Genomic DNA, 144,179 nt, shown 5'->3' on the forward strand with positions numbered 1-144,179 from the left:
GTAGCCGCGGAGATGCTGCGGAAATGGACATGGCAATAACTGCGGTCACACCTAGACTCGGTCGATGTAAAGACGGGCGAAAAGATTCGCTCGTTGAATAATTTGCTGCGGGGCTAACAGTGACTTAGATGACCAATAAGCATTTGTGTCCGGCTGGACACTGTTTTGTTCGCCAGACAATGTTTTGTAAAAAATGTATACCTATACCTATATATAAAAAATTATAAATTGTAATTATGCTGCCGTAGTAATGTATATATAAATTGTATGTGTAAATTTTAAAATATGTTAATTGTATATGTAAATTGTATAATATGTAAATTGTATATGAAAATTTTATAATATGTAAGTTAACTTGAATAAAATTGTGTGTTAGTTATATAATATTTGGTTTTTTTTTGATAATATTATTAATGAATATGTCAACAGGCTTGCGTAATGTTAAAACGTGGCTTGTGGAAATTCTATGTATTTTGTTCAGGTATACTTACAGTTTTTTTTAACCAGTGTAAAATCTCACAAGGAAATTTGTATTAAATTATCAAACTTTTTAAACAAAGAAAAAAAAATTTTATCAACAGGGTACCTAAATCGAAAAAAAACACTGCGATATAATGGAAAGAATGAGATGTGTGTAGGTAATATTGATCTCCGTGGATTTGCATTTCTCCAAATTTCTTAGTAATTATTAAATTTATATTTTTATCTAGTTTGTTCTATTTTAGAATATGGTTTTTTCATTTAAATCTTCGTCAATCTTGCTCAGTGACGTTCATTTTTTTGATTGAGATCTACAGAAAAAATATTTTTCCTTAGGCGGGGCCGACTGTAGTGTAAAAGAAAAATTTTATATTAATAATGAAAATATTTATATAAATAAAAATAATAAAAGTGTTAAGTCATCTAAAATTAGTGTTTCACATTAAGAATCTAAATAATTTCGAAATATATTGACTTTATACTGTTATTAGTGTAGAATCGTGTCATTACATAATATCATCGGCAGTTATAATAATTATAATCTCGATAATATTATAGTCGCAAACTGCTTAACGAAAACTCTACTCTAAATGATCACCAGAAAGACGTATAGCTCTCGATATTTAGCTTCCGTAACTTTCATGTGAGAAAATGCCATTTCACACAAACAGGTTAATCTGAAATATGTATTTAAATCTATATCTACTAAACGTATAACAATCTCTCTGGACATACAGATTACTCCGAGTATAATCTAAAAGCTCCACTATTGTCCATCAGGTTAAAACAATAAATACAAAAATTGTATACACCGTTAAATTAACTGAAGGTATAATATCTATGTGGCTATGTATCTTACAGTTTTGGTTTAAGTGCCATATTCCTTATTGGAGGACGTTCATTGGATGACAAGCCATCAGCTATACTTCTAAGATCGGGGGGTGTTATTGTTATGAGCAAGGAAAGCCGATTATGTTACCATAGTGTACCAAATGTGCTGTTACCTAAAAATTATCAACATTTTAACTATGACAATGAGTTGGAGGATCCTTTTAAGAGCTTTATGCAAGTTACAAGGATTAATATAAATGTTAGACAAGTGAATAATATTGTTTGAAACTAATAACTAAACTTAATTGAATACCAAACTGTAAACAATACCTACAAATAAATTATTTATATAAACATTTAAGACTACTATTTATTTTTATTTTTGTGCCCAATTTCATACTAAATATATGAAATTATATTCAAGTTTCTGTATTAATATATTGATGTAATGTAATAAATAGATACTAAATACTAAAATAACAAATAAAATATAGGCTAGTGCTACTCATAACCAAATGTATAACCAATTTTATTTTATTGTTACTTTTAATTTTTTTTCATTTTTAGGAATGGAAATGTGAAAATTAGAGATCAATTACGATGGGCCACCCTTGAATACCACCACAATTGTGAATTGGGATACAAAAATTTGTTTCAAAATAGATTTATATATTTTTATATTTGCTCATACATATATTTTTTTTTTAGCAAATCCATAAAATTTTAATTAAAAGCAAATTCCTAAAAAAAATGACTTAAGAGGATCTCACACCCGCATGTGTTGTCTCCGTCTTACACGCGTACAACATAGACAAATCGCGTTTACGCAGTCTGAGTAGGGCTGACGGTATTTTCGGTATACCGTAAAAAAAAAAAAGTAGGTAGGTTGAAAACAGTTGATTTTTAAAGGTTTATTAATATTTTAGGAAACAATTAAAAAATATATTTTTGGGGACTATTACAAGTTTTAAGGGTTGAAGCCCCTCCCTAGATGTCGCTTATGTACCTAAGGAGTGGGCATGGATGATTGGGGCGGCACTCGCCACTGGGTTTTACTGCAAAGTTCTTTTTCCATATACAACTTTTCGAATAGAATATTTGATTCAATCAGTAAATGTGTTATATGTGTACCCATACCCATTTTCCTGTTGCAAATTGTATCTAATTAGTATTTTTTACTTTTGTACATGTTATTTTCAAATTTTGTACATTTTTTATGAATGCGTAAGGAAAAACTATGGAAGAATAATGACGAGGAAACATGATTTTAAACAATTATTAGATTTTAGGTATTTCTTCACAATCCCGAAAATATTAAATAATAAATGATTATTACATTTTTACCAAATACGTTTTTAACATTGCACAACCATTACTCATTTGGATTTGGATAAAAAAAACTAAGATACTCCACAATCCAACAAGTCCACAGGCAAATTGTCGTATAATCAATACCGGGTTGTTTTGGAACCAACAATGAATACTGAAATACTGTTGGACGGGATGAAGTGGACCGGTTTTTGGAATATTTCTTAAGATTCCGAAGAATCTATTTGATTGAAACTTAGAATATAATATAATTTACACATATGAATACAACTACCTATTCATGATTTTTTTTTTAAAAGTTTTTATACTGTGTTATTGTTCTAAAAAGTGGTCCACTTTACCCACTTATATGAGGTGAAGTGGACCAGGCATTTAATTTTCATTAAAAACCACTTAGATCAATTCTAGTTTTGAAGTGGACAACTAAATTGCATTTTTTTTAAATAGTTATACCTCATTTTGTGCATGACAATTATTATTTTTTCCTGTTTATTCATAATATATACAATAAACTATATTTATAAATATAAAATTTTTATTAAATAATTTTCTTAAAGAAATTTTATTTAATTTCACAGATTTAACTCTCAGTGTTAAATTTTGTTCAGTGTACTTCAAATATTATAGCGACCATTATAATTTTTCCTGTAGCTTCTTGGTGTTTTGAAGGGGTCCGATTCACCCGACGTTTTTAAAATTGATGAAATAATTGTTTAAAGATTTGAATTCGTCGTCAAGTCTACTTAAAATCGACTTTCCCACAATTTTTATTTTTTGATTTTAGCTTTTCCAAAAATTGAAATACAAAAATGTTTAAATACTCTTTTTTAAAATGACGTTTTCTGGAATTTGGGGGGATAATATCAAAAATGTGAGAATGTCGATTAAAAGTAGACTTGACGACGAATTCAAATATGTTTTCAGAATTCTTATCGCTTCAATAGATCAATTGGAATGTTTGGCAAAAAACACATCTAAAATACTATGTCGTGAGTGTGTTAGACAAAAACAGAAAATCGCGGTATCGAATCCCCTTAATATTTATTTGTTTAGTTTGTATGTATAAATATAAAAATACCTAAATACAATTTTTATAGTTTTGTTTTATTTCATAGAACATATCCCCCCCCCCATCCCGTGGGAGCACGCCAATGTACAGGGCGCTAGTATTGTAATGCCTAGGGGCGGAAAAATGGTAAGTATAGAATTGATTAAATTAATTTGGATAAAACCATTTCAAAGTTGGGTCGCATTTTAACTTCCATTAATGTCAATGATTGCCAATAACCTAAAATTAGGGTTTTTCCCCATTTCACTTTAGGGTTAGTTCCCTTCTCACTGTTACTCATGTCTGAATATTTATGTAGGTATTCCCGGCAATTTGCTCGTTTTACTAATAACATCCTGCAAATTGTACCTATAAATAGTAAATGTTATTTTATTTTATACTTCAGTGAAAAAAAATTCTAAATTCTAATTTCTAAAAGTTTTCGGATGTTTGACAATCGAGTAACCGCCAGTATAGGTTATAGGTTCACCGGTTGGTCTAGGTATCTAAGGAACTCGTGTAGTTTGAAAACTCCTGGTTACCCAGCATTATATCTATGCAGTTTATCCAAAGATTAAGTTTATTTTTTACTCGTGTCTAATTCTTCATTGCCATTGGGCATTGGCTATTTCCCATTCAACAGCAGACAGTTTGCATTCTGAACATTTTATACAGGCGGCATATTTCACACTAAATACCTACTTTAGAATTAGAATTTTTTTTTTAGCTCGCCGCAGAGTGACATTCAATTCTTGATCGTTAACTATTGTCGGTGACTGGTTAGATTTAATTCTAGTTACATTCTTTCCATGTACATGTATATGATATATATAGCATATATATACATATAATATATATACGTGTATATTATATACCTATTACAAATCACATAAGAATATGTATTTATAGATGTAAATAGGACTATAGGAGACAAGGCAGTGATATAATAGAAGTTAAAACAACTCATCGACCTCTAACTGGGTATTGATAAATATTTGTCATGTTTGCCAACTACCGCGGCCGGGGATCTAATTTTTTTTAGTGTATTGGCCGTAGAGACCTACATATTTTTTGTATTCAAATAATATCATATTACATACTGAATAATGGCTTCTGAATCCCGGGGACAAAAAGTCCGATTTGAAATTAAAAAAAAAAGAAAAAATAGGTAAATAAAAAGTTCAAAAATACAATTTGATATTAACTTAACAAAATTAAAACCTAAAATAATAATAAAAAAAAAATTATTATTTAAAATATGCATTATTTAATAAATAATTTTCTGATACAATTAAATTACATTTGATTATTATTTCTTATTCTACGATTATTGTGTCGAGTACAAAAAAATAAAAAAACAGATTTTTAACTAGACTTACCTATACTTTTGTCGTTTTTATATTTGTGTTTTTGACTGTATTTCTGACTTTTTGTCCGGACAAGAAAAAAGATACCTACTTTTATTTAAATCTGATTATTTGACCGATTGCCGTGGCTACTATATGCATCCGAAACAAATAAAATCATTCATTACTTATTATTATAATTACTCACTCGCGCTCTTAATAATTTGAAATAAATAAATAATAAAGTGATGACATACGTGCAATTTATATTACAGTGAAACTCCCATACAACGAACTTCCTTTTAACAACATTTTCTGTTGAACGAAATATTTTTATGAACCAAATTTATTTAATTATATTTAACGAAATTCTCTATAACACGAATCTTATTTAATGGAAGTCTCACTGTATAATATTACCTACCTGCCTAATAATGCCTATTTGTTGATTTTATTAAATAAAGGCATGCGAAGGCTGTGTATAAATAATCCTTAAATTTATACACCGTGGCTTTTTAACAAAATATATTATGTACCTATCTATGGAAAAAATGCAAATATTGTATATTTCTAAAATAAATACTACCCAAGAATTAATTTTCCATTACATTATAGTCACTATAACGATCAAGTTAATAATAAAAGCAGAATGCATCACCTTGTACATTATATAGTCACAGTAAACTAAAATTTTATATATGTTTCATAATCAAATTCCGTCTGCATTACGTACTATTGTATGTAACTGTTGTATTGTACTATTGTACAGTTGTATATTTTACAATTTGTTGGCTATAATCGTAGATATTATTATTGACTATGGCTATATTATTATGGTACGTGAGATATCGTAAAATATTATTATAGTATTAAAATAATACATTTTAGAAGTGTGCTGTACGAAAGATTATTGTATTGTACCTATATAATATTATGATAGTATGATTATGATACCTATTATACCTACTAAAGTACCTAGATTTATTGTTTAAATAATTAATAATACATTTTATATTTGTATATAGGTATTATGCATCATGTATATTATATATATGCGTGACCAATGGTCTTTAACGTAAGATAATAATTATTTTAGAAAAAACCAATATTTTCGTTTTTGACAATATTTTTGTTTCATAATTATAAGTCGTACAATACATTTATTACTATTTTTATCGTAATTATATTTTACTATTTTTTTATCGTCATCATTTTTAGTATTTTTATCGTAATTCTTTTTTAGTTTTTTTACTCTTTTGAATCACAACACAATTTTTTTATTCTATATTCTGAAGCAAAATATTATACGGAGTATTTTGAACTATACAAATCAAAATTTGACTAGTAGTTTATTAGTTATACATTTAAAGTTTAAATGAACGGAGTTAGTGGACCAAATAATATCATATTAGTATATTACATACCTACTAATTAATGGCTTTTGAATATCGGGGACAAAAAGTCCGATTTGAAAAAAGTCGAACAAGTCCAAAAATATAATTTAGATATTCAATTCACAAAATTAAAACTTAAAATAATAATAAATTTAATTTTGTATACCAGTTTTTGTATGTATTAGTGTACCACCCCACTTCGCTCATCAAAACGTTAAATACTTATAAGACATAGGTTATAAGTCATCCTCTCGTCTCGTCAAAAGTTTAATTTTTATATATCGAATTACACCAAAAAAATTTTGAGTTGGAATAAGGAATTAAAAATACATTAAAATAAATGATACGATGAAAAATAATAAAATAATGTTTTTTTAGAAATATATTATAGAAATGTATAGAAATGTTTTAGATTCTGAGTGAAACGATGAATGTATTGATTTTACAATGATGTGTGTTTTTTTTTTTATTTTTTTTTTATTTTTTTTTTTATTTTTTTTTTTATTTTTTTTTTTATTTTTGTGTCTGTGTACACGATAAGTAGTCGAAATAATGCTTCGATTTTTGACTTCAGTATCTTGTTCGATGGGAAAGTGAATATCGTTGGTGCATTGGGGAGGTCAAAATTTTAATTTCCCAGTAGTTTTCAAAAGCGATGTGAAAAACAAAAGAAAAATTAAGGAAAAACGGGAATTTTTACGCAAAATCGATTTTTAACAAAATCGATTTTGGTTATTGGTGTAACTCTAAAACAAATGACCGTAGATGCATGAAATTTTCACTGGTTGTTTATATTTGCATTTTCTATACACAATACAATTTTGAAAATAATTTGACTTTTTTTGAACTGTTTACGGACATTGTCAGTTTTCAGTTTTTTTAAATTTTTTTTCTATAAATATCAATAAAATTTTATTTGTTGGGTAAAAAAGCTTGAAAATTTAATAGAAGGCTCCTAGGTTATTGTTTCAAAGGCAGATGAAAAAAATTAAAAATCCTTAGTCACAGTTTTTTTTTATACACGTTTAAAGTTCAAATCTTGAAAAAATACGGAAAAATCACGAAAATTTGCAAATTATTTTGAGTTAGAAATTCATAAAAAATTTTCTTTTTAAATCTAAGATTTTAAAATCTAATACAAGATTCCTCATAAGTTTGTCTAACTTTATCAAAAAAAAAATTTCTACAAGAAAGTCAAATTAAATTTTTATGAGCGTTTTAAATTCATATTTTTACAACATTAGATATTCACTCGATTTCTCATGTACCGATTTCCTTATTTTCTTGTAATTCAAAAACGAATAACTGTAGATACATGAAAATTTCACTGAATGTTTATATTAGCATTTCCTATACACCATACAATTTTGAAAATATTTTGACACTTTTTGAGCTGTTTACGGGCATTTTCAGTTTTCAATTTTTTTAGTTTTTTTTTCTATAAATATCAATAAAGTTTTATCTGTTGGGTAAAAAAGTGTGAAAATTTAATACAAGACTCCTGATATATTTTTACAATAGCAGTTGAAAAATATTGAAAATACATAGGCACAGTTTTTTTTTATAAGCATTTAAAGTTCAAATTTTGACAACATTTATCAAATTTATAATTTATTAATTATTTTGTGGTTAAAAATTTATAAAATGTTTAACTTTTATGGCTAAGGATTGAAAATTTAAAACAAGGCTCCACGTTAATAGGTTATATATAAATTACTTTATTCACAATAATATCATCAAATATACTTGGTAATATCATAGGGTGACTGACCGTTTTCGCTCAGAATCGTTTTTCTTATACAATGATATTATATCATTGAATTCAAATTTAACACCATCCATTACAGTGACCCACTTGTAACCTACTGTACAGCAGAGCGACATCCACTTATCCACCTTTTTTTTTAATGATTTAAAAAAATGAATGTCTTAATATGTTAAATAGACGACCCGGTTATGTACATTTGTACAACTTATATTTAATTATTATATAAATGTAAAATGTTTAAAAAATACAAGAAATAACACATTCATGTGCACAAATTACATGGCATAATAATTTACTAAGCAGAGATTTTTTTTGTTCATTAAGATATTTTAATATTAATTGATACATTTAAACTGAAATTATGCAATCATTGAAAAATGATTATACCTAATAAGAATTATTATGGTTTGGAGTTAGAACATATTTTATTGATTATACAATGTACATTTTAATCATTCAGGACTTTCAATTCATGAGTGGCTAGCCAACTGGGTCAATAATTATTAATTTTAGATTTAAAATTTACACTATGTACTAAATCATAAGAGTAAGTCACCATGACTTCCAACATCTAATATCTCATATTATGTTTAATACATTATCCACAAGGCCATAATATATAAATTGTATGAAGTATTTTGAATATTGAATATTACTTGACCGGCTTTGGCTGTATTATTAGAAATCTTTTATACAGTAGCAGAGCATGAAAATTGGTGAATGGATAGAAGGTAGACGCCCCCCCCCCCCCCTTACTTCAATACAGTAATTAAATTATTAAATAGAAACTAAAAAAAAAAATAATAACAATAGTTTAATTTGTTTTATTTCTTCTAAAAAACATTAATGAACTTTTCAACCCTTCGTTTGATTAAAAATAAATAATTTCTCAATGATTATTTTCTTATTATCACGTTATAACACAGCATGGTTGAAATATATATTTAGTATAATATGTATTTATAATAATATATATTTAGTATATTTCAACCATGGATAAAAGTACTGTTTCCTGGCCGGCTAGCCTCAACCAACATACCGCATGGGGGCCCTAGCCAAAATATGACACTGCTTTAAATCATACAATTATTAGGATAATCGATGAACTTTAAACCACAAATATGGCTAAATGTTTAACACAAAACTCCACAACCCTTTCTTAAACCGGGCATATGTTTTCAAAGAGGATATAATATTATAATCCGCATCTTGAACATGTTATAAAAAATCATAAATACAAATTGTAAACAATAAATTAGTATTTTATTTATATAGAATCAGTCTTGTCGTTAACAATTAAACACACCTACAGACAGATACTAATATGGCACTTAAGGTTACAATTGTTTGAATTAGTCAAAAATATCTATGATTACATAATCAAACATAAATTAGCAAAAAATTGTGTTATGAGAAAATAAACAAAATCTTAACATAAAAAGAAATAAACAAAGGGCTTTAACACTTAAAACAAAATATTAAATAGTAAACATAAGAATAATTAGATTAACAATGTCAACATTTTGTTAAAAAACATAAAACTTAAGTTAAAAATAATATAGACATACATATATGAATTTAATTATAGATATTTAATAACATAAGTTACAAAATGTGAAAAGTTTCTGTACCCTTAATTTATATAATAATAACTTGCAATTTTAGAAAAATGTTTTGACACACTTATAATTTAAATTTAAATTAGTTCATTGGCAGAAGCTTTCATATAAATAGTTATATAATGGTTACATTATTATTATTACAATATTTTATATTAATATATCATATATAAGTTCAATAAGAACTACAATTAATAAGTCATGATCAAATGGATGATAAGGTGGTATGGACTTTCTGGGAAAACATTATTTGTATACATATATTTATCAATTATCATGGGCTTGTCTAGAATTTAAGACACTTATTTATAGTTTTTGAACTGTTCAATATATTATGTTAAAATAAATAGATTAAAGTAATTCATTTTTGAAAAGTAATTCATGGAACACGGTATATTAAAGTAGTATTATATTAAATTTGTATTAACAGAAGATGGTAGATACTAGCCTAACAGTCTAATATAAGTTTTGGTTATACACCTAACAACATAATAAAATATTATTTTTTTTATTTTAATTTAATGACAATGCGTAAAAAACAAACATTTAAACAAAAATCATAACAAAACAATTTTATAATAATACAAGAAACCCTTCAATATAAAAATAGGTATATATATATATGTAGGTATAAATGATAACCTTTAATAAACCTTTAAACTCGATTCATTATTGTATAACATGAGTATGAAAAATTAAGCACAATACATTTTAAATAAAAAAAGTTATCTTTGTGACATAAAGCTTTCTTCCATTTTTGTGACTACTCCATTTATGACACCAATGCAATGTTTAAATTGGCACATAAATTCATCTACTTCATTTGGGCATTCACTTTCTTCAATTTTAGATTTCTATAAACAAATTGTTATAAGTATTAATATTTTGATACTAGATTTATTAATAGACTATATACAATTCAAAACAAAATATTACAAGTTGTGTAAACTATTAAGCAATACTTTACTGATAATAGAATAGTCATAATATAGTTACCGATTTTCTGTGTTTTTTTGATGAACGGCGTTTTTGTGCTTCATCGTTTTGTTTGTTTGATACAGTTGAGTTTTTGGTCTTAGTTGAATATAAATTATGTCCAATATTTTTTATGGGTGTAGAAGAGTGTAATTTTAACGTATCACAGGGAGAGCACAATTCATTGTTATCAACTGATATATTAATACCACTAACTAATGTATTTTCTTTAGATACTCTGGTTGAAGACATACCACAACCAGATGAATCACTGCGGCATTCATGTTTATTCGGATATTTATTACTCATCACTGGCGCAATTTCTAATGAACTCAATGATAAGTCATTAGATGATACAGAATATGAATGTGGTGATGGAAATTCTACATCTTGATCTGTGTCCATTTCAGAAACATCAGTGCTTGCTAATGATTCTTGCCACAACTTTACCTAAAACACATATTTAAAAAAAAATTAAATATCAAATAATTTCATTAAGAAAAAAATGATTCAATTTTAAATTATTTGAACGAACACCTATATAGGTATTAATTTGTATATATTATTATTTATGATTGTTGAATGAGCTAAGAAGATGATGAGGGACATGAGGTAAGTGCGTAAGTAATAAGTAAGCACATTGTAATTTTACTATTTTAGGGCAGCTGAATAGGAGATGCAAAATGTCACAGGTCATGGGGCTGTTATGAAGTGAACAAAGTGGGAAGGTCAAGAAAAGTTTAAAGGAATAAGAGAATAGTAGGATGTGGTCAAATCGATGATGAGAGAAGGTTATGCTTCTCCTAGTAAGATTGAACCATTGAGGTTTTTAATCAGTGTTGGATTTAATCATAGTTGCAAAGATTTTCATTATCCTAGTGAAGGTGGAAGGGTCACCCAATCATTTAGGTTAGACGTGAAATCAGACAACAGAATATTGATATTTGGTGAGAAATAGGCATCTGAAATATGTTGTATTAATTGAAACTTGATGATGAAACTTTTTTTATCAGAATATTGACCTAAGCATCTCGGACGTTGGCATAAATACTTTAGTATAAGTCAATAGTTAAAAATTTAGAAATAAATAATAATATTTTTTAGGAAAAAACCGCGGAAATCACTCTTGTGTATAGTAGGTATTGGGTTGTCTGGTTTAGGTAATCTGTAATGCATGTGTTAAATTTGAATTCAATGATATAAACATTATCTACGAAAAACGATTCTGAGTGAAAACTGTCTGTAAGCCTTTATTACTAAGTATAGTTTATGATAGTTATTGCAATTAAAGTAATTTATTTTATTATTAGTAATACAGGTTAAATTAATTTTTGCTGAAACTATTGCATTTCAAAATGTCATTGTGTGTAATGTGTATAAAACATAATAATATAAATATTTTTTACAGTTTAAACTTGAATTCAAGTACCTACCCACAATTGAAATTTTTAAATAACAACAAAATATCTAAACTTGTTATTCTTTGTTTAAATATCTAATTGTATACAAATTTGAACTTAAATATTTATATAAAAAACTGTGTTAATATATTTTTTGGTTAGTATGTGAATTACTTATGAGACACCAGAAATCTTGTTTCAAATTTCCAATTATTAGCTATAAAAATTAAACAATTAATAACTATTTAACTTAATTTACAATTTGCACATTTTCGTAATTTTGATGAACTTCGTCAAAATTTTAACTTTAAATAAATAATTTATTCTCAGGTATCTTAAATATTTTTTAACTGCTGTTATAACAAAGTAGAAACTTTGCATCAACTTTCAAACTTTTTGACGGGGTGAATTTTTTTTGACATTTATTGAAAAAAAAATTGAAAATTTCAAGTGTCTATAAATAGCTTAAACGAGTCAATATATTTCGAAAATATTATCTTGAATAGAAAATGATAATTTTGACTTATGGTGAATATGTCAAGTATCTATGGTTATTTGTTTTTGAGTTACTAGAAAAACAACAAAATTAATTTAATCGAAAAATAGTTTTGCGTAAAAATTACCTTTTTTCTTAATTTTTCTTTTGTATCACCCGAATTTTTGAAAATTAATGGGAATAGTAAGTCTTAAAAGTACCTACTCTGCTACTAGAAACTACCTCCAAAGTTTAATTTCGAATAACTATAAAATATAGCACCCGAAAACAAAATATTTTGAAAATGTCAATATAAATATTTGATGAAAAATTCAATTCTTTATTCCGCTATTTATTTCTGAATTCCCATATTTTGAATTCCTTATTTTTTGTTTTTCCCGATTATTTTGAAAAGTACTGGGCATTTTTTACTCTTGACTCTAAATTACTAACTATGTAGATCGAATTATCTACCAGAAACCACCATCATTACACAAAAAAAAAAAACACACACACACACATAGAAGTACTTACTATAGGCAATATAAATCCGCTCTGCTCAGAATGTAAAATGCTTATGGTTGAAAGAAAATGTCAACAATTCTGCTTTTACATGAATTATTAACTTATCAGTATACCTATTATGTTTTAAAATTTATAAAAAAAACCTTTCAATGTAATAATATTTAATTTTACTAATTGGTAAACCGAAATTTACGAAACTTTGACATACCATAATATGGTCTAGTACTCTAATTACCTACTATATGTAGTGGGTACCAGTTTATGATGTTCACATTCAAAAATATACTTAAGTTGATATCTAGGTACTTAACGGTTAGGTAAGTTATACTAAGATTTAAAAAATAATTTGTAAGGATTTCAAAGTGCTTAAAAAACTTAAAAGTGTATAACATTAAGCCCTGCGATGTTCAGATCTTGGAACTCAAAAAGTCCTCGCGAAAACTTGAATCGTTGATAAATATTAGTTTGATTACTTAGATTAGTTAGATTTAGTTGTATTCAATAACATAGATATTGAATACAAGTCTAATAATAGAAAATGTATATTATATACTAAATATACAATATGTATAGGATGTCCTTTACACAAAACGTGTTATTAATGCCTCGCTAGTTGATTGTCTTGAAAAATGAAATAATAGTATACAGGACGTATGCATGTGGCAGTTTTGAACGAAAATAACTAGATTTATATGAGATTTTATTCATGCGCGAACTAAAGGGGATGTAATATGTAAAGACTTCATCCCATAGAGTAAGAATATACTTCATCCGTTTCCGGTTGTTTACAGCCCGCAACCAGATGGTCTCAGAAACACGTACAATGACAAGCACGTGTTATTTCTTTTGTATGAAAAAGGTACGTCGCGGTATTGATAGTCTACGTAACAATCTCAGCTGTGTGCGTGTCTATTGTTAAATGCAATTTAAGCTATCGAAATAAAAACTATATATTTTATTATTATGTTTATAAATGCTACTATAACTATATATATTATATATTGTTTAATGACTATTAACACATATATATACTGACACAAATAAACAATGATCACTTCTTTGGATAATCAACACTTTTTAACCAAAGATGCCAGGGCTTGAGTATTACAAATATTACAGGCTATAAACCCAGTTTTAAGATCTGTATCAGCTTATGTATATTGTATATTTAAGTCTTCAAAAGTTATTTAGGTAAGTATATATTTAATTATGAAGTAAAGTTTTTACAGATGTAACATTTAACAGTAAAGTTGTTTTTATTGTACATATTTTAGAATATTGTTTTAGAAGTCATGGCATTTCGAAAGCTGTCTTCAATGTGTAAAAATAAACATTTCTATGTAAAAGTCAGTAGACAGGGGGACCACTGGGATACTGCCAAAAGAACACACAGCCAAATGGATTATGTTACAAGTATTTATATGAGATTAAGAACATACACAGGTAAGTTCAATTAAATATATTAATTTATAATTCAATATTATGATAAATATATTTTAAAACATTTGTCAATCTTATCTGTTTTCTTCACAATGCCCACAGAAGCGTTATTTGGTATAACTTATCTTAAATTATAAAAGAATTGAAAATTTAATATTAAACTTGACTAAAGGGTGAATTATTTTAAATATTTCAAAATAAGTAAACCCTAAGTATGTTCAAGGTTAAAGAAAAATATATTATATAAAACAGCAGTAACCAAATATAGCCTGCGGTCATTTATTAACAGGCCCGCCAAAATATTAAATCAAAATACAAAATAAAACTAACATCAAATTTCAAAAAAATTTAACCATGTGTTACACAGCCTTATTGTTTTACATTGTCTTAACTCTTAATATAAATAACATTATCAATAAAATATAGTATAATATTATTGATTATTCTATAAACTTAAATTAAAAAGTTTAAATTCTTGGCCCTTTCAATTTATTTTTGAATCAATCAACGTAGGCGAACTGTTTGCTTGTACGTCACACTATTTGTCCCTAATAGTATAGCCTATAACTATTAAAACCTGGTACAAAACAACATTTATTAAAATGTTTATACAAAAATTAAAATCAGAAAATAAAAAGTTAGGTGTAATTTAAAATAACTACTTATTAATATATAAGCTAAAAAAATATTCTAAGATTGTAAAAATATATAATTTACAGACTAGGATTAGATTAGACATACCTATATTCTTTTATAATTAAAAAAAAATACTGGTTAACATAGATGTTGAATTTTTATAGGAACACTTTTGAGAAAAAAACAGTGCTTCAAAGTTTCAAGTCAATTAGAAATTGGATCTGATTTGAACTTTAAACCAGGTTTAAACTTAGTAGGTACTTAGAAGTGGTCACTTTTAGGCTTTCTCCAATTTTAAGTAAGTGCAGTTTGAATAAAGCTCTACTCAGAATCATTTTTTAGATGTAATGATAGATTATGAATTTCAATTTAAAATCCAATCACAAATATCAACCTTCGTACCACTCTAACCAAATTGGCAAATTGTAATAGCGCTTTTGATCACATAACTTTTAATTATAGGTGCAAATCATTTAAAATTTCTGGGGGGCTAACATTTTCAATATGATTGATCCCACACAGCTAAAATGCTGTATATTGGGTTTTGGGGGGGGGGGGGGCTAAGCCCCCTTAGCCCCCCTGCGATTTGTGCATATGTTTTTAATATATATAAATAACTTTAATTATCTGTTATCAATATTTCAGTTTAACACAAATTAGAACTTATATATTTTAATCTAACTTTTATCTTATTTATTAAATGAAAATATTTGAAATTTATAATCATTAATTGAAGTAAAAAAAATGATAAATTGTTTTTCTTTAATTTATGACTTGATTATATAATCTGATATTTATAACTCACCTTTTGTATAGCAGATCTTGAATCTCTTGGGGTTTTGTAGGCATTAATATTGGAATAATTTATTAAGTCACCTCCTGATTTCACTTTTCGAACCTTGAGACCAATTTCTTTTTCTAGATTCGAGTTTTCTTTTTGTATTGCTGATAATGTATTGGATGGTTTTAATTTATAGCCACGGCCCCAAACTTCTTTAGGGGGTGGTATACTATAACCAGGGGATAATGGCTCTATTAATTCATTTTCAGTAAATTTTAATACATCTCTACTGGGTTTGGCCAATTTTAAAATAATATTTGTTGCAGAATTATACTTATTTTCCATTACTTTATAATTGTATTGAAGTTGTTCTATAAGTCTATTTTTCTCCAATAATTGAATTTCAAGTTTTTTCAAATTGCTCTTTAGATTTATAATTTCTTCACCTTCAGTTTTAATCATTTCATCAACATATTTATTTACTTGCTGTTTTCTTGACGAAGGTTGTAAACTATATCGTGTAGCTTTACTTTTAGCTTCATTATCTTTAATATCCTTTATGTATTGTTTTACTTTACTCTCAACATGTGCATACTTTTTCTTATTTTTACCTAATGAATTCAGACAACTATTAGAGTTATGAATACCTGATTCTGTTCTGGAAGTCATGGCACTGGTTAATGTTTCTGTAGAATATATAGCTGAATCTTCTCGTATAAGAGGTTTGAAAGATTTTATTGTTGTTAAATCAGCTAATGAATATGATTTTATTGGACCTTTATAATTAATATATTTATTTGTTTTTTGTTTGGTAATGGGTATTCGAGTAGTTTCTGACTCTGATTCTGATGATGTAAACTCTACCGAACTTGTAGTTGATGTACTAAAACTAGTCAACAATGAAGGTAATGTGACATCTTCAATGAACACCGTAGGAGAGTCGAATTCCAAATCCATTGTGGAACTATATAAAAAAAAAAATTTTTAAAAATGAATAAAACAATAAAGTACATAATATAATATTTTCAACAAGCATTTACAATAATCTATACCTATATAGGTATTAATAATATAATATAAGGTATTGAGACTTATATTTAACCTTTTTTGAAAAATTTAAACTTTCACCCCGTGTCATTTTCAAAGTACGCCTATACCCATCTATATGAATGTACTTCAATAAAATGTAACCAAGATTTAAAATAAAGCTTAAATAAAAATATTAAATCAATAGGAGGTACCCAACCTTATAAAAAATGTTAAACATTTATACCTTAAGTTAGGTTACCTTCTTGATGTTACTTATAACATATTTTCTACATAAAGTTTAGAATTTTAGATCTCAATTGATAGTAAAAATATAAATATGTACTACAGTGCAGTGCCAAGTGTTTATTACCTAATTGATGTTAAACAAAATACCTCAACAATTTATATACAGTTTATATTAATAAACTGCACAACTGACTGACAGCAGTTATTTTCATTATTAGGTACTAAATTGAAAGATAGCATGTTTATTTTATGACGTCTTATTTAATTGTGTATTATATTATTATCAACCGTAGCCAAAAGTTAAAACTAAATTTGTTCAAAGACCCTGAAACAATTTTATCCCATTGTAGTAATTGTAAAAATAAAACGTTGATAGTAAACAACATGATTATCTAGACATTTAATATTTTTTTTTTAATGTAGGTATTTACTTCATTTACCTATAAAAATTATATATTTTTCAAAAAGTTATCCCCTGTCTACCCCATCCATCTTTAAAATAATTAAATAGGATCAAATGGAACTTTTCAAGTATACCAGTCACCATTAGGCACCCTTTTTATTTACATTTTATACTTTTTTTTAATCAATAACACTATCACTTTGAATTTTTAACTTTTTAAGTTTGACAAGTAGTTACTTTCTACGACTGTTGGCTTCTAAACTCAAGGTACCAAGGACATCTCAGTTGGTGACTTGACCCTCCCCCCCCCCCCCCCGGGGGTATACATAGTCCAATTCGGTGGGGGAGGTCCCTTTTGGAGTTAGTGTAGACCTGAGCGAACATAATGTGCAAACTAACCTATGGTTTGACAAGTATAGTACTGCCGCTGATCCATGATAGGCATACCGTTATAACCTTAAAACTAAATTTAACTATCCAGTTTAAGACTGCAACAACTCGAAATATAACAAATCCGAGTTATGTACACCATCTTATAGACCAGGGATGGGCAACTGGCGGCCCGCAGGCTGGATGCGGCTTGCATACCATTTTTCACTGGCCTGTGCAATATTTAATTTAGTTTATTAAAATATAAAATGTTGAAAATGTTCTGTATTTTATTTTATTATATTTGTAAAATTATTAAAATCGATATAATGTTTATCATAAAACGTAGATATAAATTCTTATCTAGTATTGAACTATTAAATGTAAATAATATTATTTATAAGGGTATATTTAACATTAGGTTTTTTTTTTTTGCTTTCCATGTTCTCTGTCCCGGTAGATTTTCGCACATTCAAAATTGGCCCTCTAGTAGAGGTGCGTTACCCCTGGCACCCCAAGGTCAAATTTTCGACTTGAAAACTGTTGGGTATTATGTTATTTATTATGTAACAATTTGTAACCACAAAAAAAAATTTTTGTAATCACACCGGTACCCCCGAAAAACCACTTTACAAGTTCCGGGTGCCAGGGTAACGTTACCCCCGGCGCCCCGTGCAACAAAAAATGAAAATTTCGACTTGAAAACTGTTGGGTATTATGTTATTTATTATGTAACAATTTGTAACCACAAAAAAAAAATTTTGTAATCACACCGGTACCCCCCGAAAAACCACTTTACAAGTTCCGGGTGCCAGGGTAACGTTACCCCCGGCGCCCCGTACAACAAAAAATGAAAATTTCGACTTGAAAACTGTTGGGTATTATGTTATTTATTATGTAACAATTTGTAACCACAAAAAAAAATTTTGTAATCACACCGGTACCCCCGAAAAACCACTTTACAAGTTCCGGGTGCCAGGGTAACGTTACCCCGGCACCCCGTACAACAAAAAATGAAAATTTCGACTTGAAAACTGTTGGGCATTATGTTATTTACTATGTAACAATTTGTAACCACATCGGTGCTTCGGAACTACTGTCTTTTTACATTCATTATTTAGTTCGTATTTAAATTAATTGAAAATTGTATGTTTGAATTATATGCTTACCTGAGTCTCAGAAGTTGAATAGGATTTTTTTTTCTAAATTAAGATTTTAGAACCAAACTCAATATCTTATGTCCAGTTCAGTTGACAATTTGAACCATTCATTTTAAATTCAAAAAAAAAGTTTTCCATCTATGTTTGTGGTCCCTAAATATTGATTTCTTCCTTTTATATATATTATATGTATTTAGTGTTTTTCAATATTTTGGAAGACATTTATATAGATGTGTTTACATTTCAATTTTCAAGTATCTAGAGTTTAGACCATTGTTTTTGAAGTTATGAATGAATAATTAAAATAGTTTTCATGTTTGGACAAATTTTGAATACAATTTTACACTTAAGGTTGTACAAAACTCTAAGTTAAAAAAAAAATTGTATCCAATTTTCGATGGATTTCCCAAATTGTTGACAAACTATTGATTATTGCTGAAATAGCCTCATTTTACTACCAATTGAGAAATATGAGGTGATATATTTAGATCTAAAGAGAAGTTTCGATTAATACAATTAATTACAGCAATATAAATGTATACTAAAAATATATACTTAGTAGTATGAACTGACAGACTATCGTTTTAATTTATATTGATTTACCTGTAATTTTATTTATTTAATTTTAGTATACTTTTATATTATTTACATTGAATACAATTTTTATAGTTAAATAAGTTAAACTTATACTTTACTAATTCACTCTAATTTTCAGTAAAGTGTTCTTTAGCATTATTTTTAATTAATTGCTAATAATTGTAGTAAGATAACTATGTTTTTTTTTATTTTACATAAATGTCACATGCCTGTTGAGCACCTCACGTATTAATTGGAAACGGAATATATTTAAATAAAAATTAATTCAAAATGTTGACGTTTTATATTTACAATTTATTTTGAATACAATAGCATTTCAATATTTTCCTTCTTTTTTGTATTTAATGATATGCCATCTCTGAGATCATCATACACTTCCCATTGGTCATTTGATCTGTATGCAAACGCTTTATAGTGTCCTGTGGTCACTCTTAATCCCCACCGGTCTTGTCCACAAAACCCTATAGCTCCTCTCAAAAAATAAATATCATTAATTTTTATTGTTTTTGGAATATCATCTAAATACAAATGGACTTCTCCTGCATAATTGTTTTGGATTGCTCCTATATCACTCAGATTGGATATGCTTATTGATGCTTCTAGATCTGAGAATATAGAACAATGTATAAGAATTAAAATGATTAAAAAACATAAATTTATTGATTTTCTTTATCTTTATTTAAAAATGTATAAAGTACCTGTAGGTAATGATAGTAGTTCTATCAACAAATGGTTTTTTATGCTGGCAGTTATAACTCTCTCACTTTTGCAGCTTTTACACTCAATAAATTCCTTATCTAAGAAGTTGTTAATATTTTCTTGAATGTTTATTTTCCCCTCATAAGCAGTCAATGATATTACTTCATATCTATTGTCTAAAGAAAATTCTGGACAGAAAAGATCGGGTTAGGTTAGGTTCGGAACACCGGTTAACTTGTATGTATGATGGCATACCTTTTAACAGCTTATTGGCTGTTGATGAAATTGTATCCATTGCATCCATTAATTTAATATTGCCGAGGTAATCTTATATGAGTACCTCCTAATTAATTATGACCATTTTCATTTGACCATCAAATATAGCTTGCTCTCCAATTATGAAGCCATGTCCGATATCGTATAGTATATAAAATACTAATCATACATATTGTACATCGAGTTTTTTCGGTGGGGTACCGGTGTGATTACAAAATTTTTTTTTTGTGGTTACAAATTGTTACATAATAAATAACATAATACCCAACAGTTTTCAAGTCGAAATTTTCATTTTTTGTTGTACGGGGCGCCGGGGTAACGTTACCCTGGCACCCGGAACTTGTAAAGTGGTTTTTCGGGGGGTACCGGTGTGATTACAAAATTTTTTTTTGTGGTTACAAATTGTTACATAATAAATAACATAATACCCAACAGTTTTCAAGTCGAAATTTTCATTTTTTGTTGCACGGGGCGCCGGGGTAACGTTACCCTGGCACCCGGAACTTGTAAAGTGGGTTTTTCGGGGGGGTACCGGTGTGATTACAAAATTTTTTTTTGTGGTTACAAATTGTTACATAACAAATAACATAATACCCAACAGTTTTCAAGTCGAAATTTTCATTTTTTGTTGTACGGGGTGCCGGGGTAACGTTACCCTGGCACCCGGAACTTGTAAAGTGGTTTTTCGGGGGGTACCGGTGTGATTACAAAATTTTTTTTTTGTGGTTACAAATTGTTACATAATAAATAACATAATACCCAACAGTTTTCAAGTCGACATTTTCATTTTTTGTTGTACGGGGCGCCGGGGTAACGTTACCCTGGCACCCGGAACTTGTAAAGTGGTTTTTCGGGGGTACCGGTGTGATTACAAAATTTTTTTTTGTGGTTACAAATTGTTACATAACAAATAACATAATACCCAACAGTTTTCAAGTCGAAAATTTTACCTTGGGGTGCCAGGGTAACGCACCTCTCTAGTAGCATTGAGTGGCCCATCCCTATTATAGACCATCTTATGACTTTTGCAGTTCAAGAACGCAATAAAATATAGTTAAATTATTGACCATGAGAGAGCATTCTCAATATTATAATTTACATTACGTTACATAGAGAAACAATATAGAAAACACATTATACCCAATAAACCAATATTTTGAGTTGTTGCAGTCTTAAACTGGATATACGTAATGATCTGCGCCAATTTTCAATTGCACCATGGTTTTTAAATAATTATATAATAATGGGGAAAAAATCCAAAACTTAGGGTGCCCGGTTAACTAGAAATACAGCAGCATGGTATCATGTACAATATATATATTATAATAAATTATATTTTTAAAATATAAAATAAAAGTGAATAATAAGTAAAATAATTCTTTATATTAACTACATAGTTACTCTATTATAAGTATTAGGTATTATCTATTTTAAACATAATTACCTAGAACGATATATTTAAAGATTAAAATACAGTTTCAAATATTATCTATTAGTTTTTGTTTTAATACTTATACTCTTTTGTATGACAATATAGGTATATTTTTAATTTCATATTCCGAAGACCGAAGCAGTTAATTTCGATACATAAAAATAATTAAACTTTCAACGAGTACATAGGTATAGTTAATCGATTTTAACTTTCAAGTATTTGAAGTTTAGATGAGTCGAATAGAGTGGTACAGTCATACTCTGCAATATGTTGATCCACTAACTCCATCCCATCTATACTTTAAATACTTTTAATTATAACTAACTACTCTTTGAAAATTCCATTTTTAGGTATGGAAAGATTAAGAAAATATTCTTTTTATGGGAAAGGATATTTAAAATGTTTGTTGACATTCAAAAAAATAAAATTCTCAGTGATAACAATAAAAAATTGTAAAAAATATTTTTGTAACAATATTTTTTAACTATGACATACAAATATGTAAAAATAAAATTTTCAAAAAGTTACAATTTTGGAATAAGTAACGATTTGAGATCCAGTATATTATTATATTAAACATTAATACTCAAAGTATAACAATGTAGGCAGGGACAACAGCTGTACTTAACAGGAATATTATTCAGAAAAAGGGTCAGTGCTCAGAATTACTCTTTACCTACCTACTAATAACAAAACACTAGACAAAACATTATTACAAACATTTTATTATATTATTTACATCAGGACAAGCAGCTGCATCGGTGAAATCTAGACGGTATAATATTATTGCATAATATTTTATGGGTAGGTACCTACGTCCTACCGACCAACTTATCCCGCCACAATAATCCCTATAAATCACCGCCTAGAACCAATTCCAGCCACCTTGTTCCCAGACCCAAATAACGATCGCGGACTCCTCGGTTCCGATGAGATTACCTGTTTTTTATTTCACTGGATAGTGGATTCGCTGATTGATGGATATCGATGTGAATTCGGATACCTCGTCCGAAATAATATAAAATTACGACGCTGAAACGGAATCGGAACACGACTGGCGCAGAACAGAACGAACAAAAATAGCTTTAAAATAAAAATTATACGACGAAGGCAAACGGCCGGCGCAAAACGACGCGAAATAAAAATGCGTAAACGGTACCAACACGCTGCGCAGCGGGGATGAAATAATAATGATATAAATCGCGGGACCGCCGGAGATAAATAATAATAATAATAATATAGTCGACGGATCGCGAGAACTGCGCGCGACACCGACAACCGTGCAGCCCTGGCTAGTGGTGAGTAGCGACTGGCGACCGACGTCTGACGTGCGTGGTCGTACCAGTCAGCTGCAGTGTCGGTCTATACGGCCGTACTATAATAGTACTATAATGCTACTACTACCTACTACCATTGTAGTCGATTGCGCGCGCCCGTCCCTGATCACGGCGTCGTCCCGCGGCCGTCTCTCTCCGTCCACAACGAGTGCGCGCACGCTCGATCTACAGATGCAAAGACGACATCGCCATTTGTCTCGACGTTACAGGAGGGGGAAACACTGCAAAACTCCGCAGCAAAACCGTAGATAATGAAAGATCCTTTTTCGTTGTATACAGATATCATATTTTATAATATAATGACATAACCTGTGGTTGTAAACTTTTACACGTCTTGTATTATTCTAGTCCGTCTCTGTGGTTGTATTATGACGTATGCGCACAACTCGACACGGCTGCTATCTGAGCACTCGACTCCACTTTAAGTCGTGACTATAGTGGTATTATAAATTAATAATATTATAATATAAATACTATTTGCTATGACATGACGTGCTCTAGAGTCTAGGCTGTCGGTTTCTATTTAAAATACCTACGAAATTACTATTTACCGTAATTTATTATTGGAGTGGAAATCGCACGAAAGACGATAATATTTTGATACCTACATCGATATGCACAACAAATATATTATAAATATAAATAATATTATACGATAGACACCTAGTGCACACCTGGTGCCAATACGGCTGTACAAAATAACATAATATTATTCCCCTTGTCCCTTATCGTGTTTACAAACGACTACCGAGACCGAATACTGACGAATGGATGTTGAGTCATATTATAATATTATTAGTCCGGATCACGATAAAATATTTTTATTTTTAATGTAGACATATTATAACATACAATATTATCATATATTATATTTATTATTGATACACTCTCACGTCTTTTACACCTAGATATTAGATAATATTGTGTCCAATACGGCAAAGCCAATGCGAAGGTACTATTGAACTAATATACAATGTAGATACTATATAGTCTAAAGTCTTTAGGTACTACTATTACGCATTTGGTAACAACACTATTATACTCGTATGGCGCAAAATATCTTTAATCGTGGTCTGAACTTTGGAGCCATCCGTCGAACAACCTAGGTATGTGGGATTTATCATTTTATTAATGGTATTCGGGTATAAATTTCGCATACGATATACGTACTGATGTGCGTATACAGAGTGCAACAAAAAGAGCTGCTAATGCAATAATTGTACGTAATACCTAACTTTTTCAAAATACAATTTTTAGGAACTTCCTGACACGAGTATATTTCATAAATACTATCTATAATATATATATAGTTTTCACAATTGTTCATACCTTTAAGTCTAAACTAGCATCAATTGTTTTTTTTTCCGTCAGATCTTTCTGTGACATCCTGTTTTTATAATATAATAAATATAGTATAATATTATGCTCTATAGGCTAATCCTAATCCGTAATAATGATGATAATTTTATACTACGCGTAGGTATAAATTATGTATAAATATATAATATAGGAACATAATAGATACCTAATAATTTTACATTATAATTTATTGCCGCCATGTGCGTGTATGGTTGACGGAAAATAATGAGATTTTTAATTTTATTTCGGCCTGTTGGCTACTTTTGGCAGACCTCAGACTGACGCGCGTAGGCCCAGACAGCTCAGTGTGGTCTTTGTTGTACAACACCGTCCCCGATCCCGTGAATCGTGATCCGTAGGTTGAAACGAAAAAAACATACTACGCCCGCTCCCTCCCCCCCCCCCCATCACCGCCCCACTTTCGACGAAAGTAGTCTGCAGATGCGCAATATTATAATAACATATTATACGAACGAAGGCACGTTGCAGCAGCAGCTGCACCCGCGATGTTCTCTACCAGCGATTAATTGGACCGACGAAAAGGGCGGGTCCATTTTCCTCCTAAAATGAGATAGGTATAGGTACCGTTATGTCCTCTACAAAAATTATGGACTAAAATTATAAGCATTTTCTTCTAAACATTTAAATTATAAGCCTAAGCACTATTTTAGCTATTTATTTTATTTGAAAACAAGTGACTATACTTTACCAGGTGACTATTTTTCCAATTTTTTTTTTTTGTAACCTGCAGCGTAAGTAGGTACTTACAATAACGAGTTAAGAACGATGGCTCGAAAAAAAATTCTCAGAGATCTTTAGTTTTCAAGTTATAGCCTTCTGCAGAAGTTCACGATTTTAAACGATATGATTTTGTAAAATATATCATAATATAATACCTATGAAGGTCGTTTGTGTGCATAGTAATATTATAGTTCACTATTATAGCTACTATAGGTACTATAGTTCTGTACTAGACGCAAATAGGGGGGACTGGGAGGCTTTAGGGGCTGAGCCCTCTCAGAAATGTCCATAGCCCCCCCAAACATTTCCTACATTTTGTTTTAAGCTTATTCAATATTATCAAAGTAAGGCTTTAACCCCACCAAATCCCAAACGCTATTTGTGCCTATGATAGGTACTTATATTATAATTTATTAATTTATAGCTAGTTGTTGTACGATCAGATATCGGATTACCTACAAAGGTTTTATAGGTAGCTCGAAATTAAAACAATTTTAAAGTACCTAATTAAAATTACTTAAAAATTAAAATTATTCATAAGTCATAACTCCCAATATTTTTAAAACGTCATAATTGTGTCATTGTGTTAATAATTAATAATAATATGTGTAATTGCGAAAATTTAAGAGGTAACTTTGAAGAGGTCAAAATTGAAAATTCTTAGTACATTATTAGTAATAAAAAACTTTAATTCGATTTAATTTTGAAAAAATTAAGTTAAAACAGGAATTTTTAGGTACGCATAATATTATGTTAACAAGTCAGAATCGTTTTTCGTAGGGATGCAATGATTTATCATTGAATTAAAATTTAACACATGCACAATGAGGATTGAAGGTTCATAATATTAAAATTACATTTGACTCCTGCTGTACACCTGAGCGGTTTCCTAATTTCCCTCTTTTTATTATTTTTATTTTACTAAAAAACGAGAAAGTTAAATAACACAAATTCACACTCCAGTAGGTAGTCCAGTTTTACTCATTCATATTTTTTAAATAATATAAAAATCATTAGGTATTATACTTATAATCTATATATAGGTACCTCGTACCTACCTACTATACAGTATAATTTTCTTTTAACTTTTCTTTAGAATTAATTGTTATTGGGATATCTATTATTTTATTTTCTTTATATCAATAAAATAATGAATTAATATACTTATCTTATTAATTTTCAAACTTAATTTATTTTTACTACCTATTTGGTTTAAATGCAATTTAAGAAGTTAATAGAAATACTAATTTAAAAGACCGGGGAGGAGGGACAAAATATGTCCTATCAAAATACACCGAGAACCAAATATTTTCAGGGATGAAACAATTACGAGAAACTTTCAACTTCATTAACTTGTTCGATGGTAAAGTGAATATTGTTGGTGCATTCGGGAGGTCAAAATTTAAAATTCCCAATAGTGTTCAAAAGCGTCGAGAAAAACAAAATACAAATTAAGGAAAAACGGGAATTTTTATGTAAAATCGGTGTTGGATAAAACCGATTTTGGGTTTTAGTTAAACTCTGAAACAAATAACGTATATTATACATGAAATCAGGGCCGGCGCTAAGTATTTTGCCGCCCTGTGCAGTTAATAAAATGCCGCCCCTTTCAATACTTTTTGCCATATAATTAGTACATAGTATTATTAGTATTATTAATACAAAATTAATAAAATGAATTATAAACTGGGCTATATTGTAGGAGTTCAAACAGTGAAATAAATAATCAATTTATTTATTTACAATTTACATTATTACACTAAATATTTTTTTCACAAAAGTTTGTTATTTACATTTATAAAAATAAATGGTAGTTAATATTTACAATTAATATATAATTTATACAACAATAAAAAATCATAATTCATAAATGTTTTCTTGCTTTTAACTTTGCAAAATCGTCGACTAACTTTTTCTCTGTTAATTCTTGACCAACTTCGTGTTCAATTGAGATTATGGCTAGACCACAAAGTCGTTCGTTTTTCATTGTTGAGCGTAAGTATGTTTTGATAAGTTTCAATTTCGAAAAACTTCTTTCCCCTGCAGTTGCCACTGATACTGGTAATGTTAGCAAAATTCGTAAAGCAATGGATAGGTTTGGTGCAAAGTCACCTGCATTTATCACAAATGTTAAGAGTTCATAAGGTGTTAAGTTATCATCAACCATAGCTGATACTGACTTTAATTCATGGGCCATTTCAATTCCATTGATATCTGTTGAATCACCATCGGTAAGAAGAATTTGTAAGTCTTTGCAATGTTTTAATAGTTCTTCATGTGTAAGATTTTTAGTTTTTTCATATTGTAAAGAAACGAAAAATTGTTATTATGTTTTTTTAGTTGTTCAAATCTATCATTCACGCTATTTATAGCTACATCAAGTGTAAAGTAATAAAAATGTATTTTGAATTGTTGTTTTGGGTCAATAACTGGTTCATCGTTGTGTTCATAATCAAAGTGTTTACGAGTACGTCGTGGTTTAATTCTACCCCGTGAGTTCTCAAAAACAGACTCTACTCCCATTTCCGTTGCAAGTGCTGTTGAATCTATAATCATTTTCTCAGAAGATTCTTCTGATCTCAGTTCATTTAAATGTTTCAATAAAGTTTTTAAAATGCCCAAAGCTAAAGATATGTCAAAATTTGGTTTTTGCATTAATTTACTGATTGGATTTATATGATTAAGTATGTCGTACCTAATGACAACAGAACAAATAAATTTAAATGTTTTAATAAGATTACATAAACATTCAGCTTCATGTTTAACCATTGGATCTACATTTATATTTTCTGATATTTCAAATTCTAGTTTGTATCGCTGATAATTATTCATTATTGTACATACGTTTATGGGGATCTTTATCGTGATTTGATTCGGTTCATGTTTGCTAATTGGAAACCACAAAGATAATCGCGAAACACAACGAGCGATAATGCTAGCGGCTAGCCCGCACATTATATTATCTACTAATAGTGCTTACTTAGGTACTTCATAAAATGACACAGTTCCAGTTAAAATAATATAATGAGCATTATTTTAATTTTATATTTACAGTGAGTAATGTTGAAAAATACATATATTTTTATTTATTAACAATGCCGCCCCTAAATTTCCAAAAAAAATTGCCGCCCCGTGCGGTCGCACAGGTCGCACGTGCCTTCCGCCAGCCCTGCATGAAATGTACTTAAATTGTATATAAATATATAATAAAGACTTTACTATAGTCTGTTCCACGAGAGATCATGCCGCGGGAAAACGAAATTTCGTCGGCGCTGCGCATCCCCCACCAATTTCTTAACATTTGGCGTTCGCCGGCGGCAGCAGCACTTGTGCGTTCGTTGTAGGTAAAATTGTAGACGCATGGAGGGGATACGGCGGCTCACCGCGGGCGACGGGCTCATTCTGCATGCGCAGAACCGGCATGATCTCTCGTGGAATAGACTTTTTTTGCATCATATTTTAAAGGAAAATATTAATATTGGACAAAAAAAAGGTGGATAAGTGGATGTCGCTCTGCTGTACAGTAGGTTACAAGTGGGTCACTGTAATGGTTAGTGTTAAATTTGAATTCAATGATATAATATCATTGTATAAGAAAAACGATTCTGAACGAAAACGGTCAGTCAGCCTATGATAGGAGCCTATGAAATAAGTATATTTCAATATTTGATGATATTATTGTGAAAAAAGTAATTTATATATAACCTATTTACGTGGAGCCTTGTTTTAAATTTTCAATCCTTAGCCATAAAAGTTAAACATTTTATACATTTTTAACTACAAAATAATTAATAAATTATAAATTTGATAAATGTTGTCAAAATTTGAACTTTAAATGTTTATAAAAAAAAATTGTGCCTATGTATTTTTAATATTTTTCAAATGCAATTGTAACATTATATCAGGAGCCTTGCATTAAAGTTTCACGTTTTTTTACACAACAAATAACATTTTATTGATATTTATAGAAAAAAAAACTAAAAAAATTGAAAACTATGTCAGTAAACAGTTCAAAAAGAGTCAAATTATATTCAAAATTGTATGGTGTATAGAAAATGCTAATATAAACATTCAGTGAAATTTTCAAGTATCTACAGTCATTTGTTTTTTAATTACAACAAAATAAGAAAATCGTTACATGAGATATCGAGTGAATACCAAATGTTTTTACCAAATGTAAAAATATAAATTTCAGACGCTCATAAAAATTTAATTTAAGTTTCTTGTAAACATTTTTTTTTTTGATAAAGGTAGAAAAACTTATGAGAAATCTTATATTAAATTTTCAAATCTTAGATTTAAAAAGAAAAATTTTTATGAATTCTCAACTTAAAATAATTTGCTAATTTTCGTGATTTTTCCGTATTTAGTCAACATTTGAACTTTAAATGCTTATAATTAAAAACTGTGACTAAGGATTTTTAATTTTTTTCATCTGCCTTTGAAACAATAACCTAGCTAGGAGCCTTCTATTAAATTGCAAGCTTTTTTACTCAACAGATAAAATTTTATTGATATTTATAGAAAAAAAACTAAAAAAAATGGAAATTGACAATGTCCGTAAACAGCTCAAAATAAGTCAAAATATTTGGAAAATATTATGGTGTATAGGAAATGCAATTATAAATATTCAGTCAAAATTTCATATCCCTACGGTCATTTGTTTTAGAGTTACACCAAAAACCAAAATCGATTTTCTCGAAAGCAGATTTTCGTTAAAATTCCCGTTTTTCCTTAATTTTTCTTTTGTTTTTCACGTCGCTTTTGAAAACTACTGGGAAATTTTTATTTTTGACCCCCCAAAGTACCAACTAGATTCACTTTACTATCAGAAAAGTTACTTTCCTAAAAGGTGATGACACACAAAAATAAAAAAAAAAATTTAAAAAAATTTATAAAAAACACACATCATTGTAAAATCAATACATTCGTCGCTTCGTTCAGAATCTAAAACGCTTGCCAAGTCAGGAATCGGCATGTAAACTTTCTTGATTTTTAATTTTTAGAAATTTATTAACTGATAATCACACACAAGCGGTATAACAATTTAAAACCTGAAAAATGTCGGTGTGAACAGCCCCACAAAAAATCATTTTCATTTTCATTTAGTGAGATAGATCTCCAAAACCGGAGAGCGGATTTCTTTGTTTTGGGTCTTGTTAGATTCACATTGGTTAGGAGAAGTGCATTGAAGATTTTTAGAACTTTATCTTTAATATTTAATTCATTACAGAACATAAAAAAAAATTAAAACAAATTTTATTGTGCGTTTTTTGATGTTTTTCAGCTTTACAGCTTTGTAGTGAATTAACGATTGGAGTCAAAAACCTGAAAATCTTCACTGCACTTCTCCTAGCCAATGTGAATCTAACAAGACCCCAAACAACAAAATCTGTTCTCCAGTTTTCGAAATCTACCTCGCCAAATGAAAATCTAGCGAAACAACTCTTTTTTTATCTGTGAAAAATTAACATTTTTCTTTTTAAAAAAATGATTGCCTACCTGATAATATACTGCTGTGAATTAGAATTTTTGTTCTAGGCAACAGAAAAGTTTGAGTCATATAGAGTTGGTACATTTAACAGGCAATGAAGTGCACAGGATCAGCTAGTATATAATATATTAATATATTTTATAGTTATATAATATGATATAGCCATATAGCCATATAGGTATACCAAATTATTTTACAATATTGTTTTATATATTTTAGAATATTAAGTGAATTTTTTGAGCTTTATAGTGCAAAGTTAAGAGCATTTATTAAATAACGTATGTCTATGGATTATGGAATCACAACATATTTGGGAAAAAGAACTATAAGTAGGTAGATACATATATTATTATAATATTATAATTATTCTCGATCACTAATAGTTATAAATACATTATATTTTATAGTTGTTTAAATTTTAAACAGCATAATATATTATTAAATAGTTTCAATTTTAAAAGTTTTAATAATTTATAGATGTGAACAAATTTCCATGTGTCACCATTTCTCCCTCCTAAATGCGGCCCTGATCACACATTATAATGTTACTGTATTACTGATATAGTTTTACTAGATATTGGGTAATTTTGGTACGTTTAATCAGTAGTGTAGTTATCTAGGATTTTTTCAAAGGTGGAGATATACAATTTATAATACACAATCAGTACACTTAATTTATATCCATGTTATATTGTGTACAAAATTTGGTCTCCGGGGGAAAGGGGGTGTATGTTTCAATTTATAGAAACGTAGGTAGGTAGTAGGTACTGTGGGTGAACTGCTGTCAAGAGGAAATACCTTGCTTCCAATAAATAAATAATATAATTTTGTACATTGTTTAGATGGTTTGTTATACCTAACCATCTTGGTCATCATATTGTATCAACAATATTTAAATACATTTACATTTTAAATATGTATATGAACCAGGGATTTGTTTTTTCATATTCCAAATTTGAATTCACAATGGGTTTTTTATGCTTCTTAATTCCTAAGTGCACCCAAATTTATATAATATACACACCATTATCTGTACTTTTTCATTATTCAAACATTTGTATTCACTTCATGACATATAGTTTATATTTTCCAAAAAATTGTTTGCAATAACATAAATATACATCATTATTCATTACGCATAATAATTTATCAAATGTTCCAAGATAACTAATTGTTTGAACACATAACAATAAATTATTGGAAGACAAGTGCAATTAATATACTTAATTATAAAATTAGTTAGTTATTTGTTTACTTCAAAATCAATATATTTAATTTAACAGTTTTCAATTAAAAAATACAGCTTAAGTAAATTGAATAATTAAAGTTTAAAAAATATGACTTATTCATAAATTAATATTACTTTGAAATAATAAATTAGAATTTATTATTTAATCATAAAATTATATTTGTATTTGTATAAGGTGTGAAATAACAATAAAGAATTACATTATAAATTTGCCAATGTTTAATTTATCAAAATATAATTTTATATTAGTTATTAGTTTATTCACATTAAAACTAAACAATGCATAAGTGTGTTTAAACATAAATAACACATACCAAAAATACAGAACATGTTATATTTAATTTTTAAAATTTTCTCCACAAAAACGTACACGGTTATCCATAAGTTCATTCTCAATTTTTTCCCTAACCCTTCTTTCACCGCCAACGGTTTCTGGAGAAATAGACAGTGAAGCATCTCTTGAAAGGTTCTGTGCGAAGTGATTTGTAACAAAACACAAAAATAATCCACTATCCCAACACTTAAATCCATCATCTAAACAATTCAAATTAGTATATCTCCAACCGGTTGAAGAAAAGAATTTTCCTGTTTTCATCAAATATTCCAACTTCAAATATTTCAATATTAATCTTTGGTATTTTAAACCGGGGTTTCCATGGCTATCATAAAATCTAATTGATTTGTCTTTAAAATTAACATAAATTAAACTCCACATCGTTTTTGATTTGAAATAAACTGGGATGAACAGTCTTTTTTTTGAAAATATATCAATATTTTTTGTCCACCGATGAATGCGTGAAAATCCGTATAAATAAAGGGTCGAAAAAAAATATGTATTAAACGCGTACAATTTATTGGAAGAATGTTTTGTAATCAAATCCATGTATTTATTCACAAGTGTATCGGTTAAACATCCTTTAAGTTTAAGGTACTCCTGATCCATTTTTTTTTTTAATTTTAAACTCCTTTTAAATTGATCCATATTTCTGTTCTCAATCTAGAATCATAAAAAATAGGTACTTAATATAAAATATTAATTGTTTCATACTTATTTAAAGAAAAGACTAGGTATTTAGTACCTAATAAATAGATTAATACGTCATCATCATTTTTATAACACGGGTAACAATACATCTAAAAAATGTTATGAGTTAATGTACTAATATACCTTAATGTACAGATATCTAAAACTTGTTTATATACAAATTAAACAATTAAATGCAGTTGTAATTTATGTAGATAAATATATTAAAATTATTATTATTAATTTTTAAAATCAAGTGATTTTATATGGTGTTTGGTTATCATTATACATAGTAAATCACACAGATTACCTAAATGTTTAAGAGGATGTCAGCGCACTATTTGTTTTCTCTCTCTGGCCCACATGCAACATAGACAAAAGTACAAAACGCATTTATGCAGAATCATTTTTTAAGTAATTTCAGAGTAAAATCACCCATTACAAAAAATATAGAGAATAATATTTTTGAGGGAATGACATATTGGTTTGTATAAATATTGTCTCAAAACAATTTAAACATAATTTAAATTTACAAAACTTGTACACTTCTTCCACTAACACAACATCCTGTATATGGTTCCTCATTAATAGTTAGTACATTAACATTATAATATTATAATGGTACCTAAGATTAAATGTCCATTCACAGGATCAAAATAATCACTTAGAAGACTGCAAATGGTTGATTTAAAATTCCAATAATACAATACTAACATAATTATAGGTACATGTAATGTATCAAAATGGAAATTTTTAAAACAACATTTTCTGTAAGGAACTACATAATGAAAATAAAATCTATTAAATTATTATTTACCTTTTAGATCAAATACACCAAAATATATAGGTAGGTGGTAGCTAGGTAATAACTAAAAAGTATTCCTCTCGAATCTCGATATAAAATTGTCAATCTAAGTTTATTTAATTATTAAAATGATTGGGTCACTTAAATCTTATAGCATAAACGTTAGAACAATATAAGAAAAAAAGTCAATAATTATTGTAAATTTGGAAACGTTAATTTTATGATTAAACGCTAAAAACTCAGTTAAAGGAAATCACAACCACGGACTAAGTAACTAAGTACTAAACTAACAACGAATGCAAAGTGTACACTGGACAGTGGTAATCCACAAACGTACAAGTCACAAATTCACAAGTGCTAACAAAATACAAATACATAACAAAAACAAATACTAAATACGCTCAGTCACAAATCACTAATCAGTACTTTTACTGTTATCAATAATCACAATAACTATTACAAAACCATATTGAATATTCCATGAAAAAATATTCCTAGAAAAAATAACATGGAATATAATTCACAAAGATCCAAAGATGATCTAAGATGAAGAGAAGAATCTTCCATCTTCTCTTCACTATCTTCTCTATCTCGTGCTTCTCTAATCTCTAGTATTTTCAATTCGTGGTGATTAGCCGTAGGGTTGCCATACGGGATAAAAGGACGTTTCGCCCCGTCAAAAAGCGAGTCCATGGACGTTTCGCTCACGTCTATTATAAAAATAGGACATTTGGCCCTCGGTATTTTAAGCCACTACATTAAAATTGCTTTTTTTAATTTTAATTTTTCAGTCATTTTTAAAAAAACATACAATTTCAATATAATTTATAATAATATGTGGGGATGGTCACAAAATTTAAATTTGATTTAATAAAACAAAACTCATTCTAAAAACAATACTTCACAAATATTCCGGTGTTGCCTACCAACAACTTATATTTGTAATTTGAATTTAATTTGTTCTCAGTTATTTCAACTATTATCTTCATGAGTTAGATTAACGATAGTTTTAGTCTTTCAATACTGTACTCTTACCCTTTGGGATTTTACATAGATACATTTATTTATTTAATAAATATTTTATTATTATTATTATTATTATTATTATTATTCAAACTAATAAGTTTTTTCAAAATATTTTTTTTGGAAATTTCCTAACATGTGAAATTACCAATTTTGTTTGAGTTGTTCAGCGACAAAGGCGACGGCGACGACAAGTCGACACCAAAGATAATATTAACTCCCGGGGGGCAAATGTCCTGTCATAATAATAGACGGGGACGAAACGTGCGTGGGCTCATTTTTTTTACGGGGACGAAACGTCCGTGATTCACCATACGACATACGTCCCGGAAAACCGGAACTGTCACCGGTTTTTGCCTTGGTGTGCCGGTATCCTGAAAATAAATTTCGGGACGCCTGGTGTACCGGTTTTAAATTTGTTTAATTTTGAAAATGTTTTCGAATAATAAATTTAATTGAGAGTCAAACTGTTATACTGGATAGAGATGTAATGAGACGAATCTATAGACTGATTATAAAATAATAATGTTGGAAAAATTCTAGGGGAACAAACAAGCGCGCATGACAAAATATTATTTATTTAAATTATTTTTAAATTTATTTTGTCATGCAAGCCCTGTTGGCTATTACCGAATGACGAATGTTACCGCAGTTTACATATTTTAATTTTATATTTCACAGACAGTCGACACGGATGTTAGTATGTTACAGACTAATGACCAGGGTTGGGATTTTATAGCACTTAAAATTACATAATAATGCGCGCTAAAAATATGCAATAAAAACAATAAAATATGCAACATAAAGGGAAATTTATTAATTCATAATTTTTTAATCACCTATAAATTATTATAGGTAGGTAGTTACTTAAATTTTGAAATAATTTAGTCACTCTGATCAGAATCCTGAAGGGTTGTAAAAAAAAATACCTAATACGAAATTATCGTTAAAATTCGATTGACAAAAATCTAAAAACACGTTTTCTAAAATATAATTTCATCAAATATGACCAATTTTGATTCCAAAACAGGTAAAAATGAATTTAAGGCTCAAAAAGACCAAAACAACACTAAAAACTAAAAAATCACAAAATATGCAAAATAAAATTTTTTATTTTAGATTCTGAGCGAAGCAATGAATGTATTGATTCTACAATGATGTGTGTTTTTTTTTTTATTTTTTTTTATTTTTGTGTCTGTCATCACCTTTTAGGACAGTAAAAGTGCTTGGATTTTCTTCAATAGTAACTTTTCTGATAGGAAAGTGAATCTAGTTGGTACTTTGGGGGGTCAAAAGTAAAAATTTCCCAGTAGTTTTCACAAGCGACGTGAAAAACAAAAGAAAAATTAAGGAAAAAACGGGAATTTTTACGCAAAATTTGTTTTCGAGAAAATCGATTTTGGTTTTTGGTGTTACTCTAAAACAAATGACCGTAGGGACATGAAATTTTGACTGAATGTTTATATTAGCATTTTCTATACACCATAAAATTTACAAAATATTTTGACTCTTTTTGAGCTGTTTACGGCCATTGTCAGTTTTCAATTTTTTTAGTTTTTTTTTCTATAAATATCAATAAAATTTTATCTGTTGAGTAAAAAAGCTTGAAAATTTAATAGAAGGCTCCTAGGTTATTGTTTCAAAGGCAGATGAAAAAAATTAAAAATCCTTAGTCACAGTTTTTAATTATAAGCATTTAAAGTTCAAATTTTGACAAAATACGGAAAAATCACGAAAAATAGCAAATTATTTTGATGAAAATTCATAAAAATTTTTCTTTTTAAATCTAAGATTTGAAAATGTAATATAAGATTACTCATAAGTTTGTCTACCTTTATCAAAAAAAAAAATGTCTAGAAGAAACTTAAATTAAATTTTTATGATCGTCTGAAATTTATATTTTTACAACATTTGATATTCACTCGATTTCTCATGTAACAATTTTCTTATTTTATTGTAATTAAAAAACGAATGACTGTAGATACTTGAAAATTTCACTGAATGTTTATATTAGCATTTTCTATACACCATAAAATGTTGAAAATATTTTGACTCTTTTTGAGCTGTTTACGGACATTGTCAGTTTTCAATTTTTTTAGTTTTTTTCTATAAATATCAATACATTTTTATTTGTTGGGTAAAAAAGCGTGAAAATTTAATATAAAGCTCCTGATATATCGTTCTAATAGCAGTTGAAAAATATTAAAAATCCTTAGTCACAGTTTTTATTTATAAGCATTTAAAGTTCAAATTTTGACAACATTTATCAAATTTATAATTTATTAATTATTTTGTAGTTAAAAATTTATAAATTTTTAACTTTTATGGCTAAGGATTGAAAATTTAAAACAAGGCTCCACGTAAATAGGTTATATATAAATTACTTTATTCACAATAATATCATCAAATATACTTGGTAAAACCATAGGCTGACTGACCGTTTTCGCTCAGAATCGTTTTTCTTATACAATGATATTATATCATTGAATTCAAATTTAACACCATCCATTACAGTGACCCACTTGTAACCTACCGTACAGCAGAGCGACATCCACTTATCCACCTTTTTTTTTTTTCTTTGTTCTGGATTCGCTTGATGAAATTATGGTAAACCTAAACTGGTGGCTATTATATATGTATATACATATACGCATATTAAAATATATATAATGCCAAGATATAATGGACTGGTAACGATCGGGAGACCGTCAACAACAGACTTATATAATTTTTTTTTATTATTATTTTGAAAAGTACTTACCTACTAGACATTTTTTTACTTTTGACCCCTAACTCTTAACTCTAAACATCTAAGGTAAAATTACTCCTTTATCCAATTAACTACCAGGAACACTAAAAGTTTAAAATTGAATAAGCGTTTTTATATTTTTACTGTAACATAAGATGATGATCAACAGAAAATAAACAAATAATTGTAAGTAAAACCATTACATTCATCACTCTGAATCTATAACATTGTACGAAATAGGAAATATTTTTAGTAATTTAAAATAAAAATTTTAACTAACAAATTATTTGCAAATGTTTATAATTTTGACGAAATGTTATGAAAATTTGAACTTCAAATGCATATAAAAAAATTTTGCTTTATGTTTTTTTCCAGAAATATAATTTACAAAATTTAAAAACACTAGTTTATACCTATTAGTTAAAAAAATTATACTTTTACCTTATTAATGTTATTTTTGACTTGACGGCCATACAAAAATTAACGAATTGTCAGTTCCCTTTATAAAATCAAATAATAATAAATTATGTCATATTATATTATATTATATTATAAAGTCACTTACCTTTCATATTGTTTGTAAAGTTTGTATCTAAAGTTGTGCGTAGGTACTTATGACATTTTGTCTTTTTGATGTGTTTTTTTTATCTCCTATTGTAAAATTTAAATACAAATAACAATTTAAAACAAAAACACGTCATATGAAATTTTAAAAAACATCAAATACTGAGTAACAGACTATTGCATACAAATAATTATAGTACTTATAAAATTAACTAATATAACTACTTCGTAGTTCGTTCATTAGTTCGTTGATATTTGCACAGTGATTAAGTTTGTTTTCAAATAAGCTGCAAGAACAAAACTTCTTCTGTCATTGCTTAATGCTTATTATACAAGATGATTCACCAAACATGCAAAAGGAGGTTACTCTTTATTCAATGATGCAGTTATTCAAATCTGATATTTGGAATTTAAATATACTTTAAGACCATATATTTTCGAATTATTGAGATTTTACTTAAGGAGTGTCCTATGCAGTGGCGTCATTTCAGTTTTCAATAGAGGGGGGCAAAGGTTTAGACCGGCCCGAATGGGTAAAAAAAAACCGCAAAAATATTAATAGTTTATTAAGATATCTTCTTTTTTTTATTTTTGAAAATCTATTAACAGCATTATCTATAAATCAATTTTACCTGATTCATTATAAGTATATAAGTATATATTATATAATATATATATATCTTATATAAGTATATGATATATTTACAAATTAATATTATCTTTAATTATAATATATTTTTTTTTTATTGCTTGCTTACCGGCTCAAGTTTTGTCTGTTTATTAACATGCTAGAAATTATTTTCGATACTTTTCGAGCAGTTTGCGGTAATTTTATATTTTTAGTCGCACCCCTTAACCACCCATCTATTTTTTTTAGATCATATTTTTCCCAAATTAAAAGATTAATGTAAACATGCGTCACGAAAAAAATTAATTTTAATTTAGGTACTCAACTAAATTAACACAATACGCAGAATAGTTGAATCATACACGACTGTCGCAAGTTATGAAGTCCGTGATCAATGATAAATAATAAGAGCGTCAATCGGTTGTTGTTTTTAGAATTTGTAATCATTTTAGATTTTAGAAATTAAACTATACGAGATTATGATACTAACTGTTCATTTTCCTTCACAAAACACACTCACACAAACAAACATACATAAATACATACATACAATGTGTACGTCCCCGCATACGTCTAAATATATTCGAACTATCAATTAGTAAAAATGTATCATTGTGACAATAATTTCTTAGTACATACTATAATATTTTCTGAAAATATTATAAAATTCCCAGACAGCAAATGTTTGACTAAAAATATTATTATAACATTATTATAGGCACGTTTTTGCACTAATAAAATATAATAATGGTAAAACGGCAACAACTGGACACCGGCCCATAGGGCTGCTTTTAAAATCAGACAGGGGCAAATGCCCACCTTGCCCCCCCCCCAAATGACGCCACTGGTCCTATGGGCTGTGGAGATACAGACTTCGTTTTTTCAAATTAGAACATCCCTTGTCCCTTTTTGAACTCTGAATTATACAGTGGATAATTTTTCTGAAATGTTCAAATCAAAATTCGTAAGGGTAGTTTTTGAGTTATTCAACTTTGTGTTCTAAGGATAAAATGACCATGGTAATGGGTTTATGAAATTTGGGGGCTATGGTGATTTTATAATTGTAGTCATTAATATAAATCTATCAATAGGTATTAATAATTTGTAAAAATGGTTGAAGTATAATAAATACGATCCAGTTTTACGCCTATCTTATATTTATGTAAAACCATTTTTAAGGACTAATAGTCCTTAGTCAATCAGTTTAATAACTAAAAAACTACTCTTCCAAAGTTTGAATTAGGTGTATCAAAATTTTCCAAAAAAATTAACCCCTAAATAATTTACAGTAAAGAAGGGGAGTTCTCATATGAAAAACAGAAGTTTGTATTGCCACAGGACACTCCAAAAGTAATACAATAAAATTCAAGTATTTCAGTATTTGAAAATATAGTCTATAACCAGAATTTGACTACTTACACCTGTGGCCAAATAAACATTTATACATTTTTAAGTTGTAACCACAAATTAACTTTGCAAATTTTCGAGATTTTTATGAATCTTGTTAAAATTCTAATTTATATATATAATCCTTACAAAAAAAATCGAGTTTATGAATCTTTAAAATGTATCAACTTCTATTATAACAACTAAAACAATTTATGAGGGAGCTAGTTTTAAAATGTCAAGCATTTTGACCCAATGAAAATAAAGTAAAAGGCTAAAAGTGTCAAATGTCTATAAATAGCTTAAAACAAATCAAAATATTTTGAAATTTTTATCACGTAAAAAATGATAACATTTACATTTAGTGGAAATTTTAAGTTATTACGGATAATAGTTTTTGAATTAAAATAAAATAAGAAAATAGTGTGAAAATCTCAGAATTTGTTAATTTATAATGTGTGAATATCCAATGTCTAACTTCAAACGCTCATAAAAAATGTATTCGACTTTCCGATATACTTTTTTTTTTGTAGGAAAACTTTTCGTAAATTTTGTATTACATTTTCAAATATTGAATATACATAAACATTTTTATATGATTTTCTAACTGAAAAATAATTTTCAAATTTTCGTAATATTTTTGAATTTTTTTGTTAAAATTCTAACTTCAGACGCTTGAAAAAATTATTGTGGATTTCCGATCAACTTTTTTTTAAATTTCCACTAACAACTTATGAAGAACCTTGTATTAAAATATTCAAGTTTTTTGACGGATCGAAATATTATGTTATAAGAATATTCGCCTATGGTAATAATATTAAAAAATATAAATACGGGCTAATGATGATTGCATAAATGCATATAATATAGTAAGTAGGTTATTGCTGTTTTAAAATATGTTTTAATTATAAAGCAGTGTGACCTAAACTGCTAGCCGTTTAGTCCTAATGCTACAATTTAAAAAATTTTCAATCTCAATAAATTCAAATCATTATGAAAAATCTCAAATTTATGACTAGTGATTACGCATTTCTGTATTTTCTGATAATATCATCATGGCTTTGATAAACCGTGATCATGGTTTTATCTACAACCGCGGTTATCACATTATCGCCATAATAATATGTGTGATAATTTAGAGTTATGGAGTTTATGACCTCTTGAGCCATGGATGTTGTAGTTGCCTGGTTGCCTCTCGTTACTACTTTCTTATTCGCCAAAATTGATTTTTATATCAAAATCTTACAAGGTTGAAGGTTTTAAAATCTTGATTCTTGACTAACGGGTTTTATCTAATATTTTTGTCAACCTTCATTATGTACTTTTTTGTTGTTATTAATTTTAATAACTTTTATTGGTAAACATTGTTTTACAAGACTTAAAAGTGAACACACAATATAATAAGTAATACCTAAAATACAATGTTTACCGATTATATATTTACACCAAAGCTTTACAAAGTATATACTGGAATTCGGAGAAACGATGTAAGCATAAACTTTAACTTGTATTTAGTGTGACACCTACATAAATAAGCGGCTTATTTCCATTTATCATACACTTTTAGGCCCTATTCTTCAAAACAAATATTTAAAATGTCTATGTATAGTTTAATGGTTTACCAATAAAGGATATGTCCCAATTTTAGTCTCAAATTATTCATTGAAATTTGAGTTATATTAACATAATTTGGTATATTTATCATCATCATTTTTAGAATTATACTTTAATTTAGTAAATATTGTACCTACCTATTTTGATATATTTTTTAAATTATTTATGTTAACTTTTAAATACATATCTAATACATAATTACTGAGCTTCGTAAAGAATTAACAAAAGTAAATACTAACACTTATCAACAGTTTTGTTATTTATGCTGTATTACAGTTATACTATACACATATTTTAACGAGATAACACATGGCTATCTGACAAAAATCGGTTCTCCTGTGCTTTCCCACGAGCCCCTTGCATAGTGAAACCGGTCTCAATGGATAGGTTGTAGTGTAGGGATGCCCAGAATCTGCGTGTTTACTTGCTGGACAGAGTATAGTTAACTATGAAGTCTAAATACCTCTTTGATAACCAGAAAAATTACTGTGTAAATAATTTCTCTATTTAATTGGTTTGTTAAAAATCAGAGAATATAATTTAGATGAATTAATTAGTAATTATTTTGTGATTGAAACTTAAATATATTTTTTCATAAATATTAAAATATGTTCAAATTTTCTGTTAGGATGTACGTGATCCAATATCCTCTATTACATTCAATTTTTTACTTGTCTATTGAAACTAACCAAGTTTTAATGTATGTGCTTTGAATAGTTAATTTTTGATAGGAATAAGTACATACTATATAGTTAAACAAATAGTATTAACAATTAGCAATAGTATTAAACATCTTTATTTATTTAGTTAGGTGACCTTAGTTTTAACTTTAGTTAGTTAAGCTTTAGTATAGAGTTTTAACCATATCTGTAAGTACATTTAATTTAATTTTAAGAAACATATTTCATATCAGATAATATTTGGCTGTATTTTCATTTATTAATTATTTTTAAGTAGAAACGTGGTATGGTAAATATAAGTGTGTACTTATAATTTTAAATATTAGTTAATCCAATTCATTTTTGTAAAAATTTGAAAATTAGTAAGAACTAAAAACATTGATAAAGTACTATTATACACATTATACTCGGTCATTATATTTAGCCTAATCTTACCTAATCTTAATCAATTATAATAATAATATAATACGTTAATACTTAATAAGTAAAATAATATGTTCTAGACTTACCGCCATTTTTTTATTAAAATGAATAAACTATAAAAAATTAAAAAAATTAAATTTTAAATAAACACTAGGTTTGGTACTGAAGTGTTAGTGACCAAGGACAAAGTTATTACAGTTACAGTTACGGTTTTACATACAAACACTACAAACATAATATCTACTCTATTTTCAGTACTTCACACATTACTATTAATTTTACTGTGGTGTTTTTTTCTGTTCTGTATATTAATTCTACTAATATATGTCATATGACCATTGATTAGTTATACTATTATACTTATTATTGTATAATTAATCAATGATACGACCTTTGAAGTTAGAAAAAACTATTATTGATTAGATAGTGTGCCTTGTATAAATAAATAATAAGATAAAAACAAACCATAATGCATTAATATAATATTTTTCCTTTTATATACTCTGTTATATATAACAAAGGTTAGAAAGTTATTCTTAATATTTCATTAGACATTAGGAATATTTCATCAATGTATGAGTCATGATTATTAAAATATTTTTATAGGAATCATATGTTGGATAAAAACCATCTAAATTGTTTATGCTATTATGTAGCTATTTGCCTATTGTTTAATGAACTTTATTCTTTAGCTGTTTTATATTACAAAGTTTAGTATTTTAAAATGTATCTCAGTATATTTGAGAGTTGAAAACATTTATCTGATTGAAAAAATTAAAAAATGGGGAGTTGATTTGCTGTACCGTGGTATCATGTGTACTTGGCATAGAGTAGGTTATTTTTGAGTTATTCAATTTAAACAATGTATTTATGATACTTTTTAATTGGGGTATGAAAAACTTTAGAGGAACCTTGTATTACATTTTCAAGCTTTTTTACTTATAAAACAACAATTATATCATACATAAAAGGATGAATTGAAAATACAAAATACTAGAATGGTTATAAGGTTACTAATTTTTAAATCAAAACAATGAATTAATACATTACTTTTAAAATTAAATAAGGCACTGCCAAAAATTATATACCAGACTTACACTTGGATGTATCAGTATACATTTGGATGTTAGGTTCAGCGGAAAGTGTTAATTCATTGAACCCATTTTTATGGATTAGTTCTATTATTTTTTTTTTCAGAGTGTTCACAAAGCCTAGTATTGCTATGATAGTTTGGTTAATTCTAAGGAGGTATAAAATGTTAGTTTAATGTTGAATTATTACATTGGGAACAATATTAGTATCAAACATTTCTTTCAAGAATGTTATGTCAAATAGTTTCTTGAGCTTAACATTTTGATTGTATATGGTTGAAAAATATTTCATGTTTATTACAGAAATAAAAGAATTATCTGGTGTTTATACAACACAAGCAGTATAGTTGAGTGATAATTTAACTCTGCAGTATTGAAGTGGTTATTCTCCAGATATAGACAATTAACTGACTATTAGGCTACTTCTAAAGAATTCCCTCGAATATATATGTGAGTGTCATTTGAAAATATTGTATTTTAATGTCCATATTATGTCAATTATATTCATCTAAAAATTATATAAATTATAAATTGATATACATAAATTTGACTTTTAGAATACTTTTAGAATACTTCAATATTTAAATGTTGTATTCATGAGTAATTGAGACTACACGTTTGCTCACTGATGTTTCTAAATTTATTTTTGGTGTCCTATAAGTCATAACTAATATACCTAAGTAAAATAAATACTTTTGCTTTAAAAAAAAATTAAAACTTAAATTTAGTCAACTTATTTGTGTATACAATTTTTTTACTTACATTTTATTAAATGCAAAGTTTTTATAATTTTAAATGTTTTAGTATTAATTTCTAAACTTTTGTTACAGGACTATGTTCAACTATGGCAAGAAAAAGTAGCAGACAGAATATTAATGACTGTATGTATAAAACATATATTTTATTTTATTTTTGTTTAACATTTATACATTACCTAGAAGTTTTTTAATTTATAAAATGTGTGATTTTAATTGTAATGGATTATAGTTATATAATAATCAAATTAAAAATTTTGTTAATTATTAATGCAATAATATTATAGTTTATTATAAACAATACATTTTAAGGCATACCTACGCTATACGTATATGATTATAAACACATTAGTTTATGAATTTCATTTGCATATGCATTTATAACAGTGAAAGTCTTAAACATGGTAACGGCATAGGCGCAACTAGGGTTAAAATGCTGGGAGGGCTATAGCAGTATAGCCCACCTAACAAAACTATTAATTTAAAACAACCCATAGACAACTTGAATCTAAATCGATAAAATAAGGAATATTTTTTTTTTGGGGAGGCTAAATCTTAGTAAGGAGGGGATAAGCCCCCCCCCCCCCCCTAGTTGCACCACTGGGTATCGGTTTCAGTAAGACTTTAGAAGTTGGAACTGAACAGTCTCTTAACAGTGATTCCAGAAAACGAGTATGGTTAAGATAGTTCAGTAATTGTTAAAATTTTGCTATTTATCTTTAGCATAGGTAAAAGAGAGATAAAATGGTGTTCAATAACCTTCTAAAATTTTGAAAAACCTTTTTTTATTTTTTTTTTTTTGTGATATTGTGAACCGTATGGGAACTGCGTTGACATTATGTCCCCTCAACATTACGTCCCCTCAAATATTTAATACAATACAGTATAATATAGTTATAGACTATAGTATATAATAACAAACTAAGATTATACGGTATTTGAATATAGACATTTTCAATTAAACTAATATTATAATTTATATCAAACTATTCTATGACTATTTCTTTCTTTTTCAGACTTACATTGTTTCACAAGTAGCCACTTACCTCTCACCTGCATTATTATACATGTATGGTAAATGTCTGTTAAGTCCAGACTTTGTAAACAAATTATTTTTTCGTGGATCAATATTAGGATTAACTTTGATGACAACATTTATTTTGAGAAGTTATGGAAGAGCTATAAATCCAAAGTATAAAGCTTTTCATAAAGATCTTATAAATGCTAAATTGGATTATTCGACTGATAATAAGGTATAACCAGTATATTTTGTAAAGTATTCTTTTATTTCAACTCAAATTACTACTATCCATTTTATTTTTTTTTTATTAGAAAAAACTGCACAGCTATGACTTTGATTTTTCAGCATGGCCTATAGACTTTTCATGGACTTCAGATGAAGAGTATGTATTTAATTATTTTACTGTATTTATGAAATATTCGTAATTGTTAAACTATGATTTATTTATTTTAAGAGAAAGTTACAAAACAAATTTAACAAGCAATAATTTTAAGATGTCATTAAAACTTCTAAGTAGTCCTAGTCGTCTCATTGGGTTTATAGCAGTGCATACGTTTGGAATATCATTAATTTATCCTGGTTCTACTTCACTTTTATTCTATTTAAGTAAGATTATTTTATAACAATGATATCAAAGAATAATCTATTTGAATTAATTTTATTACAGTGGATCAGAACTTACAGAAAGGAAGACGAGCTTTAATCACTTCATTTGGAGGCGTACGATATAAATTAAAAACTATTGATGGAAATTTTGTAGACTCTATGTTTATAGACAAAAGGTTTGTTATAATTGATATTTGTGTAATATCTTAGTAGCTATTACATTGAGATATTATATGGTTGTTGTATGGTAATCTTATACATTTGTTCTAGACAATCATCAAATATTAATTCTTTGAACCCAAAATTAATTATTTGTACCGAAGGAAATGCTGGATTCTATGAAGCCGGAATTATGAGCTCAGCTATTGAAACTCATCATTCTGTCTTGGGATGGAATCATCCTGGATTTGGATATAGTACAGTAAGTATGTATATTTAAAAATTATTTGTCTATTGCTTATCATTCTTTATTTATTCACAGGGTGTACCATATATAGAACAAGAACAAAATGCAGCTGAAACAGTAATAGAATTTGCTATAAAGCATTTAAAATTTAGTCCTAAAAATATCATATTATATGGTTGGAGTATTGGTGGCTTTGCTTCCACTTATTTAGCCAAAAAGTTCCCTGATGTACATGCTGTGGTAAATGTTAACAGTTTAAGTGCTTATAAAAAATACTTTATTAGCTTATATTTAGATATTAGATGCTACATTTGATGATCTGGCACCATTAGCTATTCCACGGATGCCTAGCTTTGCTGAGAAACTAGTAGAGTTTACTGTAAAAGAATTTTCAAACTTGAATGTGGCTGAAAATTTAGTTCAATATCCAGGGCCAGTTCTACTAATTCGACGATCCAGTGATGAAATCATTGCACTTGAGTAAACCATACAACTATTGATTTATGCTTATTATCATCTTAATTTATATTTTATTATTCAAAGTCCCCAAAATGTAGCTACAAATCGAGCAAATTACCTACTAGAATTATTATTAGAAAGAAGATATCCAAAACTCTTTTCCAATGAATCGAGGTCAGTTCTTTGGGTTTGGCTATCCACATCTGGCGAACAACAAAGTATGTAATAAAAATTACTTAGTTAATACTTATTTTATTTTATAAAACAAAAGGAGAATTTTTAAATGTTGTGAGTATGAACATAACATTATAAAAATCAAAAAATGTACTAAAAAAATAATTATTTGTTGCTGAATTATTATAAATTATTACTATTTTATTAGAAATATGAAATTCCTGAATGTTTATACTTTTTTTAGATCAAGTACATTTGCAATATGATGTTGACTTAAACACTCAATCAAAACTATTTTCATCATCCAATAAAAATTATCCATTAAATCTTGGCGATGGTTGGAAAGATCAAGAAAAAATAAGAATGTTACTGTACTTGGTAAGTTATCATTTTCAGTCTTTTCTTGAAGAATTTCATTTGAGTATATTTCTAAGGTTATATTAAATAAACTTTTTACTTTTATTTTTAGGCTGACTATTATATGAAAGACTACAATTCCACACATTGCACTCCATTGCCAACACGTTATTTAGGTTATATAATTTAAATATAAAATAAAAGTTTTTCTTAAGCATCTTTTATTAATAATTTGGTATAATAATTCAGTCATAATATTGTTTTTAATCTTTATATAAATCTTATTAATAGTAATTATTGTAAAATAATGTTTCGTTTCTGTTTATGTATATAATTATGAAATGTTGGTGAATTTTAATAATAACTATTATATAATAATTTTATCTGTAATAGGTTATTTTTGTTGTATTTAATTTTGAAGGGGCTATTATCCAAAATAAAGTGGCCCATATTTTGATTACTGAATCACATGGTCCATGGACAAAAATTCAGAACCGGTTAGAAGAAAAATTTGTAGAACATACACATTTTTTTTTAGAGAATTTTTAATATTATTTTTTAAATGTACAGTCAATCATAATATCAACTAATAATTGATATAAATATTATACATTTTTAATTTTTATCATGTAATATGGTTGTTGACTGGTTTGCAGATGTATATTTTTCTTAGAAAAGCTTGAGGATCGCTGGTTTAACTTTATGTTTATTCATTTTATTTATAGATAGATTATAGTACACGGCACAAAATATGATCGATACACTGCCATACGAGTGCCTATGCAGTATGTATGCAGCTGATGTATTCACAAATTTATATTCAAATTTTAATGTTTGGTGTGTTAATACAAAAACTAAAATATATACAATTTCTTGTTTTTAATTTAAAAATGCATATTTTGGGTATATTATAAGAGTTCAAAATCAGTGTAGGCCCTGGCCTATCAGGTCTACTCACTGGACATACCTCTGTCCATGGAACTTTTTAATATACCTCTGTAATAACCAACAACCAAGCACAGGGGCGCTCGCAGAGAGGAATTTTTTAATGAACAAAAAAATCAGTGTATAATAATGTAAATATGTGACTACCTATGTATGTTTTTGTTTTATTTTTATTTTAGATTCTGAGCGGAGCAATGAATGTATTGATTTTACAATGATGTGTTTTTATTTTTTTTTTTATTATTGTGTCTGTCATCACCTTTTAGGACAATAAAAATGCTTAGATTTTCTTCAACAGTATTTTTCTGATAGGAAAGTGGATCTAGTTGGTGCATTCGGGAGGTCGAAGTTTAAACTTTCCAGTAGTTTTCAAAAGCGTCGAAAAAACAAAAAAAAATGAGGGAACCTGAATTTTTACGAAAAATTGATTTTGGTTTTTGGTGGAACTCTAAAACGAATATATACGTATATACATGACATTTTCACTGGTTGGTATTCGCATTTCCTATACACGATAGTCGTTAAAACTCTGCAGAAAACTTATTGAACAGATTTAACCTATAATTTTGCAGTTTTAGTTTTAGATTCTGAGCGAAGCGATGAATGTATTGATTCTACAATGATGTGTGTTTTTTTTTATTTTTTTTTTAATTTTTTTTTTTTTTTTTATTTTTGTGTCTGTCATCACCTTTTAGGACAGTAAAAGTGCTCGGATTTTCTTCAATAGTAACTTTTCTGATAAGAAAGTGAATCTAGTTGGTACTTTGGGGGGTCAAAAGTAAAAATTTCCCAGTAGTTTTCACAAGCGACGTGAAAAACAAAAAAAAAATTAAGGAAAAACGGGAATTTTTACGCAAAATCTGTTTTCGAGAAAATCGATTTTGGTTTTTGGTGTAACTCTAAAACAAATGACCGTAGGGACATGACATTTTGACTGAATGTTTATATTAGCATTTTCTATATACCATAAAATTTACAAAATATTTTGACTCTTTTTGTCAGTTTTAAATTTTTTTAGTTTTTTTTTCTATAAATATCAATAAAATTTTATCTGTTGAGTAAAAAAGCTTGAAAATTTAATAGAAGGCTCCTAGGTTATTGTTTCAAAGGCAGATGAAAAAAATTAAAAATCCTTAGTCACAGTTTTTAATTATAAGCATTTAAAGTTCAAATTTTGACAAAATACGGAAAAATCACGAAAAATAGCAAATTATTTTGATGAAAATTCATAAAAATTTTTCTTTTTAAATCTAAGATTTGAAAATGTAATATAAGATTACTCATAAGTTTGTCTACCTTTATCAAAAAAAAAATGTCTAGAAGAAACTTTAATTAAATTTTTATGAGCATCTGAAATTTATATTTTTACAACATTTGATATTTACTCGATTTCTCATGTAACAATTTTCTTATTTTATTGTAATTAAAAAACGAATGACTGTAGATACTTGAAAATTTCACTGAATGTTTATATTAGCATTTTCTATATACCATAAAATGTTGAAAATATTTTGACTCTTTTTGAGCTGTTTACGGACATTGCCAGTTTTCAATTTTTTTAGTTTTTTTTTCTATAAATATCAATAAATTTTTATTTGTTGGGTAAAAAAGCATGAAAATTTAATATAAAGCTCCTGATATATCGTTCTAATAGCAGTTGAAAAATATTAAAAATACATATGCACAATTTTTTTTTATAAGCATTTAAAGTTTTAATGTTTTGACAACATTTATCAAATTTATAATTTATTAATTATTTTGTGGTTAAAAATGTATAAAATGTTTAACTTTTATGGCTAAAGATTGAAAATTTAAAACAAGGCTCCGAGTAAATAGGTTATATATAAATTACTTTATTCACAATAATATCATCAAATATACTTGGTAAAATCATAGGCTGACTGACCGTTTTCGCTCAGAATCGTTTTTCTTATACAATGATATTATATCATTGAATTCAAATTTAACACCATCCATTACAGTGACCCACTTGTAACCTACTGTACAGCAGATCGACATCCACTTATCCACCTTTCTTCAATTTCTTTCACACAGTTGTGAATATAAAATCACAACTATAGGCATTTACATAATATTTCGTATATATAGAAATTGAACTATAATTTATACCTAAGAGGAAAGCAACTATAAACGTTAAAAATTTGCTTTGTACGTTATATTTAATAATAAACCGAGATACGTTCAAAATAGTTACGATTTATAATTAATATAATATAAGTATACCTTTATAGGACCTATGCCCGATCTAACCTACTTAAACGATATTTAAATATACAAATATTTATGACAATCTAATGCCATTCGACTTTATGTGTGACTGTGCGAGTACACCATTTTTTTGATTGTTAGTCGTCGTTGTTTGTGTATAATATATAAAAACGTTCATATTCACATTTTTGTATCAAAATTAATCGTAGATTTCCGTATACATTACCTACAATTTACATCCATGGTATATTTATTATTTAATAATGGTTATCGGAAATTTTTTTCAATTTTATAACAGAAAACGTTTAATAGGTATTGAATTCAAATTTTATAATATATTTTTACTTTTTAGAAACTTACAGCTAGCGTAAAGTCAACCATGTTTCAGTCCACATGTCCAAAATTCAATAATTTCGGACGCTGTGAAGATTCTTATTGTTTAGGTATATGCAATCCATAGTATTGGGGGGGGGGGAATCCCCCCAACACTTTTTTTAGTAACCAATTCATTTAGTTTATGAAACTAAATTAATTTATTGAACGATGAAAAAAGCTTGTAAATCATAATTTATAAATAAAGTGATACATTATTCATTATTTACTGCTATGTACCTAATGCCTATATATATTTATTACCTATAACAGGTACCTAATACATAATAATAAAATATACCTACATAATTATTTTTTTTTCGTACGGGACCCTCATTTAAAACTTAATAGCCCCTAGGCCTCAAAATGTCATAATCCGAGCTTGTCAAAACTAAGCTATCTAGCTTACGGCGACGTCGAGTAACAATTTTGCCGAAAAAAAATTTGAAAAATGTTTATTCTATATAGGAAAGGAATTATTGAAAACAGTTTTTAAAACGACGATTAAATAACTTAGATTTTGAAAAGGAAGGAGCTTATTTTAACCTCTCAAACAGTGCTATTCTATTTATTTAAATGGCGATCAAAACGTTAATAGAAGAAAAATTGAAAAATGTTACTATTTTTCGAACATAGGTGTTGACAACATACCTGTTGAAAACTTTTTTTTTACAAATTTTACTTTACAGAATTTTATGGTGGAAAAATTTTCGAGCGAACTTCAAAACTAAGCTAGATAGCTGACGGCAACGTCGAGTAACAATTTTGCCATTAAGAGGTCTATTTAAGTTGAATTTAGAAGAGATAAAACGTAGAAAGTTATTTTTGACAGATTCTAGTGTAAGATTTTGTTTCGACGTATTGTTTATCCAGATGAGGGGGCAGTTAACTAGATTAGAATGAACATGAAAGAAGTAGATGATTTTTAAGGATCTGAGAATGCACCACAAGTACATTAAATAAACCCTAAGTTACGAAAAGCTTTATTTTTATCATGATAATTCAAATTTCTGTACTTGGAAATCACTTTTCGACAGTATGTGTGTTTTGACAGTTATACAATAATATAATTATAGGCATAACGGCATAATAGGTGGTATGACCTTTACCAAATACCGAGTGGAAAGTGTAATACATTTTGTATATTATTATTTTATACACACACAACAATTTTCAAAATATTTAGACTAAATTTCCACAATGAATCTATTTACAAAATTCTACCATAGTATTCTACACGTTGGTATTTGCTAATAGTTAGGATTCTAGATATAGTTATATTTAGGCTGTTTTTGGAAAAAAATAGTTCAACCTTTATCGTAGCACTTATAGTAATATAAATCCATAATATATTCTTCGAAATACAGGCTAGCAAGTAGCAATTATTAAAATTTGATCATTTGATTCAAAATGAAAACTACAATTACAGTGAATTACTCAATTAAGAGGTAACTATACATCAAACAGACTTTTTTTAAAATTATTAAAGTAAGATTATTGCTTAATTTAAAAACTATATTATAAATCATCATCCGGAATCCCTAAAGAGTTTTTGTTTTTACTTTTATAGTTTATACTTTACCAGCAGATATATTAATTAACAGGACAGCACATTGGACAGGCGCTGTTTCTTTCTTCCCTCTCTGCGTTCTTGTTGGCACTGGGCACCTTGTTTACCGGTCAACTGCTCATAATTTCTGGAATATAGTCCATTCCAGATCATATTGCAGCTGACCACCTTGCCTATACTTATAACTTTTGAGTTTTTATAATAATAATATTATTTCTCGTGATTAATATTAATAATGTGTATATTTAAACAAATACTTGTCAAATAAATAAGTAATAAAATACAGATTAATGTACTATTATGGTTTACAATTTTTTTTTTTTATTATTCTTAACTACTTAAATTATTGGTCCATTATTATTCAATATATTTGATATATTTCAAATAATCATAAAATTATACTTAAATAAAATGTTAACATACTAATATAATTATTTTTTGGTGATAATTATAGTTAAAATAATAAAATACTATTTAATGTTCAATAATACATTTTACTCTGATATAAGACTAGATTATTTTTATCCGTTCATTAATTAATTGTAATTGTGATTAGGTGAATTAATAATTATAATATATTAGGTTAACAAACATTCATCCCATACAGCTACTACATGTTGATGGAGGAGCTGGGGCAGATGTACTAGGGCCAAATCCACCAAAACGTCGTTGAGGTCTCACAGTCCTATAAAAATATAAATGATGCATATGTATGTTAGTATATTAACAAAGACATTTATAAATTGAGAAACAAATAGAAATTCATTTTGAAATATTCTAATAAAAATAAAACTAATAAACCATTCTTACCCGCTTGAAGAAGAACCAGGACGTCTGTAAGTAACTGTATATTGATTACCCCATCTAGTTAAGTTAGGCCTTACTAAACTTTGAACACTGAAAAAGTGAATAATGATATTATTGTATTTGCTTTGTATAAATACTAAAATAAACAAGCCATACCTGCTAGGTATAGTATACTATACTCCGTCGCGCGTTAAGAGTATGGCCCGGTGGTAATTTATGCTCTTAACACGGGCGGATTATAAGTGTTTATATTTTTAAACTATTATAAATTGATACATTAAGGCATAAGGAGTTTTTTTTTTTCATGGATGATCAACAATTGAAATACTTACAAAAATGAAACAAAGTTTATAACACCCCAAAATGTGTCAACAATTTTTTTCTTCATGGGAACAGTTTGGTGTAAACTTCCACCTGAAATGTAAAAAAAAGTACTATTAACATTGAGTTCAATGATTTATTCTCCCAAATAAATTAAACACTTATATGAATTGTTTATGGATGCAGGCTTGTTCAGGGGGTGGGCGTAGGCTACGGATGCCCACTATTAAGATAAATTTGTATTATAATTTACATATTAATCTAAAATAAAAAGGTATAACCAATTTTTTTTTTTATTGAGCACCTGTTAAAATTCTTTGGATCCGCACCTGACTTAGTTGCCAAACAATAGTTCTAATAAACACTAAAATAGTAGGTACCTTTATTTAAGGTAGGTTATACTCATAACGGTGATTGGGGGAGGTTACGGGGGCTTAGCCCTCCAAAAGTCTGTCAAGTCATTTCTTTCTTAGTTGTGTGGGAGGAAAGTTCCCCACTCACATTGACGTTAATAAGGTTAGCCTCCCCAGACATTTTAATGGATTTATGCCTATGGACTCTAGGTGAATACTTAATGAAATTTCACCCAAACCACGTTTCAAGGTCCTTTTAAATATTTAATAGACATTTTCAGATTTTCAAAAATTATGCCAAGGTCTGATATCCAAAATCGGTCACACACCACTATTTTATCCTTTAGAAATATAACAACAATTTTCTATAGATTAAATTAGTACCAATACTGTATATTATATTGAGTGTAGACAATATTATAAACTTAATTAGAAATAAACATAAATTACACAATATTAGTTTTATGTTTGATTTAATTTTGGAATACATTTATTGAAATTTCAGTAAGTACCTTTAATTTCATAATTATTACATAAGTGACAAAAAGGTAATTATAAAAAATTTACTCACTTTGAGATATGTAAACCATTTTACTTTGATGTTTATTGTTTTCTCACAGTCTCACACTACAATAACGTAGTTATTCCTTGTCAATATATTTGTTTTGAACTTTTGAATTCTATAATTTTAATAAATCGCAATTTCCATAACAACTAATAATAGTAATATTAATTACCACAAATACGTATATTAAGTAATTTTAATAATAATCGCCTACTGTTTACCACCGATTACCAAACAATCGAAAGATGCATGATTCACGAAATCGAACAAACCATAATGTTATTGTTATAATCAATGTTTTTTATTATTTAAGTTGGATTAAAAACACTTTTCTCTTCTTCTTTGTTATCACTTATTCACTATTTACTGCCACGTAAACATTTGTAATAATCATGAAGACTAGGATAAGGGGAAGACCACGTCAACTATACCATTATATGTTCTATACATTCCCATCGAACTCCCATAATTTGATCGGCGAACTAATTATCTGAAACAGCTGTTCCCAGTACTACTAGCGCACCGTGAGGACAAGTTATAGTTTCAATAATACTATATTACACTAAGCATTTTTATTTTTTAAATTTATGCATTTATTAATATATTTAAAAAATGTGTAATACCTATTATGATTATTATTTTTATAAATAAATCTGATATTATGTAAATTATTAACAAATAAATTCATTAAAATATAATATACCAACTTGGTTATTTTTTAATTTATTTGTTTTAACTACTTAGAAACAGTATACAGTAGAAACTGTTTAAAATGACACCGGTGACCGGTTGTATAGTGACATAAATACATAATAGATTTGAAGATTGACTCCTATATTGTATGTATAATTTCTATCGATTAGTATGACGTCCTATAATGATTACCTACCTATACGGATGTTATGACAGATATTTTTGGTTGAAAAAATCGTTTATCTATAATGACTGTATCTATTAAACTTTTATCGAGGGTAATAAGGTCAAAAATTAATTTTCAGGAAAAATAAAAATATTATTAAGAAAAAGTTGAGAATTTTACGTAAAAAATCGGAAAATTTTGATTTAACTCTTTTTTATACCCTAATAAAATAAACGTAGATACATGCAATTTGTATTGAATATTTATATTAGCAATTTCTATACAATTTTCGAAATGTTGCGACTCGTTTTGAGTTATAAGCATAAGAAATTTCCGAATTTTATAATTTTTTTTTTAATTAGTGTATAAAAATGTTTTCGCACAGTAAAAAACTTCAAATCGTAATACAACGTTTCTTACAGTTTCTCATAAGTTGTTGTAAAAGTTGAAATTAAAAAAATTAAATATAAAATATTTTATAATGAGCGTCTGATGTTAAAATGTTTACATAATTCATTAAAATCACACTTTACGCCATTACTCATTATAAACGGTATCTACTGTACATAAATTGTATATTATATTAATATTATTATATTGTTATTGCATGCAATTTCCGCAGCTGTTGCATTCGGTTTGCTTCTCTTTTGTCTTTATAGATGTTGATGAATGATTGAGGCCTTATTCTAATGTGATTTATTACTATAATATTGTAAATGATTGATTAAATCAATAATTGATGATAATAAATCAATGATTAGGCAATACCTATACAAGTATAGGTAGGTCGTTTGAAGGTACCTGCCTAATAAAATAAAAAAAATAGATAATAAAGTTATTTAATACGATTTGTAAATTTGTACGTAGGAACATAGTAGATATATGTACCACTTAAATAATTTTAAGCTCCGACTTAGAGTTAGACAATATTATATACGCTTGTTGATGCTCGTATAGGGAACGTGTTTCGCCTACTGAACGGTACCTATACTAGTACACAGTTCAATAATTGTGTCGCCAGAAGAATAAATATTTACGTAGGTACGTTTTTACCTTCTGCTCTTTTGACGCGATAGACCTAAGATAAATATATTATACTATATACTCGACTCGTGTAAATAATTATTTCTTAATTATTTAATTATTAATTATTGCATAGAATATTATCATTATATCTCACATGACATTGTAACAACATTATACAAACAATTTATTTAGTATAAAATAATATAGGTAAATATAGGTAAATGCATAATAATATAACAATACATTTAATTCTAACTAATGTTATCGTTAAACATGTACTAATATTAAATTATTGCAATAAAAAAAATGGTATTAATAACTCATAAGTATATGTATAGGTACTAGTAGATTACCATAACAATATTATATACATTATAATTTATAGTACATATAGATTGCGCTAAAATTGGTTCACAAACGTCACCAACTTCTTCACGCACGCTTCCTGATATTCGTGCACCCAATTTATTGAGTTGTAATTGCACAAGTTTTTCAAATCGTCTGGTAGCAGTGCAGGTGGAGGCCAAGTGAAACTGTTGTCCAACACTGGTATTATATTGCACTGGGCTTGTTCCGCGGTCGTGACTTCCTATAGAGTAATAAACAAGTATCTTAATATCCTGTACCATATTATAATCACATGATGATCCTACGTCTCAGGGTGATCCTTTACCTCACAAATAAAATCTAAAGTTTCGATATCACCGGCTGACGAATCCATAAAATTCTTGTCTAATGAACCAGGCGTCAACACAATAATAAAATTCTTCGTCTGCCTTACGGTCTGTAATACATGATGTCGAGATTTGGCATCATCCGATCGTTTCACGTCGAGGAACACATTGTAACCTCGAATTTTCAAATATACTTTAAGCAAACTGTAATACACGTGGTCAGTGTTATTATTTTAACGATTTTTTAAGAGATATATTTTAATTTTACATAGGAGCTGTCAAATACAATCTTTACCTAGCCAGCAGAGAATCAGTAGATCTTTTGTAACTGATAAACACGTCGTAAGGTTTGTCCGTGTTTTCTACGTACACCGGCATTTCTATAACAATTTTTTTTTATTTAATCAATAAACTTTATTTATTAATTAATGCGTAAATATAATATATATTTATAAAAAAATGAATGTATGTCTGTCTGCCTGTGAGTCCATATTATCATGACAACCATTTGTATATTATTTTGTGATTTCCGATGGAATTTTTTGTGTATAAATGGTTGCCATGGTAATATATAAAAATTAATATTCATATAGTTGGAATTTTTAAAGGGCAACGAAATGCACGGGATCAGCTATTTTTATGTATAATATATAGATAGATCAAAACTCTGGGCAGAAGATAGGCTAATTTAAAAAAGTAGAGGGTCAACCCCGGGAGGTGCTCAAACAGAGTTTTTGAGATTTCCTATGGACATTTTTGTTTATAAATGGTTGCCATGGGTTTTGAAGCTATAATAATAATAATTATTTGTTGCCGGGCAACGAAGTGCACGGGATCAGCTAGTAATAATAATATAATTCTTTAAAATAAAGTATTTACCTTTGATGGAGGCTAATATACAATTTCGGTGAACTCCGTTTGAAATTCCACAATCATTTTTGAGTTGGTCATCAGTTAAAAGCCTAAATTAATGTTATAATTAAAAACATAATAACTATTAACTATTAATAAGTGTTATTTTATATTATAAATGATTTACTAAAACAAAAATGTATGATTATCTTGCTATATTATGTTGTAAGCTAAAATGTATAAGTATAGAATTTATTATACCTCATTGAATCCCGTTTGACCCCAGCGTTCAACATGGGATACGTGTACACAGAATACTCCGAACGGATTGATTTTAGAAACGAGTTTAAATCGGTTGTGTCGATACTACTGTAATCGGCTGATTGTTTTAAATTATTTAGTTCTCTTATAAATCTAGAAAATATAAAAATAATTACATACTTTTAGGAAATCAGAGTATTATAGAATATGTTTCTTTTCTTAATTTTATTGTTGGTTTCCTACAAACATATTAGGCTTCTAAATTATGAATTTGGCGTCCTCCAAGAAGTACTCAAGATAGTAGATAAATCTAAAATAGGTATTCAGTCTCAAAAAAAGTTATTATTTTAAAATAAAATTAATAGCAGTGGAACTTAAGATAACAAAATAAAATTCCAATTCACCACCAACAACTACCTTACTTTTACTTTATAACAAAGTATGTTTGTAAAATGAAAACTTTTTAATTTTTAATTTTATTCATAATGATTAACTATGAGCTGTGTAGTATCTATATGTATTACTGTGAATGAAGGCCGTAACTGAAAAAAAAGAAGAGAAAACAGGGCATTGGCCGACTAAAATCAGTCGTTGACTCGAATCCCACACTCTGCAACATTATCATTTCGTTTTCCCTCAATCTTTCTCATACAGACGTATCGCATGTGTTATACACTGCATTTGGGTAAAGTATCTTAATCGGGCAGCTCTCTCGTTGATCAAAATACATACTTATACAAACCTATTTTTCATTATTCCATTGTGTATTCCGATTTCGTTTTTCAATTCATCTTCGGTCAATCGCAATAATAGATCACCATCAACTCGATTTTCCAATAAATTGTTGGCAATATCGCTAAACCCATTCTTCTTGAACCATTTACGGACGTCCTCCGCCGACCACTGGTGAACACTTATGTTGAGCCTGTACGGAACTTCTACAGCGATCAACTGACACGATTGATCCGCTAACCTGGATGCTGTGTCATTAGAGCAAATGGCCACCTTCTTCAGTGGTTTAATAACGTTTATCGCTCTGAACATACTTTTCTTACTAAGCTGTTTTTTGATTCTGACTTTGGATGCATTTGACGCTTCCTCGCTATCAAAATTCAAAATAGGAGCGCGTTTTTCTAAGCACATTTGGATTTTGCCACAGGCATTAACTAAATTAGACTTAGGTATCACCATCGGTATTTTATATTTAATTATTGCTGTCCTGACTTCATTATCGGTGACCAAAATCGCAATGTAATACTTGACATTGTCTTTAGTCTTAAACATCAACGTGAAAAACCGTGTGTGTACGTTATGCTTTTTCATAATATTTTGGTTTTTTGGACATTCATATGGCCTCCATAAGTTGAAAAGTATATTCAGGTATTGTTTAAGAGTCACGACATTTTGTCGTCGCCACTCGTCGAGAAGTACGCCCACACCATAGATTTTGTTTAGATCAATGAAAGTGATTTCGCAGTGTTTGAATATATTTTCAAAGATTCCTGAAAAATAAATATTACAATAATTTTGTTTATCATTGAGCATTGAATCTCCGTTAAAAAATATATGAGTATTTATGATTGTTTAAATTATAATAAACCTTACTGAAATTAAACTTGAATCCATTGACCGAGCTAACTTGGGTTTTGTATTTACATACTGTGTACAACACTTTTTCTACTACATTTTTCAATACGTAGTCGCTAGTGTCTGTTAAGCATTTTCCCAGAAATCTAGCATTCGAAAACGGTTCAATTTCATATTCGGACGCACAATTATTAATTAATGAATCCATTCCACCACAATGTCTGAAAGTGTTCCACAAGGCATTGTTGAGTTTGTAGGTCTGCTCTTCCCATGCATAGAAAATGATTTCAAATAGTTTTTGAAGTACCATTGAAGAGGTTTTGTCTGCATGTTGTCTACTTATTAATTCGTTTACTTTGATTACCAGTTTTACCAGAAGAAATAAATTGTGTTGGGCGTTTTCTGCTTCAAACGAGTTTGAGTTCTGTCGCATCGGATCTGGATTGGCGAATATCAGACGATAATTACAGTTGACCATCTCGTGGATCGTTCAAGACTACACACCACTATTGAAGACGAATAAATTGATGCGTGGCTTCTAAGCTATAAAAAAAACACCTACTATATAAATAGCAGATCAATTTTTCCGATTTTTTTTAGTCAAATATTTAAACTGAAAAGTACAAGCAAAATTGCTAATTACATAAGAGATTATGGATGATGATATGCGGCAGTGTGACTTATAAGCGATGTCATCAAGTGAAAATAGGAGTTGTATAATACTTGTATGAAACGAAAAAAAACATGGGTATCAGGTTAATACTGTTACAAAAGAGATTCAAAAGCTGGCGAGTGACAACCACGAATTATTATTAATAACTAAATCGAATTATACTGAATGGAAAATAAATCGGCGACCAACACCACACTGGCAGTAGCAATAGATAAAGTCCACCACAAAATAATACTGCTCTATAGTGGACAAAAATACACAATTTATAGTTTTCACATCGTTACATTTTCTGTCAAATACAAAGGTTTATAGATAAAAGTCACGAATAATAAAACTTAATATCTTAATTCTTGATAATAGTACAACCTATAAACCTTGGACAAATTCCACCATTGCACACACTACTACAACGATTTCCACACGCCTATCGGCAAACGGGCCGACTCGTTAAATTGTAGACTGTATAGTACTATATAGGCCGGGGTTATCACTCTTAGATAATATTATACGTACGTTGCGCCGGCACCACCCATTAAAAAAATTTTAATATTTTATTTCATCAATAATTAGCACGCAATTACCATGAATATACATGACTAGTTTTGCAATTTGCGCGGAAACAGTGTCTCCGGAATCGCAACAATCAACGAGCGGTGCTGGCAACCACAAAAAAGGAATTTTTATATTTTTACACGGCCTTTATTTAGCACGCATTTAGCATGAATATGCACGACTATCGCCGAAACCAGCACGATCGTTACTTCCGTGTAATATCGTCCCCAACAATTTGCGCGTTTCGCCAGCACCACGCCAGAGTGAAAATTTTCAATTTTCCAAAATTGAATTAGTCCATCATTTAGCACGCATTTAGCATGAATTTGCACGACTATCACCAAAATCCTCAAGATCGTAATTTCCATGCAGTCCTGTTCACGTACCATCCACTACGACATAGGAATTATTTTTATTAATCATTATTACAGTTTATATTTTAGTTGCTAATGATTAATAAATAAAATTAATAAAATTAATAAAAATAATAAAAAGAAAACAATTAATAAAATGTTCTGGTAACCCAAACATGTTTTTAGATAAAGCTATATTAATACTAGATTAATACATACTATTAAAATAAAAAAAAAATTAGTAAAAATGTCAACCAGAATATCAATTTAATTTGTATTAATCATATTTATTAATCAATATTATAAATTAAGTTCACAACCATCGGGTCAGATCATTTATTTAATCTGCTTAAACTTTTATTATAATAAGAATCGTAGGACAAAAATACAAAGTATTAATTGTTAGAATAAGTAGGTACCTATACTTACTTTAAATGTTATAACAAATTGAAACATGTCCTTGTGTCTGCGGTTAAAAATGTATTTGATACACAGTATTTACAACGCACCAAATATTTTTGATATGATTCAAAAAGTTCTTTTAATTTTACTGTTTTAAATATATTTTTGCATTTAATCCAAGGAAGACTGTAGTTTACACTATTTACAGTTGTATGATAATTGGTATCTGCCATAATTGCAAACTAGCAAATTAACAATTAAAAACGTTGGAAACAAAAATACGTAAAATAGCCTGTAATCTATACTTAATCTAATCTACGAGAGTATAATGTGTCACTTCATTCTCCATTATTACGTGACTTGTCAAAAATCAGTACGTATTTTTTTTTTTATTGTTGGTAGGTATGAGTGCAATTTACAGATTACACACGGTTATTAAACTAAAAACAGTGAACTAGGTCGTGGTTACCGAGGTACAATTTCCCGCATTTAAGTGAAGTAGAACCAAAATAAACGCTTATAGTTTTTAAAGATAATTATAATAAATAATCTATAGCAAATGACAATCGTCTCTGAGATGAACAACGGCTCCAATATATAATATGTAGGTACCTACCAGGTATAGGTACTCACATATTTCGTTTAATAAAATTCTGGTCATTAAGCTATACATATTTGCACAAATGAGTAATTACTTTAATCTCAATACTTCCAGAATACCCAATACATTCCCTCGACGGAGATGCACTGCTGTGACACTAGACGATATTATATACGCTCGTTGAGTACGTGTTTCGACTACTGAACGGTACCTTTACTAAGGCACTGCATAATAATGGGTATGCTATGCCACCATTTTGCGACTCATTTATCAACGATAAAGTAAAGGGGTAAAAGTTCATAGTCACATAACATTATTAGTCGCTAAATGGCGGCGTAGCATACTTAGTATCTATAGTGTCCCACCTATACTAGTACACAGTTATCAATGGTGTCGCCGGAAGAATAAATATTTACGTAAGTTCTTTCCTTCTGCTCTTTTGACGCCATATAGACCAAAGATAAATGTGTATCGTCAGGCAAGCAGCAAGCTAGTAGGTATACCTATACCCGCTAGACGTACAGTAATATTTTAAAAATCAATTTGTATATTATCTACAACTGTAAATTGTTGTAGTAGAATAATTTTTAAAATTTGAAATCAATGATTAGGCAATACCTATATAAGTTGGTAAATAAGACTTAACTACCTAATACAATAATAAAATACGATAAGTAAAATACTAAATAAGAAAATGATTAATGTTAGTTAATATGATTTGTAAGCACATATCAGTTACCCTGATTAATATAATTCTAAGGTCTAGTGAATAAAGGTAAATATTTGGGTTTTAAGAGAACACCGCAAACGGAAAAACGGGATTTTTTACACAAAATCGGTTTTGGTTTTTAGTGTAACTTCAAAACAAATAAACGTATATACATGAATTTTCCACTGGTTGCTTATATTTGCATTTCCTATATACGATAAATTGTTTAAAATATTTTGATTTGTTTTGAACTGTTTAGGAACATTTTCTGTTTCCAATTTTATTAGTCTTTTTTTCTATGAATGTCAATAAAACTTTATTTGTTGGGTAAATAAGCTTGAAAATTTAATACAAGGCTCCTACTATATTGTTACAATGACATTTGAAAAATATTAAAAATTCTTAGTAACAGTTTTAAATATTGACAAAATAAGGAAAAATCATGAAAATTAGCAAATTATTTTGAGTTGAGAATTCATAAAAATTTTTCTTTTTAAATCTAAGATTTGAAAATGTAATACAAGATTCCTCATAAGTTTGTCCACCTTTATAAAAAAAAAATGTCTACGAGCAAATCAAATTAAATTTTTATGAGCGTTTGAAGTTCATATTTTTACAAGATTGGGTATTCACTCGATTTTTCATGTAGCGGTTTTGTTATTTTATTGTTATTAAAAAACGAATAACTGTAGATACATGAAAATGTTACTGAATGTTTATATTTTTACTTTCTATGCACCATTAAATTTTGAAAATTTTTTGACTCTTTTTGAGCTGTTTACGGGCATTGTCAGTTTTAAATTTTTTTAGTTTTTTTTTCCGTAAATTTCAATAAAATTTTGTTTGTTGGGTAAAATGGCGTGAAAATGTAATGCAAGGCTCCTGATATATTGTTACAATTGGGGGACGAGGTGGCCGAGCGGTCTAACGCGACGGATTCGGCACAGCCGGTCTGAGTTCGATTCTCGACCACCGGGCGGCATTTTTCTCCGTGAAAGTCACGGTGTCCGGAGAACAAGTGCCGCCATCCCCCACCCGGGCATGGCAGATACCTACGGGTGCCCAATCAAAAATTCTGCCAAACCCAACACACACGTGTTCCTCCCCCTACCGACTTAATAACCTACAGTAAAAACTAAAATAGCTAATGGCCTCAGCTGCCGGGCTCAAGATCAATTAAAAAAAAAAAAAAAAATATTGTTACAATAGCGGTTGAAAAATATTAAAAATACATAGACACAATTTTTTTTTATGGGCATTTAAAGTTCAAATTTTGACAAAATTTATCAAATTTAAAATTTAACAATTATTTTGTAGTTAAAAATGTATAAAAAAAAATTATTTAATTTACTTTTGTAGCTAAGGATTGAAAATTTAAAACAAGGTTCCACGTAAATATAGGTAAATATATAAATTACTTTATTCACAATAATATCATTAGATATACTTAGAAATATCATAGGCTGACTGACCGTTTTCGCTCATGCAGAATCGTTTTTCTTATACAATGATATTAAATCATTGGATTCAAATTTAACACCATCCATTATAGTGACCCACTTGTAACCTACTTTACAGCAGAGCGACATCCACTTACCCTCTTTTTTCTGTTCTATTTTTAAGCATTATTGTTGTTATTATTATTTGAATTAATGTACATTTCCTACTCTTTACTTAGAATTCAAATGTGTTATCTATTTTATTCAAAGGGCACTGCATGTTAATTATTATTATTAAATAAATAAATAAATAATATGCTTTAGAAGTTTCAAGTACCCATGAATAATATTATTTTTAATAAACACACGTCATTGTAAAACCAATATACCTACGCTGAGTACGCTCGAAGTCTAAAAACACAAATATATTTGATAATTTTATTTCATGAATAAAATGGAATAAAAATCGTTACAATGTGTGAAATTTGTATTAATGATAATGATACTATGTTTTTATCAATGTAAATTTCGTTTAATATTTCCAATCGCTTGACATTTCTATTCATTTCCCAGAGACAGTCACTGTAGCAGGTATGGCGGTAGGCGGTCACCCGAAAATGGTAGGTCCATGATGTTCGGGGCCGTGGAGCTACTCGACAACGAGGAATGGGTCCACCGCTTCGGTAGACATGTCTGACGAAAGACCATCGCTGGTCCCTTCATGAACAGCACTCGAGTCACCATGCATAGCCGTCACGATGGCATCAATGCACATATCCTGAATGTCGTGCGACCACTGTACCACGTCGTACGTCTGCAAGTTGCGTATGTCCTCTGGAAGCATTTCTGGCCAAGTGAAATCGTCCACTACGATGGGAATTATGTTCAGCTGGTTTTGCATCGCTGTCACGATTTCCTACAAACCGAATACAATAATTAGTATACGTACAATATAGTTATACCTATAGATGCGTTGTTTTAGTATCTTATATGCAGCTGCTGTGCTACGCCACGAGGTGTTCCATTACCTTGTGAACCCAGTCGTTGCATTCGTTGTCGCCGACACACCGGTCCAACGAACTTTGGGTCAACACAAGCACGAAGTTTTTTGCCTGTTTTAAATGGTTTACTAGGTTATTGCCGAAATGTCCGTTTTCTAATTTTACCACGTCGATAAACACTTGATACCCTCGAATTTCAAGGTAAACTTTGATCAAACTGCAAACATATATAATGCCAGTTGTTGTTATTATCTATACTAATACTATAAAACAAAAAAATTGTTTGTTTGTTTGTTTGTTTGGGGTAATCTCTGGACCTACTTCACTGATTGATTTTTTTTTTACCATCACAAGGCTATCCTAAAGATCTATAGGTTATATTTTATCTCGATAAGTGACCCTTAATTTTTATTATTGCAAATAAGAATAATTATTCGTTGAACACAGACAAATAATATATATTTTTTTATTATGGGGTTTCTATTGGTTACAACAAATAAAATACTTATTATGATTGAATATATTTTTAGACCTGTATTAAAATATTTATATACCAAATTTTGGTCAAAACCATCATATTCACAGTGTTTAGAGTCTTTAATGGAGATTAAGATGGAATCATTTGACGGTAATTAATTAACGACAGTCGGTTTATTTGAATATATTATGATGGTTGCTGGTTGGATATAATTTAAAACAATGTAAGTTCTACAAAAATATCAGTCATTAATATATTTTAAAAAGTCAGGGGCACGATACACCTAGTGGCTAGTGTTTATGTTAAAGCCATAATAACGTTATTTATGTTAAAAAAAAAATAAAATTATTAAATATTATGTTATATTATAGTGATAATATTTTATTATTATATTATTCTATTATATTCAAGTTTACGTATTAAGCGTAATCTTTACAAAAAAATATAACCAGTCTTAAAAATAAATAAATGTGCAATATTATGATCAAATGTGTTAAAAATCAAGTTAAACCTAAATTTTTTTTTTAAGTTTTGAACACCACTACACCGGGTATTGAGTAACAAATTTAACACAAAGTTTGAATCGTATAAGTGGTGGCATTTTTACGGGCAACGAAATTCCCGGGGGACAGCTATCTTCTATATTATACATAAAATATACACTAACGTATGCACCTCACGGAGTTTGTAAAATAATTTCATAATAATATATTATAACCTGACAATATACTGCTCGTATAATCACAAGCGACTCTTACGGGCAACGCCGGGCGAGAAGGCTATAATATAATATAATCGAACATGTCCTCACTGATTCACTTATTGATGTACAACGTACAGCCTAAACAATGATAACTTGTGGCTTGTCATTTTTACGGTACCTTCGCACCACCATCAAAGTGTGCACTAAGAAATCATTTTCCAAAATTCGCATTTTAAAGTGGTGGTTGCACAAGTATTTTGAGTTTCGAGTTGATCGATGGACATTTTTAAGTTTTGAAAATGATTACACCGAATATTAAATAAATAATTGAACAAATTTCGAATCATAAAGAGTTGGCATGTGGAGGGGTCATCTAGTATTACTAATATAATTATATAATTATTATAAGTACTTATTATTATTATTTCTTATACTGCTTGAGTAAACGTTGCCTATATTAGTATAATATTATTATATTGTTATATTGGTATACTCTTGCAGTTTCAATGTATCGATATGTAAAATATATACGATCCCCTTACCTAGCCAATTCAGATCCATTCGATCGTCTGTAACTGATAAACACATCCGTGATTTTTTTGTCCGACGACGATTTCTTCAATTTCATTTCTATATAATATGATTCACCAAGTAATTTAGACTGATTTACACGTAATAGTATTTTTTATTAATAGAAACATTTACCTTTTGCATTTAATATATACAGATGATGTATGGTATTTGTGATTTTGCAATCGTTTAAGAGTTGATCTGTCGTTAAACTCCTGAATAATAATAATTTAATGCTTATTAGTTGTATATAAAAAAAAATTTCGTGAAGATTGCTTGCATAGTTATGGAATAATATTAAATAATTGGAAACTGTCCCACCTGATCGTGTTCATATTTATTCCTGCATTCAACATGGGATACGTGTACACGCCGTAGTCGAATGTAGGATCGATCGACTTTAGGAACGAGTGCAAACCGGTCGAGTCTTTACTACTGTAGTCGGCTGATTGTTTTAAATTGTCTAGTTCTCTCATAAATCTAGAAACAATAAAAAACATAACATATTATAATATTGTTTAGGTATAGATATAATGTCAAATGTAAAATTAGTTATTAAAAAGATAAGTCATCAGTCATAATTAAATTCACGATGTGCGTTCAAATGTGAATATTTGATAAAGTCTGCCTTATGTCATCAGATTTCAAGCTATATACAAAAAATCAATTCATTTTTAATAACAAAAAAAAAATCTAATGTTTGCTTAATATTTGATATTTAACATGATTATTGATATTATTAACAAAAAAAAATTAAGAAAAAACGGAAATTTTTATGCAAAATCCGTTTTTGACAAAAGCAAATTTAGTTTTTAGTGTACCTTTCTGTGGTAATTCTAAAAAAAATTAACATAGATAAATGCAATTTTCACTAAATATTTATATATTAGCATTTTCTATACACCATAAAACATTTTGACTCGTGTTGAGTTATTTATAGGCATATACAATTTTCGATTATTATTAGGTTTTTTTAATTAATGCGGAAAAAAAATTTCGTTGTTAGTGGAAATTAAAAAAAAATTGAGCGTAAATCAATCAATTTTTATAAGCGTCTGAAGTTGGATTATGACAAAATTCGTAAAAATCATGAAAATTTGCAAATTATTTCGAGTTGTAAATTCATAAAAAATGTTTGTTTTATATCTAAGATTTTAAAATTTAATTCAAGATTCTCCCCAGTTTTTCTATATTTATCAAAAAAAAAAATGTTTCCCAGAAATGGAAATTAAATTTTTATCAGCGTTTACAACATTGTATAACATTTTCTTATTTTGTTGCAATTCAAAAACAAATAACCGTAAATATTTAAAATTTTCACAATTCGTAAATTTTACAATTTTCGATACTTGATAAATTTTAAAAATACGTAGGCAAGAATTTTTTTTATAAGCATTTTAAGTTCAAATTTCGCCAACATTGATCACATTGAACATATTTTACAAATTATTTTGCAAATAAAAATGTATAAAATGTTCAATTTTTATAGCTAAGAATTAAAATTGTAAAATAAGGTTTCACGAAAGTAGCTCATATTATAACCAAAAAATCTAAAAAATATATAAACACAGTTTTTTTTTATAGTTATTTTAAGGGGATCGCATGTTACGTATTTTTCGTACATTTTAGACGAATAAGCGGTGGTAAATGACACATACTTCTGAATGTCCGATATTAATTTTTAATATATGTATGAATTCTTTGGAAAAATAACTAGGCTTTCTAGGAAGTCGATTGTCAATTTTAAATTTTAAAGGACCATACAATTTGGATATTTTTTTAAAAATATCTCATGAAATAATTGCATTACATTTGTATTTATTTCGGGTTTTATATCAAAAAAGTGGTTCCTACAAAGCATAGTCTAGGAGCTTACAAATTCATCCCTTTTTTCGAAATTACAATCAAACTTCAGGAAGTATGTTTAATTTACTACCGCTTTTGGTAGTTTTTATATGTGATGCATAGAAGAATATAATTCGTTGTTCTTGATTCATTGACATGCGAGTGTACGTGCGAGAGTTGCACACGACGGATTCCGAATGTATCTACGCACGCTAATGATCATTTACTTCGCACATAACCACACTGCGTAACGAGTATAAGACATCGAATTGCCTATACGCGACCCCTTATTAAATCACCGTCTTCAATCCACTTAAGTTCAAGTTTGGATGAAATTAGATATTCGGAGAAGGCCGATTTTAGTTTTGTATTATAATTTAAAAATATTATTCGTGGCTACTTGAATCTTAAAAGTATATAATTACTTATATTTTACAAATAATATTAGTTCAACTTACCAGCTTTATAATATAATTAATATTAAATATAATATAAAATATCCTTAGGTGACAAATCGTCTCCGCTCAGAATCGTTTTACAAGTACAATGATATTATATCATCGAATTCAATTTTAACGTCATCCATTACAGTGACCAACTTGTAACCTACTGTACAATAGAGCGACAACCAATAATTACCCGTTTTTTTATCATTTTATTATAATTTTTAAGTTTATTTTCCAACATTTTTTTTACTTCAGTGCCGCTGTGGTTTCATAATATTACTGTTCCTGTGAATGTCTGCAGTTGATGAATGCTGACAGTCATTGGTGAATGTAGGAATACTCCAAAATCATTGATGAATCTTGACATATTATTTAAAAATTCATTATATAAGACACATGCAAACTTTCACAAGTAAACGTTGTTATATTCATTGAGTGAAATTCGTGAATTTGGTGAATATTGGTAGTAGTTATCGTGTAATAATTAAAACAATACTAATATCATATAGTAATATAGTATACTTCACTGCAGTACAATATTAGTTCATCGTATTGGTTGATAACTTTGATACGTCTTATTATTATCTTGATGGGTTTTTACAAATTGGCATCCAAAGATAGTGTTACGAAGTCTTTTAAATCATGCATAATTACCTACCCCAGAAAACAGTTTAATTAAAAGAATTAAACAATAGTCAATACGTGTCTATTATATTAATCATAGGTAGGTATAATCAGACAGTAAAAGCTATATGCCTAATATCATGTATTTATCTATTAGACTTGCGAACTATGATCCTGCCCGTATGGTCCGTATAGAAACAACAATATAAAAATCATAAAATCAATATTTTATTTTATATTAAAATCAGGGAAAATTTTAATATTTAATTTCAATTTACAGTCCTGTAGGACGTGATATGACATAATTGTAAATGACATACGACACCAGCCGTTTCGTCAAAATTTTGTTATTATATCTATGATTCCCGTTTAGCTTAGACAGCTTAGATCAATTTAAAATTATGTTGGCAATGATTCTGTTAAATAATGTTGTAAATTATCTATAATATTTTAATAACATTTATCAAACGCTAAGAAAAAATAAAAATAATAATATGTGGCAGGTATTATTGTATTAATCGATATATTTTGAACAAAATTAAAACCTTTTATAGTTTTATTGTATGCGTAGATTTTTTAATAATGCGTTTTTATAAATATTTTGAACTAAATTTGAAATTTTTTAAATGTACTAATTTTTAAATACTAAAAAATGTTTAATACATTAACACAAACGGAAAATAAACTTAAAAAGTCTGCTCTTTCTTTAGTCAATAACCCTAATACACAATAATACATCAAAGTGCTAAAAATCTCTTTTAATTTTATTGCTTATCACTTGGATGATTTCTGATTTGTCTCTTTGGCCTTGTCAACGACTTACATAAATATTAATCTTCCACTGGTTATTTTTCTTTGAAACTGGCCAAGTGATAAGCGGAGAAGGTAATTTTTGGACGAAACGGGTTTCACCCAAACACACTACCAACCTTTTTCTCTGTAATCCATTTTGCATTCCGATGTCGTATTTCAAGTTGTCCTCGTTAATGTGCAACAAAATATCACCATCAACTAGATTTGCAGAAAAGTATTCGGCGAACTCGATAAAATCGATTCGTTTGACCCATTCATGTACGTCATCTACTGACCACAGGGGCACTTTTTCTTGATTGTTTCTGTGGGGCACCTCTTCGCCGATCAACTTTAATGTTTTGGCAGCTAATTTGGACGCTAGGGTGTTTCCGCTACGGGTCACTTTCTTCAGTGGTTCAATCACGTTGATCGCTTTGAATACGCTGGTCATACCTAATTGCTTCTTGATCCCGGCTTCCATGCAAAAATGGAAAGCAGCCAAGTTGCACGCTTCTTCTCGGGTGGAACTCAAAACCGGGACTAGTTTTTCCAGCCATTTTTGACTTTGGCCACGGGAATGTGGAGCCATATTGGATTCGTCGAATTCTGTCGGCGTGTGCGTGGTGACGAACGGATTAATCAGATCTAGAGATCTGGAATTTATCGCGGCCACCTCGTCTTCCTTATTAGTGACCAAAACCACTATTGCCAAGAAAGCGTAATACTTTATGTTGACGTCTGAGTTAAACACCAACGTGTACAACCACGTGGGCACCTTACGCTTTATCATTTTATCTTGGCTTTCTGGTCCTCCATACAGCGATAAGTTCGCTAGAGCACTGGCGCAATGTTTCAAGGTTTCGGTGTCTTGGTTTCGACCTTCGTACAGCAACACGTCCAAACCACCGAGTTTTATTACATCGCTACACATGATTTCAGTGTGCTTGAATAAGTTTTCAAGGATTCCTAAAAAAAAATTGTTTAATAAACAAAATATAATTGGGTTAGGCTGGGAAAGGAGAGAAAGTTTGTTAACATTACAATAGTATAGTATACAAATTTGTTCACGTTAGATCTATTATTACCAAACATCTTATTATAACACATGTTCGTATTTAATCGATAAACTTGAACGTTTGAACAAAAATTGTCATCTTTCGTTTGGAACGTTAAAACCATATTATGATTTGAAAATGTTCAACCCCATCTCGTGCGGCAACATTTAAGAACATTTTTTTTAATAAAAAATAATAACGAATTGGCAAAAAAATTATTTAAGCGAGTATTAAAAAAATATATCTCACCGGCGCTGACATTCAATTTATCAACCGAGCTGATTTGAGTCTTGTACTCGCACACTACGTTCACGACCTTCTCGACCCCTTTGTCAAATACATATTCACGATTTTCTGTCGTCAGACATTGCTCCAACAGTCTGGCGCTGGAAAACTGTAGACTTTGGTCACTGGACATGCAATTGTTCATTAACAATTCCAGTCCACCGGAATCCCGTAACGTGTTGCACAACACGTACCCAAGTTTGCAGTTAGGAACGTCCCACGCTTTGCATATCATGTCAAATATTTTGTCAATCACTTCGTTCGGTGCTCCGAGTTGTGCATACTCGTCACATACAAGTAAATTGATGGTGTTATTCAGGTACGAAGAATACTTTTTCACTGCATTTTCAACATCGACTGCATTGTAGACGGCAACCCGCATCAGGTCCAGATCGTCGAATTTAATATCTAAGAGATTGTTCACACATTCCATCATAGCGTTGACTGTTGATCTCAAACTTTCAGATGAAGACCCGCCGTGTAAAGACTTAAAACACAAGAAAAAAAGGATGTAACTAAACACTATTAGTGTAAATAATTATTTATAGTTATTGTAACGACTATTCGAAACATTCATACTAACCTACACCATAATTATTCAAATAGTATACTTAAATAAAACAGATGAGTTATATAGACAGCGTTTCAAATTTTAAAATGAACACTTAAGATCTGATAAACATTAGTAATTGATTAATATAAATACGATTTCGTTAATTATACAATATATAAGTTTTTTTAAATGATACTTAAGAGTTAAGAAGTTGCAATTCCATCACTCACAAGTCACAATATGTAATATGTTGAGAGATAGGAGGGAGTAAAATTATTGCATATTCAACATTATTTTCATATATATACGTACCAGAGTTACATATTCGATATCGTGTTCATTCACAGGACTTTCATCATAATAATTTTTTGACAATTATAATAGTTATCAATGTATTTTAATAATTATAAAAGCGGTAACACGGCGTCTTGGATAGGCAATTTAGCTACACCACCATCACTGGTTCATGTTATATTTTCTGTTATCGCTTCCCAAAAACTGTACGACACCCGTAGATAATGGCCGACCGACGTCACATTAGTGACGATTACAACATTCTTAACAGTGGTTAGGTTATAACGTGACGACGAACTGATAAATATAGACATGAAAAATAAGCATAACTTCACATACTTTTTTAATGAATAAATAACAGCAAACATACACACTCGGAAACAACATACCTAACCTGATGTGACGTCTGGACATCTGAAATGTTTTTAAATTACCGGACATATTAGCAGACCACCTAGTATTTTATCCACCACTGTAGGGTTGTAATTTTACATCATATTTTTAAGTGACCCAATTTAAAGTGAACGACTGATCACTCAACATCCAAACACTCCACCTCGTTAATCGGCTAATCATAAGCGACAATAGCCAAGCAAAAATTATGATAACGTGAAAAATAAATTCGGGTGAAAAAAAATATGACCAGTTAATGTAAATAATAAACTATAAACATGAAGTGAATTATTGTTTAAATCGACTTTTGATACATTTATGCAAAGCTGCATTGGACATTAACATGTTAACGAATGACGAGTTAAAGTTATGTTACTTTTAATCGAGTTACATAATGTAACTAATTACTTTTTTTATTGTTCAATAATAAATTTAAACTTAACGTACTAATGTTTGTTTCATAATATTTTATATTAATATATATTAATATTGTTGATCGAAAGTACATGTTTGACTTTTACATTAACTAATTATTTAGATAATTATAGTTTTGTTTCTTTGTAAGACATACATTATACCTACATTACTATGTTGTTATATCAAACAAGATTTGTTATTTTATGAAAAATCAATTGAATCCAATGTCGTAAAACTTTGAACTTTTTGAATAAAAATTTAATTTGACTTTTCAGTAAACGTATTTTTTTTTGTTAAAAGTAAACAAACTTTTGAGGAATTTTATATTAAATTTTCAAATTATAGATGTAAAATGAAACATTTTTATAAATATTTACTCAAATTAGTTTGCAAACTTTCGTGATTTTGTCAAATATTGTTAAAATACTAACTTAAGACTCTCATAAATAATTATTGTGGATATTGTCTGTAAATTGTTTTAGATTTACACCAAAAACAAAAATCGATCCCGCTCAGAATCTAAAATAACCGTAGATACTTAAATGTTTTGCCAAATGTAAATACATATAGGCATTTTTTATGCATGATTTAAAATATCTTAAAAATAATTTTCCTTTTTGAACTATTTGTATACATTTTCAATTTTCAATTTTTTTGTTTTTATATTATGAAATTTGTGGGCTCAGAACCAAAATGTTACCTCAAAATATCTAATTTTGCTAGAAAGCCATCTAAAATTAATCATTTTAAATGAGTTTTACATAAAAAAATTAACAATATTCTACGTTAACTCTCAAAATTGGTTTTTATTTTAAACAGCACACAGAACGTAAGAAATAAAAAATATGAAAAATCTCCGATAAGAACCAACATGTCCTCCAGGTAGAATATATATTTTTTTACTCAGACGTTACCAACCACAAAATAATAAATAATAGTTACAGTACCTAGATACCTAATAATATTATTGGTACAGAATGTATATCCTATGCGTGACGATAAAATACAAACTATATTAAATCATTCCTTATATTATAGTTATAATTAATTTAAGCTATTGAGATAACCATTTTCTGACTAACCTGACCCTAAGCTCGGGTATGTAATAATAATAGGCAAAATGAATAGAATGCTACTTACCTAACGATTTCAAATTATAGATACTTAAAAAGATTTACAACATTTTTTGGGAAAAATGCGATATGTTAACTTCAGACGTGTGTAATTTTTACTTTACACATACCTACTATATTATATAATACTATAAATACCTTTTCAGTGCCAAAAATCATATGCCGAAGCCGCGCAATCGGTCAAGATGACAAGCCAGCGTGTTCAATCAATATTTAATATCGTCTGAAAGTCTCGATGTATGTTTATAATTGATAATGGTACACAAACAATAAATTGTAACGGGAATTAGTATCATCTTCCGAACCGTTATACCTGCTGTGCTAAAACGATTAATATATTATTACCATGTAATGTAACATACTTAGCAACGACTGGTGACACTCAACTGATTTTTAATTTGGCACTGCAGCGTATTTAAAGTTATGCACAGCAAATCATCAAATGGGTATTTCGGTAGTACGCGCAATGGTTCGCCCGCACTCATGGAAATACATTCATTAGACAATGTAAATAATGTGTTATCTATTTAATATTATAATACATGTTATTAATTGAATAAAAATAAAAATACTGTGACATACCTTTGTAAGTGTGTTTTGCAGAGTGTTATTCGGAAAATATCTTAGTAGTAGATCATCGGACAAGAATACAAAGTGGATATTGAAAGTATTTGACAAGATAGGATGGTTTTTTTTTGTATAGATAGAAATTATTAAATTTCTTCTGCAAATTAAAAATTATTTAATGATAATTATTGCGTATAGTAATAATAATAATTATTATTATTATCGTTACAAATGTGGAAAGCATATGATATTAATATTTGTCTATGTTCTAGTGGATTAAAATAAGTGTAATACAATATTTGAATTCCATTAAAAAATGCATTGTATAATGTATATAATAAAATATATCTTACTATTATGCAAAAAAGATTTGAAAAATAGTTTCATCAAATAATTAACATGAGAGCCAATATTATATTTTATCAATTTTAAGATATAGATTGAAAGAAGCATAAGGAAGATTTTATAATGTACACTATTATAAAAAAACAATAAAAATTTTTATGAATTATAAATCAAAATAATTTGCAAATTTTCATGATTTTTACGAATTTTGTCAAAGATCTACCGGTTACTTAGACGTTTATAAAAAACTACAGTGCCCTTAATATAAGTCAAAATATTTTATAAATCGTAAATTCTAATATTAACGTTTAGTGAACATTCCATGTATCGATGGTATTTTTTTTTAGAGTCAACCAAAATCCAAAACCGATATTGTCAAAAACTAATTCTTGCAAAATTTCCCGTTTTTCCTTAATTTTTGTTTTGGATTTTCCAATGCACCAACTAGAATCACTTTCCACCGGAAAATATACTGAAGTTAAAAATCAAAGCATTATTTGACTATTTACCGTGTATACAGACACAAATAAAAAAAAACACATCATTGTAAAATCAATACATTCATCGCTCCGCTCAGAATCTAAAACGAAAAGGGGAGATCTGTGCCATGGAAAAGTAAATTTCTCTGAACCAGATACATATCCACAAGAATCTAAAGAAATTTATTGCATATGATGAAATGAACAAACATTTCAGACAAAATAACAGAGTTTATAATAATTTATTAGCACTCACTTCTTTTAATGGTCACCATGCTAATATAAACTTGGGTGGCAGTATTTCATCCATGATAATTGTTGGTTAGGTGAAAAATTAAGGATATCATCAGGACAGGTCTAGCATCTGAAAAACAAAAATGTAGTCAAATTTATATTAAGGACAATGGAAAAGCAAGGTAAAACTCTCGACTCACCAAAAAAACTATTGAAAAGGATTGGCAAGCGAAGCGGTAATAATGCCTACTAATGTAAATAATTCATATGTTTATATTCATGGTTTATGACTTTATGACAAGTGATAACGTATTATTTATCCAATTAATTATTAAATATTATATTAAATATCCTAAAAGTATAATATTACTGTAAAAATGACTTTAAATAAAATAAAACTATGACATAAATAATGTCTAAAATTATTATTTTTTGTTTATTTATTTATAATTAATTCAATAAATTAAGAAATAGGTACTAACTGTTTTATAAATTTAATGATTTCAATTAGTTCCTTGTATATCAAAAACATTCTAACTAAAATACATCAACGAAAAATTATTTAATGACTATAAATCAAGTAAAATAAAAAGCAAAACATAATATGAGTTATGTTTAATAGTAAGACAAATTTATAATAGTTGGGCACATTATCTCATTTGCTTTTGTCATGCCTTATACATGTTAAATATTTTTCCTAGCAATAATGTTTACGAAGCATTGTATTGTTGGACAACTAGCTTTTACTGTCAACAACAATAATATTGGGATAACATACTCGTTTCAAATGTTAGAATTCTTGAAATTCTTTTACGAAAGTTCTGACACATAATAAAATTAAAACTATAACTGCAAATGAATAATGATTGTATTAATCTACCAAATACGTACCTACTTCCTTCATTTCTCTTTAATTTAATAATATAATTCATCAAAAAATCAATAGCAAAAAGTATTTCAGATTTTCTTAAAAGTCTTTAAAATTTTGATACATTATGTGAGCAACAATTACGAACCGGTTTTAATAATATTTAAATAGGTATTATATAGGTATTTAACTGCGTATAAATTATTCCGTATTATAAATTGCGAGCGTGACGATAATACAATAATAGGAATTACCATTTTCTATATGCCCAACAACAATAGGAGTATCAATTGATATATTATTATAAAAAAAAGGTTATCTTTAAAAATATCTTATTTTAGAAATACCTAATTATTAGGCTAAAATGTCGTGTTTTGGTTGTCAATAATAAATATATGATGTAAAATCTGTGTAACTATATGGTTTAAATATCTTATAGTGTAATAACCTGTATGATAGTAAACTTAGAACGTAATTACATTTGTAATGTAAGAAATGCACAATAACAAAATAAAGAAGTTAGCCGAGTACTTATGCCATTTATATACAAATACACAAATATACTTTGCATAGATACTGTATTTTCTGACTAAATTCATTAAAATGTACATGTATCAATAATATTTTGAACGATATCTGCTTCCTTTTATGTTGCTAGATTTTTCGGCTGTGGATGGCTTATGGTCTATAATAGCGTATGGCTATAGATCAACTAAATGTATTAACTAATAAGTAGGTAATATGTAACTAATAGGTAGGACTAAGATTAATTAATATGCGATATAAAATAGTATAATATACAAAAATAAATTAAAGTATACAATGAGATTACCGATATTTTACCAACAATCATTAGGTAAGAGAAATAATCTTATAACAAAAGCATTAAGCATCTTATAATTTAAAAAGAAACTGAATAAAGATACTTTTTAATTTTTATGATTTTATGTAAGCACCAAGCTAATCAATTTTTGTTACTTTTACTTTTAAATAAGCCTACGAAATATTAAAAAATGTTTTTAGTTAAATGCAAATTTACTGATTTGATGGAACTAAAATTATGACCGTATACGACGTAGAATCTAGGCTTTAGCACTACTTTTGGTTAAATATACAATAAAACAAGCATTTTTCGTATTTATCGAAAAACAGAACTGAGCGAAGAAGTTATTATTATTAATTTATACTAATATTTTTATTAGATTGAATTAGTTCTTGCTGAGAACATTAAATTTTAAAATGTCATGGTGTGTATACAATATAATAATTATACACTTATATCTATGTTATATACAGCCATACAAGCCGGATCTTAGCTTTTCAACACCCATCGAAAATGAAAAAATACGCCCGTTTTAGGGAGATGACCAGAATTAGTATTTTTTATATGAAAAATCAAGCACACTCACACAGTATTGTGAGGACCAACCATTTACAAAGCATTTCGAAATATACTGGGTCAATAAATTATTTACCAAAAATAATTTAAACGATTTTAACTTAAAAATTTAAAAATTTAAATTTTAGACTAATCAAGTAATAGTTTTAGAAGCACTTCTTAATGGAGTATTTAAAGCTAAAATCTGTGGTCAATATTTCTAAGTTTCAGGTTTAGAATAAAATATAATATTGATAATAATAACATATGTATGAATTATTTATTAACAAATCTAAAATAGGTATACATTGCTTACTTTTATTATAAAAAGCTTTATGTAAAAGAACAATATTTAATTTACAACATAACAATATTATATATTTAATAATAATTGTTACAATCAAAACTTTATATGTACCTAAAAATGTAATTATGTACTGAAAATTGTAATATTATGATTATAACATAATAAAGAAATTTACTTTATCATAGATCATAACTTATGGATTCATAAATGTATATACTAAAATATCTCAGTGTTGGGAAAGTACCTTTTAAAAAAGAACTATCGTCACCGTTCCACGTTCCTGTTGTAAAAAAGGAACTTGTTCCCATTCCTCGTTCCTCGTGCGAAAAAGAAAAGGATTATTTTTACGATCTGAGCGGTTGTTAATGTTGTTTTTTGTGGACAACTTTTAAACCAGAAATAATCAGCTAATTTTTATATTCATTATAATAAAACTAATTTTTTACTTTCAAAACTAACAGAAAGCGGCGGAAAAACAGGAGTTTCAGTAATAAACATTAACTATTATAACCTATATTATTTTATTCTATTGTCTACCTTCGCTTATTATAAGTTCATACGATTTATACATTATCTTATTGATTTTTATTTTGTATTAATTTCGTAAGGTATTTTTTTTTTAGATTCTAAGCAAAATTACGTATTTGCTTTTTTGTGTCGGCCACCGCGTTTTGAAGCATAACATTAAAACAATGTTGTCCAACCAATTTGTTCAAATACCTACGGGTTAATCACTCAATATTCATAAATGCAATTCTATGCAATTATTCTTTAGATATCGTGTTTCTATTGTTTTTGATTATGATATCAGTGTCACATTGAAACTATATGCTATTATAGTTAGTAGCTATTATGCTACTAAATGCTAATTACACGTGCACAAAACCTGATTAGAGTGACTTTGACATTATTTTTTATACTAAATTTTTACATTCCATTCAAATATAGATATATCCAATATTGTGTGTGCAGTAAGGCACTCGAACATCTTGGACGTGTTACTCTGTATTAGATATATTATTTGTGCTCAGTATAAAATAGCGGACATACTATTTTGTATGTCCTTGTAATGTGTACTAAAATGCTGTAGTAGAATTTGAATTTCAATGTATTTTGTATTGTGGTGTCCATAAATAACTATTAATCATAGTTTTCTAGCAGATCGAATGCAGCGTAAATTCTTGTCATTTGCCGGGAATATATTAAATTTAAATTACATCACGTACAGCATGATTATTATCCGGTTCTTTTATTGTATCTTCTTGCTAGCCGAAAAAATATGTAAAGCCAATTGGGGTTTTTTTTAATTAAGTAACTATCAGGTAAAATAGATGCACCATCTCTCCTTGGCTGTATATTAATTTTATAGTTCCTTCTTTTTCTTTATGTACGATGTCTTTTGTGACTAGCCACTAATCAGCCCTTACTCCCTAGGAAGGACTAAAGATTATGCGGATTGCTAATGTAGAACCATATTTCTGCTATTCTTAGTATACTGTTCCTATTTAAATATTTTGTAATTTTTGTGTTTTTTTTGTTTTTTATTTTGCTTGTATACTTTCTAGTTAATTTAAGATACATTAGTAGCATTATTATTGTAATTTCTTAAAATGAATCTATCTATCCGTGATTTTAATGAATACAAAAAATTCAAAATTCAATTTTAAAATTATGTTGTACAGAGCAGTTTAATGTGGACGAAAGATTAATTAATTATAGGTTATATTAAGGACACTAGAACATTTCTCAAAAATAAATAAAGAGCAAAATCCTTATACATATATATTTTATTTTCTAGTACTTTGTACCTATCTACTTGTCTGCCGTTACTCTATTGTATCTAGATATTTAATATATTTATATATGTACTCGTAAACTATACCTAATATAAAATATTGATATTATTTATATGAATTGATAACTATAAAAAGTGGAAATTTTTGACTTAACAATTTTAATTTTGGTGTAATATACATGAATACTTTATTCATTAATTAGATGTTTTATTTTGGCTTTGATTTTCATACATTTGGTACCCTAGTGATTATACTGGATTAGGATTAGGCATACCTATTATTTTATTGAATCATTATTTGTAACATACATAAATAATAACTTTTTAATTATTAATTATTATTAAATATTAATTGAATGTAATGATTAATATTAAAATGGTGGATCAAATACAAATTAAATATAATTAAATTATGTTTTTTTAACATAATATAATATCATCCAATCAATAGCAAGATAGTGGGTTTTACTCAAAAGTCAAAAGGTTTTCACATTTAGCACTATTCAATTTGTTATATGACTATCTTGGAGAGTTCTTCAATGGACTGGCATACCTCATCATGTCTATTATTGTTGATATAATTGTATATCATTTTATCTCAAATTTACTTATTGCGTGGACAATAATAAAGTTGTAAAGTTTTATAGTAAATAAAAAAACTGCAAAAGCATTATAACTTTTTTTTATTTCATACAGAATACAAAATAAGTAATGAATTCAAAAATCCATATACCTACAATATTTTATTACAAATTTGTTGTTTTTGAGCTTACATAAAAAATTGTAACTTATCTTAATACAAGTATATTTTACACACTGAATTTGATGTTATATTAAAAATCAGTCAAGTACCCAAAATTGAGAAAATTAATTAAAGTAATTTTCAATTTTTACTTCGAAAACCTTATTGCTTTTTAACACTAACATCTAACATATTGTACAACTCAAACTATAAAATGCATTTGAAAGATAAGTAATATTACTTTATATATTTTAAAATTATTAAGTACAAATACAAAATTAATTAAACAATGATCAGTTAAGACTGATTTTGGATAATGTTCAAAGTATTACAACATATTATATTGTAATATTTGAAATCTACTCTAATCTAACATAAAGTTGATTAAATAAAAAACCTGTACAAAATTGGAAATAGTTAAACCTTAATGTAAAATTAACTTAGATCCATTTATGTAAAATCAATAAAACAATTATTGATTTCACTGTTAAAATGATAACATTTATTTTTGATAGGTAGCGTTTAGTATCACGATGCGATGAACACCGTTTGTGATTCCGCACTCGTATGCCAGCTGATCATCCGTTATACGCCTAAAACATATTAAAATACATAATATGTAGTAATATGTAAAGTACAATTTAAAATTAAAATAATAATTTTAATCATAAGACGTAATCAACATGCATCAATATTGATGATAATAATGATCTAAATTTATAGAAAGTACATTTTTTAAAACAAAGTTATAAAAAATTATATTTTTGTAAAAAAATAAAAACTAAAAAACCAACCTGATTGATTCACAGTCGATCCCAGCATTCAATATAGAATACGTATAAACGGAGAATTCCGGTCCAATTGATTGTAAAAATGAGTTTAAATTGGTCGGGTCTATACAGCTATAGTCGGCCAACTGTTTTAACTTGTGTAATTCCCTCATAAATCTAGTATACAATTAATAGAGATTAAAATAATATGATCTATCAATGATACATCAACTATTGGCGATATTAAAGTTATGACAACGTATTACAAGGCAAACATTTTTAAAAGTTTATATTACTAGTTATTAATAATTTTAATTGATGAACCAAAATAATAAACATGAGCTGTGTTTAAAATTATAAAGGGGATTGCATTTAGATCTTATTACTTATAAAAATATATATTAGAACATAGGAAATTTGAAAAGGTGACTTATCACTTGTCAGTATGTTGTGTGTAAACATTAGTGAGGTTACTTTGATCATAATATTTATATAGTTTCTTAGAACTAGCTACCAGCAGAAATATAATCGAAAATAAAATCATAACTAAAAACAATTTCGATTGTGTGATAAAAATAATTTTATTATTTAATTATAATATTCTATTCTTATCGGAAATTTACGTCATCGTAATTTCGAGAAAAATAAAACCAATTATTTAAATCCTTATTTTTTACGTGCCACGGATTCGTCATCCCTGATATAGACAATAGACATATTTATTAATATACATTGCACCTATACGTACCTAATAATATTAATTCCCTAACATGTCCTTAAAATCGATTAAATTTTTAAAACGGATTTTAACCCTAAATCAAACAGAATCCTTTGATTTTTACGCATTTTTTTTCACATTGAAATAAAAAAAGTAGTACAAAGAGGTTTTGTTGGAACAAGGACAATATTAATATAACCTATAATGTACCAACCTTTTACGCATAATTCCGTTTTGTATCCCGTCGGGTTGTTTCAGGCATTCCTCGGTCAACGTCAACAGCCAATTGCCGTCCATCTGGTTGCCCACCAAGCGTTCGGCCCATTCTCCGAAACCGTTACTCTTGGTCCACTGGAGGACGTCTTCGACCGTCCACAGCGGAACTTTCTGGCTGAGCGGCCGCGGCACTTGTTCACCGATACTCCGCAACGCTTGTGCCGCTAACCCGGAAGTCACGTCGTTGAGGGAACCGGCCAACTTCTTCAGCGGTTCGACGGCGCTGATCGACCTGAAGGTTCCGGAGATCTTGCCGTGGCGGAGCTGACTCAAGGGCTCGGCTTCCGCACAAAAATGGAAGGCGGCCAAAGTGTGTGCCACGCGACGGTCACAGCTCAAAACCGGGACGAGCCGCTGCAGCCAACGCCGGCCTTGACCAAGGGCGTTGGTTCCAACCAGATCCGCCGGAACGTGCGTGGCGACGAAGGGGTCGATCAGATCAAGGGTGTCGCAATTGAACATGGCCGCCTCGATAGTTTTGTCGGCCGCCAATACAGCCGTGGCCAGCAGAGCGTAATATTTGACGCTGTCGTCCGTGTTGAACGCCAACGTAAAGAGCCAAGTATGTGCGTGACGATGGACCATCAGATTGTGAACCTCGGGGCCGCCGTACAGCGCTAAATTTGCAAGTGCACGTGCACAATTTCGCAGGGTCAGGGTATCACGACTCCGGCATTCAGCTAGTAGTAAGTCTAATCCGTTCAGATGGATGACACGCTTACACGTACCTTCACTGTGTTCGAATAGCTTTGCGAGTAAACCTATAAGGAAATTTAGATATTACACGAATAATTAAAATTATAAGAAATTATCGAAGAAGAGAGAACATATAGTAACCAATTATCTGGATAATATACTTTTAAACACGCATACATCACAGTATATGTGTAATAGTATATAATACATATAGGTGTACCTATACCTATACCTATTATTTTTTAGATTCTGAGCGAAGCGATGAATGTATTGATTTTACAATGATGTGTCTTTTTTTTTTGTTTTTTTTTTAATTATTTTTTTTTTTTTATTTTTTTTTTATTTTTGTGTCTGTCATCACCTTTTAGGACAGTAAAAGTGCTTGGATTTTCTTCAATAGTAACTTTTCTGATAGGAAAGTGAATCTAGTTGGTACTTTGGGGGGTCAAAAGTAAAAATTTCTCAGTAGTTTTCACAAGCGACGTGAAAAACAAAAGAAAAATTAAGGAAAAACGGGAATTTTTACGCAAAATCTGTTTTCGAGAAAATCGATTTTGGTTTTTGGTGTAACTCTAAAACAAATGACCGTAGGGACATGACATTTTGACTGAATGTTTATATTAGCATTTTCTATACACCATAAAATGTACAAAATATTTTGACTCTTTTTGAGCTGTTTACGGCCATTGTCAGTTTTCAATTTTTTTAGTTTTTTTTTCTATAAATATCAATAAAATTTTATCTGTTGAGTAAAAAAGCTTGAAAATTTAATAGAAGGCTCCTAGGTTATTGTTTCAAAGGCAGATGAAAAAAATTAATAATCCTTAGTCACAGTTTTTAATTATAAGCATTTAAAGTTCAAATTTTGAAAAATATGGAAAAATCACGAAAAATAGCAAATTATTTTGATGAGAATTCATAAAAAATTTTCTTTTTAAATCTAAGATTTGAAAATGTAATATAAGATTACTCATAAGTTTGTCTACCTTTATCAAAAAAAAAAAATGTCTAGAAGAAACTTAAATTAAATTTTTATGAGCGTCTGAAATTTATATTTTTACAACATTTGATATTTACTCGATTTCTCATGTAACAATTTTCTTATTTTATTGTAATTAAAAAACGAATGACTGTAGATACTTGAAAATTTCACTGAATGTTTATATTAGCATTTTCTATACACCATAAAATGTTGAAAATATTTTGACTCTTTTTGAGCTGTTTACGGACATTGTCAGTTTTAAATTTTTTTAGTTTTTTTTCCGTAAATTTCAATAAAATTTTGTTTGTTGGGTAAAATGGCGTGAAAATGTAATGCAAGGCTCCTGATATATTGTTACAATTGGGGGACGAGGTGGCCGAGCGGTCTAACGCGACGGATTCGGCACAGCCGGTCCGAGTTCGATTCTCGACCACCGGGCGGCATTTTTCTCCGTGAAAGTCACGGTGTCCGGAGAACAAGTGCCGCCATCCCCCACCCGGGCATGGCAGATACCTACGGGTGCCCAATCAAAAATTCTGCCAAACCCAACACACACGTGTTCCTCCCCCTACCGACTTAATAACCTACAGTAAAAACTAAAATAGCTAATGTCCTCAGCTGCCGGGCTCAAGATCAATTAAAAAAAAAAAAAAATATATTGTTACAATAGCGGTTGAAAAATATTAAAAATACATAGACACAATTTTTTTTTATGGGCATTTAAAGTTCAAATTTTGACAAAATTTATCAAATTTAAAATTTAACAATTATTTTGTAGTTAAAAATATATAAAAAAAAATTATTTAATTTACTTTTGTAGCTAAGGATTGAAAATTTAAAACAAGGTTCCACGTAAATATAGGTAAATATATAAATTACTTTATTCACAATAATATCATTAGATATACTTAGAAATATCATAGGCTGACTGACCGTTTTCGCTCATGCAGAATCGTTTTTCTTATACAATGATATTAAATCATCGGATTCAAATTTAACACCATCCATTATAGTGACCCACTTGTAACCTACTTTACAGCAGAGCGACATCCACTTACCCTCTTTTTTCTGTTCTATTTTTAAGCATTATTGTTGTTATTATTATTTGAATTAATGTACATTTCCTACTCTTTACTTAGAATTCAAATGTGTTATCTATTTTATTCAAAGGGCACTACATGTTAATTATTATTAATAAATAAATAAATAAATAATATGCTTTAGAAGTTTCAAGTACCCATGAATAATATTATTTTTAATAAACACACGTCATTGTAAAACCAATATACCTACGCTGAGTACGCTCGAAGTCTAAAAACACAAATATATTTGATAATTTTATTTCATGAATAAAATGGAATAAAAATCGTTACAATGTGTGAAATTTGTATTAATGATAATGATACTATGTTTTTATCAATGTACATTTCGTTTAATATTTCCAATCGCTTGACCGACTGACAGTTTTCAATTTTTTTAGTTTTTTTTTCTAAAAATATCAATAAATTTTTATTTGTTGGGTAAAAAAGCGTGAAAATTTAATATAAGGCTCCTGATATATCGTTCTAATAGCAGTTGAAAAATATTGAAAATACATAGGCACAATTTTTTTTTATAAGCATTTAAAGTTCAAATTTTGACAACATTTATCAAATTTATAATTTATTAATTATTTTGTGGTTAAAAATGTATAAAATGTTTAACTTTTATGGCTAAAGATTGAAAATTTAAAACAAGGCTCCACGTAAATAGGTTATATATAAATTACTTTATTCACAATAATATCATCAAATATACTTGGTAATATCATAGGCTGACTGACCGTTTTCGCTCAGAATCGTTTTTCTTATACAATGATATTATATCATTGAATTCAAATTTAACACCATCCATTACAGTGACCCACTTGTAACCTACTGTACAGCAGAGCGACATCCACTTATCCACCTTTTTCTTTTTGACGACAGTGATTTAATTTAATTAATTTAATTTTTAACTTGAATTTACAATTTTGTTTTAACTTATTGTGTAGTTAATAATTATAACTATAATACGAGATATTCTGACTTGGATATAAACTTTTTATTACTTTTAAATTTCGTCACTGTTAATGTGTTTTCGTTAGTAAAATTCAAAATAGATTTTAAAAAATATATGTTTGCATAACATATTACCAGTGCTGACTATCGATTGGTCAACCGTGCTCTTCTCTTGACTCCTATACGCGTGCACCACGTGCATGACTTTAACCAGACCGTGTTGGACCACGTAGTCCAGATTTCCTGGGTCTAGGCATTCCACCAATAGCCTGGCACTGGTGTATTGGAGTTTCGGGTCTTTGGACACGCAGTTTTTTATCAACAAATCCGTTCCACCACAGTCACGGAACCTGTTGCGCAGCAAATTATTTAGCTCGCGAATAGTCTTCGCCAGGCACATCAAGTTGAACAGTTTGTTGAACATAGTCGGTCCTTGGGCATCGGCGAACTTGCCGGCAATGAGTCCTTTGACAGAGTTTTCTATGTACAGCAAGTACTTGTTTGCGGTTTTTTCCACGTCTCTCGGATGCATGGTAACCCACATCCGGTCCAGATCACCAAAATTGGTATTTAACAGATAGTTTTCATTCCTGATCTCCGCATGAGTTTTTATCACGCGGGGTGATGATTCACCGCTGGTGGTAGATGAATCGGTCTGTGTAAGCTAAAACCAACAACGTTTGTGCAAAGTTAGCAACTGTCGATCACCGAGACGGACATATTATCGTGAAACAAAAAATAAATATATCAGAAGATTACTTGATAAGTAATGTCGCCGACAGCATCTCCGGAGGGCAGACTCGCTCGATTATCGTTTGTATTGAATGTAAAACAAAACTGCGGTGTAGTACTCGGCGAGGAAATCATTTGTCTCTGCTGCAACGCACCTGGAGCCATCTCGTTGTATGGTTATATAGGTCGGTAATAAATCCCTTCAAACATATTATTCAGTTTAGGGTATCACTCAAATGATTTAACAGTTATAAACTAAACAACTAAAACTAAAATTAGTTATCAACTGATAACTGTTGTATAGGTTTATTATAAACTTGTGTGCCATAAAATGTATTAAAATGTATGATAAAAAGCAAAAATTCGAAATATGTTCTAACTGTGATTCATGTTAAATTAAATAATAATTAGAAATTAATAAAAGATACTCATAAAAACTCGAATTAAAATATTACGAAACAAGCATTGAACAGTTTAACAAAAAAGAATGAACTGAATTGCGCATATAAACCAAAACTCTCTATTAATAATACGTACTTGTCACATATTGTATTATAATATAATTATTAATTACCTACTAAGTCAAAATAAAATAAATATAATAAACTACTTTGATTTTAGACAAAGGCAAACCAAAAAAAGTGCACTCGTGAATATTTACAAGTAAATAAAGAGTTTAAGAACTATAGTTTTCAATTTATAAACATGTCATAGGTAGGTAATAATATTGTTTTCAAATAGTTGTTACTAATGTTTACATTATTTGGCTTTCTATGAATAGTTTCGATTGCATATGGATATGCAGACGCATAAATAGTTTTTTTCTAGTATTTTAATTTATATGGCAAGTATAATATATTATAGATAAATATGTAATACATACCTTTCTGAATCGAACTTATAGATTCGTATTTCCAACGCCACAACAGATATTTTGATATTTGATTTAAGTGAGTTCACCAATTTTCAAATGTCGATTTTTTTGAAAAAAATAATATAAGAATAAGAAATCGTCGTCATGCATTGCACTGACAGATGCAAATGTATAAAATGATTTCAACTCACTTCTATTTATATCGACCGCGAATAATAAACTAAAGTCACGAATACCGCGGTTGACAACATAGATAAAGTATAAAGGTATAACTATATCAGTAACTGCAGTATTTTCAATGATTACGCATTGACTGACGTTGAATGCCGGAACTTACAACGAACTTCTTATTCGTGTAGTTCTACAAAATGCAGTATTTACTAAGTTTTAAACTTAAAGGTTCATAACAATTAATAATTATACATATATAATATTATATTATAGTAATTGTACTTCATGTCTTCATAGTTCATACTTCATACGTATGATATTTTTGATAAAAAATAGTTGAAATACCATAATAGTAGTATAAGTAAATTATAATTATTTTAAATTATTTTTTTACTCATTGTTAAGAAAAAACAGCGAATAGCTTATTTTTAACCAAAGTACCGACAATCCAAAACATGATTGACGTGCGTAAAAATAAAATATAATAACTAAATTAAATATAAATGTAATAAATAATTTAATTGCTTACAACAAAAAAAAATTACATTTTGCGTTATATAGCTGAGATTTATAAAATACAAAGATTTGATACCTATAGATTATCAAAATTACACGTTGATAAAGAACATCATTATCATCACGCTCGCGAATAACACATTTGTAGTGAATATAATATATCATAATATTCATAATAGGTACTCTTTAAGTTAAGGTAATAAAGACAAATTTAAGTTAAGTATAATGTCAAAATAGTTACTTATATTTTTTTTACAAATTAATATGAGATACAGAGGGAGCATAGTTTTCGCAGATCAGTTTTTGCTATATTGTGCATTTGTAAGACGGAATCCACGCATGCGGGTATAGAGTCCTTTTAATAAAGCATTTAGCTTATTGCACGATAAAATACTACACTTGACACGCAAATATTCAATGGCAACGCCACCGATATAAACTCGGAATAATATATATAAATTCAAAATACCTTTTGTAATTTTTACTTGTTTGATGTTCTGAATACCTAGTGTATTTATATTATGTTGTCATGTTTTAAATTTACTTATGTTATCAGGGATAACTCTAATTACAGGCTATATTCAGCCAGAGTTAAAAGTATATTATGTTCCTACATACCATTTAAGAACTTGATAAATGTTAACACAACTGACTTAAAAATTTTTAAGTAAGACTTGAAACAAGTCGTAAACACTTTCATTAGTAACAATAAAATAAAAATGAAAGTAATTATTTTATTATTTATTATTTTTGATTATTATTGGGGTTGAAGTGGGAGCAAAGCTACATTGAGTATAACTATTAAGGAAAATGTTTGGACTAGTTGAGCCACTGACTTTACAGTATACATTATACTATACATTTATACCTAGGCACATATTATTTTCTTGTTTCACATATTTCGTATAAATTTGTATTTAATATTTATATACGTCATTTTGATCACAGAGAGTCCAGAAATAGTGCAAAACACTTCGACAGTACAATCTAGTAGGTACCTATTTAGAATACATAAAACATTATAATTTATAAATAATATTTCCAATTATTATTATTTTTTTATAAAAAAAAATTCTCAAAACAAAATATATTTTAGATCCATGGGGTTTTATTTTATTATTTAGTAAATATTAATGTACCTAATTGAACATATTTATATTTCATATTGTAGACAAAATTTAATACCAATTTCAAGTTTTATTAACAATTTCAGTTTGGATAATAATAAAATGATAAATATGCTATATAGGCGTGAATCATAGCGGGCAAGATAAAAGTGAAGTGCATAAATTGGGTTAATGAGGGGTCAAATTGGGTGTAAAACTTCATAGCCGAGTATAAAATGTATATATATATATATATATATGATATGCATTTAAATAAATTGCATCAAAGATACAAACGTATATTTATTTGGGAGAAATTTTCGAACTAATAAAAAAATAAATATAATAATAGTAATCACTTTGATTTAGACTTTTGATTGTTTAAAAATAATAAATTTACAATTAAATATTTAGAATAAAATATTAAAATGTAAAAAATTATAAATTAGGATTGGGAATTGAGAATTTGAGAATTTTTCGAGCATCTTTACTATTCGCAAGATCTACTCATCATGAAATATTTTTAGATTCACATCTGCCTACATAGAGTAAAAAATAAGTTCTCAAAAGTCAAAGTATTAATAAATTACAGATATTTTTACGGCATATTGACTCAATAAAAATTGGTGTTTAGAGACCAAAAGGTTTTTTCTGAAAGTCCCACTTTTTTCAAGCCACTGTATTTAATGATGATTTAACACTAACATATAAACATTTAATGAAGTAATAGAATTATTATGACTAGAGCTGGAAGTTGATGACCTTAAAAACATTAAAAAATTACCAAAAAATTTACAAATATTTGTTTTAAATTAATAAAAATACATTTTTTTAAATATTTTACTCTCTTTTACTATAAATTCTATATACATTAATCAAAACTAACAAATTATATTACAAAATATTACAAAAAATTATAATACAAAATATTACGAAGAAATCATAAAATGTAGGTAGATAGGTACAATATTATTCACTATAACACTACAACGACGCTACGACTGTAATCGGTGAGAATAAATCGGATACTAATCAAATATTAGGAAAAAAATAACAAAATGTAGATATAATAATATTCATTACAACACAACAACGACGAATGTAATCGGCGAGGTAAAATCGGATAAGTACTAATCTTATAATCCGTGGTAATTTCCAAGTTTTAAGTTATCGGCATAATGGTCGATAAGAAATGATAAGAAGTGAACTAGTGTGAAATCAGTAAAAATGACTAAAAATATGAGAAAATGACCTAATAAAAATTCAAAAAATGACTTAAAAAGTAATAAACACTAAAAAATTCAAAAAATTCAAAATAAAAATTATTTGTTCAGATTTGCATGTTAATGAAACACATTTGTGGCCAGGAAAGCATCGTCTAAAAAGTTCCAAAAAAAAAAAATGCAAACTGCATCAACTTCCGAGCCCTAATGTATGATTATTCAATAATGACTTAGAGTACTACCTTTTTTGGTCAGTATTATAATCTAATGACGAAAAAAAAAATTAGAAAACAGTATTTTATTTATTATTTTTTACGCGTATGTAATGCCATATTATATAGGTACTACGTCACAAAATCTGAACTACGATTGCCTCCATTTATAAAAATAATATTAACAATGCCACCATTGTATATTATAAATAATATAACAAAGCATCAACTACTTACCTACTATTATAAAAATCAAATGTAAATGATTATTATTATATACTATTTAAGAACATACTGAATGATATTTGGAACTCTGAAGTTTTACTGAATAATTACCAAATAATTTTACTTGGAAGAAGTCTAAAATATCTGGTTGTCAGTTTTGATTGGTTGACCAGTATGTTGGATTAGGAGGAAAAATGAATTTTCGGTGTATATTTAAAAAATATAACTATGAAATATACGATCTCTGGTATTTGTGATTCTAGAGCTTCTCGCGGTGTGCTTTAAGTTGAAATTCCATCAACTAGGTTCCCAATGGAACTAACATTGGTGTTTTCATAATTAGCGTATACCCTATAGCTATAGGGTAAGGGGCGGTTCCAGAGACTTGGTTGGGGGAGGAGGGACCTAATAGTTATAATTTTCACAAAATTTATAATAACAAATACAAAACAACAATTTTTATAACACAAATTAACACTTAATTAGTATTCTCGTAGTCCATACAGATAGCAGATAGTGCTTCAAGTCATACACCGACAATAATTAAATACTTTTACATGTCTATAATAGTAGATACTATAATATGATTTTTTGTTTGTAATTTTTTGTTAGCAATATACAATTTTTTAGAAATATGGGTTTTGGGCCTCGAAGGGGCGACCCCTAGCCCCCCCTCCTGGAACCACCCCTGTATAGGATATACCATATACGCTAATTTATGAATTTAAGATAATGATGAAAATATTTAAATATACAATGCACATTGTGACTTTATAAGTGCAAAACTAATCAGATTCAACTCTTTTGGGTAGTTGGTTTGCGGGTTTTCGAGTCGTGTTGATCTGCATAGCGGTTACAGTTAGGAAAATGGTTACAGTATTATTATTTTATGGTCATATTGTAAATATATTTAAAAATCATTCAAATAATTATTTTGATAACAATTTTCCCAAATCCTGCTCGTAGCTACTAGACCTAGTCTATTGATTGAGTCGCAAATCACGAAAACTCCAAAAGAAACTTTTGTTTATACTATAATAATTTTTACAAACAAGTCCATTCAAATTGTATAGGTACAAAATGATAGGACCAAAAAAAACACCCTCTACAGAGTGTTTACTGCTTATAGGAGCAATTTATTCAGCACAACATTTGTTTAGTCGTGCAAAAACTAAAGGTGTAAACATTTAGAAAATAATCCATAATCCATTCAAATTACAGACTTAATATTTGTCAAAAGAAAATTATGAGATCCGTATGTAGGGGTGCTGGGGTATCTTATAAGACATTAGTACAATTAAAGTATATAACCGGTGAGGTAGATATTTTAGATATTATAATATTTTATTTATAATATTTAATTATGAAGTGGGTTTTACCCTGCACGTGAATTGTGACCGATATGTAATCTTTATTTGGTATGCAAAATTGTAGCCTTTTAAATACTTTATTAGAAGTATAAAGCTATAATAGTAATAATCACCTTCAACCAGCAAAAGTAAGACATTTTTATAACATTTTCTATATTAATAGTTGTTGTTACTGAAACCAAAAGCGTCAAGTGCGTGCGTAAGTTGAATTCCATAAAAATTGTGATTATTACACGTACACATTTATAACAGCTTACTCATTTAAAAGGCACTATAATTAACCAATACATCAGTGCGTATAAAAATAGCATACTTATATAGGTAACGGTGTCGTAAGAATTTACAATAGTTTTCGCAATGTCCAACCGTGCGTCCCGTTGTAATCTATATGTCACACCGGTGTTGTAAACGATCTTCCAAAAAAAATACGTAATTACAAATAGTTCGTACAAATTTTTATCTAAAGTAAACTTTATTAAATATTAATTTATGTAAAAACATTTTACATAAAATATAATCATTAAAAATAATACAAAAAATACGAGCAAATAATCATAAATTGTAAATGTACTTTAAAAAGTTTTTTGTAATATAAAAATGTTATTATTTATTACTTTAGAAAATTATCGATAGTTGAATCGTTTGATTTCCACTTCTTGCAAGTAAAAGGAATCTTCATATTGACAACAGATCATTTTTGTTTCGTATATCGTAATATACAATCAACATTCAATGTGCTGGGTACAGGATTCATTTAGTTGGTCAGGGGTCTAAATGTTGCCCTTATAGTTAGCTACAACAAATTATAGTTCGTAAATATTATGGTATCGGTACCCACTTATGATTTTGACTCCAAAAAGGTCGATATAGGTAAACCAATAAAATATAACCATCAATAATAATTTACAATAATATACTCTAATTATACAGTGAGACATTTTTAAAAGCATATTTTATTTTCAAATACAGTAAAACCATCTTATAAAGGACACCCTATATAAGATGGAAATCTCCTTACAGCTAAAAATAGCAACAGTCTCGAATATTATATCCCCTAAATATACTAGCTGTATATTTAGACTTTAGTCTCCCAACATCGGAAACGCCTTTATAACGGGAACCCAGTTGGAACCGAGTGATTCCGTTATAAGGAGGTTTTACTGTTTATTTATTTGAAAAAAGTTACCCACTGAAACAAACATGATGAGGTACCTATACTCCCTTGTACCCAAAGTTGTGCACAATATTTTATTTAGTATATTATTTTAATTAGGAGTAAAAAAAGTATGACGTACATTTCTATAAATTATAAGTTACATATAATATTATAGGTAGGTAACTATTTTATTCTTAACAATAATGACTTTGTGTTTTAATGATATACAATTAAACTTATAAGATTCATTGTTTATAGTTTATTATACATATAAGTACATCAGCTTGTTCATAATTTTAGTAAGCGTACCATAATAATATTCTAAAAGATAACTATAATTTAATAATTCATTGTAGTATACTGCATATTGTAGAGCACGTACTATAGCTATCATATATATCAGCTACTATATATATCATATATGATATATAAAACATACTATAGTTGCCACGTACCTAAGACGTGATTAATTAGCTTCAGACATTTCCTCAAACCTATGGTATATAATGTCTAGTGGTTCCCAACATAGCCACTATGGTCCCCGAAACATTGTGTGGTGGCCCGCGAGCAATACCTAAAAATTGCGAAAGATTAATTTTTCCTTTGTCAAGCGACACAAACACGGACAATCGTCGGGAAGGTTTCAGAGGTATTATTCCGAAAATAACTTTGTTGGTAAAGGAAATACAAGCCCATAATAAAGGCGGACAAGTGGGTACCGATCTGACCGATCTGTACATTAGATGTCTAGAATATGGGTCACTGTAATGAATGACTTAAATTTTAAGCTGATTTAATATGATATAAAATAATTGTATACGAAAAACGATTCTGAGCGAAGACGAAATTAAACGTTGAAAAAAAGACGAAAAAAACATTTTTTTATTGACAATAGTATATTATAACAACTAATAAAAATTTTCTTATGCTTGTAAATAGTTCAAAATAAGTGATATGGGAATTTTTTACTTCTGACCCCCCCCCCCCTCTCTCCCGACTCTCCAAAGTACCAACTAGATTAATTTTTCTACTAGGAAATATGCTGATGAAGAAAATTGAGGCATTTTTAATCATTGTAAAATCAATGCATTCATTGCTACGCTCAGAATTAAAATCACATTAAACTTTTAATATAATATTGTAATCTACCTTTAATAAATATAATAATATAATATCCACATAATAGTGATTTGTGTTAATTTGTCAACAAATACAAAACTTTTACTTAAATTTGAATAATAATAAACTTTATTAGTATTTAATTATCTTGTTAATAAGAAAAAAAGGTTTAAAATTAAACTGGTCCGTGACGTATTGAAAGTTTTCTAAGTTGCATGCATTGTTAAAAAGGTTGGGAACTACTGGTTAGATTAGTTGACAGCTACTGCGTATGTATACATGACAAAACCAAGTTCATGGTTAAATAATAATCTGAATACCTAGTGAATAGTCATTTATAAATCATTGTAACGTAAAACACATAGATATTAAAAAAGAACTAACAAAAACAATTTGTTTGGATGCATTTATATCACAACAGGTCTCTTTTTATTTGTTTATTTGTTGAACAAATATATTATTGATAACTGTATTTTATTCTTAAATTTTTGATTTAGCGGTCAAGTCATTTTCGACAAGTCGTCGATTTGAATATTCCATAGATTTCCATACCAACTAGATGAATTCACATTCCTACCAGAAAAGATATGCTGAAGTAGAATAATATAGAAGCATTAATTGTACTGCTATAAAAGATGATGATAGACACACAAAAAAAACATTAATAAAACAAAAAAACTTGGGTAGTTTACCATTTTAAAATCAATACAGTCATCGCTCAGTTTAGAATCTAAAATATGTACCAACAAATAAAAGTAAATGATAGGTAGGTACCACAATACAATTATTAATATAAAATAAAATCCTTATCAATATTATTGGAAACCCGATTCATAATAATATGTTCTATACCTCACTATATTAATGATATGACGCGACAATTAGTTATGTTTTAAAAATAGTTTTCTAATAAATTATGACAGTAAAAAATACTATAGAACTCGCTCTGCTGTATCATGATAAGATAAAAGATATTATAAATTAAACTTGGCCGTCATCAAGTAGAGTTAATAATAATTACACCTCGCTGTTTGCAATAGCTTTGTTAAATTTTAATTCAATGACTCTGAGTAGGTACAGTGACCAAGTCCGTATCTCAGGGGGGTACAGACACCCTGGATCCCCACCCACAAAATGTCTTCAATATGTCTTATTTTTAACCAAATATAATAATGTTAAACCCCCCCCCCCCCCCCCGAAAAAAATTCTGGATATGGCCTTGATAGTAACTTATGTTGTCAGACTCTATTTCTTAGTTTACTTATTAATGATATTTATTAATTTAATTATATTTACATAAACTAACTGAGAGGGAAGAAGTGGCTGTCATCCCCGAGCTAGTAAGTAGACTATGCAAGGCCTAAAACGGTTAGTCACTAGTCAGAGGTCTCGTGACACTCCTAATTTTAGTAAAATAATCTATAAGCGTGCATATACCCTGTTCGATTTTTTTCTCATATATTTTATTTGCATACTTATATTCTCGTATTTATATGAGACACTCAAATTATTTGTATATATAAGACAAAATTTCTCCATATCACAATTATTGTATTAGGTGTCTAAGTCGTTTGGTTATTAGTTAGTTGTTTTATATTTATCTCAATAGAAAGTTTACATAATTTACTTAATTATCAATATTTATTTAATTGATTGTATTTATATTATGACATCCAATGTATAGCCACTTCGTGAACTCTGTCTTAATATTGAATTGTAATTTTTTTTTTTTGGTTAAAGGATTCAACTACATAGGTTTTTAGCCTACATTAATTTAATATTTAAACACAAGTGGTATTAATAATTAATATACATTAAATCTTAATACAAATATTGACACGTTATTTACAATTTATATGGCATAGATTTGTATTACGGAAAAATACACTGGTTGCGACGGTGTTCTCTTCATTGAGGGCTTGGTAAAGTGTGAGAGGGTTATTGAGGATCTTGCAAGATTCTGTGTGTTTGGGGCTGTGTATGACTATATGTTCTATTGTTAGAATTACATTACAAGTATCGCATACTGGTGCTGGTTCCTTTCTGATGAGATAAGTATGTGTTAGGCGAGAGTGGCCTATTCTAGCTTAAGTTACTTCCTCTCTTATTTTTGTACTAGTGGGAAATTTGAATTTTTATGAATAATTTTACATTTATCAATTTGCTGGAGAGTGATAGAGAGGTAGAGAGGTAGTGATCAGCCCGGTCCGGACCGGGATCCGGGTTAGGTCCGGTCTGGTCAAAATGCTTTTATATTCTTGGTTTAGGTGTTCGGTTAGGGGTACAATCAAATTAAAATGGGTTAGATTTGGCTAATATATTTTTTAATTTATTTTTAAATTGGTCTGGGTTAAAAAATATATTTAATTGGGATTGGTCTGTTCCGGTTAAACAAATTGTCTTAAATATTTGGGCCAATCCAATTTTTATGGGCTGTACTCTAATAGAGAGGTCAAAATTAATTCTATTGAAATTGTAAATATCATAAGTTTCAGCTATATATATATACAAGAAAAGGACGGTAGTTGGAAAAATATGATTTTCCTGATCCATGATAACAGAAAAACCCACGCCATTGTATTATATAAATCGATTTCGTTGCACAATATTTGCGTCAATAGCATGGATATTGAACAATTAAACAATATATCATATTGGTTAGGACTAGGGAGTACCATTTGTGAATGTATTTCAACTGTATGGTAACACTATACGGTAACGTTAAATTATGGACGAGATTGAATTTGAACTGTAAAGGCATCTTAAATAATTTGCATAAATTATTTTTACCCATTTGTTTGTTCTATTTGGAGCTAAAAAAGGAACTCGTTTATTTTTTAAAGGAATGACTTCTTATTTTTTTGAAGGAATACCTAGTGAAAGAAGTGAGTTCCCTTTTTTTTTAAAAAAAAAAAGAATTAAGAACAGAACGAATTTCTTTCTATAAGAAACATGCTAAACACTGATCTAATATCTATAGTTGTAAACTTGTAACTATAAAAGAGACAAACATTCAAAGATGTACCTAATAGTTAAAGAACATTTTTATGATATGTTGTTTTAATGTCTTTTATATTTGAAAACATTTAAATCACATGTTATCAATCAATATACGCAATACTATATCCATAGATATGTGTAACAACTAGCCACTAGGTATAGTCTTCTTGTTCTCATCATAATTAAAGTCATCTGCAGTTCGCCAAGCAGGCAATATTTACTCATTAAGATGTGTACATAGATAGGTAGGTATTTACGTAGATAATAATACAAAATGTAAATATTACCTGCTTAGTATGGCGACATAGTATTGCATACGTAATATTATAAAGACGGTAGTGTTATGATATCTAGTGGTTGTTTGTGATATCTATGATTATAACATACGTTGACACTATAAGTATCCACATAAATCATAATAATAATAGGTATTGCACAAATTGTATAATAATAGTATTAAGATAATATACTATAGTAGAATATATGATGTTAAATGCAGTATTTTTTTAAACACGCAAACAAATCGTATAAACTCGTATAAAAACATAATAATTACAAAAAAAAAAAAAAATAGTAATAATACTAATGATAATAACAACTAGTAAAATTAAAATATATAATATAGGTACGTATAGGTTTAAAAAAATATATAAATATTGGGTCAACAAAAACTTTAAAAAAATGTAAAAACGAAAATAATTACAATTTGCATAAAAAAAATATATACACTATAATACACTATACCATATAATACAATAAATCTATTTGTTATTTCGAGTCCGTTGAAGTCTTTTTGGTGTTCGTTATAAATGATTTCATTTTGTTTATACACTTGTCGACGAAGTTTTTCTTCTTTATGCTGTCGCTGACCGACGCTGAGACACTACAGCTGTCTTCGGCGTCTTCTTCGCACGTGTCCAGGTACTCTTCCAGGCTCTTTGCCTTTTTCATTTGAGCCTGTATCTGTACTCGCGGATCCGGTTCGGCGGTAGTCTCTAATAGACCTTCCACGCTTTTGGCTCGTTTCCGATTCTTTCCGCGACCATTTGGACTCATTGGTGGCCTCCAGGCAGGTAATCTCGAACACTTCCGGTATCTGTGTAAACAATAGATATTATGTCAATTAAGCCGATGTCAGAATTTCATCGATTCGAGACGGTCACAGTAAATAGTTTATTAAATTCAATCGTTTCAAACCACACACAACGCGTACTATGCGATTCAGGCGCTAGAAGTTTATGTTAAAAAGCGAAAGAAATATCGACATACATAATTATAACTACTCCGGACACGATAATAATAAGAATATTATAATTACTTGGATGTGTGTGTGTGTGCGTGTGTGATGCACAATCTACCCGGTGCGGTTAATAATTTAGGTAGATGCAATATGTGTTTAACATTTTTCATTTTTAGGAAAACATCATTCAACCGTTTGTTAGGTAATGGCAAGGCTGGGCAAGTTAATGATTTTTTTAAACTCAGTTAAGTTAAGTTAATATGCACCAATAACAAAAAGTTAAAAGTTAATTTAACTATAGGTTAACTCAGTTAAGTTAAAAGTTAATACACACATTTTGTTAACTTTTTATTAAGTTAAAAAAAAGTTAATTTGTTTATACAACGCTAGCGTACTTAATTTTTTTCCAACCCAAAACTAAATTATAGGATATAGTGTTTATACTTCATACAGTATTTCCATATAATTTAGATTCGAATGATATACATTTTTAACTTTAAACAATTTACGATACATATTTTTTGACATGAAAACGAAATAGACTGAAATAGTGAAATATTATAAAATTAAAAACAAAATAAATTAATATAACTTACTTCTTAAAATGAAAAACTAACTCGTTAATTAAGAAAGAAATTTAGTAAATTAACAGTTAAGTTAATGAAGAGCCAAAAGTAACTAGTTAAGTTAAAAAGTTAAAATAAAATTAACTTTAACTTTTTAACTCGTTAATGCCCAGCCTTGGGTAATGGGATTAAAAAATAGAAGAAGTTAAAGAATCAAAACCGATAACCATTATTTTAGGTCGACTGTTTTTTTTTTGTTCTTATGGGTTAATATTTGGTTGTATTAAATTCTACAGTGAAAATATTTTTTCTTCAAAACTTTTTCGTCAGTACGTAATCGATGATAAAATATGACAATTATTCACACTTTTCAAATTCAACCAGCTGTTAATACAACCATAAAATAATACTATACTTTTCGACTGATATTCGACTAAAATAAATTTAGTTATTAAGTTTTGATTTAAGTAAGGGATACCCATACAATTTGATGTATTATTTTGAATCTTAAAAAAGCTACATTAAAAATACCGAAACCTTAACTGTGTAATAATTCAGAGCATCCAAGGAAACGTTATCAGAGTTCGAGTGGCCGTTTCGTTATCATACTACCCACCTAACCATGAAGTCTCGGAGGCCGCTGCAGGACGGACGACAACAACAAGCGGACGGACACAAAACGTAGCAACCGGTTCGGGCGGGAAAGCAAAACATCGGCCACAGTCCCATACCTGGAAGTGTTCCCCGCTAGTCAATCTTTGCTACCGGTCAGGTCCCGTTCGCTGTCGTTGGACTGAGTCCGCTGGTACGTTGGCGGTGACCTGCCCACCGTCATGGGCGTGTTCGGCGCCGACGGGTCGCTCTTGATGGTGGACGGGCCGATGCCCCCGCCGCCGGACCTGTTGAGCGACAGTCCCGAACTGGCGCCGTCCCGGATCCCGTTCAGCTCGCCCCGCATGAACCGCTCTACCTTCTCCACGCACGCGTCCTGGTAGTCGTGTATCCACCTCACGCCGTTGAACTTCCACACGTTTTGCATATCCTCCGGCAAGGTTTCCGGTTCGGGCCACGCAAAGTTGTCCATGATCGGGATGATGTTGCATTGGTCCTGTATGGCAGCCACGATTTCCTGTAAAACGACACGGCACGATTAGTGACAGTTGAACTATAAAAAAAACTAGAGAAATAGAACAATTTATAATTCAAATGCCCTAAATGTATATTACTGGTGTTTGTCGGCATTACCTTGTGTACCCAGTCTTTGCATTCGTTATCGCCGATACACCTGTCCAACGACTTTGGCGTCAATACCAATATGAAGTTTTTCGCCTGCTTGATGCTCTGCAACAGGTTGTTGTCGAACTTGCCGGCTTCCAGACGTTCCACGTCGATGAACACTGAGTATCCTCGAAGTTGTAAGTGTACTTTGAGCAAACTGAAAAATAAAATAAATTATTAATATCGATATCATCTAGCAGATTTCATAATATCACGTGACATGATATTTTTCAATAATATTATATTCACATTCGAATTCGCATCAACTTTGCGAAATACAATAGTCTTACCTTGCCAATTGAGATCCAGTCGATCGTCTGTAACTGATGAACACGTCCAAGTGTTTGTTCATGTTTTCTTCGTAAGAAGACGTTTCCATTAGCGTCTCCATGTCTGTTAATGATAAAAAGCAACGATATTTGTGAACACGTTCAATTTTAGATTTGTTACTACCACAACATTTACCTCTTATCGAGTCTAGTATTCTGTACCGGTGAATGCTGTTTGATATTCCACACTCTTGTATGAGCTGTTCTTCTGATAAGAATCTAAAACATTAGTTAAATAGTCTTAATGAAGGTTGAAATGTAATTACTTAACGAATCAACGTAATAAGTAACACATTTTCAGGTGTATTTTTTTCTTTTTATTAGATTTTTGTCAAATTGTTTTTTTCATTGAATTGAACAAAGGTACTTTAAAATAAAAATGAATTCACTTTAAGTTGATTTTGCGTAAAAAAAATAATTATCATATTTATCATATTTTGAGACTATTGTTGAATGGCTTACCTGATGGAATCTCTATCAACGCCAGCATTCAACATGGAATAAGTGTACACAGAAAACTCCGAACCTATGGACTGGAGGAAGGAGTTCAGATTTGTCGTGTCTCTACTACTGTAGTCTGCCAATCGTTTCAAATTGTGTATTTCCCTCATAAACCTGGAAACGATAGATAGAACAATATTATAAATGTGTACTTAAAAATGATTTAACTTATCTAGAACAAAGTAACCAGTGATTTTTTCATGACTTAATAATGTAGGTATCCATTAATAGTTTATAACAAGTGTGCTAAGTTATTTTATAAACTATATGACAATAGTTCAAATACTTTGATAAAACAAAATATGGTTAATAAATACTTAAATATGAATCATCTCATGTATATTACATTTTTTATTAATGATTTATTATAACATATTTTTTTTTAAACTGTATAATTTGTATTACAAATTTACAAAGGTTGTCTATATATGCCAAAAGTATTACGCGCATTTAGCCATATTTGAATATTTTATTTTTTAATATCAAATATTATAATAAATTATTTGTTTATTGTTATTTACCACTCAGTCTACTGTCTACTTAGTTTAGCTATGTTAAAATGTATTTAGCTGCACACATGTCTTGTACATTATCGATTATAGGTTGATATTAAATTATATATTTATATATTACACATTTACACGTGTAAATATTGATTTAATTATATTAGGTACTTAGGTATACATTTAAAATTTATAAAATGGTTGTATAATACGCATGCAAAAGGTTTATATTATAAAAATTTTATACTTCGTGAAATGTCCAAACGGCAAACACTAACTACCTAGTCTATACGGTATATACCAACCTTCTTCGCATGATTCCATTGTGTATTCCGATGTCGTCCCTAAGATTTTGTTCGGTCAACTGCAACAGCAGGTCACCATCCACTCGGCTGTCCACGAAGTTTTTGGAGCACTCGCTGAAGCCGATCTGTCTTACCCATTCTCGGACGTCCTCGGGTGACCACAATGGTACTTTTTGGCTGAGCTTGTGCGGTACCTCTTCGCCGATCAGCCGCAATGCTTGGGCGGCGAACTTTGACGCTATTGCGTTGGGGCAACTGGCCACCTTCTTCAGTGGTTCGACGGCGTTAATCACGCTGAATATACCGGTCTTGCCCTGTTGCTTTTTGATGCCAGCCTCCATGCAGAAGTGGAAGGCGGCCAAGTTGCACGCTTCCTCCCGGATTGAGCTCAACACCGGGACCAACCTTTCCAGCCAATGGTGACTCTGGCCGTGGGCGTGAGCCAGATTCGACTTGGCGAACTCTGACGGCGTGTGGGTGGTGACGAACGGGTCGATCAGGTCTAGGGTTTCGGACTTGAGCACGGCCGCCTCGATTTCTTTGTTGGCCACCAAAACGGCTATGGCCAAGAACGCGTAATACTTGATGTTGTCGTCCGTGTTGAACGCCAACGTGAACAACCACGTGGGTACGTTTCGCTTGATCATCAGCTCTTGGTTCTCAGCACCTCCGTACAGCGACAGGTTGGCAAGAGCACCGGCACAGTGTCTGAGGGTTGCGATGTCTCGTCTGCGACACTCGTACAGCAGTACGTCCAAGCCACCGAGTTTGATAACATCGCTACATGTCATTTCACTGTGTTTAAATAGATGCTCGAGAATTCCTAGAACATATTCATAGATCGTTAGATATATCATGATGTTATTTAGCTGCTAATATTGACCAAATACGTTTGAAACGAAATATAGAAAATGAAATACATTGAGAAAAATATATTTAATCACTTTTATTTATGTAGTGTAAAACTACCATATCACGTACACTTAAAGAGCGTTTCTTAAGAACTAACTTTTATAAACGCTAATTTAATTTTAATTTATATTTTATTGGCAACAACATTTTTGTATTTCATTGTGTGATTTAAAACCATAATATAATAGTTTTTATATTTCGTTTGAAAAGTTAAAACCGTATTTTCTTTTACAAAATATGTTCGACACCACCTGTCGTCGTGATATTTGTGCAAAGACAGTTATGAATTTGAAACGAAAAATACTGGATTTAATATTCTGATGGGACCGATTAATGAAAGAAAATAATATTTCCCTTACCAGTACTGACTTTAGATTGATCGGCCGAGCTCACTTGACTCTTGTACGCGCACACAACGTGTACGACCTTTTCCAGTCCATTTTCCACGACGTAGGCGCGATTTTCTGTGGTCAGGCATTGTTCAAGTAACCTGGCACTGGAGAACTGAAGTTTTTGGTCTTTGGACACGCAGTTGTTGATCAATAAATTCATTCCACCGCAGTCCCGGAATGTGTTACACAATGCATAACCAAGCTCGTAGGTCGGTACGGCCCACGCCTTGCAAATCATATCGAACATTTTGTTAAGCATTATCGGGCCTTTGGCGTCGGCGTACTTTCCGGTCATCAGTCCCTTGACAGCGTTCTCCAGGTACAGTGAATACTTTTTAATGGCGTTTTCCACGTCTTGAGTGTTGGCGATTTCTCGCATCTGGTCTAGATCATCGAAATTCGTGTTTAACAGATCGTCGACACTTCTGATCACATGTGTCGATGGGGGCGACGAACCACTGCCGCCAGACGAAGTCCCGTTGTGTGACGACTAGAAATTTAATTATGATCGAATTAGTATACTGTAGATAACTGTACAAAAATCTTAGTATAGGTATTAGGCAGGTATAGTGAAACAATATTTATATGAATAAATTATAAAAAAAAAATTATTATTACTTGTGAAGTGGCGGATGACACGGCTTTTGAACTCGTGCAAATGCCTTTTTTGGTGAACGTAAAGTTCGATTGTGATGACTGAGCAATATGTTTTTCTTGGTTATACATTCCTGAAGACGTAATTGTCTGTCTTTGTTGTTGTGCGCTCGAAGCTTTCTAGAAATAATAATTTAAGTTCAGTAAAACTATTATAACAATGTTCAATTGTACAATTTCAATATTTTATCTTTTCAAAAATGGTATAATAATCATAGAATATAAAATTAAACTAAACATTTTAGGACCAATAGTGTTATTTATTCAATTGATGTAGTTATATTAAATGACTATTTCTTATTTTCTCATCAACTAATAATATTTCTCATAATAACTATTATTTATAGTCTTATACCACATAACTATAATAATACTATGTTTATCCATTTCTCAATAAACATAGGAAATTTATATTTAAAAATATATTATAACGTATATTTTCCACCTTCTAAACGAAATTAGTAGATTAGTATCTGTATCGTTTAAACGTTAAACAACGTTAAAATCGAATTCATAATTCAATAGTAAATTGGTTTAGGAGTTGATAATATCAAGACGTGTAACAATAATACTATTAATACGACACTCGATTATTTTAATCACAACTTTGCGCAATAATTTACTGTAGGTAGATAGTGGGTACCTACCAATATTTCAATGTTAAGCGCGTATCGATTTAAATACACTTGACATTCGTTTACTATCGCGTTTTGTAATTTTCCGTTCGACGTGGCCAATATACATATAGCTATGAACAATATCATATCTGCATAATTTATGCACAGTACTATGTGCATTTTTGTTGCGACTACACCTGTGCGTTGAATTTATTGTAGTATATAGTATATAGACGTATTATAATAGTACTTCCTTTTTTTTACAACACGTTTTTAAAATATTTAAACGTGAACATTAGAAGAATTCGAGTTAAATATAAACCGTTCAAATTGGGACGCGATTCCATCTACTTTGACGTATTTAGTATTTACTATTACAAAAAGTACTGCAATGTGGTAACTATAATATTATAACCAAAATCGAAAAACAATAATATTAGTTGATTTTTTTTTTTAGTTCTATAATATTTAGAATTATTTAATTATCATTCATCAGGCTTAAAGATAAAATATAATGAAGCCATGATAAAAAATAAAAACTATTGTAGGACTAGTAACAAATGCGTGCGAGGTTTCGACTATAGTATATTATTATTGTTAATTAAGTTTGAAAAATTACGCATACCTAATATACTTTTTTTCCAATGGTATATAGGTATATAGGTTAGGTTAGGTATATAGGTAGGTTAGGTTAGATTAGGTTAGGTATATAGGTACCTCACCTTTGATTACCTATATTTTAAAATATATATTGATTTAAAAACAGTCCAATATCCAAAGTGAAACCAATCAACAATTTGTACCTATCAACATCAATTATATCTAATATTTTTGTCAATTATCTCCGAATTATCCGAACTATCCTAACTACAACATCGTTGCCCGTACAACTCCGAGGTATAATAGGAGAGAACGTAAAACCGATGTGTATATGCGCTCAAAGCCATCGCGCGTTGTCAATAATAGGGTTTTTTTTCTGACCGTTTGGGCGATATACACGTATAGTCTTTTTTTTAATTTAAAAAAAATATACAATATTATACTTTTGACGATATGATAGTATAATGAGACAACAACTCACAAGCCATCGTTTTCAGTAGCATCCGTTCGTCATTTCAGACACCGTTTCAACCGTGTACAAGTAATTACTGCGTTCGGATTTGACGAACCTCTCGTTTATAAATCGATATACCTATCCTGCAGCTATCGTACTTGTCCTAGGTAGCGCCGTGGCGTCACTGGTCGGTGACATTGTTTTATACACCGATGTCAGATATCGAATAGATCTTTTAAAAAAAAAGAAGGTGGTATCGATAAGAACGACGAGCCGTCTTATTTCGGCTCGCAAATCATGTGGTGCGCGCGGTGGGATGGAATAGAGATAAACGTGCCAATGGCCAATCGTTACACTACGCGTTACTAGCAACAATATCATACACCGACACACCGTATTAACATTTTAAACAAAGAATAAGCAGATAAATATACGATATTAAACGATCAACTCGCGTAAGTAATAATAAGTAGTCCACTCCAGTTTTTACATATTTTAATATCGATGAATACCGCCAACACGTGGCGCCACACGGTCGTTGACCTTATGCGCGGATAACATTACTTAATAGCATTGCTCGATTTCCGATTTAAATTTTTTCTTCGATTTCGAATTATTTATCGTGGCATTTAAGCGATCAATACTAATCACTACCGAAATCGTTATAATTTGTTACCGCTTGCCGCGGCAAACGAAAATAAAAACGTGTTTTCTGTAACTGCAGCAGATCGACATGGAACTTTTAAATGACGCGAAAAATGTCGTCGACTGGCGTAATGATAATAAATGATAATACAGTAGTAGCATGAACAGAACGCAATCGCCGCATGCCCGCATATGTATATATATGTATATATATATAAGGTATATATGTATATATACCTTTTCCGAACTAAACGAATCGGTCTGCACTTTCATCGTGGCAGCACTGGTGCTTCGCAGGTTTTCCTGTTGAGACAGTGCTCCAGCTTTCTTTTCAGTTCTTTTTTCCAGTGAAAATGTTTAAAAACAATCAGCGATACCTATCCAAACGTCTCGGTGTGATTATATATATTAATAAGACGGTTCGGACGAAGATCGTACACTGCTTTACGTCTACTTAACGTGAAAAAAATTAAAACACTGTTTAACCGAAATACCGGGCCGCGGCAGCTGTGTGGTGGCTGTGGTGTATATTGTAAAACTAAACTTAGACAATCGCGAATTTTCTACTCAGTCGTGCGCGCGCGCGTGTGTGTGTGTACGAGCGTTAATGTTTGAGTGTGGGTATAATATATTATAATATTATCATCACATATTATTATTATTATATACGCGTAAACTCCCACAGAATGTCGAGAGACGTGCAAAAAAAAAAAAAACGCGAAAAGACTCTCGGGAGACATTGTTTTTTTCGTATTTTTATTGCCCAACGACCGCTCCGACGATGACGTCCCAATACCTATTCGGGTGTAATACCATAGTAATAATAACACGATAAATTGTCGTGTGCAAAATGTACATAATATTATGTTACCCGCGATAGTTGACGATGCCCCCCCACAGACGTTTGATCCGCGTGATCAACAGTTTCTTTTGGTCGTCCGCCGTACACACATAAACGTATATAATATTATAATAAATCATAATCATCATGTGTGTGATGCTCTTTTAAGTGTGCAGTATTTTTAAATTTTGTTTTTCCTAAGAACTCTTTCATAACTTTCGTTAACGGCCAAGGTAAGTCACACTTTATAGATACTTGTAATTTGCAAGCACAAATTGACTATCCTCCGGCTTGCTTTCCGGCGCCGCATATTTTAAATATAATTAAAAACTCAATTAAATAATATTATGTACTTCACCGTTTGGCATATTATAATAATTATAATCATCGCATCGCAAGCCCCTAAATAAATCATAATATTGGAGTTTGACTATTTTGGATTATATCCAACCCTCGTTCGTCTCCCCAACACTGCGTGAATATAATAACAACCGGCGCGTTTAGACTTTAGAATCATAAGTAGAGCTAGGATTTTAATGACCTAAAAAATACACAAAAATGCACTAAAAAAAATGCAAAAATGACCTAAAAACTCTAAAAAATGAACTTAAAAAATAACCAAAAAATGTACTTAGATGAATGAAAAAATTTATTTTTAAATTATTAATTAATAAATATGATTTATGAATAAAATAGGTATAAATTTGACTTGTGAATTCAACCGCTTCCTGGTATAATTATTCTGAAAAATCAATAAAATCATATTATATTAAAATAAATTAAAGAAAAATATGTCATATTTTTTTACCTGTACACATATTATTGCATTGCACAATTAGATGATTCTTAAGATTTTCAAACAGGAAGCTGTGACGGCGGTCAGATAAAATGTTTTTATATGAAGAAAAACTTCGTTCAACGTCCACAGAAGTAACAGGGGCATATTTGAAATGAACCATATCATTTAAAGTTAGGTCTTCCGGAATACCATCTCTACTTGTATTTTCACCGTCCAGAATAGCAGATATATTTTTTAAAACTTTGAACCCATTATTTTTCATCAAAACATTATTCAGTTTGTTTGATATTGTTTCTCCGATTACATTAGGAGCAAGGGACAATGTAGTTTCAATTTTTTTAATTGTATTAATAGTTTCTGATAATAAGACTCCAGAAGCCTCCAGCTTTTTTATTTCTGAAGGAATGAAACCAAAATTAGATTTTATATAAATCAAATTAGCCTCTAAACTTGATTCAGACATAAGTTTTTTCGCTTCTTTTATATTAGTCGAATCATCATGATTTAATTCAAGTACAACTTTTTTTACATAAGAAAAATTCTCACAATAGTAATTTACAGCATTTAGCCAGGTTCCCCATCGCGTGATTACGGGTTCGGGTGGCAATGGAATACCTGGAGCAAGAGTTTTAAACATTTGTGTACGATATGGTGATTTTAAAAATATTTTTTTTACGCAACTTATAAGTTTATTGACATCTTGAAAATTTGTTCTTATTTCTTCCGCAACTCTATGAATTGCATGCGCCACACAGGTTACGTGCACCATTTTTGAATACAGAGTGCAAATAGCTCTTCCTGCTTTCACCATATATGGGGCAGCATCAGATACAAAAATAAGGACATTATCGTGTTTTATTCCTTCAGGCCATAATGTAAACATGGCTTTATCGAACGCTTTTGCAATGGTTGAATGATTTGTTTTTTCCAAGACATCAGAATATAACAAAAATATTTTTCCTGAATTTTCTGCTTCCAGGGTACCAATACCTAACTATATTTAATACATAACGGCCTTCAACGTCTGTCGTTTCATCTACACTAACACAAATTTTTTTATCGCCTACATAGTGTCTAATATTTCGTATTGTATTTAAATAGCATTTTTCAACATAATTTTTACGCAATGTAGACTCGTCTGGGATTTTAAATTTTATATATTTTTTTAAAAAATTTCTAAAATTTGTGTTATTTAATTTAGCAAGTGGAATATTAGCTGCTAATAATGTTTTACAAAGCTCTAAATTAAATGACGATTGATCACTATTATTTGTTAAATTAGATATTAGTACTTGATCATTTTGTTTCACTTCATTCAGTTTTCGTTGAATTCCACGATCATGCTTATCTCGACTGATGTGCTGTTGAATTGTAAATTTATTTTCGGAGGCAACTGCAACATTACACACTTTACAAAAAAGCACCATACCGTCCGTAGAAAAAATATCGGCACCAAACTCACTCACAAAACTACGTAAACGGCTTCCTACTGTTGACTTAATTTTTGGCATTTTTAAAGTTTTAATATTAATTTTTAATATTAGTCGTAATATTATTTGTTCAGTATACAATAGTGTACAAATCGGTGTAGAACCATATAGGTACGTGTCGCATTCACTACTAAAGCTACTATTGTATACCTAAATAGTTTTGGGTTCGTTCGATATGACGTAATCTTATTTTACTTACTCTTAGATTACTTTTTCAATAACAATGGACTGGAGTAGGTGCTATTAGTATTGCCAATTGGCAATTACTAATTGCCTATATAGGTACTAGTTGGGATAACCTTTACAACACGTATTAAAAAAGCTTAAAATAAACAAAAATTAGTTAAAATACACAAAATGAACGTAATATTTGTAATATTACGTAAAAATGACCTTAAAAATGCAATAAAATGCATTTAACACAAAAAATGCAAAAAATGCAAAAAAATGCAAAATAAAAATTACATATTCTACATTGTTAAATCACGAAACAAATTTAGTTTTTGGTAAGAATTGTATAGCACTTAAAGAAAAAAAATGCAAAAGTCACCAAAATCCTAGCTCTAATCATAAGACACACACTCACTTGTTTGCTAGGTTTATTCTAACGTATACAGAATCCTATATGGCTGCAGACATCAATATTGTTAGATTTTACACTTTCACAGATTTCAACAATATAATATAATGTTAATGATTTTTTTTAAGCGATTAAAAGCACGCTGTATACTATATGAATGTTATATTATCATTATTATTATTATAAAACTTATCTGACGGGTTCTTCATTCCGAGTTCTTGGAATTATAAGTACAAATAAAAGAATCTCGTACTGTATATATATTATGAGAAAAACGTTTTTTCTTAATGGCCACTATACGATTTCTTCGTTAGCGTATAGTGTTAAAATCAAATCAATGTACCTAAATATTATTTTAAAAAACAAACATCCGATCACATGAAAATTAGATAGAAAAAAAAGAGCGATAGCACAATAAGGCTGTACGTGAAATTGCGTTCTGGAATTTACATAATATTCTTTATTTACTTTACGTCCTACGTTCGCAGTATCAATCAATCGATATAATGAATTAAAAATTCCACATGATTTAGAAGTCCTTGAATATTTTCAGTAACTAATTTTCAATTTGCGTTTAACAGAGTTTAATAAACAATATTATTAAACGCCATCAAATCGCAATAACGACCACTCTTTACGTAGCAATCAAATATTATAGTAGGCACATAATATTATATATTTACGTTTTAAGATGTCGTTATCATATTCAAATGTCATCGCAAAACTAAACTGCACGACTGCTGGCTGATTCGGATGGTAATAAATTAATTATTTGTGGAAAACGTTGTGATTCGCAATAATATTATAATCATAATATATAGTGTGCAACGAGTCGGACAAATAGAATAATAATTGTTTTTATATAATGTAAGAGATAGAGAATCTTCTACAGATAGAGAATTCGCGTAAAATCAAAATTCTGACTAAAAAATTAAACGTATACCTACTATTATTTAATTCCTTATAACAGTGTTCGGTATCGTATGAAATGCGAATATTGAACTCAACTACAGTCGCGATTGTTTGGACTCTAATATCATTATTATAATATATACACATAAGAATATCAATAATTATTGTTATATTCAGCATTGCGCAGACGACTAAAAAATATTATACACTTTGGTGTTTACTGTTTTTATGCGCGTGCCATACAATATGTAATTTATTATATTCAATATCAAAACATATTACGGCCCGGATCGATATAGGTGTACAACAATAATAAATAATAATAATAATAATAACATTATTATTGTTTTCGTTTCACGCGCAGGCGGCGTTCGTGGCAAACGGTTTAAGGACGTGCCTCGGCGGCGGCCAAAAAGATGAATAAAATAATATAATATATTTTGCTTCCCCTTTTCCGCGCGCAGAACGGAGCGATTGGCCGTGAATCGGGTTTCGTCTCGTTTGTAGGTTATTTTGGCCGGAGACGAAGGGAAAAATAAATGGATACGAGAAAAAAAACTTCCTCGCTAGTGTACGGCGTGTACGTATAATATAATGTTGTGTCGGCGGCGGCACGGCACCGAAATAAATTTGGCTGACTTGCCAAGACGCGCAGCACTCGTTTGGTTTATTCTCACCGTATGAGAATGTAAAAAAAAAAATACTCGACTGGTTGCCGCCACCGAAATCGAATTCTCTGTATTTTTAGGGCCGCCGCTGTTTACCACATGACGATATTATATCAACATTTTTTTGAACAACATACCTGTTCGAAGTTTGAAAAATCTAACCTAGTTTAAAAAAAAAAACCGAACCGAACCAAACTCTAAAACAAAAAGTTTGAAATTCTATGATGAATATGAACTCCAAAAAAATTCTATCAAACGTTTCGAACAAACATTTTTTTATGTTTCGGTTTGACTCAAACTATAAAGTTTGATTCGTAATTTAATTCCGAAGCTCGGTTCGAGTTCAGTTCGGTATCAGACGAAAATATATTGTTTGGTATACGGGTTCGGTTCGATGTTGAACGAAATACGTTTTAGTTCGACCCAACTCTACTACCTATATATATAAAATACAATTATTACGTCTTACCTATAATTAATTATATAATATTATATATTAAAATATAAGGTATCGATAATGATCGAATCGTTTTGCAGTTATCGCTACGAATTTTCATCGTCATTAATGATTATTTACCTTGGGCCCGGCTTTGAACGTGCTCATATTTTTTTCGGCCGTTTTGAACGCGACGCCGCCGCCACTGCCGCTGATCACTAGCCGCCAAACGCCGCGCATAATAAAACCGCACCCGCGAGGCAGACACGTCTTCACGTCACCGTCGTGACGATTTTTAACGACGGTTTATTAAATTATTATTAAAACGACACAGTTATAGAGGAACGCGAAAAAAAAAATAAATAACCACCGCGGCACTGTAGGCCAGCTACAGACGACCTGCGGGGGTAGCTGGTATGTTATGATATTACACACCACCTGCAGTAGCTACCGCGGACCCGAGAAAACTACGGCCGAACCATTCGGCGATTTTCCGACAGAGCTTTCAGTGTTGTTATTTTTTGTGTTTAAGTTTTACGTGACTATAACGACGGGGCTAAAAGGCGTGTGCGTGACCTGCTGCGGCGGTTGTAACGGTGCGCCGGGGACGGCAATAAAAACGGTGGCGGAGTCGTACGTTTGGTTGCCCGACTTGGGCGCCACCGCCGACGTTCGAATAAAAAATAGAAAAAAAAATACCGACGACAATGATAATAGTCTATGATATCGTATTACTATCACAATGGAACACTCTGCCGGAGTATCGATCTGAGTAATAAATGTGTTACTATACGTATATAATACCCTCAGAGTTGAAAAACGATCAAGTCTCGACGACGAGATTCGTTATATTTGCAGTGTTCAATTACCAAATTAGGGTGTACGAGTGATAGAGCAAAAAAAAAATGTTTGTGGTGTGTGTGAAAGACGGAGAGATATAAGACTTTTCGGGGATCAGATTTTCACTAATATGAATCGTTTGAAAATACGAATACAATTAATTCTTGACCAGTGTAGTATACGAATATGATATTATAATAAATCGAAGCATTACAATTATAACCATAACCCATAACTGATTTGCAACAAAACGTATTATTCTATAGACGATAGGTGCGATTTATTCGTTAATAACTCTGCAGTAAAGAATTGCTATATATATAAGGCTTTGGAGAAACAAATCCAAACCAAAAATCACTTACTTGGCGATTGAAGTTTTCCGGACGAAAGGAGATTTTTTGAAAATGTCTAAACAACGTCTCGTTGGAATGCATCGAAGAAAAGAATGGAGCCATTATAATATGATCACAACTTTAGAGAAATAAAGCGCATACTACGATTTATTTATATTTCAGGATTGGCGAACACAAAAGTTTTATTTTGCAGTTATCCTCTACAAACGTCGATCGTTAAAAAATCTGTAGCGTATATTATACGCGAAACACGTTTCGTCGAACACTGACTATCATCTTTACACAACTGTCTATAGATCGAACAACTGTATAGAGAGTATAGAGACTATAATAATATTATTATGTCATAATAATAAAATATGAAAAATTAAACGATATGACTAATAAAATATTATAGATTATAATATCAAATCTGTCGTATGGCAATTACGTAGAATTGTTAACAACTTATAAGAAACTAATCATTGCTAATTATACAAGCGCACCGAACGGCCACTCAATGTACATCTATAATTTTTCGTAGATATACGCGTACTATATCATAATATTAGTAATACTTAATATTATAAAATTATAAAACATAACATAGCGTGCGTGAATCATAATATTATAATATTAACCATCCGCAAGCGACCGGACGTTAATAGTTCAAAAAATTCTTAATCGTCGACTATTTATTTTTTTATCGTAATTATACCTATCGTCGTTCCGGTAGATTAATAATAAATAATCATTTTCGTACTCGACAGCGATTGTTTCGTGTACCTATACACCTGCACAGCTGTCGAACCTATATATTATATTAATACAAATGCTGTGTCAATCCATTGATAAACACGTATCGTGAATATCGTTGAAACGTACAATTCTACTAAACTATAGTAGTATAATACCTGTGAAGGTAATTGTATTATTTCAATTAGCACCAGTTGAACAGACTACGATTTACTGACGCGGCTGAATTTCGAAAGATTACAACTATATATTATTGTACAGAAAATAAAATTTTAAAAATGACGACTGCATTTCTGTAAAGGAGATATATGTATATTATTATCGTATTTACATAGTTTACGAGCACTCCACGTGGGTCACACTCGTAGGAAATACTGCAACGCGAGAATTGAAAAAAAAATAATTAATTGGTTTTTGAGACGAACAATTAATGCGAGTGTTTCGATGACTACGGGAATTTTCGTCGGTTATTTTTCTTGATTTTTTTGGATTTCATTTTTTGCGATTTGCAATTATTCGCAACCATAATATTGTTATTATAATGCGACCCGTGTCGGAACAGCAGTCACACGCGCGTTTCGATACCTAATCGAAGAAAAAATTGAATAAAAAATTTGCTGAGTTTGCCCTCACCGCCGTCGTATAAGTAACAACATGAATTATTTGGAGTCATAAAGTATAATAACATGTTTGCGCATTGAACACTGCACAATAAATATTACACATACAAGTACCTAATTCAATAATATTGTACACGACATTGCAATAATTTGCTTCTAGACGCACGTGATTTGTTTTTTCCTTATAATAGTGTTTTATCACGGAAGTGATATTATTATTTTGAAGGAATGGTGAGTGATATTGTTAAATTGTTTTAGCGCATGACATTTATTATTCCACTGCTCCGGTTCACTCCTGAAGGTACGATTTTGACGATCTTGCGGTCGTGAGACATGATTATTATTGGCTCTTAATATGTAGGTGTAAATAATTAATTAATATTGTCATATGGTATGGAGTGCAAAGTTAAATAGAATTGAATACTTTACATAGTTTGAATTTTTGAACTCGTGACTTGAAATATTACGAGATGATAAATTGTACTATAATAGTGTTTATGTGCCTATATATGTCGGTTTTTTATTTATTCACTTTTATATCAATATCTTAATAATTAATTTAAAAATATTTTTTACGTAAGATTTAATCATATAAATATTTTTTTTCACACATTTCTCAGGCTTTATGTACGCGGTACCTATATAGTATATTTTTGTATACAAACAATATTGTACAGACATAAATAAACTAGGTATAATACAAATTTCATCAATTTGGCATCGTCTAACTACGAACCACGACAACATAATAATATATCCCCTACCCATAGTTTATCCGCAAGAGTTAATTCGTTATTATATGTACCATCAAACGTGAGCGTCTTAGACCTTAATTATTATATTATAATATTGTAAAAATAATATATAATTCAATGGACACAGCTAAATTATAGTAATAGATTATTGACAAATGAGAACAGCAAAATATGTGGGTATACAATGACTTTACAAGTTATTATTTTTAAATTCGTCGTTCAATACCAAACATAGGTACAAACATTTTTTCTGTTATGATTTAGTGACAAATTATCACCAAATTTGTAGACAGTGTATACGCGTCCGTAAACGTATGCATGTAAACGTATGCATGTAAACGTATGCAATAATAACCGTTTCCGAACTACACATAATTCGAATTGTTATTTTTCTTAAACGATGTAACGTCCGATAACACAATATTATGTTTTTAATTTGTCAAAAAAAAAAAAAAAATTCCGTTTGGATATTACGATTCCATCCGAGACTACTGTTACAATATATTAAGTAATAATAAATTGTGTGCTATATGGTCTACGATTCGATCACAAAAGTTACACAATTCGGTGCAAATCGGGAAACACCGATACCGTATCAGTATTAATTATTATCCTCATCGTATTTGTAACGCTTTTAATATCTTATCATTGATTCACGTGGACAAGAGCACACCGGAACAACTACATTATATAGATAAATCTTGGTAGGCGCCACGATAGTTAAAGTGAATTGAAGCGCGCGAAAACAGGTCGTTAACATTATAATATATTTATATATATATATATTTATATAATATATATATATATATATATTGGAATTTGTACGTATAGGACCAAAGTACTCTGTTTTTGTTATCAACTCGTACACACAAACATGACCACGTGGTGGTTGACCTATTATCATATTAGGTATTAATTAATAAAGATTATATCCCACAGGTTGTTACCAAAACATCGAGTGTTATAAAATATGTTATAGGTATTCAGGAAATGTCGAGTGCTACAGCTTGGCAATATTATTGTCCAACTAATCCTAGGTGATAAAACAAAGTAATTGTGTGTATGTACCTACTCCCTATAGTTATACATCACACAATTAGCTGACGAGTGCAAACATAATATTATATGCAATTCTTATGAGTATAGAGATTATAAGGTGCGAAAACACATTATATTTGTATTTACAAGTACCTATCTTTAAAATAGCAATTTTTTTTACTGTTCACATTAATTGATTAAAAATGAAATAACTTCAAATAATTGTATAGTTTTATAGAAGCAAAAAAATGTGTAATCTTTGAATTACACGAAAAAAGGTCATGGTTACTGGTATTGATAATACCACATGTCTCCGTAAAATGAGCAAATTCATGAGCAGTGCGTGACGGAACAATAGAAGCTCTAGGGTTTTCTGAAAGTATTAATGTACTCTTTTCGGATTTTACCATTGTTTTTCCATACCATTTTGGCACCATCATCTTATTTTTGACAACGACACTTATTTACCAATATGTCCATAAATTGCTACTTTATTGCTGATCAATTTCATCGTTATTTCTCAACTAAACATATTACTCTTAAATGCTATGAAATATTAAAATTTTTTTAAATCAATTTTCCTAACTTTTTTCTCGAACGCGAGGTCTAGAATTTTAGTAAAAAGTGCGGGGCCCGGGCTCTGCTTGACTCCGCTCTAAGGACGGCCTTGAATATATTAAATAGTAATATTATATAATATCTTCTACCGCCTGCAGATGTTATTAAAATATTAAATAGGTAATCGGTAATATAATATAGGTAAACGTAATGTCGTAATTACATAGCGAAACTGCAGTTACGATTCAGACGAGTATATTTTGGATCTTAGTACCTACAACTTATAGTACCTACAACAACCAAACCTATCTCTATTATCTTCTTGTCGCTGCTGACCACAACGGTTATTTATTCATGTATTATTATTAAAACTGACTTGGCCCAAAGTGCAGTACCTAGTAGGTATTTACAATAGTTATGAATCATATTATAACTTATGATATTATATCACACAGATTAACGGACGCGTTAAATCATATGCATACGCTTTTTTCTACAATATACATTAGGTTGAAAAATATGTAGATTGGAATTTATTTGCACGAATAATTATACTATTTTGATATAAGTACCTAGGTTCATATTATGCTTATTGTGTATACATACTTTAGATACCTTCTTTCCGATAGTGTTAAATTAGCAGTTATAGACAGGGTTTGCAGTCACATATAGTATTTAAATTACCCTCGTAGTCTGGTTGGAACTATAATAATATAATATAATAATGTGCCATAAATCAATTAATCGGTCAAATTACTCTTTCGCGCAAAAATAATTTACACTCACGCCAATTATTCGTTACTATATCAGCCATTATAATAGGTATATACTGCAATAATTTAACCTATACAATATATTACATATAGGTACTTAAATGATGGATGTTTATATAATATAATTAATACGGCGCGTAATATATACGTAGTCTGGCGCATTCCATCGCACTAGTCATTACATTTTATTTAAATTTATTATTATATAATATGAAAGCCAACACTTTTATGAAGTATACACGAAAACAAATCGCCAATCACGGTAAAAAAAAAAAAAAATGTTACCTATTAAATATTGTTAAAATGAATTATCGATTGAGCACTTAAAAACCATCGATATCAAACGCATATAATCACTCAGCAGCGGTATATAATATTATTATTATAATGTAAACAAATCCATTGACGATATATAGTATAATATTATTATATACTTATATACTTAAATCTTATATATGACTATTAGGTAGCTCTTCGAAAAAAAACAAATCGAATTCGTTCGTTTTATCTGCGAATCATATTAAAATGTGTGTGCACATCTGTGCGTGATTACTGATGAAAGGTTTTTACTATTATGCGTGGACGTGGTTGAAGTTTGTTTACTATAATATGTGTCTATATAATACGTATATTGACATATTGTACATAGGTAATAAATTGTATGAGATTCAAATCGAACACTCGCAATAAACGTCTAAACAACACGTTGGATTGAGGTACAACTCAGATAGGAAAAACTGCAATAACGCCAATATTAGACAATAACAATAATTAATAATCAATAAAGTATATAACATGGATACAACTACATTCTGCGTTCGCGTTACTCTTTATCAAAAACTAACATTATAATATTAAAAGTGTTGAACAAACGTTGCTCCGAATAAAAAACAAATACCATATTCATGTCAAATTATAATTTTACGTAAATGTAAATTAATTCTTAATGTTTTTGTCATGCAACGCAATAATAATATATTAATTTTATGATATTATAAACATAATAATATACAACTTCGTCGACATTTTTTTGGGAAGAACCTATGTATTGTTATAGTATTAATGTCTATTCATCATGGATGATGTTTTTTATTATATTATAACTATTATAATGTATGTAAATGAAAAAATTTGACTCGTGTATAAGGTGTAAAGTATTCATTAATATTATATTATTTATCATACCTACTATAGTTATAACGACTGAATAACGACGACGATAAGAAGAACTATGTATTTATTTTTGGAGAATATAATATACAATATGATTAATAATTATATTATTATTATATAATTTTTGATAGGTATTTTTTATTCATAATTTGTTGTTAATAATACCATAATGTAATTTACATGGATTAATGTCTACTATTAAAAACAAGGCCAATGGTGAACAGGCCCCCCCACAAAGTCAACCACTGGAGTCGATAGTAATAGCGTATACTGTTAACCATTATTACGGTAATAAAATGTTTAATTCTTTGCAGTTTAGGAAATTGTTTGCGATGGTTTTAAAGGTAATTATTAATCATAACTCATAAGTTATGTGAAAAAGAACATAATATTTCATCATGCGAATGTATTTTTTATTTTCATCAATTCGACAACCGTAAATTATACTCGTTTTTTATTTCAATAATTATTATTTTAATACGAATATGCAAATATAGTAATCAACCAAGGACGGACTCTTTTTAAAGGCGGCTTTCGAATGTGTTTGTATCTCGTGTTTAGATGTATCTCGCGGTTTATTTTTCAGGTAATGGTCGTTGCATATAGTTTATTTTAGCCGGCCTGACCACACCTGCGGTATATTTTCATAATAAATTGAAATGTATGGTACATATAGCAGAAAGCGTAAAAGTATATTTAATTGAAAAACGTGATTAGAAAATAAATGCGTGCACGTAATACACGAACATAGTTTTTTGTATATTATATTATTCCTTAAGGTTGTCATTTCTACAGTGTACATAGACCAAAACTCAAGCTGATACTGTTTAGTGTCGCATGTATGATTATCATCACAATATTATTATATTATACACAGACATAAAGCTTTTCATAACGCGAGTCTATACATTGATTTCCAACGCGTTCTTATCATAGAAAATAGAAATTGTTGCAACAAAAGAACAAAATGGTTTTCTATCCATAAAGCTCGTTGTCCTGTAACAGGTGTGTGAAAAAAAGCATGCATCGCGGCCAATACGATAAACAAAAGAGAATTTCAAATTTGTAGAAGGAAATACGGCTGCGTATAGGTTACTATAGATGCAGTGGGACACAATTCTTGGCGTCGTTATTTTGGACAAAAATACAGTTTTAGACAGGTGGTTTTTGATTTGAAAAATGATTTTTTCATTAATATTATTTGCCCAAATAATGAGCATAAAACGACCGGTTTTTCGCAAGATGATTATAATATCTTTTACAAAACCTATCAATTCGGTGAAATGCATAAGTACTCGGGGATCGGTGTTTTGTCCCAAGTCTTGTAGAAGCGATGACGGGAAATATTATTTGTGTCACGTTTCGTAATAACATGTAGGTCACGTCCGAAAACTCATATGGTTTTCATTGCGCATTATCGGTGACTCACAACTACTAAGAATCACCGGGAAATCCGTATAGGACCGTGTGGCGGTGGACGGTGTTTGGCGCGTTTTGTGTGCGAACGTGCGACGCGGGTGTCCGGTGTCCGGGTGTTGGTTTTTTTTCGAACAGATGGTGGAGGTCACGCTCGACCTGTAAAACGAGAAACAAAACGAAACCCCGTCCCGACGGCAGCGGCGGCGCTTTTCGCGTAGGTCGAGGAAACCACGGCCCGAGGAGAGACGCCTGTATTATTGCCGTCGTCGCGTCGTCGTCGGTAATCGTACATAGAGTTATACGACCGCATAAAATTAAAGGCGCGCCACACTTGCGCAACAGTAAACAATAATGCATAGCATATAATAATCGGAAACACAGAAGAGGGTTTTTTTTTTCGTTTTGTTTTCCTTTGGGTTTTTTTTTTTATTATTATTATCGCCACGGCGTCTGCAGTAGCCATCGCGCGAGACCGACCGGTAGTAAACGGACTGCCGATCGATGTATTAAAGAGGAGGTGGTCACGCGGAGGAATATACGAAATATCACGAAAAACGAGTAGGCACGCGTAAAAAAGAATTAAGCGACACACGAGTCCGTGAATCGCCCGAGCAAACCAGTTTCCCGTCACCGCGGTTTCTCACTCGCTGTCTCTCTGTCCATCTGTTCTTAAGTCTCTCTCTCTAGCTGCCTCTCTCACGCCCACGCGTCTCGTCTTGACGCGACGACCGGTCCGTACGTATTATATTACATTATAATATATGTATTTGCATTACTATTATTATTACTATTATTATTATTATTATTTTGTTATAATATTGGTTATAGTATATTATTATATGCGTGCAGGTAAGACGCGGCGGACTGACAACTAAACGCGCAATAAATCACTCGCGTGTTGTAACAATAATAATAATAATAATAATCTTGTTTTATTTATTTTACACGCTCACGACCGACGTGCAATCAGCCGAGACCCGATGGTTGTCCCCGCGCAACGACACCCAAATCGTATATTATACGTCATTGGCGCCGAAAATTAGTAAGTTACACGTGTATATGATATGACGCGTGAAATAAGAAAATTAGGACGATTGATGAAGTTGTTCGATAGTTACATGTTATTATTATCCGTAAAGTGGATCAATATACCGATCACACCGGCTGCATGTATGTCGATATTTGTAATATTAGTCAATTATTTGTTTCGTAAAGGTAACTCGATTGGGTCGTAATCGTATATAGATATACTAATTGGTATATGATGTGACCCCCGTCGTAGTGTGTCTAAGTAATGAAGTGTGGGCTTTATAATGCGCCTTCAGGGTTGTTTCATTTTAAACATCAACATGTTTATGTTATGAAACTATATTAGAGGTACAGTGAAAAAAAAGAACAACCTACAGTGTGCGAATATAATAATTATTATATATTAAATCAATAACTTACACTTAAACAATATTATTAAATTTACCACTGCGAGATACCTCAAAATGCATATACTAGCAGCGCGATCTCGTTCGTTCAGATACTGACCAACCTTAACAACACGAATGTAGTATGTATATTCATTTCCGTCTAAAATCTAAATCACGTACTGAAATTCCATATTTTACACAGTGATGCACTGATGCAATTATACATATACATATTATATTATACTTACATGTTACAATACTATTCTATATTGTATTATCTCTTACGATTCTAGAAACATACCACATCGTTGGCTAAAAATCTGTAACGTAATCTATGTCAAACAACGGGTTTTGATAAACCAGCAAATAGAAAACGCATTAATAAATTAGAAAGATACTTATCTTAATTTTGAAATGTATTATGTATAGAAACTCTTTTTTTCTTTTAGTCATACTCTTAATATTTAATGTGCTATGGTTTTCTGAATTGCAAGATTTGGAAGATACCCGAAGGTTATTGCTAGATCAGAATAATTAATTCCAAAAAATGTTGCTCCAATACCTATCTAATATCTATTATTATGTATAAAATACTGAAAAAAAAATCAAACTCTGTGCAAAAAACCATTCAGTAAAATATAATTTTACTCGAACATGTGTTTTGAATCGATCATTAAACTTACGAAGTAACACTTTCGTCATGTTAAAACCAATTTCCTAGTTTTAAAAAATTCTATCCACGTTCCAGCCAAATATCGGCGTATTAAACGATCATTGATAACGAGTGACAACCGTCGCACAAATGATTTCAAACGAGAATTTTATAAATAGAACATTCGTGCTTCGACCGCATTGAGTACCAGTGACTCACTTCCATCGACAATATTAAGAACGATTGTCAATAGTTCCCCCTACGCACACGATTGATCTACACGTCCTGCAGGTCAAGGACTTTACACGATTAGAAATGTCAGACACCTAAATCACGATATAAACCTATATACCTATTTCGGTACACCTGAGGGTTGCACACCCGCGAGCCGATTTATAGAAATGTCTATAGTTTCGTTCACATATTTATAATCATAACACTGCGCGTATCCAGCTGGAGAAATAGGTACTTAAAATACTAAATATGTATATCATCACTTCCTGCACAATTCGCCGGATATATAATGTTATCTACCACATTAAACTTCCGGACCATAATATAACCACGTCGCGTCCGTACCTGGAGTTTGTTCAGAGCAGTCTCGGTTTCGCGGTTGGCGATGGAGCTCCCGATGGTACCGGCGAGCCTGGCCCGGATCGCGTTGGCCGCGTGTAGCTTGCGGACGTCGCCGTGCTGGTGGAGCACCTCCTGCGAATCGGAAACCGTACTGCTGGTGCTGCTTGACGACGACGACGACGACTCGTACGCCTCTTGGACCAATTTGGACGTGGACACGCGCCGATCGGTGGTCGCCGCTGTGGCCGCGGCCGGGTGTTTCAGTCGTACGTCCTGTACGGCCACGCGGACCGGTTTGGGGCGGGTGGCGGACGCGTGCAGGAGCGGCGACACGTTGGACATCAAAACGGGAGGCGACTCGGGAAACGTGACCAACGGGTCTGCCCCATCAACAGGGTTGCAGCAGTCGGTGTCCTCGGCGACCGCGGAGTTGACCGCGGTAACGTCACCGCCGTCCATGAGTATCCGCTGCTGGAGAAGCTGAGAGTTTTGCAGTTCGGATGACGTGGTCGTCATTTCAGACACCTGTCGGTGCAGGACGTGCTGAGAGGTGGAAGACGAAGAGGACGTGGACGACGACGACTCCATCGTCCGTGAACTCGAAGACGACGACGACGTGTTCTTCTTCGACGACGCCTTTTGAAAACAAATCAAATCAAAACATTTTCGTTTTTGTTTTTATTTTTACAATATTTTATTTTTTATCGATTTAAGTTTTTAAAAAGTACTGCAGTCTAGCGTATTTATTACAACCTATGTAATATAACCATGCTTTCCACGTTAATATTGCAAATGTGCGGTTCTGTATAAACGACTTTAAAAATATATTATCATTTATTCAAATTCGCCAACAAGATAGATAATTAAATACGTTGGACATCATGAAAACTAAAAAAAAACACAGAGATAACTTCATAATTAAGTCAAGAAAATTAAAAGATTAATCGATGATCCAGCATTTCAAACTATTATTTAAAAAAATAGATTCAAAGTCTTATACGGAGTAATTTGATCATGATGTGCAATAATGGCAGTAATGGCATTAATTTGGTTATGAAATATATATACAAGTTGAAAGCATAAATTTTCCAATTTTTTTTTCATAATATAATGATAAGTAACTGATAAGCAATGTAAAAATCATTGTAAACTGACAGGCATACTGATTAATGTGCTCCCTCTTACATGATTTTAAATGTTTTGAAAGTGTAAAAGTATAATTATATGAAAAATAAATATTTATTTTCAGTATATTGTGTTTACCTCATTCTTCAATATAATGTGCGTGGACAGTAATGTAGAAATTGAAAAATATTTTACAAAATAAACTTAGATGCATTAGTGTTTTTTTTTTCCAACCATAGTAGGTACCTACTTTAAATTAACATATTACAGATATTATTTATTTTGTATTTAAATATTGGGTGCCTACCTATACTTGTTCATATTTTGTAGTGAATCGATAATTATTAGCTATTAATATTATAATATTATAAAATAAAATATGTTAAACGCGGCTGTCAAAACATACTATTATGCTTCCCGGTTATATTTCATAAAAATTACGTACCTATAGATAAAGAATAAAATGATTTAGCTTTTAATTTTTTTTTTCACTCTGCCTATATATTATATGAGTGTGCTGATCAAATATATCATATTGTATACTATAGAGAAACGAAGGTGCAATTTGTTTAGATGTTCGTAATGATGACACTTCGGGAGGAAAATAATATATTGTGATATCACGATGAACAATAGGCGCAGGCACCCGTTTGAGAAATATACGAAAATTAACATAATACCAGTGGTAAATTCTTGCAGTCGGAGACATCATATTATGCGCATTGCACATGTTATTATTAGTAGATATATTATAATATTTATAAGGTGTATATGTGGACATGTGTTGTGAGAATATGAATCATTATGCGGTTTGCCATCAATTTCGATTTTGGTTTATTAAAACAAATCGTGTGCAACGGGTTTCCGTTTGAAACTTCGACCCACGAGGACACAATAATAATAATAATAATAATAATAATATGCATACCTAATATAAATAATAATATGTAGGCCTACTCCATCATTACTATTATTTCTTTTTTATTTCGTAACGACCGTTTACACGCGCGTTTCTCCGCACAAACTACTTTTGTCGTTATTATTATTATTTAATATTATGTCACCTTCGCTGCAGGATCATATTATTATTAATATTATTAAAAGTATTGTATATTATTGTGTGCGCTCAAAAGCGTGTGGCCTCGAAGGTGGCGTGATATCGTACGGTAATAAAATGCCATCATAATTAATTCTGATGGACGAAAGGAAAAGAATCGTATAAATATTTTGATTTCACACGCACGATAAGAAAATATTATTGTATGTAAATAATATATCAAATATATATTATGTTATGTCTTATGATATTACACGGTGCGTACTAGTGTATACACCCGCTGAAACGTCGCATTTAAATAATTGTGAAATAATTAAAATTTAAATTGAGTCCTTGTGCGGACATCAGATTATCAGAAATCCTTGTGACTTGTCGTCGTCGTCGTCGTCGTCATCGTCGTCGTTGCATGCTCGCATGCGGACAGATTTGTGACCCGGTGGGCATTGGTTATAGCTGGTATATCGGGTAGCCTGGGTATTGGTAGCCGGTAGGCACATCGGTACTATTACGTCGTACTTCATAATCGGACGTTACCCTTTTCACAATATTATACAAACGCAATACCATCGATTTTAGATCTAAATTTCGATTTATTCAATCTACCTTAATATTGTAGTGCCTGGCGTCTGCAAAAGAGACTATTTTATTCTTACAGACTACTATAACACCTACTAAATAGTAAATTTAATATTACTAGAGGGACCCAAATTAATTTTATATACAACCATCGGACACACTCAACTATAAAAACGTATGTATGCAAATAGATACGATTTTTCTTGTGAATAAACATGAAGTTGTAAATGCATTAAAAAACATAGAAATTAATAAATGAGTTAGATATTTTCCAGAATAAGAAAATACGAAATTCTTAAAATGCGCAAAAATTATTTTTCAAAAACCACTTTTGTAATATTAATAAAAACTAGGTATATGTTTATATCAACGTTAATTGTTCTAGAAATAACAGATTATTATATTATGAAGAACTATTTATTTATTTATAGTATTTCAAAAGCTAAAAAATAACAATATTATTATAATTGAAAATACAGGAAGAAAAATGTTTTATGAATCATAAAATATAGACATCTTATTACGGACAGCATATCTCATTTCTCACATATTATAATAGTTTTCTCACGATTTTCAAACCGAATAATTACATTTACAATATTATTTCCAGCGTGCTCTACGCGAACTGTACAATATTATTCATTGTAATATAATATACTCTTGCAACATTAATTATAACATTTTATGAAAAAGTATATTATCAAGTGATATGGGGTCTTCATCACCGCCGATCAGATTTATCATTTATGCGCTATTGTGTTCGTCCTATAATCTCAGAGTACCTTGGTAATATTCGTGTTGCATATTTCCCACGAAACAAAATAATAATTAATATATTGGGAAATGTCTGTTAACACAGATGACGGCAATAAGCATAGGCTTTCAGTGCAACTGATACAACATGAAATTATACCCTCAACGGGCGTACCTTCGCATATTTCCTCAAACTTTCTTAAATTACTCGCTGTATGAAATTTCTTATTTAAAGATGAGATAACTAAACTCCTTAAGTTGTTTAATTCTCTCCACCCCCTCCCCCCCAAAAAAAAAATTCAAACAAATGCATCACTTTTTCAAATTAATACACTCAACATCTTTAACATAGTTTGTTAATACCTAATAGATCTCTGTAACTATCTAAGTTGTAAAAATCAGGGCGATGTTTTGCGAATCCGTTTTCTCTTTACACGCCGGTGGTTCGGCGAGTGCGCAGTTGTCGACAAAAAAAAAACGATACAAGCGAACGACGAAGAGCGAAATAATAAATGAGACACATTATTATTGTTGTGTACATAGGTGTACAGTTCCTGTTTATAATCTCCCATAATATTTGTTTATAAAATCCCGCAGACAATGGCACGAAATAAAGAGACTGCGATCACTACGCCCACGCACACGATATAATATAATACACATTTATCGGTTGTGCAACTCACCATATGGTTGCCGGCGGTCGTGGCCGATCCCATTGACCCGACGCTGTTCTTCTTCTGAAAACCCTCGATGACCGAACTCATGTCGTGTAAGTCTGAACCGTCAGCATCCTGCAGAAACCCTGACATCTGCAACATCATAAAAAAACAAAACCAACCGTTAATTCGTGTGAGACGAGTAAATACTAAGTAATAATATAATAGGACAAAAATTGTCACGTTGTCTATTTTATTTAAAGTTGCACAAAAAAGTCGCTTTTATAAAATATTTTACAGGAAAGCGAAATCAATACATGTACATTGTACCTAACTATATAATTAATGGTATATAGTAAGTTTTATCCCATACTGGTTTCTAATACAACTTTTGGGTTTTTTCTTTATGGATTTGAAAAGTAAAGTATTACATGAATCGTGCAGTTTTAAATATATGATATACCTAACATTATATGTACATTGTACATTTAAAAAAAATGTTACGATTTTGGAGGGAACATGCTGTCAATATGTGCCTTTCGATCGGTCGTGTACCGCGGTATATTATATAAACGTGTGTGCTGGTATCGACGGTATTACGGTAGTTATACTGCACGAGTGTGACGTGTTATTTAATATAAACAATAATAATATATTTTAAATACATATAAGGTACCTATGTAACGCGCAACGTTAGCTCAAGGACATTGGTATATAATAATAGTATTATACAATCCGTGTAAACCGATAAAATAATATAAAACACGAATGCACGATAATAATAATATACCCTTGGGTTGTATAACGATAAGGGTCGTCGCGTGTCTATTTTGCAAAACGGTCGTCCGCGAATTTAGTCGAATAAAAAGCCAAGTCCCGTGGCGTCACCGCGGTATATAACACATTTTATTATAACACACATATATATTACGTAGGTATTTAAGTACATAAATCCATTAGGCATTAGGTGCTATTACACCATTATCCAAATAATCTCTATATGTTTGTATTATTTATACTCAAAAATATTATTCAGAAAACGTAAATAAACTAAAATCAAAAGTAAATAATATGTCATTATTTCTGTCTAATAAAAATATATATTATTTTGTCAATATATGATTTAGAACTTAGGTTAAATTATATTATTATATTTTTGTTTGCTGAAAAGTATTACAATATGTTAATTATTAAACTGAAATTAATAAACAATATTCCGCTGCAAATTATTAATAGCTCGTCTTACAAAATATATAAACAATCTATTAAATTATGGTTGTTAAATAATACTAGTGACCTACACCCTATGTGATATACTAGTGTACCAATATAATGTAGTCTGTTAATTTATCTATTCCATTTTTGATGTACTTCTTTATACTATATTTATTTATTTCAATTTATGCTTTAATTACTATAGCTCTAATTAACAGTTAGTTCTACAGGTATGTCTATTTATGTTTTTGAATTATAGTCAAATATGACGCAATGTTTTACGAAATATCTAAAATATTATAAAATGTATAAATGTATACCAACTTACCTCTCTATCATCACCGATAAGAGGTTATCCTTAGTGGTGAGATGGGCCATCTAACCATATTATATATATAATCATTGATTACTTATTGAAACTGTATTTTTCTTTTGGCCTATAAATATCATTATTATTATGTTGAAGGAAATGCTATTTGTATGTGTCACAAAATTGAATCAAATTGATTTTTTGCATAAATGAGTTTTTGACACTACCATGCATTTTAAATAATACACATAAAATATTGTTGACCTTATGCCAATATATATTATTGAATTGGTGCATTTGTTATACATATATTTATGTATTTATACATATTTTTTAAATAAACAAAATTAGTGGTAGTCCAGACGTACTGCATAATATGATATGTTTTACTATGGGGTAACAGTTAAGTCTGAATTTATTGATGAATTTAGTCCAGACCCCGAAACACCCCTTCCCTCACAAAAAAAAATTAGAAATTATACGCCACTGTAAGAAACAACTAGGTACCAGCACGTGTATACAGGGGGGTTTTGGGAGTTCAAACCCCCCGAAAATTAATGGTTGTGTAATTTATTTATATCAATCATCTATGACCCTCCCCCCGAATTTTTTTTGTGTACGTGTCTACTGTCTATTAGGTACTGTTACAATATATTCGTATGATAATTAATGATTAATCTCATAATGATCAATATTATTATCATATAGGTACAAAAAAAAAAAAAATGTTTTTGTTTTATTACAATACATTTGTCGAGCGAGTGGCCGAGCGGACTAAGGTGTCCGGAGAGAAGTGCCGCCATCCCCCACCCGGGCATAGCAGATACCTACGGGTGCCCATTAAAAAATCTGCCAAACTAACAAACACGCGTGTTTAAACCTACAGTACTCTCTCTCACAGTTAAAAACCACCCAATGGCCTTAGATGCCGCGGGTTAATTAATAAAAAAAAATACATTTGTCATATTTTGCGTCCGAGTAAAATGGCGCCTGTCGTTCGTATACTCATCCGCAATCTAAAACGTCGTACAATCGCAACACGCGGAAACGAAACGTCGTGGACAACGAACTATACGGCGACGTATAACAACAAGTATTATTATTATGCCACACCGAAGACTTGTTCCCCGTCCACGCGGTCGTCTTCGCGTATGCTCGTAGCTTTTCTATTTCGTCGAGCGCATTCGCCGATTTTGATGCGTTTGTATACAAGGTCGTGGATAATATTATAATAATATCCACTTTTTCGGGACGGTTTAAATATAGACGAAATCCGTGGGCGGTGGAGGCGTCATCGTACTATATATTAAATATGTTATTTCTGTTATAATATTTCTCGTATATGTATATAGGTATATTACATTTTATTGTTTAGAAGATCTCGCGAAGCGCCAGCGCGTCATCAGCGTTGGGAACCACTTGTGGGAGGGGGCACGTGTCAAACGCGGCCGCAACGGACCAAAGGCATTTCCTGAGTCGACGATGGGCGGCCGGATGGTATATAATAATATAATATTAACATAATATAATTGTATTATATTAATATGATATAATACATACATTGTGCAGTGTGTGTGCGACGACGAACGGCGCCCACTTTTAGCGACCAAAAACGCAATCTTTCCTCTGTCGTTGACGACGACGACGACGACGACGCCGCCGTACCCATTTATTTTATATCGCACTTGTGTTATTGCAGCTGCGGAAGGTCAAATCATTAAACGCGTTTCGTCGTGTGAGACGCCTACGCGAGACATGCAGCAGCGTATAATATCGGGTATAACGAGTTTATACTGCGAGTCCATCCGGAGAGGCCCGAAGACGTATATTATATACTACTTCATATTATTGTAATAGCAGAAATATAATATTGTCGTACTTAGAATTCATCATAAAATGTTTGATACAATATTTGGATTTTAAATATTTTTATGAGACAAAAAAAAACCGTTGGGATCAAGTTGAATAAATTCCCATCGTGTAATTTCCGAGGCGTATACTACCCGTCATTCCAAATCTAAAATACCGTATACCAGTGAACGGTCGTGACTCGTGGTAACGAGTACTTAGCACACCCCTGTGTACACCTATATGCGTGGTATACGTATTTTTTATCTCAGTTTGACGGTTTTATGAATGCTGACCTATACATGCGAATACTGCAGAGTCAACACAAAAGCCACGAGTTCTTCATCGAGATGAACGCGGAAGATGGTTTTTCGTTACGAAAACGTATCTACTTACGTATAAATCTTATATTTTGACACACGATGTTATTGGCAGTGGAGCCGCGTTTTTTTGGACGCGAACGAAATGTGTACATCACGCAATGGAATCATATATAAGTGAAATGACAGACACAATAAAAAATATTCTGAACGACAGACGGACGATAGTTACGCAGTTTTGTCGACGATTGACAAAGATTATAATATTATCATCGCGTAACGTTGCACCTATATTTATTATTATGCACTCGAGCAAATATTATACCCTCGCCAGTCGAACTGCCATCAAAAGCTATTAAAATGTATGCATTATCGAAACTTCTATACTGTTGAGGGAATCACCGTCTCTGTCTATATAAATCGGAACATACGTATGCGATATAAAAAGTAAGTCAGAGGTAGGTATTCTATTTTCTATTTTCAACGTACCGACCTATCTAGCAGTGACGTGTCAAGGATTCTGAAAACGGGTTATTTATTTGCCGTAAGTATAATATTGTCTTCTTGTGATTGAATTCTTCACGTTTTTAATTTTTTTATCTTAAGGTTCCCAACGATTGGGTGTAACAATTACTGATTTTTACGTCTTCAGAATTTTTTTATTCGTTTTTCGTGCAAATTCGTTGGATAAAATCAAAAATTAAAAATCCATATCTCATCGGTATTACAATACGAATAGATTTCTATATAACATAATGCGACGTGCGACACAGCACATAGACGCCAACCACTTCCAATCCCCTTGAGTTCGAATTGTCGAGGTACTATAAGTGTTTGTATTTTAGAGTGTCCTACTTCCCCGGCTCCCCAAGATCAACACGTACCTATATACTTTTCATCGAAATCGATCACAGACAAACGATAACGCACGTTTTACGGTCATTACCTCCGTCATTGTTGTCGTTATTGTCCACGTATCGCAGTTGAATATTCATGATTCATGCTCGCAAATTATAATTAAAATTGTTGTTATTGTTATTATTATACTTATTATTAGAAACAATAGAATTATTTTGTATATTGAAAAAACAACATTAATATGAAGGATTATGAAGGATTCAAATTTTTAGTATTTTACTTGAAACAACACAAATACGTCTTGTGTTATGTGGCACTTTTTCGTCATATAGGTGAAAGTTAAAGAACTTTTAATCAATTTATTTAATATCTATTATGGTAATTTAAAATATATTAATTTATTATGATTATGAAATAATGATATTTATATTTTGTACAAATAGTAATTATTTATATAATTATTTATATTTTTTTTTTATTTAATAAGAAATGCAATATTAATTTCGTGTCGGATTTTTAAATTAATCATTGCTGAAAATTATAATAATTATTAATTATAAAACTTTCGTTAAACATTCAAAATGTTGTGTTAATATCATTGATGTAAATTGATAAAAATATTATTGTTGATATCCAAAAATACCACCACTTATATCATTTATTGGTATTATAACATTTTAATATATTTTCTATTGTCTATGTTATTATTTCTATTTGTCTGTGGTATTTTGTTTGTTCGTTCTCATTATTTATGAAACGCTTGTATATAATTATGCTAAATCTGGCCCAGCGTGCACGTGTGTGTTGAACGCAAACACACGATCATCTTGAGAGTAAAATATCATTGTACCTACGGACAATTTTAACGCGCAAGAAACTACAACAAAAATTAACATTAGCCATACACAATGTTATATGGCACAATTCTTTCGTGTGTATATATATATGTATCACGGAATTTTATATTTTAAATTTTAAATCGACGGTTATTATATACATATTATATGCTTTTATTATTGTTATTAAATGTTATGAATTTCTCGAGGAAAATCATTAAGAATTTTGCTAACACTTACTTTTTACAAACGCCTACGCACACTAATTAATGCTGTTTTTGTAAAACAAAGTCGGTCTATAAACGTATATTTTCCTAGGAAAACGTTATAACCTTCCACTGCAGCCACGTGTACACGATGATCATTTAAGACTATTATTATAATATTTCATAATAATATGTTATTATATTTTGTATTTGATGCTGTAGCTAGTTGTATAGAAGTCCGCATGACAAAGACCGCGTGATTTCATCCATAAACAATGAATACGCCATGATCGCGTGGAAATAATAATTGTCTGGTCGAAATTATTTTTAATTTTTAGCGGACAAAAATATGTTTAAAAAAAATACTCCACTTTGAAACATTCGATACGAGTGCAAAAAAACAAAAATGATAAGTATAGAATCCGTTGATACTACCGGCTGGCAGTCTGGCATTTAGGTACACGTTTAAAAAAAGAAAAATAGTTTATTTTGAACATTCGATCACTATAAATACGTTTTTACCTTGAGCACTTAAAGAGTTTATTTATTTTTAAGTTTCGAGTTGACTTGACTGACTTGTTTTGATCACAGTCAAATAAAAAAAAGTGACGCAAAGGTAAACACGGTATAATTTTAAGGCACATACCTAGGACCCAGGTAGTTATTAATCGCGAAATTAAAAGTTAAAATATATAATTCGTTTCTTTACATTTTTTTAAAAAGTATTCGAACGATAGGCATTTAGCAATTTTCACAACTTTCGAAGAGTATAATAAGCTGCAATGATTTCTCAAATGTTTCTCATTGTAGACTGCACTATATATAAATACAAATATACAAAAGCTGAAAATCCTGAGTAAGGAAATGAAAAAGTTAGTCGAGCAATAAGTATGACATGGAGGAAGTTGGTAATTAATATTACTATCGCAATTATCTTTACATTCCAAAACACCTTCGCTGATTCAATAAATGCACCTCGACCCACTCATAATATTATAAAAATAAACCTACATATTATATCATTTATAATCGTTTTTTTTTCATAACAAATAAATAATAATATTATGTTTGAATTTGTTTAATATTTAATACACATTTTATAATAATAAAATACACATTGAGAACCTAAGTACAATAAAATATATTAGTTGCATCCATTTAATATATCACTAAATTTACTGTACTTATACATTTTTATGTTTTTTTCAGAGTGCACTTTGGACGGAATTATTGTTTATATATATTTTGACATATTAATTTTATTTAACGTGCTAAATGGTTCAAAACCAATTCAATACCATCCATACTATAGGCTTAATTTATATAAATTATAAGAGCATATAGCAAAGGTATGAACTTAAAACAACTGAATAACACCTAAACATAGAATATTATAGGATTTTAATATTCTTCTAATAAATATTTGTCTTTTACTTAACTTGTATTACATACCTACCTATTATAATAACATAATTAATACCAACAGTAGTTATATTCAAAATAAATTATGTAATAAGATAAAGAGTTGTATAGTATATGAGTATACAACAATTCACAAATCACAATGATTAAATGCGGACATAAAAATATACAATTGCGTACCTATACGACTTTGTCACTTTTCCGGTGAAGTGGCTCACGGGGAAATTACATTTTTAGAATCCACTCGAGGTCTCTAGCGTATAAATATACGCAAGGTGTGACTCTTAGTTTTGTATATATGTAAAATAAGTATAATAAGTGTAATAATTCTAGTACAGGCGCTCATATGACAATATATACTCACGCCGGTCGTACATATGAATACATAGTAATAATATGAATAAATATTTAAATACCCGTGGTACTCCTGAATATTCAAATTTTTCTGATATGCACCATATGGGTTGACGTTAACCTGTCGTCCGGTGTAGTAGGTGTATTCGGAAGTGTGTTATTTTGATAGGCTACACCTATATACTGCAGACACGCAAATCAAAGTGTATCGAGCAGATGACTTGTCCTGCGATCGGTTTCCCTACGAACCCGCTCCGAAAACGACTATTATTTTGATCCACACTACAGTGGTCGTGTCGGCCTATCCCGTTGGATTATCATTTTATACCTATAATAATATAGGTCCTGTACTTATATTGTAATTTATTACAATATAATTGTAATTTAATTGTATTTTATTTTTTATTTTTTTTTTTAAGATTCCTTGACATTGTCCTCTGAACTTATTGTTAATAAGTAGTAGCATAATAATAGTTTTATATGTAGCACAAATTATTGTCATTAGGAATAATATTTATCATATTCGTATGTATTGTATATTTGTATATGTATTAAAAATAATAAGTATGATTCTAGTACAGGTGCTTTTATGACAATTAATATTCTTGACGGTCGTACCTCGTGCATAATAAATAATAATATGATAAAATACACGAGGCACTACTAGATATTCAAATTTCTATAATATGCACATGACAGGGCCGACGTTGACCTGTTGTCCGGTGTAGTAGGTGTATTCAGGGAGTGTTTATATACCTATGTCTTATTATACTCTTATATAGATCGTGATGACTTTTTCTACGAACGGTTTCCCCGCGAACCGCTGGCTAGGTACTTGATCCACACTCGTGTCAAGTTATCCGCGGGTTGGATCTTATAATTTTATATTTTCGTGATATGGTTTTCGTTTAGAGTGTCTTTGCAGGGTTACCGGACGCGTTTGATAGGTACATATAAAAATATAAAATTATGTAGGCGCCGGTGTTTTAGATCCAATCGGTGTGGTCCGAACCCTCGACGTATCCTTGAATTCACTCTACGCACATTATACAACAGGTGGTGTTGAATTATTATTATAAGTACGACATAATATAATAACACGGTTTGCGGCGGATTCTCGCACAGTATAATATCATATTATTATGTATAATATGTATTATAGTATAGGTATCTACTTTTATATAAATTATTTTTTTACGAATTTATTCAAACATCCGTTTATTGTGCAATTGATGATAAATACCTATTGAATAATCATGCGTGAGAATGACGAAAAACATCAAACAATATATGTGTTGTATGCGATTCGTAGCGTTTGAATAATAATACCTACCTACAATAACTATATACGACGCCGAAAATATAACTTAATATGACGTGTCTGTGCGAATAAATTGTGCACACCGCCATGTAATGCTGCACCGGGAGCGAATACGATTCACTCTGCTGCTATAATATTATACCTTACACCTGGTTCACACGCGTGAAATCGATCGAATCTATAATACGCGTTTATTGCACACTCAGGTCGCGGACACGCGCGTGTAATCAAAGACGCCAAATCCACGTGAGTGTACGTCTATATACAATAATATTGTTGTATGGTCTACTGATGTGCTTATTGTTTCGTTTATTTATTACTGCTGTGCATTGCATTTTATCCCGTACGCGTTTTCTGAGTCACTGACAAAATGTTGTATTATAATAATGTGTTGTATTATAAGTACAATTTAAGTGTTTTTTTCAAACATTTTTTTTTCTTGGTCAGTGCAGTAGAAATGCATTTGCGGAGCTGTTTTGTCAAAGTCATCATATATTGTTATTATTATTATTATTATTCATTAAAATATAATAATATGTACCTACGTCAGTTCTAGCCCACTATATATATTTCACTTATCTATATGTGAAATCATGCTTGTTCGTTGCGTCATTTCCGGAAATCGTTTGTAATCGTGTTCCTGCGATTTTCGTACCTACCTACCTAGTACCTACCTACTATATGAGAAAACTTACCGGAAGAATCGGTAACATTTATGTACATATAGGCATATAGCTGGTGCATCATGCATCATGATTATAAAATATATTTATTTCCAAAACAAGAATATTAATAGAGATAAACGTCCATAATATATACGATCGATATAAGCCATTATTAAAAATTATCTTCAATGCTAACGATTGGTCGCTGGATAATATATCGAAACAAATGATGGCGTTTATAAACAAAAGTACGTAGATGACAACTTACTGCGATATTAAAATCGATTCCATGTAGGTAAGCCGGTGAATCATAATAAAAACAAATATTAATATTATATACGTATATATTATATGTTTATTGACGCAGCAGTTGCTGTAGTCATAAATCATAATTAATGGTAAAATTATATTATGCGCGAAAATAATCACAGTGCCTACCTCTATATGGCTTTAAAGTATACATAATACATAATATGTCATATACATTATTATTATTAATAATAATTATATATCAAGAACTGCTGCTCGTTACGGTACGTCAGACGGAAATGGTATCGTGTTTCCATGTGCATATATAATATTATAATCATAGTAGGTATACCTATAAGTAATAGGTATATAACATTATATTTTGAGCTAAAGTTTAAAACGATTAACAATTTACGATAATATATATAATGCAATTATTGCGTCTTATAAACTCGGCGTGTATGTATATTATGTATATTAAGCATTTCTCTCGGGCCGGCGTGGTCGAGACTCGAGGTGTGGAGTAAGAAACTGGCGAGCAAAGCACAAAGAAGACGACGCGTCGACTGCACAATGCACATGCACAATGCACATTCACACACACGCGTAATTATGTTATACACATATACTTTATACCTAGCTATATATTATATTATAGTATATAGGTGTACACATACATTAATGTAGCATTTTGCATCCACCCACGAAAAAATCAAATCTGGTCTGTGTTCACTGAGCATTAATGCGGTTATAAGACGTATTCAGCCACGCAGGTAAGTCAATTCGCATGTTATATATAGAGATTAGAGATACACGGGGCACATGGGGTGTATAGTTTGACCATGTGTATGTATAAATTATAGGACGTGTATAAAATCGTATGGTGTAATCGAGTCGATCGGTTAGTTTTTTTATTTTTTTTCCACTCGTTTTCCGAACGCGAATAATATATATCGCTTACTGCAATAATAATATATACAGCCGAAATAGTTTTTCTCTACTCGCTTGGCACACACAATATACGACGACGTCCGTGTAATTATAATAACGTTTGCTGCCACAGCCAACTGTGTATATGTTTGTTTGTGTATGTGTGTTTTGTTTTCTCTGAGACTTTCGTCGCCGGTCTCGGCATGCACCGGTCACAGCCGAGTGGGGATGAGCGTGTGTGTGCCTGCGCGGGCAATCTGCCCGAAACGTCACTATTGCCGCCGCCACCGACTTCGGAATCTCAAGGATTCTCATCCGATGATCGTCAGGAATTTGTTCAGCACGACGACAGGTATACGACGACGACGTATAAGCGGCAAAAGAGGTCGTGACATATGCGCCGTTGACGGTGGAGGTGGATCTATATAGGTGGAAGTGTAATCGCGGCCAATCGTTTGCAACATATTATTATTTAGGTACCTTCCTACAAGATTGTCCTAAATATTTTTTAATTATATTATTCTTATATAATTTGGTCGTAATATGAATATTATTCAGTATCATATTTGTATCAGTATCAATATTCAGTATCAGTATTATATGGATATATAATATTATGTACCTATATATAAATCTGATAAATTATCTCAATTTTTTTGTCAGCAGACATCTGTTATTTGAAACAAATCATCATGCAAGTACGATTTACATAATATTAGTAAATTATATAATAATTTTACTTATGATTTTCAAATGCCAGTGTACGTCGAATCCAGAGCTAGGTTACTAGGTCTAGAGATGTGACGGTAATAATTATTGGAGGGCGACGCAACAAATCATTGAATTTTTATGTAAAACGACTATAAAGATCAAAATATAGACTATATAATTTACCCATTACTGGTTGAAATGTTAAGGCTACAAGATACTTTAAGTCTTGTTTTTTTTTCCGAATCCCAAAAAATGCCTAATTAATGCAACTATATGGAAAAGCAACCACCTAACTAGTTTCCTGGTTATTAAGAAGGCGCAATCACCTATTTTTACTACTTGAAAAAAATTAAAAATAATATCCATTACACGAAACATACAATGTTGTAGTTCTCATTCGCTGTGCGCTCGGAAATTAAAATAAACGAGTGCGCAACAGCTGTTGTAAGCGTGTCGTTTAAGCGAAGAATTTTTACTGTTTTTCTTTGTCTCCACCGCCGCCTGGCGTGATTCACGAGCAATACTATTCGAGTACACCCGGGCTCATCATCTATAAGCTTTGCACGCATTTCTACTAAATGGAACGAAACGCGACGTGCGAGATTACCTACGAGTGCATTACGTTATTATTGTCTGAATAATTCACAAGGTCGTCTGACACACGAGACACGCCGCGTTCCGTAAAGTGTAATACGGCCGGAATAAAATTCGTCGGATTCCGAACGACGGAGCGGATATTAATATACTACTATTACTATATAGGTAACAACAATAATTATAACGACACCGACCTGCAATAATTAAATGCCACGATCGACAGACGAAGACAACGACCAAAGACCAGTTGTAACCATAGCGAATCAAAACCGTTCTGCATTCGTTGATCCGTTCACATTTCACATGGAAATCATTTTAATATTATGTACTATAATATTTTATAGGTACCGAAAATACCAACTTGGGGCATAGTCGCATATAGTCATATACGTCATCTACCCTCAGGAATTAGCCAAAAACATGTCCAGACCTGTTCGTGTTCAAATTCAATGAAATGTGAACGATTAGTGAAGATCAGTGTAGTCAAAACGTACAGGTACAATCGGGAGAGAAAGGTTATCAAACCATTTAAAATCAGCGTAGACAGCGGTCAATAAGAAGTATTCACTTCAATTAGTATTGGTCTACCTCTAACATTCAAGCAAAACACACAACTAATTATTATTTAAATCCGCTTGGCTGGTTAAAATTTCTTCGTCGGTAATCCGTCTCTATTATTTTTACCTACTCAAAATTCAAATAGTCGTTAAAATGACACTTAAGGACGAAAAATAATAATTAATAACTAAAAGATAGATTTGTCATACACCATGGTCAGGAATTGACTAGCCATGCATACATAATATAGGTGTACCAAAGCATTTGAAAAATCAATTTTTTTAGGTTTTTCAATTTTTTTTTTCTATTTTAAAATATTTAGTAACATTTTAATGGTGAAAATCGTATTTTATATTTATATTTAAATTATATGGTATTGGTATAACAAATTCATTACGTCTTATGACACAATATAGTCGTTACATTTTTGGTTTAAAATTTCGTAGTAGTTTAGGATCAAAAACCATGATTTATTATATTTAAAAAAAAACTATTACGTACATATTTTTATGGATCACATAATTATATTTTGACTGGTAAAAAATCGTAATAATTTGGAATAAAAATCGTAATTATGCACCAACCTTTTGGTGCGCGAACAATCCTCCGGAACGGATGAGTTGCGGCTGCGACGGCATGCCCGTGGCGGCTTGAGGCGTTCCGAAATTCTGAGTTTTCGCATACATGTACGCGTATATGACGGATGCGACACGCGTCAATTCGATAATCGACGTCTTTGATGAGGGGAAAGAAGGGAAGAGAAAAACTTCGATCGGATCAAAATATCAGAATCGACTTTTTTATTCACCGGACAAAGATTATTAGAAAAAAAAAAAAAAAAAGCCCAGACAGTGAGACGTTCGATGAGCTTTCGGGCAGTCGGTGTAGGAAATCGGAAGCGCTCGACGACGACGACAACGACTACAACAATATTATTATTAAGTACGACGAGCGCACACTCGACGACTACTACAAACACCGGACCCGACGCGTTTCTGAACGACTACGACACGATGACTGCCGGCCGACCGTTTTTATACGCGTCATCGAAGCCCGGCGTGGCGGTGGCTGCTTGTACGGTCGCGCGCACGCGCACAAATAGCGCCGATCAGTCTCGCGATTATGATATTATTAAATATTAATGCATTATATTATCTCGCTATATTGACATAATATTGAATAATTATGTATTATGTTATTTAGAAAAAAAATTACGTTTCCTGATACAGATAGGTATTGAATCTTAATGATAATATAATATAATGTTATATGTTCTTTATAGCACAACAATATGCAGGGACCGAACCGGAAATAGTGTACGCGACCGTTAAATTGGCTCTAATAATATTAGGTAAATTTCCTATCGTCCGCTTGACATTTTATTTCCGTTACATCGGACCTTTTTTCTTGGTCTTGATTTTCCGGACTATTTTGCTGTACGTTTAGCATTACGTACATAATACGTACGTAGTGCGATAACCGATATCGGCATATCGCGATAGCTCGTCAACAACTTACGATTGTTTATGTATACATAATTTACTATAAAAACAGATAAACTGCAGGTTACACACGAATAAGTGGTTTTATTTGGTTCCATATCTTAGAATAATTTTTAAACTTTATGAAAAAACAGTAATTAGTAAATATTGGCGCTAACTGTGAAATAAGTATTCATCTGTACTAAAAACATGAATGTTACTCTCTAGTAGTCTAGCACCCCACAAAAAAAAAGTTAAATACACAATATTTTGTGAAAGCATTTAGTATACCTTTGTTTAGTATTCCTGACTCCTGTGAATTCATAACTTGCAGCTTTTTGTAATTTCTGCTCAATCCGCTTGCCTTGAAATTCGAATTTTCGTCGGAGGCTAGTATAACGCTCAGAATCTTATTTACGTTTTTGGACCAGAGGCTTAGATATGTAAAATACTTCACAAAAAGGCATAAATTAAACAAATCAAAAGTGGCAACGCAAAACTTACAAAAGCTCAACCTTCAAAAATATTATGATTCCACGAATATTATTGGCAAATTTTTCGTTTAATTTAAAATGCCAAACTTGATTTGTTAAAATTTGCTAGCGAAAATAAATTATTTGGGAAGTGCTCAAATAACGACGGAAACTACATATTTTA

General features: G+C 30.0%; 10 protein-coding genes across 21 annotated transcripts; 1 reads left to right on the plus strand and 9 right to left on the minus strand.

The window, feature by feature from the left end:
• Positions 1-9,437: 9,437 nt before the first annotated feature.
• On the minus strand, positions 9,438-23,656 carry LOC132951656 (uncharacterized). Its single transcript, XM_061023479.1, has 4 exons — positions 23,198-23,656; positions 16,072-17,011; positions 10,812-11,240; positions 9,438-10,669 (listed from the first exon to the last, which is right to left on the minus strand). The coding sequence occupies exons 2-4, from the start codon at positions 17,002-17,004 to the stop codon at positions 10,541-10,543; spliced, it is 1,491 nt and encodes a 496-aa protein (XP_060879462.1). The 5' UTR covers positions 17,005-17,011; positions 23,198-23,656; the 3' UTR covers positions 9,438-10,540.
• On the minus strand, positions 19,680-20,978 carry LOC132952903 (uncharacterized). Its single transcript, XM_061025404.1, has 3 exons — positions 20,806-20,978; positions 20,550-20,738; positions 19,680-20,456 (listed from the first exon to the last, which is right to left on the minus strand). Exons 1-3 carry the CDS (start codon positions 20,852-20,854, stop codon positions 20,146-20,148), a joined length of 549 nt encoding a protein of 182 aa, XP_060881387.1. The 5' UTR covers positions 20,855-20,978; the 3' UTR covers positions 19,680-20,145.
• An 8,627-nt stretch (positions 23,657-32,283) lies between the features above and the next one.
• On the minus strand, positions 32,284-43,628 carry LOC132951657 (sentrin-specific protease 1-like). 3 transcript variants are annotated; one of them, XM_061023482.1, is made up of 4 exons: positions 43,421-43,628; positions 38,605-38,690; positions 38,481-38,538; positions 32,285-33,435 (listed from the first exon to the last, which is right to left on the minus strand). In XM_061023482.1, exon 4 carries the CDS (start codon positions 33,418-33,420, stop codon positions 32,776-32,778), a length of 645 nt encoding a protein of 214 aa, XP_060879465.1. In that variant the 5' UTR covers positions 33,421-33,435; positions 38,481-38,538; positions 38,605-38,690; positions 43,421-43,628; the 3' UTR covers positions 32,285-32,775. The 3 variants fall into 3 exon arrangements, with proteins under 3 accessions (XP_060879466.1, XP_060879465.1, XP_060879464.1); XM_061023483.1 differs by lacking the exons at positions 38,481-38,538; positions 38,605-38,690; positions 43,421-43,628 and adding an exon at positions 33,773-34,221 and having other exon boundaries at positions 32,284-33,435; XM_061023481.1 differs by lacking the exons at positions 38,481-38,538; positions 38,605-38,690; positions 43,421-43,628 and adding an exon at positions 34,280-34,683 and having other exon boundaries at positions 32,291-33,435.
• On the plus strand, positions 41,770-49,072 carry LOC132951655 (phosphatidylserine lipase ABHD16A). 2 transcript variants are annotated; one of them, XM_061023477.1, is made up of 12 exons: positions 41,770-42,104; positions 45,256-45,306; positions 46,197-46,433; positions 46,513-46,583; positions 46,656-46,807; positions 46,869-46,983; positions 47,078-47,228; positions 47,289-47,453; positions 47,509-47,693; positions 47,757-47,890; positions 48,091-48,224; positions 48,316-49,072. In XM_061023477.1, the coding sequence occupies exons 1-12, from the start codon at positions 42,039-42,041 to the stop codon at positions 48,391-48,393; spliced, it is 1,539 nt and encodes a 512-aa protein (XP_060879460.1). In that variant the 5' UTR covers positions 41,770-42,038; the 3' UTR covers positions 48,394-49,072. The 2 variants fall into 2 exon arrangements, with proteins under 2 accessions (XP_060879460.1, XP_060879461.1); XM_061023478.1 differs by lacking the exon at positions 41,770-42,104 and adding an exon at positions 44,795-44,875.
• Positions 49,073-53,541: 4,469 nt separating this feature from the next.
• On the minus strand, positions 53,542-55,784 carry LOC132952102 (selenoprotein K-like). The gene is made up of 4 exons (XM_061024255.1): positions 55,372-55,784; positions 54,459-54,540; positions 54,130-54,216; positions 53,542-54,004 (listed from the first exon to the last, which is right to left on the minus strand). The coding sequence occupies exons 1-4, from the start codon at positions 55,388-55,390 to the stop codon at positions 53,914-53,916; spliced, it is 279 nt and encodes a 92-aa protein (XP_060880238.1). The 5' UTR covers positions 55,391-55,784; the 3' UTR covers positions 53,542-53,913.
• A 1,626-nt stretch (positions 55,785-57,410) lies between these two features.
• On the minus strand, positions 57,411-62,854 carry LOC132952862 (NAD(+) hydrolase sarm1-like). Of its 7 annotated transcripts, none has more exons than XM_061025331.1 (9): positions 62,632-62,854; positions 61,879-62,241; positions 60,643-61,167; positions 59,780-60,539; positions 59,038-59,190; positions 58,804-58,886; positions 58,220-58,304; positions 57,924-58,128; positions 57,411-57,839 (listed from the first exon to the last, which is right to left on the minus strand). In XM_061025331.1, the coding sequence occupies exons 3-9, from the start codon at positions 61,100-61,102 to the stop codon at positions 57,651-57,653; spliced, it is 1,935 nt and encodes a 644-aa protein (XP_060881314.1). In that variant the 5' UTR covers positions 61,103-61,167; positions 61,879-62,241; positions 62,632-62,854; the 3' UTR covers positions 57,411-57,650. The 7 variants fall into 7 exon arrangements, with proteins under 7 accessions (XP_060881314.1, XP_060881318.1, XP_060881315.1 ...); XM_061025335.1 differs by lacking the exons at positions 61,879-62,241; positions 62,632-62,854 and adding an exon at positions 61,268-61,859 and having other exon boundaries at positions 60,643-60,883; positions 60,989-61,167; XM_061025332.1 differs by lacking the exon at positions 61,879-62,241.
• A 2,923-nt stretch (positions 62,855-65,777) lies between these two features.
• Positions 65,778-76,323, minus strand: LOC132952471 (NAD(+) hydrolase sarm1-like). Its single transcript, XM_061024780.1, has 8 exons — positions 76,081-76,323; positions 73,117-73,639; positions 71,950-72,778; positions 68,427-68,585; positions 68,241-68,320; positions 68,078-68,165; positions 66,382-66,571; positions 65,778-66,269 (listed from the first exon to the last, which is right to left on the minus strand). Exons 1-8 carry the CDS (start codon positions 76,099-76,101, stop codon positions 66,003-66,005), a joined length of 2,157 nt encoding a protein of 718 aa, XP_060880763.1. The 5' UTR covers positions 76,102-76,323; the 3' UTR covers positions 65,778-66,002.
• A 6,258-nt stretch (positions 76,324-82,581) lies between these two features.
• On the minus strand, positions 82,582-89,942 carry LOC132952759 (NAD(+) hydrolase sarm1-like). Its single transcript, XM_061025175.1, has 6 exons — positions 89,754-89,942; positions 88,898-89,070; positions 88,274-88,802; positions 84,360-85,182; positions 83,452-83,604; positions 82,582-83,250 (listed from the first exon to the last, which is right to left on the minus strand). The coding sequence occupies exons 2-6, from the start codon at positions 89,033-89,035 to the stop codon at positions 83,160-83,162; spliced, it is 1,734 nt and encodes a 577-aa protein (XP_060881158.1). The 5' UTR covers positions 89,036-89,070; positions 89,754-89,942; the 3' UTR covers positions 82,582-83,159.
• A 10,857-nt stretch (positions 89,943-100,799) lies between these two features.
• LOC132951805 (NAD(+) hydrolase sarm1-like) lies at positions 100,800-143,067 on the minus strand. 3 transcript variants are annotated; one of them, XR_009665420.1, is made up of 12 exons: positions 142,626-143,067; positions 129,669-129,794; positions 125,478-126,110; positions 106,487-106,642; positions 105,836-106,358; positions 104,565-105,387; positions 103,718-103,870; positions 103,392-103,474; positions 103,217-103,319; positions 102,894-103,083; positions 102,265-102,777; positions 100,800-100,938 (listed from the first exon to the last, which is right to left on the minus strand). XR_009665420.1 is itself a non-coding variant. In XM_061023776.1 (12 exons), the coding sequence occupies exons 1-11, from the start codon at positions 142,725-142,727 to the stop codon at positions 102,400-102,402; spliced, it is 3,270 nt and encodes a 1,089-aa protein (XP_060879759.1). In that variant the 5' UTR covers positions 142,728-143,067; the 3' UTR covers positions 100,801-100,938; positions 102,380-102,399. The 3 variants fall into 3 exon arrangements, 1 of the variants encoding a protein (XP_060879759.1); XM_061023776.1 differs by having other exon boundaries at positions 100,801-100,938; positions 102,380-102,777; XR_009665421.1 differs by lacking the exon at positions 125,478-126,110.
• On the minus strand, positions 109,120-113,285 carry LOC132951806 (uncharacterized). The gene is made up of 2 exons (XM_061023777.1): positions 110,488-113,285; positions 109,120-110,421 (listed from the first exon to the last, which is right to left on the minus strand). The coding sequence occupies exons 1-2, from the start codon at positions 111,359-111,361 to the stop codon at positions 110,417-110,419; spliced, it is 879 nt and encodes a 292-aa protein (XP_060879760.1). The 5' UTR covers positions 111,362-113,285; the 3' UTR covers positions 109,120-110,416.
• Positions 143,068-144,179: the final 1,112 nt, after the last annotated feature.

This window comes from Metopolophium dirhodum, chromosome 9 (assembly GCF_019925205.1).
Source record: "Metopolophium dirhodum isolate CAU chromosome 9, ASM1992520v1, whole genome shotgun sequence".
Taxonomy (NCBI): Eukaryota; Metazoa; Arthropoda; class Insecta; order Hemiptera; family Aphididae; genus Metopolophium; species Metopolophium dirhodum.

Excerpts from the sequence above, each read along its gene's own strand:
- LOC132952862 (XM_061025332.1), bottom strand. The coding sequence starts at position 61,102 with ATGGTCAACTGTAATTATCGTCTGATATTCGCCAATCCAGATCCGATG. Across the intron at positions 59,191-59,779 it reads AATGGAATAATGAAAAATAG|ATTTATAAGAGAACTAAATA; the intron begins GTTTGTATAAGT and ends TATATTTTCTAG. Across the intron at positions 58,305-58,803 it reads TATATTAGCCTCCATCAAAG|AAATGCCGGTGTACGTAGAA; the intron begins GTAAATACTTTA and ends AAATTGTTATAG.
- LOC132952759 (XM_061025175.1), bottom strand. The coding sequence starts at position 89,035 with ATGGCTCCAGGTGCGTTGCAGCAGAGACAAATGATTTCCTCGCCGAGT. Across the intron at positions 88,803-88,897 it reads TCGGCGACATTACTTATCAA|CTTACACAGACCGATTCATC; the intron begins GTAATCTTCTGA and ends TGTTGGTTTTAG. Across the intron at positions 83,605-84,359 it reads AACGGAATTATGCGTAAAAG|ATTTATGAGGGAATTACACA; the intron begins GTTGGTACATTA and ends ATTGTATACTAG.
- LOC132951656 (XM_061023479.1), bottom strand. The coding sequence starts at position 17,004 with ATGGATTTGGAATTCGACTCTCCTACGGTGTTCATTGAAGATGTCACA. Across the intron at positions 11,241-16,071 it reads CAAGATCTGCTATACAAAAG|GTAAAGTTGTGGCAAGAATC; the intron begins GTGAGTTATAAA and ends TATGTGTTTTAG. Across the intron at positions 10,670-10,811 it reads CAAAAAAACACAGAAAATCG|AAATCTAAAATTGAAGAAAG; the intron begins GTAACTATATTA and ends ATTTGTTTATAG.
- LOC132951806 (XM_061023777.1), bottom strand. The coding sequence starts at position 111,361 with ATGTTTACATTATGGCCTGAAGGAATAAAACACGATAATGTCCTTATT.
- LOC132951655 (XM_061023477.1), top strand. The coding sequence starts at position 42,039 with ATGTTTACCGATTATATATTTACACCAAAGCTTTACAAAGTATATACT. Across the intron at positions 46,434-46,512 it reads ATTATTCGACTGATAATAAG|AAAAAACTGCACAGCTATGA; the intron begins GTATAACCAGTA and ends TTTTTTTATTAG. Across the intron at positions 46,584-46,655 it reads TCATGGACTTCAGATGAAGA|AGAAAGTTACAAAACAAATT; the intron begins GTATGTATTTAA and ends ATTTATTTTAAG.
- LOC132952102 (XM_061024255.1), bottom strand. Across the intron at positions 54,217-54,458 it reads ATAAACTTTGTTTCATTTTT|TGTTCAAAGTTTAGTAAGGC; the intron begins GTAAGTATTTCA and ends TCACTTTTTCAG. Across the intron at positions 54,005-54,129 it reads CCTGGTTCTTCTTCAAGCGG|GACTGTGAGACCTCAACGAC; the intron begins GTAAGAATGGTT and ends ATATTTTTATAG.
- LOC132951657 (XM_061023483.1), bottom strand. The coding sequence starts at position 33,420 with ATGGATCAATTTAAAAGGAGTTTAAAATTAAAAAAAAAAATGGATCAG.
- LOC132952471 (XM_061024780.1), bottom strand. The coding sequence starts at position 76,101 with ATGATTTTTGGCACTGAAAAG. Across the intron at positions 68,586-71,949 it reads AATGGATTACAGAGAAAAAG|ATTTATGAGAGAACTAGACA; the intron begins GTTGGTAGTGTG and ends TATTGTTTCTAG. Across the intron at positions 66,270-66,381 it reads GCAACGACTGGGTTCACAAG|GAAATCGTGACAGCGATGCA; the intron begins GTAATGGAACAC and ends TTCGGTTTGTAG.
- LOC132952903 (XM_061025404.1), bottom strand. The coding sequence starts at position 20,854 with ATGGATGCAATGGATACAATTTCATCAACAGCCAATAAGCTGTTAAAA. Across the intron at positions 20,739-20,805 it reads AGCCAATAAGCTGTTAAAAG|AATTTTCTTTAGACAATAGA; the intron begins GTATGCCATCAT and ends TTTTCTGTCCAG. Across the intron at positions 20,457-20,549 it reads ACTACTATCATTACCTACAG|ATCTAGAAGCATCAATAAGC; the intron begins GTACTTTATACA and ends CTATATTCTCAG.
- LOC132951805 (XM_061023776.1), bottom strand. The coding sequence starts at position 142,727 with ATGTATGCGAAAACTCAGAATTTCGGAACGCCTCAAGCCGCCACGGGC. Across the intron at positions 106,643-125,477 it reads CTGCTCTGAACAAACTCCAG|AAAGCTTCGAGCGCACAACA; the intron begins GTACGGACGCGA and ends TATTATTTCTAG. Across the intron at positions 103,871-104,564 it reads AATGGAATCATGCGAAGAAG|GTTTATGAGGGAAATACACA; the intron begins GTTGGTATATAC and ends TATCGTTTCCAG.